The 144,179-nt window shown below is 31.2% G+C and overlaps 3 protein-coding genes across 4 annotated transcripts; 2 read left to right on the forward strand and 1 right to left on the reverse strand.

The window, feature by feature from the left end:
- Positions 1 to 23,487: 23,487 nt before the first annotated feature.
- LOC132748905 (acetylcholine receptor subunit beta-like 1) lies at positions 23,488 to 38,898 on the forward strand. Its single transcript, XM_060738574.1, has 7 exons — positions 23,488 to 24,148; positions 31,726 to 31,868; positions 32,537 to 32,581; positions 34,882 to 35,003; positions 35,357 to 35,528; positions 36,403 to 37,290; positions 37,419 to 38,898. The coding sequence occupies exons 1-7, from the start codon at positions 24,043 to 24,045 to the stop codon at positions 37,605 to 37,607; spliced, it is 1,665 nt and encodes a 554-aa protein (XP_060594557.1). The 5' UTR covers positions 23,488 to 24,042; the 3' UTR covers positions 37,608 to 38,898.
- Positions 38,899 to 43,168: 4,270 nt separating this feature from the next.
- On the reverse strand, positions 43,169 to 63,327 carry LOC132748906 (acetylcholine receptor subunit beta-like 1). Of its 2 annotated transcripts, XM_060738575.1 has the most exons (7): positions 62,465 to 63,327; positions 57,614 to 57,762; positions 50,011 to 50,055; positions 49,463 to 49,572; positions 47,273 to 47,387; positions 46,087 to 47,007; positions 43,169 to 44,532 (listed from the first exon to the last, which is right to left on the reverse strand). In XM_060738575.1, exons 1-7 carry the CDS (start codon positions 62,559 to 62,561, stop codon positions 44,350 to 44,352), a joined length of 1,620 nt encoding a protein of 539 aa, XP_060594558.1. In that variant the 5' UTR covers positions 62,562 to 63,327; the 3' UTR covers positions 43,169 to 44,349. The 2 variants fall into 2 exon arrangements, with proteins under 2 accessions (XP_060594558.1, XP_060594559.1); XM_060738576.1 differs by lacking the exons at positions 57,614 to 57,762; positions 62,465 to 63,327 and adding an exon at positions 57,833 to 57,962.
- Positions 63,328 to 89,987: 26,660 nt separating this feature from the next.
- On the forward strand, positions 89,988 to 93,399 carry LOC132748907 (uncharacterized). Its single transcript, XM_060738577.1, has 2 exons — positions 89,988 to 90,077; positions 90,696 to 93,399. The coding sequence occupies exon 2, from the start codon at positions 90,701 to 90,703 to the stop codon at positions 91,751 to 91,753; it is 1,053 nt and encodes a 350-aa protein (XP_060594560.1). The 5' UTR covers positions 89,988 to 90,077; positions 90,696 to 90,700; the 3' UTR covers positions 91,754 to 93,399.
- The last annotated feature ends 50,780 nt before the right edge of the window (positions 93,400 to 144,179 follow it).

A 144,179-nucleotide genomic window follows, 5' to 3' on the forward strand; every position in this document is an offset into this window, starting at 1 on the left:
GAAATATATTTAAACCAAACGGGGTTTTTTAAATTGCAAGAGCTGTTTTTAACAAAAAAGTAAAAAAATTGGGAGTTTTATTTTAAAATTTTAATATATAAATTTCTAAAAATGAAAAAGCAAAAATCAATATAATTTTAATTGTGTTTTTTTTTAACGGGCCCGAAACGAAATTTAAGTATTTAAAATATTTCGTGGTCGAAAGCCCAAAAAGGGACTTTCCCGTAGATTGTTTTCTTTTTTTCAATAAAAAACAAAATTAAAAAATTTTTATGGCATATCAGATGCTGGAAAGTCTACTTTACTTTTAAAACATGTTGATAGCTAAAATTGGGTTGAAAACAGATGCTGGGGGGGGCAATGTTTCCCTTTTATCAAGACTTAAAGAAAAATTTCCCTTGGATTTTTGCCCAAAAGTATTTTTTTAAAAATTTTTTTTCTTTTCTGCCAAAAAAAAATATTTTATGTTAAACAGTTTTTAAAAAAAAAATTCCCAAAACAGGGGGTTTAATTTTTTTTCAATTTTAAAGGGTTTGGTTTAAATTTATAGAAAATATTTGTTCATTTTCTTAGGTTTTTAAATTTTTTAAATTTTACTTTTTTTTAAGAAAAATTTCTTTTAAATCAAAATTTTCTAAGGTAAGTCTTAAAACAAAACACATACTTATTTTTAAAATTTTTTAAAATTTAAAAATTATTGATTTGATACAGAATGTTTTAAAAATTGTCAACATGTGACCCTTGCCCTGTTTTTTTAAAAGTTAAATTTTACAACGATGTAAACCATAGTTTTTGTACAAGTTGAAAATAAAAATTTTTTCTTCTTTTCTTCTTATAAAAAAAATACAGTATGATTAAAAAAGATGTTAAAAAAAACCTACAAAAAGAATTTTAACAGTGGCAAAAGTTGGAGAAGAACTTACGCGCTGGATTTAAAAAACAAAGAGCAAAATTTAAAACCGATAAACTTTGAGAAAAATTTAAGAAAAAAGCCTGATAAAAAAAAATTTTTATTGTATTTTACTTTTAAAAATTTTTTTTTTTAGTTTTTGCACCCGTTAAATGAAAACAAAAAATGATTTTTAAAATTTTTTGTGGCCAGTTTTCATAGATGCGATAACTGGGTTTTTTAAACCCGAAAAGAAAATTTTAAATTTACAATTTACGGGGAAAGGATGGGTAATAAATTGGGAAATTTTATACGGTATCAAAAATTCCATTTGTAATCATATCAAAATGCACCATATTGTCATAATTGCCCTGTCAATATATGTGAAAACATTACCCAACAAAGCCAACGTTATCCTAACCAAAAGGACAAGAAACAAGGTTTTAATTGTGGTATATTTTTAACAAATAAAAACTGCGCATTGGCCCGGTGGAAAATTTTTTCGTTTTACTTTTTAACCCCTTTAAACGAATTTCGATAATGACAAAAACGGGTCCGTTAGACCTAAGGGGTTTTTTTAATCACCTAATTGGGGAACTGGCGGAATGATGCCGTTTTTATCCATAATAAAATGAGATAACCTACGCCTGCAACACTTATTCTTTAACAAACGTGAGCAATGCATTATGTGCAACTTCCAAAAATCTAAAATGAAAATGTAAATATCTCCGAAATGTTAATAAAACATATGGCGTTAAACCCTCTTTAATACTTCAATCAAGTTTTCTGTCTGAAAGAATAACAAGATAGTTTTTTTTTATTTATTTTTGATTATAAAAAGGAAAAAAAAACCTGGGAAATTAAAATTTATTTCCTTTTAAAACGCTTAAAGGCGAATTGAAAAAAAAAATTTGGGACATAGTAAAAGGGTTTTTTTTTCGTAGTTAAATTTTGGGGGCCCATTTCTGTAAAAGGTTATACGGTTAAATTTTTAGGTTGACACGGGTTTGTTCAGCCCTTTTTTGGTTTTTGTTTAATTGTTTTTGTTCTTTTTTTTTTGGGTATTTTCCCAGTTGGGTGGTTCCATTAAATTTTCCCCACTTAAATACCCTTTTAAACAACCCCAAGGAGGTTGGTTTTTTTGGGCAGTTTTCTAGATACTCTTTATCCCCCCTTTAAAATTTGATTTTTTTTAGTTCCCCCCATTGTTTGCTCGTTTAAGACACACGCGTTTTATTACTTGGGGACCATACGCGGCTTTTCATGGAATGGCACTAATCTGTCACATTGAAGGTTCCACGATAACCGCTGTATGAATACATTTGTGGATGTTTCTAAATTCATAATTTCACCATTACCATTATTAAATGATGAATTCTGCTTTAACCAGGCTAGGGGGGCGTGGACGATAATTTTCACTTTCAAATACCGTCCATGAACCGGCTCAATCAAACCGAGCCTGCAACATTTTCAATTATGTCGTTTTGTGCGTTCTAAAGGGATTCTTTATTTCTCTCTATTTTACTGAAAGCAGAGAAGACCTCATGTGCGTATTCTTGCAGTATTTCAGGGACGTGCGGGCACTATAGTAGACGTAGATTCAACGACCTTTCGAAAGCAAGCTCGATAACTTCATGGTCAGTTTCTATAAAAACTGATATGAATAAGGGGACTAACTAAGTACGCTAATATTGAATAACATTGTCAAGCTTCACCTCACACAAACACCGAATAATACGTAGCACATCGTTAGTCAACAGGTATGTGCGTGTTTGTGCTCTTTTGTGTCCGTTGTAACAGGTTTTACTCGTCGGATCATTTTAACCATATTAAAGGCGATTAAACATTTCGCTTGAGTTTTGTTAGAATTCGTTTAACTAATTGGCATATCAAATGATCGTGAACAGTTTTACGGTAGTTAACGGATTTTTACGAAAGGTAGCGAATAGTTGCCAATTATAAACAATTGAACCTTTAACAAATTTGAAAGTAATGTACTGATTGGCTGACATCAGCAAAAAGCTTACGCTTGCATATGAACTATTACTTTGAAAGGTAACTACGAAAGGTGAATGTATGCGAACCATTATGCATTATCTTAATGTCTGAAGTATTTCCAACAAATTTGCATAAACATATCCATAAATAATGTCTTTTGTAATTGTTTGCATTCAATATATGAAAAGAGGTGAATAAATTCAGGAACATTGTTTTACTTTTTTGTCAAAATCTTAATGCATTATGCGACTGCTAGAGATGGTGCGAATTGGAAATGTTTAATCAACTTATGGTTGAGCTCGGAAAAGAAGATACAAAATTCTTTAAGCAATTCTCAGAAACATATAGTGTATTTGATAGGTTAACTGATCAACACAGCATGGGCATGCCACACTTGTTTCCAGACTTCAAGTCAGCTGTCCTTTTAAGGCACCCCTTTTATAGTGTATTAAGAAAATGGTATGCATCCAGGGTTGCTGAAAGAACACGTTCAGTGTAGTCAAAAAGGAATGAGGTTATATAATAGAGAAAACTGGAAAATGAAAATGTTGCAGGCCCAGTTTGATTGAACCTGTTTCTGAACAGAACGGTTTGATTGAACCTGTTCCTGAACAGTACTAGACAGTGCAAGCTACTGGACCTCACCCTCTAGCACTTGTTTAAGCAGACTGTGCTTTTTGTAATGCTTATAATTTTTGATTGATCTGTTACTTGTACGTCCCTATATCCGTGAAGCTTTGTGTAAATGAATTGTCAGCGAAATATTTCAAATAGCATGATCATCCATTTTCATTTTATCAATAATTAAACATTGACATGTGAGTTTGTTTGCAATCGTGCGATAGGATAAAATATTAATAGTATTATTCTCAGAAAAAAATGCACGTTTTTTTCTAGAACAAAGAACACTTCCAGTACAATGTTACACACTATCGGTTGAAAACAAAGTCTTTTCGTAAAGCTTGTAGTTCTAATGATGAAGCGATATGCACTATAGTTCGTGTGAAATTATGTGTTTAAATTTCAAAAGTGAAACAGGAAAGCTTATGGTTGTTTCATTTCATTAATTTTTGAATGCGTTAGAATGTATTGTCAAAGAAACACAGGAAGTAGTTCGTTCAGGGTATTTTAAACTTGCTGACTAAGATAAATAATTCATGGCACTGAACAGCCAGATATGAATAACTTTCATTCTACTCGTTATATTATTTTTTATTTGGTTAAAACATTTATGAAGACATCTGCATCTGAATAAGCATTTTATAATGTTATCCTTAACATACTGAATATATTTCTGGAAAAGTTCACGAGTATGCAGCAAAATAACTTTAAAATTATTTATTTTACAGTGGCACCATATGCTGATTTCCTTTTAAAAATGTCACATGGCAATTAGGGATTCCATGGCTTCAGAAGTATTGCCTACGCTGTGTTTATTTCAAAATATCAAAATAATTGACGTGTCACACAATACGCTTTTAATCTTACAATCTTATAAATTTATGCATTAGCCAGTGCTCGAGCGGTATCATATATGTATGTTATTCGACTATAATACTTTCTAGACCTGAATTAAGCAGGTCTTAACTGTATTGTGGTAACATTAACATGTACAGTCTACTAGCCGTAGCATTGAATCTCCCTTCAGTTAAGGAAGATCCAACCCGTTGTAGAAAGTAGTTCTTTTAATTTTTGAAGTGGCCCAGTTTAAGTTCTCTCTAGTTTGATTGGTCATAATTAAAGTGTATTTATTGCATGTGTGTAGATTTTGTGTGTTATAGTTGTTTTTTGTGTATTCTACAGGAACTCATTTGTTGGCGGAAGGATTAAAAATGTACTACTCACCAGCAATCAGGAGTTTTCTAAGTGGTGAATTTAAACAGTGATACAACAGAATGAAGATTTTTGAAAAAAGTAGATGGCTAACATGATATATTTTGGGCCTCATTTGACTAAGATAGTGAGTATATACTTAATTAGGAACAGTGGAATTGGGAATTAAGCCTCAAGTGTGACTGATTTACTATAGAACAAAGAAACAAAAATTCACTAGGCCGACTCCTTAAGTGTTAAGAGTAGACATCTGTGGTTTATAATCGATAGATAGGTACATTATGAAATGTCAGGAAGGTATCAAACTTAATTGGCATAGAAGACACAACTACATTGTTATGGTGTAGACTTATTATTGTCTGTCATTTGCATTAATATAACAATGAAATGGTAAGAATCCTATTAAAATAATAGGTTTTCTTAGATATTAATGGTTAAAACGTCAGTCGACGAAAAGAAAAATTAACAGGCAAATTATACCAAAAACATGTTAAGTAAAAGTTTTTATATTCCATTTACGTAGTAAATAATGATGAGCACTACGAGAAAGATAAGTAAAACAAAAACAAAAGCATTATCAGAAAGTAATCTTAAATACGTTTGTTTATGTTTGACAAGGCTTTTTATAACCTTGTTTCCATTAATTAGTTTAGTAATTTTTGCAGGTAAATAGCAAAATATTTTATTCATCGTTGTAGCTGTAATAAAATATTCAGAATCTGTTACATGTTCTCTAAGTTTACAGGACCTTAACGTATTTGTTATTTGAAACCGAAAGTATATTGTCACTGAACATCAAATGCAAAAATATTTAGTTCAAACAAACGCCACGTTTACTCGTAAGCCCCTATTATCGTCTATGTCTTCTCGTTCGTTGCGCACTTTAATGTTGAAATTGGCCGCGAGCCCTAACACTTATGGCATAGGACGAAACTCTATACAAAAGAATGGGAAAACATATTGTTTTTAGATAATTAGAAAAGTCTTCGAACTTAAACTCGGTGCATGTACGTCGTGAAGAAGGCAGAAGATTTGAAAACCTTGGTACGGCGAAGAAAACCGAAGTTTGTGTCCTGTGGATCAGCTGAAGCCAATGGTGAGTGGCCCTACAGAGTAGGCATAGACGATGAGGAAGGGTGTTAGGGTCCGTGAGTCCCTTGCATGGCGTGACGGCTTAAAAGGCAGGCTCTTTGCTTGGCACCAACAGCTTTTTTTCAGGGCTACCATCTCGGGTCACTGTTCAATAAGGTTCCAATTGGCCGCCGTACAGTGACATTAAGGTTTGCCATAAATACTAATATTCTGTGCAATTTGCACCGAGAATAATCATCCCTACTTTGTTCTTCAAAATTTACCAGTTTAAGGGTGACAGGAGACATGTCCGAGGTCTTTACTCGACATCGAAAGCTATATTCAGTGCTTTAACGGAAGCATAAAATAAACAGAACATTTGATGATGTTCTATCATCTGAATTTAAAAATAATGTATTACTTATAATTTACTGAACTTAAAATGAACTCTTCTTCATGTCTATCTGTGTGGCGACATGATTATTACGACATCTTTTTCTTTCATGTATCAGGTTTTAAATATTGCTTTTAAATAGATGTAACATTCTTTTTTCAACTTTCCGGCAATTATTTCAAAAAAGGTATAATTGGTCTTTGAAATATTATACGACCTTAAGATAACAAGTTTAAAGTTATAAATTTATCTAATGTATATTTAATGACGTGATAATGATATGATGCTTTATCGTTATAAAGTATGACATTTGTTCCTTCAAATATCATAATGAGAGTAATTATGCATTAACGTTTATACAGTGAAACATATAAGCAATAACAAAAAATAAAGGTAAAGAAGTCCGTTAAAATGATAGGCTTTATTTGAATTAGTATCAAAAACAACAGTGAAAATGATTTGGAACGTCTTTTGACAAAAATAATGTTAGGCAGATAAAACCTTAACGAATATGAACCTGCGCTGACAGCATATCACGGCGATGCAATTGTAATGAAATTGGGGTCTCAATAAATCCGACAAACGTTAATATACATATTGATCTTACTTAATTATATTAGAACCTTACTAAAGCTATTGTACTCGTATTTGAATTAATTTTGTATGTACATTCATAAACAACATATTGTTGCCCAACCCATTTGCATTTGGATATATATTCATTATTTGCATATGTCTGTAAACATGTATTTAATGCAATAAAATATGGTTAAGTATAAACAACATTTGAAACTTGAACCACTTTGTTACATTTGACTCTCCGTTCTCATACTTTTATGAACATCACAACTAATATTGGACTTACCACTTACAGTATTTTGCCAGGTTTCATTTTCTAGTAACCTATGAATATCTTTAAAATAATTAAGTGTTATAATTAAATAATATTATTATTCTGATTAGTATGTCGACAAAGAAAGCATGTCTTAAGCAAAGCTCTGATACGACACAACAATCTTTACTTATTTGTTGGATTTCATTAAAAGAGGCAAAAGTGGCCGCAACAATATGCTATTACACGCCGCCCTGGATACTGAAACGTGGTCCAGTGCTAGGCCATATGTTTAAGGAGTATGATATCTGAAGTACGAGACCTGATAAATGCCACCTTTTCTAGCTGTTGTAATGATAAAATATGCAACAGAAAAAAGCAAGAAAGACTCAAATAGACTAAAATATAGCCGTTGAAGTGTTCACCCGTTAAAGTCCTATTTGTGTAATAAATTGTAATGAGCAGTTTATGTAAGATATGTAAGAATATAATAACATTATAAGCATGGAATCTAAACACGGTTGTTTATGTCTAACCAGATTTTAGAGCTCATTTGATCTAATCCTTGCTCCCTCCAATTCGTTAAGGAATTTTGTAATTGTATTAACAAAACATAATTCGCATTCTCCCAAACATATCTGTTGTAAGACTAATTATAATGCGTATACTATTTGGTTTAATTGTTACTTATCTTTGGATCTTGTACCATTATACCAGCGGTTAAAGGATTTGAATATTCTTTTATGCGTAAAAGTATATGCTAATCTTATTCTAATACCGCCCGCAATAGCTCTATCCTGTAATTTCCGTTATTATTCGTGCAATCTGCTCTGAAAAATTATGTTTTACATTTATAAAGCATTCGAGAGTAATGGGTATGATAGGTATAGATCATTAAGGGTGAGCAATGTTCACTGAAGGAAGCACCTCCTATATCCTCCTCCGAAAACAAAACAATGAAAATACCAAACCGCACAGAACCACCGGTAATACTTCGAGAATTGCAAAAGACGTACAAAAGACACAGGAGCGGGGCAGTGCGTGTGCATAACAACTACCGCTAATGACTTACAAATGAATGAAAAACAAAGGAAATAAAATGAAAGCACGGCCAGTATTTGCTTCATTCAAAGGGCTGAGAGTGTAGGTGTGATGGAACGGGGGAAACTGGTAAACAATGCAATCAGGCTTTTCTTTTAAATTATTGATAGTGGATCATCTATTGTACATGTATTCTATCTATTACACTGCAATGAGACGCCGAGGGAAAATCATCTCGATGCAAACACATATTAAAGGGAACTTATTACTCTGCATAATAGAACTGTAAAGTTTATGTGTTTTGAAACACCAACTTACGAGAAAAAAGTAAAGAAGTATAAAAACAAGGCGAATTTTTAATTGACTGTTATTTCGCGAATGTGTTTGCGAATTGCAAGATGTGAAGCAGCTTTTCCACACGAGTCAGCAATGAAAGTACTGACATTTGTTGTTTCTAATTGGTTAAAAGGGAGAATAAAAACATTAAAATGGTTCTAAGAGCAAAAATAACTGTTTCCAGGTAATTCATCTCGAGTTTTCCTTAAGCCCGTGAAGCTAATAAAACTTAAAAGTATTACTTTTAGTTTGCTCTTTTGCTTCTTTTGTAACTTTTGAAACGAACATATAAATGTGTTTTGCCCAAAACAAACTTGTATTGATTTGAAATTATTTCCTTCTGATTAAAGACAAATTTTCCTCATCTGGATATGGATTCATACTGATTCGAAATGCTTTAAAAGTATATTCATATTCAAGCTTTAAGTTAAAGAATTGCCTTGAACTGTGGTTTTCGGTTACACGTAAGACGTACATAAATGTACGAAATCGTGAACGAGAAAAAAACTCATTTTTTTTACTGATTTAGGTCCTGAAGTGTCATGAGCACTTGCATGGTATTAACAAATTGACATCGTCGTCATAAATGCAACGATTTTTGTTATTCTTTTTGTGTTGTTTTAAATTTGTTTTCGAGCATAAGTGAACGAGCTCATTAAATTCATATATATATAAATTCTATTCTTTATTATGTGTAAAACATATTCCAAAATATTTTTGATCATTTTTCTGCGCAACATGTGCTCAATAACGCTTCGCTTCTAGTACTTTTGTAAGAATGTAAAGTCTTTGAAAATATTTAAAAACGTTTTATCTAAGCTGTAAATGTTGTTCTTTTACACTGCACTAATAATTGTAAAGGAGTTTGAGATAAACATATAGTTTATGAGACCTATATGTTCCGCTCTCGACTTTTGTATGTGAATTAGTACAAAACTATACTCTATTATTTCGTGTGTGTGTTTTTTTGTTGTTTGTTTTTTTTTTTTGGGGGGGGGTATCAATTACAACATGTCATCTTTATACATACATATATGCATATATAAAATAACATAATAAGGCTGTCTTTTAAGAGTAGTTTGCCTAAGAGTAGTAAAAGTGTATTGAATTATTTTATTAGGCATTTGACAACATATAGCCATTGTATAATAATACAGTAAGGTATAGAACATTCTTACAATATGTTTTTTTTCATTATACAGTACAAAGTTTTTAAGAGAAGTTATAAACAATATATCTTTATGTAGATCTAACAATAAACAAAAAGACATTTGCTACAAATAAAATCAAATTTTTCCTTTTACATATTAGGCGCTTTGAAATTTGCATAATTAAGTCCTCCATTCTCATATACTTATCAAATGTGTATACTATAAAAGTATGTAACACCGTCGTAGATTGAACACTTTTCTGTCTTAGTTTTAAAAGATCTCACTCCTTTGTGATAAGTCAAACTTCAACTATACTCAACATCCTTTATCGCTGTACGTAACGTTTGCATGCAAGAAATTTTTTCAGTTTAATATAAACGCATATTATCACAATAATTAACTGTGTCAGACAGCATCAAAAACTCTCAGATAAAACAAGTTATATCATTGGAAAACATCCTTTTAAAATCATTTTATCAAATATCTTATAGTTAGAAATTTAAAAAAAAACTAGAAAAAAAATTTAAGTTAAGGTTATTTTTTATTGACTACATCGTCTGTAAAGAAGTTCTTCTATAGTAGATATCTGAACAATATTTGGCATGGTCAATTTTGTAGAAAATTTCTTAAATAAATAGGACTAACGTTCGTTTGGCTTACGAGCTCTGGGACATAAATTCAATTCTCCATAAACATTACAGAACATTCAGTGAACGGACGTTGTATTATATTTATCATCATTTTTTTTTTTGTTTTACCATTATCTCTGTACTTGAGTCGTGTTGTTTAATTGTTCTTATCAGTAATCTACAAATCCACTGTTCCTATAAAAAATCAAATGAAGTTATATTAATTAAAACAGATATTTTTTGCGATTTGTATATGTTATACATAACGAATTTTAAGATACATTTATTGTTCTTTTATATTTTGAATATATTTTTTAATAAAATATGCCGTTAGACAATATGATAAACAAGATCAACAAGCAGCGTTCAATGAACGCAATCCCCACACGCGACCAGGAGCCCAAGAGGACCCAAAACAAAAATAAGACAGATATGTTTCTTTATCACGCACTTCTGTAAAAAATATTACAAAATGTTTAAGTTAATCATTCCGTTGTTTTCTTAAAATGTTAAAACTTTGAAACAAGGGGGCATAATTGATATTATTGTTAATTATAAATAAAAAGCAGGCACAATGTTATACTGAAGTCCAGTTCTGCATCTATAGTTTGCATATGGTCCAGATATCACAGCATAAAACGTAGGTTACAGAGTCAAAATCTAAGTAAATTAAATACACGTATATAACTTTAGTGGTATATCAAATTAAGAATGTGGTCCAACTTTTAAGATTATCACTCAAAAAAGTAGGCAACTTGGTCAAAATAAAGTTCATTTGGTTACAAAACTCAGTTCTGCATCTGAAACTGAATACATGTTTTCAGCATCGTTTATCAAAATACAAAACGATGGGTCACTTGGACAAAACCATAATACAACTGATATCAAAGGAGTTAGTGATTCGAACAGTCAGCTATAAGACAAACCTTTATAGAATACATCTAAAATCTAGACAGACATAAATTGTTTTTAAAATTTGGTCCCTTAAGCAAGGCAAATTTTTACACATGGTCATCATTTGAAGAAAATGTAGTGTTCCACCATGCAATGCTACATATAAAATGCCTAACCTGTAGTCAATGGTGCTTAAAAGAAGAATGTTGAGAATGTAAAAATCAAGTGTTCCCGAGGTAGGGACATAACTTGAACGTACTTGGTGTTGGTCCGTCATTCAATGCTATGTATCAAATATCTCTGTTAAAGGCAATGCAATTTGGTAGAAGAAAGACAAACATATTAAAGGTTTTCTTATATGAAAAAATGTATAATCAACTGACCCGAGACAGTGCATATTTTGACTCTAGGGGCATGATTTCAAAAACATGATAGTGTTCCACCTTTCAAAGCTTCAAACCAATTACCCTAGGTTTAGGAATTTAGGTATGTGATAAAATATTTATTTTCTTCAAAACTAAAACTGTAATAACAAAAAAAACTCGGGTTTCTTTTCACTTGATTTAAACAAACTTAGTAGTCGTCAAATATAAGATGCTACACAAACTACGCCGAATGCGGGTTTGGTGAAGGGACATTTTTCAAAGGTTTCATATGAGTTGGAGTAAATTTTGACTTCAGGGTTATATTTTAATGAAACTTGGAAGAAGCGGTCCGTCATATAATACTAATTACCAAATACATCAGCTCTTGGAATTACGATGTAGGGAAAGGACCTTAACGCTTTCCAATATAAAATCACACAAAGACCATGATTTAAACATGTTTTTTAGAGGACCACCAGAGAATCTTAACATATTAAAATATCTCTGCTCTATGCATTGTTATTTCAGAGAAAAGAACTTATAAAGAATTTATTATATATATGTTTGTAAAATTGTATTACTCCTAGGCTAGGCAAACTTTTACCCTAGGTCTATTATTTTAACAATTTTGGTGGAGGTCCATAAGACCATGTTTTTACCAAATATCAAATCAAAAATCTCTGTGCTTTCAAAGAAGAAAATTCCGCAATTCTTCACTTGTTAAGCAAAGAAAAGAACGGAGCTTTGCAGCCCTTAACATTTCATACAAATTTTATGATCAATCAGGAAATGAGAAAAAAAACTTGACAGTAACGTAACAAAGTAACAAATAGATAAGTCACATATTGTTTTTCTTATCGTGAAGTAAAATAATAACTACCCTAGACTATGATGAATAATGTTATTATCCTGCCGGTTGAAAAGTTATTGTTTCTTAAGTGTTTAGAACGAATTCATTTAAAATCTATCAATGGAACAGTTTTCCTCAATATTTGTTGTTGTTCATGAACTTATTTTTCGGCATTTTTTCCCTTACACCCCCACACTTTTTTCATTACTTCCCGTTATAAACCCTTTTGGTTTTGTATTAAATTTCTTATTGAACTGTTATATTTAATGCTTATTGGCATGTCACTCTCCTCCTTTCTTTGTTATTCCAATATTTTGACTTGTTGCCATTCTGGGTGACCTACCAGTGTTACTGTTGCGTTCTCTGAATATCGCCTTGCCTTGTTTACCTTATTTGTCAGGGGTTTTTAGGACAATTATGTTTAAAAACACGTTATTATTATAAGAGTACTTAAAATTATCGAACTTTAAAATGTATGTCTATATACATGTTGCACTTTTTCATTTTTCCTCATGTACAGACACAGTCAAACCGAGTCTGCAATTATCATGTAATTTTGTTGTAATTTATGCTTACAAGAATCACCTTTTTATAATTTTAATACGACTAGTCGGAAATAAATAATATTTTTGTAATAATAATCAGGAATAAAATATGAGTAATGCAAATGACCGGTAACATTAATTCTAAAATGTGCATGGCATATTGTGTACATATGTTTTTTCATTTTTTTGACAATGAATAGCTGTATTCATTCTTTTCTTAATCTTTCTAAAAGATCATACTGTCATTTCATTTATTTGTTTAATTTTTTGTCCGCCCACATTCAAACTGATTTTTTTTTCTAGATTTTATGGAAAGAATGATAGATGTTGTGTTTATCTTTAACATGTTAAAACAGGAATCAAGTCGACATACACATACATTTAGCATTTCAGCTCTACTTCGAATACTTTGGTACTGCGACTTTTTTGTTTATAAAAATATGTTACCAAGTAATTCATACCTTTGTGCATCCCATTTCAAATCAAAAAATTATATCCACGTAACGTATATGTGTAAAGTTAATTATGCAAATGCCAACATGTTAATATAAATGCTTCAGTCGTAGTATTTTCGTTTAAACAGTGTTTATTTTATATAGTTTAAACATATACAATTATGTATTACATGATAAAAAAATATGAAAATTGCAGACTCGGTTTAATTGAGTCTGTACATAAGGGATAATAAAGAACATCCCTCACCCCAGTAGCACCGGATAGTAAAGGAAGAAAAAGACTTGTGTAAATTTCGTTCTTGTGAATAATGAAAGTATAGCATTGTAACAGTAACAGCACGTATGAGAACACTAGTTACTAACACTTATGAAAAGTGAAATGAGTACAAGTTGAACAACAAACGAAATATGTGAAATTATATTGATTTCTTAAAACAAATGTTAAATATTAAATGTGATAATTTATAACATCAGACAATAAAATGTCAGCACATCATTATCACTTGTAAATGCAAGATGTATGTCATTGATATAGAGTTTAACACATTTATCACTTATCTTGAAAAATTCATATTGACCATATTAAAATGAACTCTTCTTCATGCCTGTCTGTGTGGCGACATCTTAATGACGACATCTTTTTCTTTTAAAGGGATACTCAGGCAAATATATGACAAAATATTAAATTTACCGTATTTACTTAACTTACGCTAAAATAAGGTTTTCAAAAGTTATCAAAAGTCCCAGCATGTTTTTTTTCTGTGAGTTTAAAACTTAAATAAGTCTACATATGATGAACGAAATGACGACGCAGACAGAACTAACGAGTAGTTTTAAAACAAGTCATTTGACAATTGCAATCCCTAGAAGTTAAAAAAAACAAATATTGTGGATTTTGCAAGATTAAAACAAGCCTAAGTCACTCATTTGACAGGTTCTTTTACGTTCCCATAGTTCATTATGATAACTATGGTGAAATCTAAATGCTCTAACCTGACCCGCGTTGGTCAGGTTAGAAAACCAACTTTATTTTCTTTATTTGGAGAAAATTTTTGTTCCCTAGACTGCTTAGTCTATTCATTTCGATGACATTTATAGAATATTGCATAGAAAATTAAAATCTAAAATATGAAAATTTTGCCTGTGTCTCCCTTTAAATATCAGGTTTTATTTATTAATTTTAGATAAATGAAACATTCTTTTTCATCTTTCCGGCAATAATGTAAAGGTATAATTGGTCTTTGATGTATCATAAGATCTAAGGATAACAAGTTTAAAGTTATAAATTTATGTAATGTATATTTAATGACGTGATAATGATATGATGCTTTATCTTCATAAAGTATGACATTTGTTCCTATAAATTTCTAAATGAGAGTTCGCAGGCATTAACGTTTATAAAACTTGACAGTGAAATATATAAGCATTTATTTAACAAAAACGTAAATATAAAGAATTACGTTGAAATGATAGGCTTTATTTGAATTAGTATCAGAAATAACAGTTAATATGTTTTGGAACGTCATTTGACAAAACACAATTTTAAGCAGATAAAACCTTCACGAATTTGAACCTGTACTGACAGTATATCACGAAAATGCAATTTTTATGAAATTGGGGTCTAAATAAATCCGACAAACGTCAAAATACATATTGATCTTACTTGGAACCTTACTCAAGCTATCGTATTTGAATTAATTTTGTATGTACATTTATAAACAACATATTGTTGCCCAACCCATTTGCATTTTGATATATATTCATTATTTGTATATGTCTGTAAACATGTGTTTTATGCAATGAAATATGTTAAACTATAAACAACGTTTGGAACTTGAACCACTTTGTTACATTTGACTCTCCGTTCTCATACTTTTAATGAACATCACAACTAATATTGGACTTACCACTTACAGTATTTTGCCAGGTTTCATTTTCTAGTAACCTATGAATATCTTTAAAATAATTAAGTGTAGTTAAATAATCTTATTATTCTCATTGGCATGTCGATAAATAAAGAATGTTTTAACAAAGCTTTTATTCGGCACAACAATCTTTACTTGATTGTTGGATTTCATTAAAAGGGGCAAAAGTGACTGCAACAATATGCTATTACATGCCGCCCTGGATACTGAAACGCAGTAAGTAAAATTTCTGATAACGTCACTCTTTTAAAACCGATTTTATAGTGTGTTCTTTCTGACAGGCCGATTTGTTAACCAGTCTTAACTTTCCGGAAACAAAATTAAACGTATGGCCACAGTGTACATTGAACAATCAAACATGTAGTTTCAAGCATCGGTTCAAATGATTTTTTTCCGAAAGATTTCGTCAGTATGTAAACTTATAAAAATATTATATTTATTCGAAACTCGAAATAAATCTATTTATTCGAACTCGAAATAAATCTATTTATTCGAACTCGAAATAAATCTGAATAACCTGCTTTAACAAAACGTCACATTAAGTGCGCTACTTTTGTCTTGCGCTATTTCCAAGCAGGCCGTGGTCCAGTGATCCATGTTTCAGGAGTATGATATCTGAAGTACGAGACCTGATAAACGCCACCTTTTGCAGCTAATGCCATTTTTCAGTCAATATATGTAACAGAAAAAAAGCAAGCAAGACTAAAATAGACTAAAACATAGCCGTGAAAGTGTTTTCCAGTTAAAGTCCTATGTGTGTAATAAATTGTAATGAGCAGTTTATGTAAGATATGTAAGAATATAATAACATTATAAGCATGGAATCTAAACACGGTTGTTTATGTCTAACCAGATTTTTAGAGCTCATTTGATCTAATCCTAGCTTCCTCCAATTAGTTCAGGAATTTTGTAATTGTATTAACAAAACATAATTCGCATTCTCCACAAAACATCTGTTGTAAGACTAATTATAATGCGTACTTTTTGGTTTAATTGTTACTTCTCTTTGGATCTTGTACCATTATACCAGCGGTTAAAGGATTTGATTAATCTTTAATGCATTAAAGTATATGCTAATCTTATTCTAATACCTCAATATCTCTATCAAAAGATTGAATTCCTGTAATTTCCGTTATTATTCGTGCAATCTGCTCTGAAAAATTCTGTTTTACATTAATTAAGCATTCGAGAGTAATGGGTATGATAGGTATAGATAAGGGTGAGCAATGATCACTGCTACCCTTCTCCGAAAACAAAAAGAATGAAAATACCCAACCGCACAGAATCAGAATCAGAATATTACTCCGAGAATGGCAACGTACAAAATACACAGGAGCAGGTCAGTGCGGTTGCATACCAGCTACCTCTAATGACTACCGCTCAAAAACATAGGTAATAAAATGAAAGCCACAGCCAAAGTATTTGATTCGTTTAAAGGGCTAAAACGGCTGGGATGAGAGTGTCAGGAGAAATGGAATGAGGATAAAGAATTTGAAGGGAATGGAACGCTTTTGACAACTTATTGCAAAATCGGAAACAATGCAATTAGGCTTTACTTTGAAATTATTGATAGTGATCACCTGTTTTACATGTTTTCTACCTATCGCACTGCAATAAGACGCCGAGCGAAAGTCAACTCGATACAAACACATAATTTAAAGCAAAAAATATGAAAGGTAACTAATTACTCTTTACAATGAAACTTTTAGTTTATATGTTCGGAAACGCTAACATACGATAAAAAAGTACAGAAGTATAAAACAAGGCGAACTTTTAATTGACTGTTATTATGAATTGCAAGATGTGTAGCAGCTTTTCCACGCAAGTCAGCAATTAAATAAATGACATTTGTTGTTTCTTATAGGTTTAATGGGATAATTTAAACGAAAAAGTGGTTTTTAAGTGAAAAGCAGTTTCCGGGTAATTCACCGTACGGCGTTAAACTTAAGTCCGTAAAATTTAAAAGTATTACTTTTAGTTTGATTGGAAACACTGCTCTTTTGATTATTTTGCAAGTTTTGAGACGAACATATATTGCCCAAAACAAACTTGTATTTAATTGAAATTATTTCCTATTGATACAAATTAAGTTTTCCTCCTCTTTACATGGAATCATACTGATTTGAAATGCTTTAAAAGTATATTCATATTCAAGCATAAATTAAAAAAAGGTGGTTTGCGGTAATAGTAAAACGTACATAAATGTATGAAATCGTGAACGAGAAAGAAACCAGTTGTTTACTGATTAAGGTCCTATTTACCATATAAAGTGTAATGAGCATTAATGTATGATATTAACAAAATGATATCGTCGTCTTAAATACAACGATTTTTGCCATTCTTTTTTGTTTTTTGTTGTTGTTTTTTTTTCCAACACAACATAATTATATAAGCCTGGTTAGCGTTTATTCGTTTGGTTATTCTCTAAATAGGATAACAATAAATAATTCACATATTTTTGCAGACATCCGTTGCTAATTATATTAGTTATATAATTGTCCATTGAATTATTATTATTCTAAAGTGCCATGAAAAGTACTATAGTTAAATAAAAAAAAGTTCGATACCTGTTTCCTTTTATATTGTAAAACATCTTTCAAATATTTGTATCTTTTTTGCGCAACACGGGCCAAATATTTTCATTTTTAGTACTTTTGGTAAGAATGTAAAGTCTGTCTGTGAACAATTTTTAAGACGTTTTATCTATGTTGTGATGCTGTTGTTTTATACTGCACAAATAATCGTAATGGAGTTTGAGATTAGCTCTATATGGTTTATAAAAATTATGTGTCCCGATCTTGACTTTTACATGTAATTATAAATCAGTACATAAATATACTATATTCTTTCATTTATTTGCATTAATTACAACATGTCATGTTTATATATGTATATATGCATATATTAAATAGAATAACAAGACTGTCTTGTAAATTATTTTACCTTTTAAGAGTATTGAATTTAGTTCAATTCAATATTTTATTTGGCATGAAACTACATATAACATGTAGGCATTATTACATGATATAGGTAAAGTGTTAGACTTTCTTACAATGAATTGCTCTAATACAGTACAAAATATTTTCAGAGAAGTTACTAACAATATATCTTTAAGTAGATCTAGCAATAAACAAAAGACATTTTTACAAACACAACCAAATGCTTTCATTTTAGAATGGGGCGACATCATACATTTGCCTATACTAATCAAATGTGTATACTATAAAAGTATGTAACACATTGGCAGCTTGATCTTAATTTGAAAAGACCTCAATCTTTTACGATAAGTCACACTTCAAATATACTCAACTTCCTTTATCTCTGTAGATAACGTTTGCATGCAAGAAATTCTTTCAGTTTAATATAAATTCATATCATCACGATAATTAACTGTGTTAGACAGCATCAAAAGCTCTTCAGATAACACAAGTTATATCATTGAAAAAAATATTTTTGAAATCATTTTTATCAAACATCTTATCATATAAAATTTTTAAAAAATCATCTAAATCTAGAAAAAAATTAAGTTGTTATTTCTATTAGCTGCATCGTCAATTAAGTATTTCAAACTACAAATCTAAGGGTGTTTCCTTTCCTTCTATAGTTCATATCTGCGCATTATCTTGGAATGGTTATATTGTAGTCAGAAAACTACTATATAAGGAATAACATTAGTGGGGCAGACGAGCTCTGGGACATAAATTCAATTCAAACATTCCCGAACTCAGTGAAAGTACGTTGTGCTTGTATTATATTTATTATCATTTTTGTTTTGTTTTGTTTTACCATTATCTCCATACTTGAGCCGTGCTGTGTTATTGTTGTTATCAGTAATCTACAAATCCCCTGTTCTGAATATAAATCAACTTAAGTTATATTAATTAAACACAGAGATATTTTGGCGATATGTATAAAAGGTCTTGTTTATTATAGTGTCACCCCTACTGAAAGGGCCAGCCATTTTGACTTATGAGACACCTTTTGCTTGCATACCATGTACCTCCCAATTCCTATCACTATGCCAGGCGCCAGGCGGATAGAAATTGCTAACCATTCATTTTAACTACCTCGCGGCTCACGGAGCGGCCATTTCGGAACGAGTCCCACGAGAAACATTCATCCTTCAATTAACGCTCCCCGTGGGGCTCGAACCTTCGACCTCCCGATCCGAAGGCGGACGCCTTAACCACTAGGCCAATGGTACCGGTATATGTTTGTTTTGATTGGGTTTTACGTCACACCGACACAGTATATGTCGTTTGGCGACGTTCCAGCTTTACTGGTGGAGGAAGACCTCAGGTGCCCTTCCGTGCATTATTTCAAGTCCCTGTCGGGATTCGAACCCACAACGCTGAGGGGCAAGTGGTTTGAAGTCAACGACCTTTAACCACTCGGCCAGGGACGCCCCTATGTATATGTTATACATATAGAAAGTATATGTTCTACATATAGAATTTTGAGATATTTTTATTGTTCTTTTATATTATGAATATATCATTCACTAAAATGTGCCGCTAGAAAGTTTTCTTTCTAAATGTGTTTCTTTATCACACTGTAAAAATAGTACAACATATTTAAATTAATCCTTTTGTTGTTTTCTAAGTTAATGTTGAAATTTTGAAACAAGGGAGCGTGATTGATAATATTGAAAATGGTAAATAAAAAGCAGGCACAAGTTTATATTAAAGTCCAATTCTGCATCTTTAACTTGCAAGAAGTTCCTTCAATTTAGATATTAAAATTCAGTTCTGCATTTGAAATTAAACACACGATTTCATAGCCATATAGAAAAATACAAAAATAAATACCTCACTTCGACAAAATCATAATAGAACTTATATTAAAGAGGATAATAATTCTAACATCAGCCATAAGACAATACTTTATAAAAATGTACCAAATATCTCAAACCTAGACAGACATGACTTGTTTTGGCCCCTTAAGCGAGGCAAATTTTTACACATGGTCATGATTTAAAAGAAAAAAGGGTAGTGCTCCACCATACAGTGCTACATATTATATAGTCAATGGTATTTTAAAGATGATATTCATTTATGAGACTGTAAAATCAAGTGTTCCCGGGGCTCTCAGGGTCATAACTAGAACATTCTTGGTGTTGGCCGACCATTCAATGGTATGTATAAAATGTCTGTTTAAGGCATTGAAGTTTGGGAGAAGAACAAAGAACACTTTGGAGGGCATGTAAAGTTAACTGACCCGGAAGAGTACACAATTTGATCACATATAGTAGTGTTCTCCCATTCAAAGCTTCAAACCAATACCCTTAGGTCTCGGAATTTGTGTTTGTAGGAAAACGATTTAATTGTTTCATGAAGGAAACTGTAAAAAAAAAAGTAACTGACTTGATTTAAACAAACTTAGTAGTCGTCAAAATAACGATGCTACACAAACTACGCCGCATAAATTCGGGTTTGTTGAAAGAACATTTTTCAAAGTTTTCATACGAGACGAAGAAAACCGGGTGTGGTAAACTTTGACTTTTGACTCCAGGTCATACTTTGAAGAGAGTTGGAAGTGGTCCATCATGTGATCATACAACGATTTTTACCGAAAACATAAGCTATTTTGGGGAACGGTATTAACACTTTCCAATATAAAACCTCTCAAAGGCTATGATTTATACAACGTTGTAGAGGACCACTAGACAATACTTCACACAAAATATCTAAGCTATAGGCGTTGTGATTTCAGAGAGATTAAAGATTTTGTTAGTTGTAAGTAAGTAAAATTTTATTTACTCCATCGTCTATAATTTGGACAATTTTTGTAAAGGTCTATAAGACCATGCTTTTCACAAAATATTTAATATCAAAGGACTCTGTGCTTTCAAACAAGAAAACACTTGTAAAGCAAAGAAAATCAAACAAAGCAGTTCTTCAATTTACGTACAAAGTTTATGATCAATCAGGAAACGAGAATAAAAAACTTACAAATAACGTAACAAAGTAACAAATAGATAAGTCATATATTGTTGAGAGATTGTCTTATCGTGAAGTGAAATAATAACTATCCTAGACTATGATGAATAATGTTATTATCTTGCCGGTTGAAAAGTTATTGTTTCTTAAGTGTTTTGAACGTGTTCATTTTCTATCTATCACTTTATATTTGTTGTTGTTCGTGCACTTATTTTCCGCCTTTTCTCCTTATACCCCACCCTTGTGCCATTACTTCCCGTAATAGCCCTTTTGCTTTTATGTTTCGTATTAAATTTCTTACTGAACAGTAAATTGTTATACTAACATGTATTTGCATGTTCCCCTCCTCCTTTCTTTGCTTTTACAGTATTTTGGCTCGGTACCACTCTAGGTAACCTGCCAGTTAAGCTGAGTTGTGTCGTGGACTGCGTTCTTTGAATATCGCCTTGCCTTGTTTACCTTCATTTTCAGTTGTTTTTTAAGAAAAGGATTTAAAAAACACGTTTTTATTAAAAGAATACTTAAAATTATTGAACTTTAAAATGTACGTCTTTATACATGTTGCACTTTTTCATAATTCATCTACTATCCTGTGCATCCGTCGAATGTCCAATTGCTCACTTTCTTAAGTAACGTGAGTGTATTCAGTGCGGAAATCAAACCTAGTTTGCAATTTTCATGTTATTTTGTTGTGATTTATGCTTACAAGGGATCACCCTTTTTAGAATTGTAATACGACTATTTGGAAATAAATATTTTTTACCAAATAATTAATTATCAGGAATAAAATATGAGTAATGCAAATGACCGGTAACATTTATACTAAAATGTGCATGGCATATTGTGTACATATGTTTATTATTCTTATTTTTTGATAATGAAAAGCTTTATTCATTGTGTAAAAAATCATACTGTCATTTCATTTATTTGTTTAATTTTTTGTCCGCCCACATTCAAACAGAAATTCCTTTTTTTCCATTTTATGAAAAGAATGATAGATGTTGTTTACTTTTCACATGTTAAAACAGGAATCAAGTCGACATACAGTCAGCATTTCTGCTCTACTTTTTGACAGTTTTTGTCATACTGTTTTCATTATATATTTTTGTACATTGTAGTTTACTTCGACATTTTTGTATCCCAAGTAATTGTTACCTTTGTGCATCCCATTACAAATCAAGAATTATACTCATGTTACTTATATGTTTAAAGTTAATTATGCAATGCCAAAAATTGAGTCTGTACATGAGGGATAAAAAAGAACATCACTCACGCCCCCTATCACCGGATTGAAAAGGAAGTAAAACAGTATTCCCTGTGAATAATAAAAGTATAGCATCATGTATTAGTACACGAGTTACTTCCATGAAATAATTATACTTATAAAAAGTGAAATGAGTACCAATTGAAGAACAAACAAATATAGTGAATATAACAACTATTGTGCAATCATTTTGATTTGTTAAAATCATATGTGATAATTTACATCAGACATTGAAATGTCAGCACAACATCACTTGTAAATGCAAGGTATAAAATTTAACCCATTTATTTCTAATTTTCAACAATTCATATTGACCATTGGCTGCAAAGTCCTCTATACAATATATACGATTTAAGAAGTATTTTATGAACAATATGATATATTATGTTATATTATAATTATGTCATAATCAAATTAAGCTTTAGTGTATTAATTTAGTAATTGTTATGATTTATTTTTTCAGAATAATTATTAGAATAGAATAAGAATATTCCTTGGAACTTTTACAATTATTTATGTAGGATATTTTTGTATTCTTTAAAAACATTTTTTATATCGTGATCAAAATTTCGGAATGAAAGATGTTTGTAGCACAATTTTTTCATATATTTACTTTAAATCTAATTTAATTTTAGGGAGTAGGCGAGTTCATCGCAGTTAAATCTTTTTAATTCCAAACACAATAAATCAATCATTTATCATGTTATAAACAAACAAACCAATTGAAAACGTAAACGAGTAATTATAAATCGCCCAACCTTTACCATTCATTTGTTATTGTAAGACGTTTTCAAAAGCAAGACAAACTCTTTTTTATATCCATACAGCTGTTTTTAAACTATAAGGAGCTCCATACATAACACTTCTCTAACTTCATGTTTACATAGCCACAAAAACGTTACAAACCTCTTTAAAAGCAATGGAACTGAAAGGACGAAAGATAATTATCACTTGTTAGAAGACTTGTTAGATTTGTTAGAAGAATGGTAATATAAATAGTATATTGGAGAAAATTCCTAATTATAATACGTTGTAAAGAACCTACGCTGAAGTTGTGTTGTGTACACCTTGAATTCTCTTTACCTGTACAGTAGCTGTAAGTAAGTTAAAAAAATCTGCCTTCTTTTAACATCTCCCACTACATGTAAATTCACATGATCAAATAGGTGAAAAGAATGTTTTATTATCACGAATAAATGAATGGAGTATACGAGAGTTTTTTACTGTGGTAAACACGTTTTGAATGAACTTAGTAAACATTTATTGAAAAAAAATGTAGACATGCTTATTCAGACAAATACAACAAATAAAGAACATGGGCGACAGGATTTGAACGAGTTATCATAAAACGATCCAAAAAGATTTCGGATGGAAAATGTCTTGATCATACTTTAACAGAATCATGGTTTGCTGAATTCAGTTTGGAATTTGTTTTAAATAAAGTGACAATTAAATTAAACCGGAACTACAAGTGAAACGTCTTCGTAACCTAGACAACTACTAAAAACAATGCAACAAAAATATTATTGTGCCTGAATGTCTACAATTCTATGAAAAACATTAAAAACTTTCGAACAATTGCTAGGACGGTTTAAAGTAGTTGACCATTCTTAATTTGGGGACCATGCACTATGACCGCTTTGTTATATTTTAAGTGTTGTTGTTTTTATTGTTACTGTTTAATGTTGTTAATTGGAGCAGTATTCGCCCACGATTGTGAACATACGAATACACAAGGTAAAATATAATTTCTTTTGTATTGTTTCGATTATACATGTATAGCTAGTTTGTTAGGTTTAAGCTCTTTTAACATTAATGTATATGTTACACCGGTAGGTATTGATTTGCATATTTTCACTTTCTATGGACCATTCAAAGTTTTAACTATAATATAAGACTCTTGTATAAAACTCAACATTTCTCTCAATGTAATGGAATGTAATTACAAACACAAGTACATATTTGATAATATGGAAATTTCCTTTCTTTTTCTTAAGCATATAAATTCAGGTCTAGTTCATTCTTACTTGATTACATTATATATCGTATCAAACACTTTAAGATCTACAAATTATCATTGGATAAGATCACTCGTAACATCTACGTGTAGATTTGTATATTTAATTACTTTATATATTTCGGGAAAATACATCAATGATAACGGAAGTTCTCGTAAATATCGAACAATTAACATTCGCTTTCCATCCTTGATATGTGTTTTACTTAACAGTAGAACTGATATTATATTAAGGTGTGTACTTAAAAATGCGACTATGTAGGTAAACTATGTTAAATATCTGGAACAGAAGTTTTATACATATAACAACAATGATATTGTGTACAATAAGTGGTTGTAGGTGTGTTTTTTATAGTTGGGAATGACGTCATTAATTGTCATATACTTAGGTGCTTGAGAACAAACGTTTGCCTGTCATAATTCCTTACATGTCATAGTCTTGATGTTTCATGAAATATGATGACTTGTAACATGCAAAAATATATGCACGGTTAATCTACAGAATTTCTTATACAATGTATGTTTAAACGAATACATACAATACTCTGAAATTGTATGAAAAAAATGGATCTATATCGCATCTCATTTAAAATGTAATTATTGTCGGGTGTTTTTTATATGAACGTAAAAAACACAATACATTAAATAAAGTAGAGTATTGCGTAAATGCAAATTTCTGCATTATGATTCATGCAAGTACTATAACTTAATCTGCTCGTTTATTATATTTATTATTATTTGTTTTATTTGATGCAAATATAAATCATTGGTGTTCAACATCATTTGCCGTCCAATGAAATCGCTCCAATTTTCAAAAGAAATGCCTTCTTAACGGTGTAGACAGGAAAATTGTGTCACTTGTTTATTTTGGAACGAAGTGCGCATGTGTAAACCAATGTAAATAGTATCCCCTCCTAATTAGGACGACGTGACATTGATAAAATTCTAAGCGAAAACTAGGTCAACGTTTCTTTTTACTGCCACTTTGTATGGCGGAGTCATTTTGTTTACAATTCCATGGACAAAACATAAAAAACACAAATATTTTGGTCATTTTGAACTAACAAAATTATACAGACGAAGACTAATGTTGATATCACAATAATCATTCACTTCCAGTATTTTTTCAGAAAAGTTCAACATTACAGAAATTAAGCGATGTAAATAATGTGCACTAAATATTGAACAAGTATTAACATTTTCCAAAAATGCTTGGAATCGCCGTTCAGCCATGAATAATTATAAAAATGATATTGTATTTCTTGCCTAATACCTATTAACATATAAAGTCAGCAAAGATACTTGATTTTCTCAACCATTCCGTTCTGGTCCCCACGGGCGCTTCTTTTTGGGTTCTGAATTGTTAAAATTTCTTTCATTTAATGAACACTAACATAGTAAAAATGCGTTAAATAAATCAGTTGATTTATTGGCTCGTTGGTGGTTTGAGTTATGGATTGCATATCTTATATTCTTATATTCAGTGATTGATTATTGAATAATACATTTTGCTGGCTAGCTGATTGGATGGTTGGCTGACTAATTTTATTTAATTGGCATTTTTTTATCATCTTTTTTATAGCGATGTTATTAAATTATAGCTTTATCTAAAGGAAAAACTCTTTTTCTACTCCTTGAGTATTCTCAGCCATTTTGACTTTTGTTATTCACATTGTTTCAGGAAATTTTGTAATTGAATCAATTAGTTAATTGATCACCCGAATCCACCATGCTACAACATCTGTTTAAATCATTGAAACAAGTATATGTACATGTATTTGTAGACAGTAGCCTATTAGCCCACCATTATACTTTATATACCACATGTTGATAACTATTCCGAATACATCGCCTGTTAAAAAGATCAAATTTGTGGGTGAACGTAAATTCATATAAGTATTAGCATTTCTATAAATGCAAGGAATCGCCGTTCAGCCGGGTTTTCGAAAAATAGACTCCTTCAAAGATATAGCTTATGTTTCTTACTGATTGGGATATATTCCATTTATTGTTTACCGAGTAGGAGCATACACAATGGTTCCAACTACAGACATGAAAAGAAGTATAAATTCTAATTCCATATTTAGGTATCCCGACAAAAACATGGCTGAAGGTGTGCCCCGTTAGCGCCCTTTTTTGAGATCTTTTGACGTTCATTGTGTTATCATGTAAAATACTCTTTGATTGGTTATGGGCAGGCGGTGTAGGGTAGAAATGGTCACATCGTGAAATGGTCACATCTTTTTAATTGGATATGTCGTCCACTATTTAAAATCAATGTGAAATATTAAGATAAATGCTATAATAAATTTGGTTATATTTTTCCCGCTATGAACATCTATCAAATATTAAATTAAACAGATAGCGAAAATCATTTTCAGTCACGAATGGTTAAGATCGTTGACTTCAAACTACTTGTCCGTCACAGCCTAATGTTCAAATCTTGGAATATTTTTGAACGGAACAGAACTCATGTGCCTGTTCGTGCCTTAAATAATGCACGGAAGGACACCCGATGTATTTCTCCACCAGTTAAGCTGGAAAGTCATCATATGATCTATACTGTGTTCGTGCGACGTAAGCTCCAACCCCCAACTTTGTTCATTAAACTAAAAAGAAATGAAATCGGCTGACGTATAAGTTAATGCCGAGATAAATAATGGTACGTTTTAACATGAATATAAACAAGAAATAGTTTTGTCCTCTTTATTACATCAATTTCCAAATATCAAATTATATATCAAAGCCTTGATCAAAAGATATGTTATAGTTTTGTACAAATGTATTTCAAGTTTTCCGGTTGAAAACGAATATTGTAAAGACAGGCTACATCATAATTAGTTTTCAAGATCACCCATGTAGAAACATCAGACAGACTGCTTTAATTTCACAAAAGAGATGAGAGCTAGTCAAAACATAGAATTTCAATTTATAAAAACTCTAAAACACACAGTGGACAATCTGATAAAATTTGATATGAAATAAATGAACTTATTCTTTGAAAATAGTGATATTTCTGTCAATTTGACTCAATTACCATTACTGGTGGGCAATATTGTTAGTAAAAAGAAGAAATTTATGTCTCTTCGTTGTCTGAAATAACGGTGTTGTCTAGTCTCCAAGATTCCTCATTCAGTAATAGCTAAAGAACAAAGAGGTCTTCAAAAGTAGAACTTTCATGCATGTGAAATAATACAAAATGGCAAAGAGATTGTTTGATTATATTATATTTAATTAAAATATGAAAGCAAAATGTATTAGTACTAGATACCGCTTTAATGGCCTTTTACGTATATTGGTTTGCACTATTTTGGTTAATATATTGGTTTTCTTCACTTATTTCATTAAATAATGTTGTTTTTTCAACAAATATTCCTTCTGTTGAATACAGTAGTATTGGCAATGCAAACAAATCATGCCTAATGTAGACCATAGTTTATAAAATTATAAAATGAAAAAGCTAAATCATTGCCAGTCTATAGAAGACAGTTTAAACAGCTGGCATGATTTATTTGATTAGCATGTTGGCATTTAACTTGTGTAAGGTTAGTTTAAAAGTTATAGAACAGGCTATTAAAATTTTGAAGATATATGTCAATATTTGATTTATAAGGTAACTTAAATGATGTTCTATTTAAGCTAGGCTGTGCAAATCTACCTTGGAATAAAACAGATTATCCCTTTCTATATGTCATAATATTTGAAAAGAAAGAATTTTAATTTCTCCGATATAGCCAAAAAATAATCTTACGAGTTTAAATAACAAAGTGGATTAATTTTACCCATTAAACCATCATGCTATATCTTTCTTTTTATTTTACATATTTCAATTGTAAATAATGTAAAAATATAAATTGAAACAAGTTTGATTTAGACATCTATAAAAATTGTAATAAAAATGGGACAAAGAATGATTACCGACTGCTGATATTATTATTTGAAACATAAAATCAAATAGAATTTATTATAAAGTACTTGTACCGTTCATGAACATGCCTTATTTATGGTTGTTATTTGTGCAGTGTGGCGGCTGTAAAAAAGTCTCCGCGTACATTTAATCAAAGATGTTATATTTTCGACCCTTTAGATCGTTCAGCACGACATTATTGTTGTGTATACATGTTATGTGGTATTTTTACTTTCTTCTATTTGGCTTTTTTCAACTTGGGTGGTTCCAGTATTCCTACTTGAATACTGTATAATCACCCTTAGTATATGTTGCCTGCTTGTTAAATTTGTCTTTTGACGTCTTGTCTGTGACATGCAGGCTTCATAACATCAGATCCCCTTTTAAAATTCCATTTAATTCAGTTCTGCCAATTGTTTTCTCGTTTAGGGCACACGCATTCTTTTATTTGGGGACCATACGCCGCTTTTAATGGAATGGCACTACTACTGTTACACATTGAAGGTTCCATAATAACCGCGTATGAACACATCTGCGGATGTTTCAAAATTCAAAATTTCACCTATTTCGTGTTTAAATGTTAAATTCTGCTTAAGCCGGTACTACGGGGCTTGGACGGTACTTTGCACTTTACAGTACCGTCCATGAACAGGCTCAATCAAGCCGAGCCTGCAAAAAAAATAATTTTGCCGTGTTGGGCTTTCTTTAGGGATTCTGTTTTTCTCTATTTTTTAAATCAATATTTCATCAGATTTTGAAGAATTAGGACTCAAAGTACACTGTTTCCCAATTTAACATAACTTATGTGTGCACATACCAGTCTTGTCAATATAAAAAAATGTATATATTTATCAGTGAGACGTCTTTGTTTTTTAAATGCGTATGCAACAATTACATTCAGGCAATATAGGCAAAAATGAAATTGCTAAATTCCTTAAAGCTGTGAAAAACCTGGGGTCAAATGGCTTATTTACGAGTTATCCTACCTTTAAGTGTCATTAAGTCGCACTGGTTTATAGTTTTCACATGTCCCTCGTTCATAAAAAGGGCTCTTTCACTACACTCACATGTCATTACTAATTACGGTAAACATTGTATTTGATGGTGAACAAAGTGTACTACCTAAGATTATTACAATGAGGTATTACTGTTAAGATGTTGGCAAATATCCTGTCAGATGTTAACCTTACTAACAACTTCCTGATTCCATTGTTAAATATATAAAATTGTAACAGGTTCAGGCGCATAATATATTTTGATTTTTTTCGATCATTAATTAGATCTTCAAGGATACAATTAAACAATTGTTATATGGACTACTACAACTATACATATATGTGACTGGTCAAACAAGTGTTGATTTCAAACACGTTCATAACTGTATAACTGTTGAATTCTGCTTCAGTCGGTGGAGGGGACAGGGCGTTGACTAACATTCATGAACATGCTCAATGAAACCGGGCCTGCAAAAGTTCTAATTTTATTGTAGATGACGCCATTTTAAGCTTTCCATGTTTTATTATTTATACCTGTCCTTTCAATTGAATATTTTCTTCAATACAACGGATTAGGTATGTACTGGGATAATATTTACTGTAGATTCCTTGCAGCTGTAATGCAAATAAAAGAGATAAACTATCATTATAACACTACAATCGCATGAACATATGATTGTGGTATGAACGTTACGTGTAGACAACATATTGGATTCTAAGTACAAATACTAGTTATAGCCGTTCAGATAAAAATCTAGATAAAGTGTGATCCCTCGGAAGTATAAATCATAACAGAATTACAGGAAAAAATGCAAACTCGGATTAATTGAGTTTTCACATAAGAGATAACTTAACGATAAAGACTTGAATTCAGGTAGAGTGTATTTATGCTTGCACTGTGCGAAATGAATTACAGGTTTTCAACTCTTAAATGGACAATGCGTCTAGTCATAACTTTAACAACAAGAAATGGTACAATCAACCTAGTGAGGCAACCACCCGAGTCTCTCGTGCGACTATAAATGAAAAATATAAGAACGGAAATTTTATCGACAATATGTAATCAATTGTTTGTTAGGCGATGTTTGGTATTATTGTCAAATTTTTTCGTTACTTCGTTCATATTGCACATTGTCAAGTGTTATCATAGTCACTTGTTCAAGGTACTTCGTTATATCGCCTGTTATTACGGTAACGTATTTATGTTACACCATTAAACATCATTTATACCGTCTAACATGTTTTCATAATCACATATGTACATCGTTCATATCATCATAGTTTAACATCAAATAAACAAAATCATTAAAAATGATAATAGCATAAGTAGGTATGGAACCCACGACATCGATATTATCAGTCCAGCGCTCTACCTACTGAACTATTCAGAAAATAGACAACAATCACATTTAAAATAAAGCCTATATATATATATATAACACAACTCATGAGATCAAACAGAATATAATATCAATCCTGATATTTCATTTTACATTCAATGATCAGACTTTAAACTTCTTTCAAACTCATACCATACTTGTCAAGTTACCTACATACTGGAATAAGAAAATACCTTAGTATTTGTCAAATTAATGTAACAAAATTATTAATAAAATAGATGATTATGGTAAACTAGTTATAACAACCAACACTTTTAATGATATGTCAATCTTACCTGTCATTGTTAAGTGATTACATTTGAAACAAAATTTAATAATAATCATGTATAAATAGTGCCTGCGGGATGGAAAATGTCAGTCGAACAGAATTAGAACAGCTTTGAATTATTATGCTTTTGAAGTTGGAATAGTTTAATACATTCCATTCCTTATGATCATTACACTTTGATTATTTGTCTTTCAACGAGTGTTAAATTAATTTAAGAGAATATCTACACCAAGGCTTGTTAAACATGGATAAAGATATAAAACGTGGCATATTTTGCTTCAAGCAAACATAAAACATCAAAAGATTCAATTATCTAGAAATAGTTATCATACGGAATATTTCTAATTTGTGATGATAATCAGAAATGAGAGGTTATTCACCAAAGCGCTTAGAATCATTATCCTATTATATACGTTTGGTTCTGGTAATTAGTTCTTATTATACATGTTTGTTTCAATTGTCCCAGTATTCATATCAAACTAAGTATATTCATATTGCACAAACACAATGTGTAAAGTGCTTTGATACGTATATTATAGACATAAAACTACTAGTATCAAACTAATTTAATGCATGAATATATTAAAATTACCCAAACCAACTGAAATGAACATAAACAATCTGCGACAGTAGAATGCAGTACAGAGAAAAAGAAAGGAAATTAAAAAAAGGGTTGTAATAAAAAATGAACTGAGATAAGTATAAAATCACGTTCCATTTTTTCTAGATGATGACCAAGTGAAGCTCGAATGTTTGGTGGAATCTTTGTTCGACCCAACAAAGTACAGCCCACTTGTTAGACCCGTACACAACATCAATGAATCATTAACAGTTGACTTTAGTATACAACTTAGTCAAATTATCACATTGGTAGGTATACGATATAATATTACGTATATGTTTTATCTATCTACTCTCTATAAATGAGCCGCGTCACGACAAAACCAACATAATGGTTTTGCGACCAGCATGGATCCAGACCAGCCTGATTAGGACCCATGCTGTTCGCTTACAAACCCTATAACAAGTACTGAAACTGATAGAGAATAGCATGGATCCTGATCAGACTGCGCGGATGCGCAGGCTGGCCTTGATCCATGCTGGTCGCAAACGCACTATGTTGGTTTTGTCGTGACACGGCTCAAATGATTTATAGTTATTACAACATTGATACAGATTGCACATAAAGACACATAAATATACAAACAAATTACATGCAAGTTTTTGTCGTTTTGGTAGTTCTTTAGGAATTCCGTTTTTCTTAATTATTTTAAAGTAAATAGTTTTAAGACTTATCATGAATATACAAATATTGGCAACATAATAAAAAATATCTTAACAAGCACAAAGAAAGGCGATAGTTATAATTGGTGTTGTATGAAATCACTTTTCATCTTTGCTTAAAAACAAGCTACCATACCATAGATTTCACACTAAAATAAACATCAAAGGATCTTCAAATTATAAAGTATGTTTTTGCACTCCATATAATAAATTATATGTTTCACTTATAAATTTGAGATTATATATTTTTTCAGGATGAGAAAAATCAAGTCATGAAAACAAATGTTTGGCTACAGCTGGTAATTATGATAATAATCTACATATTAGCCGCGTCACGACAAAACCAACATAGAGCGTTTGCGACCAGCATGGATCCAGACCAGCCTGCGCATCCGCGCAGTCTGATCAGGATCCATGCTGTTCGCTATCAGTTTCTCCACTTGTTATAGAGTTTGTAAGCGAACAGCATGGATCCTGATCAGACTGCGCGGATGCGCAGGCTGGTCTGGATCCATGCTGGTCGCAAACCCACTATGTTTGTTTTGTCGTGACACGGCTCATATGTTTAACATTAGAATTGTATATAAATAAAATGTATCAATGAAGAGTTTAACTATTTATTACATGCTTTTCGGTAGTTTATAGAAATTTATTACATGCTTTTCGGTGGTTTATAGAAATATATCAGTGATATAAAACTGGTAATTTCACTGTTTGAAACAGTGAAATTACCACTTTGATAATTTCACTGTTTTGAATTTAAGCCCCTTACGTTGTTTCAGTGAAATACCAGCGTGCACAGTACTGGGAACCAACTTTATGACGTGACGTCGTAAATGACGTCACGTTGTATTATTATTTGGCGCGCTTTTCATTCAGTATTAGGTTTAATGTCTTTTTAAAACGTTTCCTTGCATATAATAAAAAGAAAATTTGTTTAGTTTAGTGTAAGATCGAAATATATTTCACCTTGTGAACACCAAAAGTTCATATTTCACTCGTGGCTGCGCCACTCGTGAAATATACCTTTTGGTGCTCACTCGGTGAAATATATTCCGATCTTACACTGAACTAAGCAAATATCCTCTATATATCAGTGATATAAAACTGATAATTTCACTGTTTTCACTGTTTTGAATTTTAGCCCCTTACGTTGTTTCAGTGAAATACCAGCGTGCACAGTACTGGGAACCAACTTAATGACATGACGTCGTAAATGACGTCACGTTGTACTATTATTTGGCGCACTTTTCATTCAATATTAGGTTTAATGTCTTTTTAAAACGTTTCTTTGCATATAATAAAAAGAAAATTTGTTTAGTTTAGTGTAAGATCGAAATATATTTCACCTTGTGAACACCAAAAGTTAATATTTCACTCGTGGCTGCGCCACTCGTGAAATATACCTTTTGGTGCTCACTCGGTGAAATATATAGAGGATATTCAAGTTATTTCTATAAATACATGATTTATTTTCATCGAGTAGTATGAAAATAAATATTTCATGAGTGGCTGTAGCCACGATTGAAATATGGTAATTTCATGCCACAAGATGAAAATAAATCATGTATTTATAGAAAAAACTTGAATTTTCTTTTTATTATATACATTTTTTCTCTTTTTTGACATTAAAATTTGAAAGACTGTCCCTTAAATTTTGTGTACTGGCAGAATTTAAAAGAAAGTAGTCCGGCAAGACACCAGTGAAAATACAGAAAATATGTTTCACTGCCGTGAAAAATATTTTTTTTACAGTGAAAATACGGAAAATGAAAATACGCATTTTATTTCATCAATATTTCTCAATATTTCATTTATAAGTATATAATAAATTCTGATCTTACACTGAACTAAACAAATATCCTCTATATAATCCTCAAACATGACACAGTAGAGCGATTGGTGATGATTTTTTTTTTAAAGTTATGTCTTTTTCTTAATTTTATTTTTTATTTTAATTATAATAATTTTCAACTTTTATTTCATTTATTTTTTTGGATAGGTTTCCATTTCGGAAAAAAATATAATTAAATGTTTGTTTGATGCTGAAGTTTGTAGTACACAATACATAATACTACTAATCATAATAATTATATAGATTAATAAATATATTGATAAAATGGTGGTCACTTTTTAAATTTTTTATGTGTGTATCTATGTTAAATTTGCTAAGTATTTCACAATCATGGACATGTCATTTCTTTTTAGTTTAGTCTCACCAATGTGCATAATATATGAGCCGCACCATGACAAAACCAACATTGTGCGTTTGCGACCAGCATGGATCCAGACCAGCCTGCGCATCCGCGCAGTCTGATCAGGATCCATGCTGTTCGCTATCAGTTTCTCTAGTTGTTATAGGGTTGGTAAGCGAACAGCATGGATCCTGATCAGACTGCGCGGATGCGCAGGCTGGTCTGGATCCATGCTGGTCGCAAACCCACTATGTTGGTTTTGTCGTGACGCGGCTCATATGATTTTATGACGTTTTAATATAACCTATACAATAACACGGATACGTCGTCCTTTCCTCCACCACTGATTCATGAAAGCCATAGTTAAGTATTAACTAATATTTTAATTGTAAATGATGTTACAGTATTGGAAGGACTATCAACTAGTATGGCAGGATAGAGAAGGTTATGAAGCGTACCAGCAGATTGAAGTTGTCAGAATGAGACCAGACCTCGTATGGAGACCAGATGTCGTCTTATTTAACAAGTATTTTATGTTAAATATTCAATATTATGTATTCGAATGAATCTTCAATCTTAAATATCATACACTCAAATGAAAAAAACAATTGTTAATCTTTATTGTTTAGCTTCAAATTTGTATTTATTTCAGGACATCAGTCATATACTGAAATTTAGTTACATACTCATTGTTAATTTATCATTTGTTTTTACATCACAGAATTGTAAACATCCACTTATTTTTCAACTTTCTCGAAAAAAAATGCTAGGCTAATCATGTTCGCTTGAAAATGTACTAAGGTATTTGATAAAATTAGTAAAAACAAGATATTATGATCCTGGCGTTGCTTTAGTCATGTGAATTACTTTTACTTACAGTGCAGACGGGAATTATGAAGTATCTTATATGTCAAATTGCCTTGTATATAGAGGAGGAGATGTTAACTGGATCCCACCCGCAATCTATAAAAGCTCCTGCAAAATTGACGTCCAGTTCTTCCCCTTTGATGAGCAATTATGTGATATGAAATTTGGCTCATGGACATTTCTTGTGAGTTTACACGAATGCTACATTTGTATATGATAATTTAGGATGGAGTCCTAATGTCCCGGATGTCTCTCTATACATAATATATTTGAGCCGCGTCACGACAAAATCAACATAATGGGTTTGAGACCAGCATGAATCCAGACCAGCCTGGGCATCCGCGCAGTCTGATCAGGATCCATGCTGTTCGCTTACATACTCTATAACAAGTAGAGAACAGCATGGATCCTGATCAGACTGCGCGGATGCGCAGGCTGGTCTGGATCCATGCTGGTCGCAAACCCATTATGTTGGTTTTGTCATGACACAGCTCATTTATGTTTGGTAAAGTTCAATTTTACTACAACTTGTATTGTATGAAAACAAAATGAATAAAAACATAAGGTCAATTCAGCTACAAATTTAATATGTAAATAGAGCTAAAAGCACTCAAAGAGCACTCAAAGTGGCAAAATTAAAAATGTTTCAAGCTTGATTTTCTTGAGCTTGTTCATGCACGGTTACGATAAATTCAAACTACCGTCCAGGCTTCTAGCACCGGCTTTTAAGCAGAATTCAAACATGAAATGGTAACAATTTGAATTAAGAAACCTGACAGATGTGATCATATAACGAATTTGGTCATTTTTTTAACAAATAAGCTTTACCTCTATATATTCACCTTATAGTGAAACTTATGAAATGTTTGCAATACTTGTGTATTGTTCCGATCACGTTTTAACCATAGGGCAATTTAAAATACATGTACCTTCAAGGACAGCATTTTTTATTTATAATTTCAATTTAAACATTATTATGTTTATTTCAGGACACGTTCGGACGTCAATAAGTTTTCAATTCACTGTTCAAATATAAATATTAAATCTTTGTCTTCCAGGATTATCAACTCAACTTTTCATTTTACATGAATGTATCGCATTTTGATGTTAGCGATTATCTTACAAATGGTGCTTGGGATATCGTTGAAGGAGACGCTGAATTGACAAAGACTGCAACTGAGAAAACTGGGGAATTTAAAGCTATGGTGATATTTCGACTTCGTCTAAGGCGTAAAACGCTGTTCTACACAGTTAATCTAATTATTCCATGTGTTTTAATTTCATTTGTGACATTATCTGTGTTTATTTTACCGGCTGATGCTGGCGAGAAAATTACTTTATGTATATCCATTCTTCTTGCGTTGGTTGTGTTCCTGCTGCTGATTTCAAAAATTCTCCCACCATCATTAACTGTTCCATTGATATCTCAATATTTAATGTTTACATTTATAATGAATATTTTAGCTATCGTGAGTACTGTTATTGTTATAAATAGAAATTACAGAACACCGAGAACTCACCACATGCCTTATTGGGCTAGACTAGTGTTTCTTAATGTTCTTCCTAAACTTATGTTTATGAAAAGACCAGATCATGACGATAGATGGAATGAATCTTCAGATGAAATCAGCGCAACATCCCCAAAAAGAAATGCCAGCAGGGATCCAGATTTAACTCGTATAACAACCCAAAATGTTGTACCACAAGGCCAAACTATTGAGCATTCTCAACCAGAAGAAGCTGGATATATAGAAAATTTGATAGAAAGTCATCATGCTCATTGTCAATTAAATGAAACAAGTCAGCAAGGAGAAAATCTTGCTGGCACTACGGAAATGTCTGTCATCAACAAAGCCTTAAAACCGGTATCACAGGAAATATACAAAGCAGCTGAATCTGTCAAGTTCATCCATAAACATCTCAAGAAAAGCGACGAATACCAAACAGTTAGTATTTTTTGTTTTTATTTGTCAATTTAAGATTACGTAATATATTTACAATTTTAAAACTGTGTAATTGACAATGAAAGTTTTATCTTTCCTGTGTGAACAAATATATTTCTATATGATTACAGGTGCTTGATGATTGGCGGTATGTTGCCAGGGTGATAGATCGATTACTACTTTCTATATTTTTTGCTGTCACGGCGTTTGGATCGTTGGGTATATTCATGAAAGCTCCTCATATTCTTCAAACAGTCGACCAAAATGAAATATTAGCGGGAATGAACGCTGCATGGAATGCGGCAAAGAAAGCAACTTAAATAATATAAGTATAAAACCTACACATAAAAGCTACTGTGCACATGTTTTTAAACAGTTGGTGATTTACACTCCATACACAAACTCAGCACAAGTTTCGTTTTTAATATTATGGCAAGCCAAATACATAGACTTCTTTAATGTCGTACAGGTGTAGTTACTTTCATGACTTTTATGTAACTTTACTTGTAAAAGATGTAAGATAATTATCTTTTCCATAGAATACAATAACAAATAATTAACTAGTTAAGACTCTGAATACAATGTAATTAACAGAAATGTTTACCCAAACGTTTTTTTGTTTGTTAAATATTTGAAGAACATTTTAAATAGTGCATACATATAGGTTGTGAAAATGTACAGTATATGTTTGTATGTTTATTAAATTTTATTACTTTTTACTTTTACTATTCATAAAGAATTTAGTATCCTGCTAAACTCTTTTTAATGTGTTTCACACATGATTATCAATATTGTTACTGTATACATGTAAATCTTTTAAGGAATAATCGCATTATTAAGAACCTACACTATAATTTGAATTAATATTTGACTCTTTGAAAGAAATAAGAATTATTTTAATATTTTTATGATATTTAAATTATATTCATTCCCAAATTTATCAAATACCTCATTTTATGTACTTTTTGTTAGCTTTTTCGTCTCATTCTGCTTCATCACATACTTAAAATGATGTGTGATTGCCTTTTTAATGCATATTTTTTTAAACTAACTGCACTATTGTTGATTAATTTTGTAAGCATTTTTTCACGTTCCTTTAACGAAATTTCAAACTTCAGTCATTGTTTTTACTAACACGACATTTTAAAAGTGAACACATTTATGTACATATTGTACATGTATGTTCATCTTAAAAGTGTCATGTACGGAAGAGTAAACTGGCCCCACTTATATATTTTTTATGCCTTATTATAAAAGAGAAAAAAAACTTTGTATGATACAGTTCTTTAAAACATTTACAGGTTATATTATATATAAAGTAGATTTTTAGGAGTTTTACCATAAAATCACAAATATGCATAGTTTCTTCGATGATAGTTTGCAATTTAAGAGAACAGAATGTTCTTCTTAACATACAGTAGATGTGCACTTTAGCCTCTATCATATGAACCTCGTGAAAAAAGATGTATGGAATCATAAATTGAATTAGATTCTCATGGTATAATAAGAGTCGCTTCTATTATAATAATACGAAATGGTCCTTTTCTCGTTTTGATCTAAAAACAATGTAAATGAAAATGACTGATCTGCTAAATCTACCTTTTGTTATTATTTATGAAGATGTTATCTTAGGTTCATTTTCATCGACTTCGATTCTTATTCTTAAACTACGGTGTGAAACACATAAAACATACATCTTATCTAAAAACTTAGGTATAGCATAAATTATATCATCTCTAAATCTGTCGAACAAATAATGACCCGAAAACATACATTTTTTATTTTTTAAAATAAATAAAAGCGGTTTACCCAAAGGAAGCGCCTCCTTTCCAAAATAGAATTTCGATGAAAAGAAGAAAAAAACATATTATTTATAAATAAAAAATAAGTTCTTAAGACAGTCTGAAGTAAAATAAGTATCTTTAACAGTATAGTAGCCAAAGAAGAAAAAAGATCAATATGAACTATATAAATAACTTTTAATAAAACATTTTACGAACTATGTTGTAATCATCTATCGTCTTATTTTAAACAGGCATATAAATTACATAAGGGGGGTGGGGGTCTGTATACTCTTCCGTAGTCATGCAATCAGGCACTACCATTGTTAGTATTTGTTTTAACTAGTTGGTTCACTATATTTTGTTATCGTTGAAGTTATTGTTATGATGACCAATATCAAAGAATAACACATCACATCACATATAAATGTATTAATTCATACATGTATAAAGCAAAATATAGTGTGTGATTTTGTTTGTCAATTCGATTCCTTTTTTTATTAAGGGTATATTTTATTTTTTCGTTTGAGTGAAATTTGGAATAAAATTATGATTAATATGATAAAATTCCATATGTTTTCACGAAATGGAGTGGCGAGTGAAAATATATTGACTTTTATCAATTTGAGTGAAAATATGAAAGAATAACTTTTTTATTTAACAATCGAGAAAAAAACAGCATCACTAAAACAATAAAAAAAATCCCTTCGCTAATTGTACAGAGCGCAGTAATATTTTGATTATTTATTAGGGAGTGACGCGGTTCAATACCCAAATTAATGCGTGTTGAGAAAATATAACAGAATCACTTTTCTCGTCAGGGGAAGTCATTGTTTCCTTGAGCAAGAAGCTTTACACTCATTGCTCAGTACTGATTGGTTCAGGGAACGGATTCGAAAGTGTGTCTATAAGCTTATAGCTTCCTACACAATCGAACTAAAGTAAATTCTGTATAAACCAATCACTATTCAAATTTGTTATAATGAAAACGAACTAAAGCCATTGACTGTCAGAGAGAAAAGTAGTCCTTAATATTTGACTCCATCCATTTTCATGTTCATTTTTCATATTTGTTTTGAACGAATATGAAGTACATTTAACTGATGTTGCAACATATGGGTAAAAATAAATAAAACATGTTATTTTATGCACTATTCAAAAACATTTAAAACAGAGACATACTTTTGTACTTATGTATTCTTACAATTCTCAGAGAGGTTTTCATTTTAAATAATACAAATACAGTTTGCTGTACATCTGATGTTTGATTTTTCAACATGGTATTGATTTTGTTTGTATTTTTATCTGTTTTTTTCAGTTTGTTTTCTCTTCTTCTTTATATCTTTTGTTGTTATCATTCCTTCATATCAATACATTGTATTTCAAGATTTATAGTTAAAGAAACAATAGATTTATTTAGATGTTTCAATTGTTATTTTATCAATTTTACCAGTAAAATAGTCAGTAACAAATTAGATATTTTGTTGACTGTAGAATTGCATCAATAGCCAACATTTGTTCAATTTAACTTTAAACACTTATTCATTTGCTTTAAAATCACTTCAGCGCTAGGAATTTTTACCAAAACTGATCCTTTAAAGAAACGTGCTATATTTTTGTTTTAAAGGTCTTTAGTTATTCAAGTGATTGAAATATAAAAGTACCCCATGTGGTTAAGGAGTTGCCTTAAAGGGTTGTGTCATCACCATTGGAGTCACCGTTTGTCCTTGCGTGATTGAAACGGACGACTAAATCGGTTCGATATACTAGAATCCATGCATCTGTTTAGCTACGACAGGTTAGGCGGTTTTGAGACCTGGTATTGCTTTAAGATTGAAACAGCCGAGGTTATCAAAAATCATCTTTCCTGTTTCGGCGCCATGTGACCTAAATTGTGTTGGTACGGCGTAAAACCAAACCAAACAAAACGTAATATTAAAGTGTTATTCCAAGTTATCTAAAACTATCTAATGATCGTTTAGTGCATCTATGATAAGCTAATTACAGTAAGTGCAATTCCAATAAATATGGACATGATGCGTGTGTGGCATATCTAAATTTGTGAGAGAAAAATCAAGAACGTGAAGGAAACCGGAAATCAAATAAACAACATCGTCAACAATGCATGCTTTGCTCGAAATACAAACAAACTTCAATCATATTTGATCACATGTTTATAATCGGTAAGCTTTGAAGTTGTTTGTATTATGTAAATGTAATCTATGAATCTATGGGATGTATACCGAAATAAGCGTGATAATGTTGCATAATTATAATATGATAAGCACAACATCTGTATTCGAAGAAATAAGTTATTGTTTAGTGTTAAGCAATGATATATAACTAAAATATTTTGGAAACTTTGGTCACGTGGCTTATGTTGCAATATTAGTATTATACAGATAATATAAACTTATATTTTCAATTGTAAACGAACTAAATGCACTCAATTGCATGGGATAATATAATTAATCTCAACATTTTGGTATCTCGAAAATACGTGATACGTGGAAATGGGCAGAAGACGTTCTTGAATACTTATAAAAAAATCAATCTCCTACGCAGTGATCTCCCATTATCAGTTCAGATATCTCTGCCAGAAAGCAATTTTAAACAATATTGTTTTAAAGCAAATATTTTGTAGCTTTTGAATTTATTTTTCATTAATTTGTTTTTGATAATTATTTGATAAACTGGTATGAAAAGTTAAAAATAAGAGAGAGAGTATTGTCGTTTGATTTTCTATGTAACGGTCGATATTTACATTTGAGCCGCGTCACGACAAAACCAACGTAATGCGTTTGCGACCAGCATGGATCCAGACCAGCCTGCGCATCCCCGCAGTCTGATCAGGATCCATGCTGTTCGCTATCAGTTTCTCTATTTGTTATAGAGTTTGTAAGCGAACAGCATGGATCCTGATCAGACTGCGCGGATGCACAGGCTGGTCTGGATCCATGCTGGTCGCAAACCCATTATGTTGGTTTTTGTCGTGACGCGATTTTACATTTGAATTTCGATGTTACGTCATATGACGTCTGTTCAATCTGCCAAGGGAGCTAATCACTGTGAGGAAATAGACAAAATAAAGAAAGGCTGCTTGCCGTCCTAAGCTATAAATGTTTAGGCTTTTGATGGTTTTAGGTTATTGGATAATCCCTATTTCACCTGCTTAGTTTTATCAAACACAAACAACGTATTTTATTTCTATGAATCAAGAACAATTAAAAATAACATATATTTAATGTTGTTCTATTTCTCCTTTGTATACAATATGAAGTGTATTTGATTAAAATGAAATTCAATTTCATATAAAAGACAATAAATACATGACAAAACAAAATAAACCATTGGATTTTGCTACATAGAGCATTCATATAAAGAGAAATTCAAAATACCCGGTAAATTAAAACTATCATTCACATAATTTGATGATACAATCAATTACATTACACCTACACACAGACGTTTTTTCTTGACCGAAAGCTGTACAAATGCATAAAACTGTGTTACAATTAATTCTGATCAACTCTTTGATTATATAGAAATGTTCTTATATTATATAGAAATGTTCTTATATGATATAGAAATGTTCTTATATTATATAGAAATGTTCTTATATTATATAGAAATGTTCTTATATTATATAGAAATGTTCAATGTTCTGAGTAATTAATTTATCAAAAATAATTTGAAAACACTAGCATACTTTAGAAGAACAGCGATGAACAGTTAATTTAAATGTATTCTCCTACCTTGCAACGTTCATTTCAAACGCAGACGCCGCAATTTCCTGTCGGATAAGGCACCCTTGAGGGCACAAAACAGGAACTGATCAACACTATGGGTCAACACTATGTAAAACAAATCCACATGTCTTACAGAAAACTTCTTGTATACTTCTTATCACAGTGTATATTTCACTCTAATTGTTTTGCATGCTTTATGAAGAAGAAAATGCTGAACGACATTTATCGTCAATTATCTAAGCATGTTTTTATCAAAATTGGTATGAATTATTTGTTACCTTTGTCAATAATCAACAATATATGAAATAAACATGTATGTTAAATTTTTATCAGAAGAATAAGATAACTTTTAACTTGTAATAACACAGTATTGACCCATTCATTAAAGTTTGTCTTTCATCAAAAAATAACTGGGCAGCTTCTAATTACTAGTCTATCATGTTATCTCTTTCAAAATAAATTTGTAATACTGGAATGATTTTATACATATTTTATCCATCGCGGTAAATGATAAATTGGACTTTTAACTAAACAAACACAATAAAAGCGAGTCTGCGACAGTTACAGGTATCTTCCCTTTCCTTATTTCTTAACTGATAATAATTTATGCGCATAATCTAAATGTGCTATAAAATATCTCATTCATGTTCTAAACATTCCTCAACAGCTTGTTTTATAATTTGCAAATGCAAGCAAGAACGGGTTACTCAATTGTACCCGAGAGCAACCCATAAGATGTATTTAAATATCAAATAGTAATTGGATAAGCTATAATTTACCTTGATTTCTTTATTTATTGTTACCAGAGACGAAATCAACTCTATGGTTTTTTTTTGTTTGTTTTTTTTCAAATCAATATATAATACTCTAAAATCATATTTTGACTTCTTTTAAAGCTGCTTGCCAGCAGATAATTCCAAACATTTTAGGAAAAACAAACGTCAGAAAAATGTCTTAATATTTGAAGAAAAGGAAAAGAATTCAAGAATCAAGCAATAATTTTCATGTTTTGTGCAATTCAAGACTGATTTTGCAGTATGTATCACAATATTTTTACTGCGTGACTAACGCAGTAGGGGCTATTTTTGTACATTTTGACATTTGTTTTTGGTAATTTACGTGGATTTGAAGTACCGTTTCCAATGTGTAAATTACTTTCTTTGTTCAATTCACATTATTTTACTGTCTCAAAATTTTCATGTATCTGGAGGCATGCTGCTTTTAACTACGTTTATTTTTTTCTTTGGCAAAAAAAATCAGCTATCTGTCATTATTGATCAAACTGATCTTTTATATATTTAAGACTAACTGAAAAAATATTAACATGATATAGAGGAAATCAAAAAAGTCATTGTATTTACAAATAGGTCCTGATAGATCCTGAAACATACATAATAGGTATGATGATATTTTTTGAAAAGTGTCCTGAACAAACACAAAAAAAAATTGCAACAAGACATGTCACACTTCATTCATTCGGTCGTGATTGTAAATTGGCACATATATATTTGTCATCTCTTCTGTGTGTTCTATTAAGGCGCTCCAAAATCCCATTTCCTAATGATGTCCTGAATGATTTGATCTTGATCGACGTATTCAAGAATATGTGGTGCTTGCATCAGTATACCTATAGTTCCAGAAACAGTCACTATCAAAAATATATACAACAACAACCTGTCTATAACTCGAGCCACGTATTTCCAATCGTCAAGCACCTGTAACAAAAAGCAAACTATATGTATTACCTTCGTTTAGGTACAAATTTAGGTACAAAAAATGTCTTTAATGTCTTAATTTGATCTAGATATCGAAAATATATAATACAGTATTCCTAATCTCAAGCGGTAACAAAATACACCATGTATATAAATGTATAATAAAAATCATAATCGCATCGAAACAAAATACATATACTGTAAGAATAAGTACTTGTTCAGCCTTAGTTCAGAGAACTTCCAATTTAAATTCATAAAATTCATGAGGCGTAAATTTCATTTTCATTTCGGTGTAAATAAACGCATGATAATTTGTGAACGGTAAAACATGTTTTTCTAAGTTTATATTCATTATAATACAAAATCATTATTTTAAGTTGTCTTTACTAAGATATTACCACAGACAACTTCATCATAAGAAAACAATACAGCGGCACTCAAGTACAGTAGAAAATGCATATTCTTAAAATGCCTCTTCAATAAATGTTTTTCATTCTTGCTTTATTAGTTTTCAAGTGGAAGAAGTACGAAACAATTGAATTAAATCGTTTTGGCAGGTAATAAATATAGTTATAAAAAATTGCTGTTATAACAATTCGGTGACATACATTTAGTTGTTATATTATTAGTAAAAGAGCATTGTCTAGTTTTATGGCCCTATACAAACGTTTGTTTGGAAATATAACATGAGCCGCTGGAGATTTAGAGAGAAAAGAGATATTTCTTCTTCTTCATAAAATATCAGCAGCCGTGTATATAAAACTATATAAACATCACGAGTATCCAATGAAAAGCGACATAACAAACGTGCAGAATTATAATTATAGAAATTAACATGCATCAGTCGACACTATGCAACTAAAGCGATGAAAATATTCATTAATACCTTAAATCAATTACGCAGTTTATAATATGATATTGTTCGATATGTAATAGAAAGAGCACCGAAACACGAGGCTATCTGATTTGTACGAGGGGGCGTAGCCCCCGAGTATTAATCAGATTGCCGAGTGTTTGGTGTTCTTTCTCTTTTGTATCATAGTCAAACATAAAAGCACGTTCCTTGTTGTCACAATATGAAACCCCGGCAAAAATGAACCAATGAACGAACATCTGAATATGACATTTCTGTCGCTTTCCCTTTCTCTGCCGTCACAATATGTAAACCCCAGCAAAAATGAGCCAATCAATGGGCATGCTCTGGAGTGCGGGTAACTAATACCCGCACTCCAGTTAACGCACTGTGCATGTATATGTATTCAATTTAACCCTGACACATTTTCAACAGAAAGGTCTCCAAACTATGATACAATTATCTTGTACACGTTACTTTTGACATCGACATGGAAAATTGCAAATTAACGTAAAACTATTTTTGATCGAAGTACTTTCATCGCATTGTTTTAATACTTAATTACTACTTTGAAAATAAGCCAGCGTATAATTTAACTGCCTTAGCTCCCAACAGGGGATTAAAAACTCGTTAGAAAATATTCTGATGATAGGATATTAAAAGGTTAATGATCAAAGCACACATGCAGACTTCTAAATTACCGTATTATATTCGTCTTCATTCTTCAAATGTCGACTTATAAATCGGAGCGCCTCAGCTGCCTTAACTATATCCGGGGAAAGATGCGTGATCGCAGAATCATCGTAATTAGCCACCATTGGTGTTGGCTCTCTAACAGGCGATACGCCTAGTCTACAACGCTGATGACGATGCACTTCCGGTAACTCTAATGCATCAAATGTTTCATAATGCCCGGATGTATTTGAAATTGTCTGAGTAACATCCGGTACATGAGAACTTAAACGTAAGGGTGAAGAGAAATGATGGTCATCACTGTCATCTATTTCCGGAGGTTGCCACCTGGTATCGTGATCAGGTCTCTCCATACATAGAAGTCTGGGTAAGTGGTTTAAAAAAACAAACCTGACCCAGTAAGGCATCTGATGTGTCCTAGGTGTACGGTAATTTCTATTTATAACTATCACCGTAAAAGATATTGCGGCTATGTTCATTATGAATGTAAATAACAAGTACTTGGCAACAAGCGGTATGGTTAATGATGGCGGAAGAATCTTTGATATCAGGAGAAGAAACACAACAAGTGCCAGCAAAATAGAAATACAAAGAGTGATTTTCTCCCCTGCATCTGCCGGTAGAGCAAAAACACAAATAGTAACAAAACTTATAAGAACACATGGTATAATGAGATTCACGGTGTAGAACAATGTCTTCCTGCGCAAACGAAATGTAAATATAACCATCGTTTTCATCTCACCAGTTCCCGGGTGTTTACTCCGTTCAATTTTGGCTGGACTATCTAAGATATCCCATGTCCCACTTTTTAGATAATCCGTTACGTCGAGGGAATTCATGTTCATGTAAAATGTAAAATTTAACTGGTCTTCTCGAAAAGTCCAAGAACCAAATTTCATGTCGCATCGTTGCTCATCAAAGGGAAAGAACTGCGAAACAAAAATTATTAAATCATTTAATTTTTTTTCCTCTATTTTCTTAACAATAAGGTGATTTGTTCATAATTTGCTAAATACTGTATGAAAGATGTTTTAAGCTCGCACGAGGATCAGAACTGACAGTCTCATTGTAGATCTTAAGATGATCAATTTAACAATTTTTCAAAAAAGTGATGAAATTTTGCAAAATAGAAGCATAATGCTTATATATCATATAATAGATGAAATCATCAAGAAACTCAAATAATGTACTTACCTGTACATCTATTGTACATGAACTTTTATATATAGCTGGTGGAATCCAATTTACCTGACCCTTAGGATACACTATGACATTTGACCTGTATGAAACTTCGTAGTTACCGTCAGCACTGAAATATAAACATTAATATTTAATTAAGGTTAACCAAAAGATGGAATTATAATCTCTCAAAGTGCAAGAACACATTCCCTATTTGAAATAAATATATTTGGTTTAAGTTAGTACATTAATTTTATTTTAGGGGTTCTTTTAATCAAGTTTTATGTTAAACATATAATTTTGTTTAAATTCATGACATTGTATAATTTCTAGCATACGTTCGCAACTTTTAAAATTTAAAGTTTTGACTTTATAAGGGGTCATTTACACCTTCTAGCCAAAATAGTCAATGTAGTACAAGTATTTCTCTTAAATTTATCAAAAACATATTACTTTCTTATTTAGAGAACAGAGTAGGTATTTGTATCCAAAAATAAATTGTACAAATCATAGAAATTTCCTTTCATTTATTGTTACCATCTTTATATAAAAACATTTTTTTAAACAAAAGAGAAACATTAACCACGCGACTTATATCAAATTCGATGTTTGACACACACGAAATAACATATTTCTCGTGAAAGTTGTTGATGTATTTTTCAGAAGATGATATCATTCTAAATTTACACATATTTGTTATATTTCATTATCTTTTCTAGTCTTAAGATTGATGATAAAAGCCTTGCATATACAGAACAGTATTTCAAATAAACCTAATTAAGCGTAGACGGGTTGTCTGACGTGAAGATTGAGTACAGAACATTTCTATGATGCACTGAGACGATCAATTTAATGAAGAATAGGGAACGTTCTGTAACAGTTCATTATTCACCGAGTCAAATATTTGAACAAGTTATCTTCTTTGCAATTGACATAAATGTTTCATTGACATAAATTACATTTGAGAATGGGGCTTCATTGTCTTAATGAAATTGAGATAAATTGGAATAGGATATCGAAAAACAATATGGACAAGTGCTCAAAATTGGAAACCTTGGAGGTCGCCAAACACGACATTATAAAACAATTGCAGACTCGTGTTCCCAGTAGTCTGTTTGTGAAATGCATTCATAAATGCAGGCTATCTCCCGCCGGCTAAAACAAAATTCCAAATTAATATGTGAAAACGATTTTGAAATTTAAAACATCTGCAGATTTGTCGTAAAGCACTGATCATAGAACTGGCAAGGTGTAAATTCCATGCCTCTTCATGATATGCGTTAAATGTCCCAAACTAAACATTTGAATTGACTGCCAAAAATAGAATTTTGAGTTATGAATGCGAGGACATTGCTCGTATATATAACTTAATGTATATTTGTATATCTGCAACAAAATACATTATATATACTTCTTAAGTGTATCACGAACCACATTACTACACAGAATACAATTTAATCAATTTGAATGACAAAAATGTTCCGTGATGTGATGATTATAATGCTACAGCGTTATTGTTGTGTTGCAACGTAAGAATCATTCTACATTAATATTTCGTGAATAATTATTTCAACTTTTCGATGATTTGTTGGGTTATTTTAGTTTTTAAAACATGTGTTGATATACTTCAACTGTGATTTAGAAATTTAATTTTTCAATGGCATCAGACATGGTTGTCAGCATTAAATCATTTTATATCAAACTACTGTAGTAATTTGTAACTTTGTATTATTGTACTTTGATAATTTAGTTATTTGTTAATGATAAAGTTTGACTTGTCAAATAGTCTGTTACTAGTTTTTCTTTATGATACAGTCAGTTTTAGACGGCAACATCATAACAATACTTTCATCAATCTACATGTGCGTACGTATATTGATGAGAAAATGATTATAATTTTCTTTAGATAAACAAAAATACATCTTCTTAGAAATACAATTAATATCCTTACATTTGCTTTGTACGACATTAATCAAGAATGCTACAATCTAACACTACATAAGTTTATCCTATTATTATGCATCACCGTATATATGTAAAATATAGGAAGGATAAAAGAGCTGGTCAAAGAAAACATTATTGAAAAGACAACTTATGCCATATTTTCTAAAATTTCATAGTTACTGTAACAGTTTTCGAAAAATACAAATTCATTGCTAGTTTAACCGGTGTATCATGTTCATATATTAGTTATTATTGTCTTACTTATTAAATAGCACAATATCCGGTGTCCATGCCTTCTCTGGTCGTATCCGCAATGCTTGAATACCGCCGTAATCCTTTGGATCCCAAACAAGTTGATAGTCTATCCAATACTGAAACAAATTGTAATCCAATAAAATACCGTTTAAACTGATGACGATAAACTGTTCACCTTCACCTGGAATAAGCTTAATACATAAATGTAGCTTACAAATAAGTCAGACATGTGAGTTTTCGGTCATTATTTGACCAAAACGAATATAGACGTTGCGTTTCAATCAACCGTTAGAGTTGGTTTTTGGTGTACATTAAATTTGAAATTGTTATATATATGCATTCTTAAGTTGGTGGCATAAAATTGTATCACGTAGAATATAAAGTCATTTTTAACAGAAAACATTGGGAAAAGCTCTTTGACATAAAGCACAAATTCAATTATTGTTAAGCGAAATCTTTCTTAGCTAGATTTATTGACAAAGGAGGTTTTACAGTGTAAATAAAACATTATATTTTTAAATCTTGTCATTGTGGTTGAAATATATTAGACTTACCATTTGAAGCCATACGTTCGTTTTCATAATCTGGTTCTTCTCATCCTTCAACAGAACAAAACCATTTAATATTATTCATCTGAATCTAAATTTAGGCTTATAAATGAAAGAAGGCAGAATACATTTAAAGTTCAAGAACATTTCAATGAACCAAATGTGTATTCAATTGAACTTGCTGATACTTCCGCTGACAGATATTAAAGAGAAAATTAATATTTGATATGTTATTCTTAACATTTTATAAGACAGTTTGTGAATGGAAATATCATATAAATATAATAACATAATTTGCTACAGTAATAGCAATGTAATTGAAAAATTGTACGGGCAGGTCTATTGGTGATATCGCACAAGGAAACTGATTTTCAAACAGTAACATTGATTTGTTCTGCATTCAGTTCTTTAGAAAACAGTATAATTGGTTGTAATTTAATATAAAAGAGATATTTAGATACGTCTATGACTTTCTTTTAAAAACCCAAAGGGTTTTTGGCTAACATGAAAATCTAGAAATCCAATGCTGATATCGCTAAAATTCTATCTTCTTTCCTCTGTTTTGCATAATTGTAATAGCCTTTTATAACAAACTTTTCTGGGTTTTTATATAAACACAGCGATAATTTGAAAAGAAATTATCTTTATGCATTCTTGTATAACCGTTACATAAATAAATATGTCAACACTTTATGGTATTGCAGTTTTATAAAAGAGGCAAAACCAGGAATTAAAGCACGATTTTTGTATATAATTGAGTAAGTCTGTCGGTTAAGTGAAGTATATGTAGTCTTTCCCAAAACTATCTTTTCAAATATTACATCCATTTTCGAGGATAGTAATAGTCTAATAGACACTACATATTACAAATAGACATGGGTTAATCGCTAAAAGTAATATATTCTATTAATAACTGAATAATATTTTGAATTAATAACAGGTAATAATTAATCATGAGTTGTTCTGATTGATTGATTGATTGATTGGTTCATTTATCATGATTAATTTATTATTTTTATGATAACTTTGTGTATTATGTCAGATAATAGTTAGACCTGAAATTAATGGAAACAAAATTTAATATTGTTACACGCAATTGACTGTCGAGATCAATAAAACATACATTAGTTCACCCTTGTAGATACATGTTCACGGTTGTTTGCGGTTGCGTTAGGGTTAAAGTGTGGTCAAGCTGAATAGAACAAGAAGTATCTTTAAAAAAGATACTCGGCCGAAGTCAAACTTGTTAACTTGCATAGGATAAGCTACCACTAACCATGTTAACCGCAAACAGAACATTTTATTCGTCCTCAATAGTTTTATTTTATTTTTACCTGCAATGTTTTCCCCATTAATTGTCATCTTAGATTTAACCAATATTAATTACATTATTTGATTTTAATCAAAATGGAATTTGATTTGAATAGGAATTTATAATAAAACATTTAGTAGATACTGTGCACTATTTCCACGGATAATTTTGCAACTGTAAATTAGTCGAAAGTTCGTTTCAATCGCTTATGCCCGGTTCGAGAAGAATATATAATGACCAGAACAGCTTAAAAGAGAAACCCAATCGAACGCAAAAGTATCTAAAAGGCGATCTATCATATCAAATTTCAAATATTTATTGAAATGCTGTAAGAAACATCTAGAAAATATTATTCTGACTTATATCTTCTTCCAACACTTCTTGCCATCGAGCAATCGAACAGTTTGGAAAAACTCTTCCTATAACGGAAGCTCTTCTAAAGTATTAATCGAACAGTCTATTTGTGTTAAAATGACCAATGAAAATTCTGCCTATATTCATTTCTTTACTATTCATTTAAGCGGAAGTCAATGTGAAAACAGAAAACCAATTATATCTGCATAAGCTGTTACGGCGTATTTAACTGGTAATATACAGATTTTGAACTGTGACAGTTGAAAATAATGTTATGTGTTGTTAGAAGTGCAATTTAAGTACATCTTTTCCTTTAGAGTGAACATTTAATATAGCTGAACAGTGTTTATGTCTGAGAGACGCCAGTTTAATGATAATGATTTAATATGAAATGATTTAATGCAAGAAGTAGACATGATACAGGTAACATCATTTGATACAGGTCTAATTACAAATGAGCATGGTTGTTTATGTAAACGTTTCTGCTGACAATAAGTCTAAAACGCAATTTTCATTGTTGAGAGGTTAATCTTATATTTAATTATGTTCAATGGTTTCCGTTAAAATTAATGAAAATATCTGGAAAATTGGACTTTTTCAACTTATTGTTAAAGATGTGCAAAACGTTTACGTTAGCTCCCGCGGAACAAGGTGAAAGTCTGACTTGAATGTCAAATGCCGGAGTCCGAAGAGTTTTTATTTTACTTTCACCAATTCTATGTAAGACACTTTGTCATATCCGTTGAAAATAGCCATTAGAAGATGTGATTTCCTTGCAAAGTAAAGACTGAGTTTAGGTAATCCTTTCAATACTTAATTAAACATTTATATTACTTTGAGCCTCGTACCATGTTTGTTACAAAGTAATATGTTACTTGATATATTATCTGTATTATTAGAATTAAATTATCGAATGTCCATTCAATGATTTGATAAACAATATTTTTGTTAGGACAAGCATATGATAATGTACCTTGTCTTGTACATTTACTTGTTTTATAACTGACGGAAAATACATGGATTCTTAATGTTCACAAATACTATTTTGAATTGATAACCATTGAAAGATTCAACAAAAATTACTCAAGATTCTGCCATTTATATATGTAACATTTTGAAGTAATTATCACATAAAAGTGTCATTATAACTACAGCATATTCCACTTCGAATATTTCGCTAAGAGAGTCGTCAAAACATATGAAAGAGAGAGAGAGTCTTATCATTCTTTATGATTATAACAAGACACTTAAATTCAATAAAGCCTGGTAGGAAACTGTCTTCTTTACGCCTTACACACTGTCTACTGTATATAATGTGTCCTATCTTAATACGTCTGAAGATATCATTTTATTATCTTGCCTTGCAAGCTGGTCGATAACTATGGTGATGCGGCTACATTTGGTGTCCCCGTTTTTCTCGTAAAGCCAATGTTATTTTATATTAAAGTCAAAAGTTGAATTATACGTCTTATTTGACAAGAAAAAGGCAGAAGTATCTGACAAGTATTTTTTAGATATTTGTTTTAAATAATGTACATGTTTGCCCTCACAGAAGAAAAAGTGGTTTCGATAACAATAGGCATAACTTCCACATTAGATAATACCACGTTAGTCCTGCATTAACTCTGTTTAAACGTAAGCTCCTCTTTAGACCTTTTTTTAAAAAGCTGTATATTTTCAAAATACCGGTGTTTGATTTGATCGCTGCGGTGTAGTATCATATTAAATGTCAAGTTGAGTTAATTATTTCTTAAAACTGTTCATGATTATTTATAAATAAGAACATTCTTTCTACTACACTAAGAAAAGTCAGAAAGCTATATACAAAAGAGTGAAATGTTTATATTTTTCCGGTTGCATAAAAAGGTAAAGTTGACAAATGTAAGTTTGTGCTACATTTGTTGGGGAAACAATAATTTAGCAATAAAATTATGTTATATGATAAGTTGTAATTGTAATTCAAATAAGCATGTAAATGGAATACATTTCAGTTTTACGGTGTAAAACGTCAAAGGCAAATTAAAAGAATACATGACGTTCTAAAAAATAAATGCTTTCATCTTGCTGTAATTGTCCCCGTCCTATAGTCAATACCTTTTCTGTTCATGTCACAAAGACTTGTCTAATTTTCGTTAAGAAAGAAAACAATTGGATATGTTAAATATCAAAGAAGATTATATGTATCTGTCAAATTTATTCAACATAGAAAGCTTGAATTATTAAAAGATATGGTGTATAAAACTAGCACTGTGAAATTGCTTAGGGTAACCAACCATGGCCATTTGTGTAGAAGCATAGTCATAAATAAAAAACAAATTTCAATAAAAAATCAAAGAAAGCATCTCGTTTTGCAAACTTCAAAAAGATTTATGTGGCATAATTGAAATATAAACTGAATTGTTTTATGTGTTTATGATTATTATAACAGATTAATTGACAGAAAAAGATGCATGGCACATGACAGAGCAATGGTAATATAAACACAGTTTTGAAATTAATTAAACTTAATTAAATGCGATTAAATACAAATAAAAAAGTGATCAAATCAAACTTTGAGAACTGTCTTAACTATTTTTTTTTCTTATCTGAACAAATATCCGACAAATAATCTGCAATTCGAATACCTCGTTCAATATTTTTTCCCTTAGACATAATGTTTTCTTTACATTTAACGGAATCACGTCATACGATGTTGTTTTTACAGGCGATTTTGGGTTCGGTTTGAAACATTCATTTCTATTAGATAATGACATAATTTATTTAACCTTTTCTACCTTTAAACACAAGCATAATTATTTTGAATATGACTCCTATTTTGTATTGTCCAGTATAATTCATATATCACAAGTAACGCCAATATGTTTTGAGTTTTCTGCAGTTTTAAAGAAATCTTGAGCAGCTATATACAAAATGACATTTTATAATTCAGAATTTCAGTGGCTCGTTTCTTCAAGTATTTCTGTATGCCGTTTATATAAAAATCAAATGAGGCACTGTAGTTCAGCAGAGAGCTCTGTAAAACTGGCTTGGTCCATACAAACTGATTTGACTATATTATCTGTATTTATTTTATTTCGAGGTTTGAAAACACTAAATTATAAAAATCGCTTCGTTTGTTAAAAGGAATAACGCTTTTGTGCATAGAAAGGAGGACCTATTAATACATTTTATGACTTCTTATTTATATTGATTTTTATATGTTATTTGTTACAATTTAACATATGCAAACTAAAATGGGTTGTAATGACATAAAGTTACCACATAATTAACATTTCTCAGTGCACGTTTTTCATATTTTTGCCCACTGATATTGCTCAAAACCCTAGTACAAAAAGAAATTAGTTCAAATTACTGTAGTATATGTCATTAAAACTCGGCAAAACATAAATTGACTGCATGAGGAAAGAAACTGATCAGATGTATACAAAAAGTCTTCTGCATTTGCTATGTAAAGTGTGAAAATGAGAAAATGAAACAGGTGGGACAGGAAAACCTAAAAAAAACAATCAATGATCAATTAATTTCTATTAATTTCTGAAAGCTGTCATAATGCTTATAAGGGGTCAAATTGTTCAAAATGTAAACAAAAATGTATCAAAAATATAAAAATAAATGTCTGTGTCGTTTTAAATTATCGAAGCAACTGTATATGTATCAAGCACAAGTTCCTGCTAAGAATAGAAAAGAAACCTTGAGACTTTTATGGAAACTTGCTATTCCATGCGTTTGAATAACACGAAATGATTAAACGTAATGTTATGACGTTTTAATGCATAATGTGAACAATTTAACGATTAAACGACCCATCTTTGTTTTATTACATTCTAAAGTTAAGAATGATTACATGGAGCCTTTTTATTGCCAAAATTCTAAGATACAGAACTACACATCATCACGAAAACAAATGTTGAGTTAGAGTATCTTCAATATTCACAGCTGTACGGCAGGCAAGATATTGATAACTTAATTCAATTGATTAATTCATTAAACAAAGTTTTCGTAATATTTTACGAGAAATATCTAATTCGTGTGATTTAACATTAATTTTAACGTCATTTACTCACAAAATAAGACGATCAGAAAATAATGTAAAGAATATTTTAAAAATAAGTTAGACATTTTATAAAAACATCGCCCAACATAAATACTAAAATACTAAAACATTATCATTATAATCCATAATGCAATATCTAAGCTTATGCACCAAAGTCGCAACATACTCTGTGCAGGAAGTATCTGTTTAGATTTTGCGTAAAACCAATTATATTACTTAGACAAATTAATTATCCTACAAATGTAGGCAACAGGATGGATACAATAAACTACTTTGTTTTCAGATAAAGCTTAGGCTGTGAGTTATATCACTTCCATAATCAAAAGAGTAACTTGTTCCTCCTAAACGTCCACAGTGTTTTATAACGAACATGTTTTTGCACTTAGTAGAATCAACTTTATTTTGGAGTTTTTTAACTGTGCTGATTGGACTGTTTTAATGTTGCTAATTTGCATTAGCTGCCGAAATCAGACAAATAAAGATGCATCGTTCAAGTTTCTAAGAAAAAATAGCTTTAGGTTTGTTACCCGTAATGTGTTGATGCGATCAAATAAAGCATATTAAAGACAAAAGATAGTTACTAAAATTGCTAAAATGAGCCGCGTCATGACAAAACCAACATAATGGGTTTGCGACCAGCATGGATCCAGACCAGCCTGGACGCTTTTAAACACTATGTACAATTAAAACTTTCTCTTAATGTTATAGCATTTTTGTAAACTGATAATGTTCAAGTGTTGTATTCTGAAAAAACTTGAATGAGCCTATACATGTAAAACATGTATATACCATATCATGGCAACAATTTTTGGGAACAACAGTTATTATTATTCTTCATTTGTGACATATTTTACAGCTATGCGCTTTTTACTGGTCTGGTCAATTTCATTCTTAAGAATGCTTTAAAAACAACCCGGCTTCTGCACATCAAAACTTATGAAATAAAACCCAATACAGTACGTAATTTAATAATCATTTAATATCTCTGTAATTCACTATAATTAAGTTTTAAGTTGCATTAGAACTGTTTCTTCTCTTAGTAGCCCTTCTAAATATATCAATATTATGATGAGCTGATGTTATTTTCAGACAAGCATTGCATTGTATTGAAGCTGCATTTTATAAATAATTAAAAATATTTTGCTATCGACCTAAAACCAAGCATTCTACAGTTTCATTTTTCTTTTTAACAGTATTGTTGTAAATCTAATCAAATACTGTTTAGAAATTTACGAAAGAGTTAATCATCTTATAGAAGAAGATGAATTTTGTATGAAAACATTCATTTTATGATGCTGAAATATACCATAAATTTGAACTACTACTTAAAGTCATGTTTGTTGATTTTCACCCAAAGGCGAAGTGTCTCATGCAAAAAGAAATTGGTCTTTCGATTTCGCTAAAATGAGGTTGCAGACGTTTACGCCAATGTAACACCTTTTTGTTGTCTGGACACTCAAATAAAAATGATAGTCGATATAAAACATTTCTTATTAACGAAATGTAGCTATAAATGTTTAATCAAATTTATAAACTGCAGCTTAAGGCATTCTAGTAAACGTATATTTCATATTTAAATAAGAATGAAAGTATATATGATAGAATATATGTTGCAATACTACATATTATGTTATAAATGAATACAGTACATTTGAAATTAATTTATTTTCTTAAAATTGTTCTTTCTATTCAACTTTGTCTGCATATGTCAGCAACTAACTTTAACTTGTAAGATCTAATATTTAAAATACATCTGAGCACTCAAAACAGAAACAAGAACTTATACCTCTTAAATATTTTTTAAAAAACCTACATCAGCAATGACATTTAGGCATAACTGACTATAAACTACAGTACTGTTGACAAAGGTTACATAAATGCATACTTACCACACTTATGATTTGACTCAACTGTATACTAAAGTCTATTGTAATTGTGTCATTAATTCTGTTCACAGGTCTAACCAGAGGACTGTATTTAGAAGATTCAAACAGGTCTTCTACTAGACATTCAAACCACATTTGTTGATCAATAGGATCTGAAATTCAAAATACCTTAGAAGAATATGTATTTGCTGACGTCCATAATGACGTCATGTGAGTACTCACCACGTTAATGATTTGGCTTAGAGCCAAATTGAACTGTATGGTAATAGTATTTGTGATGTTTTCTACCGGGCGGATAAGAGGATTGTATTCTCGGAAGATACTCTCATATAACTTCTGATCTTCACTTGTAAAACATGTACCTGAAACAAATTATTACACTTTGATCTTATAGCATTCAATGCACTGTTGTTATGTCATCGTTTAAAATAATGATTAATCGATTATAATGGAATTTTGTTAACAAATTAAAGAGAACATTTATCTTTAAAAATGCCTTTGTATATTGCCTTTGTATGCTCTGTTTAATTTGAAACACAACAAAGAAACTGTGGAAGTATTATAGAATGTTATGTTTTATGTTACAACCGAGCATAAATACTTAATAAAACATTGTATACTGAAGGTGAGAGCTATCCTTTTTTAAAAAATCAAAAACTAAAAGCATAATTTAAATACAAATACACAATACGTTCAACAAATAAGCATATAATAGAGTAAAGTGGACAATGTCAAAACTTTATTAAACATATTTCTTTAAGTAACACAGCAGTTTTTAGAGAAAGGAAACGTTTACAAAGAAAACTTTCACTTATTGACACAAAATCAACATGTCTCAAATTATAATGATATAAGTGGTTTATAAATACTTAACAATATGGACAAAACAAAATATATATGTATATTATATTTACGTTTTGCAGTGTTTGGACAAACTTTTGATTATTTTCATACATTTCATTCTAATACATGTATCGAATGCTTTAAAGATATACATTGATAAGTTTCTAGTCTTTTATATGTTTCGACATGATCATTTTAGTGTTTTACTTATTTAACCTTTTGTAACCATGACAACTGTTAGAATTTCACTTGGCGGGGATTCATTTTATTTACACTGTCTCGTTTATAGGAACATGGTGGGGCTAAGAGCGAGGTTTGGTGCACCATTAACCGGTTTAAACTCCCCAGCAGTCATTATTATGCTGCTGACCGTTCCAAGGCGGCGCCCCTCTGTGTTCCTCAGATGTATGTCTAACTTGTTTCTTACTGTTTTGGTGACACTTTTGCTTGTGTCCCTTGTTGTTTTCTCGTCCACGGTAAGTATCTTCCCCATTGCCTCTAGTTTTTATTTCTTTGATTACCCCCCCCCCTTCCCCCGGTCTCCTGTCCCCTTTGTGGGCATATTATTCTTTTCTTTAAATTCCTATTCAGTTACAAATTATTTATCATTTAATCATTAACCTGTCCGTGCTCTGTCTTTGCCCTGTCCTGTTTTTGTTTGGGGTCCGCCTGAGCTCCTTGCCACTGGTTCTTGTTGCTGGGTCATATGGGGGTTGCGTTCATTGAACGCCGCCTTTCCTTGTTGATCTTGTTTATCATATTTTATGTCATTTTCTGAATTCATTAATGCAATATATTTAGTTATATTTGGTCTTTTCCAAAAGTGTTCTATAATTTTTTTTGTAGTTCAGCATTAAACACTTTTAACCCATGTTCTCCTGTAAATCCCTATATGTACCTCCCTGTGCAATTAATCATAACTATTTTTATATATTTTTCATTTTCAAGTTGTACAGTTTTCAGCCATTATTTTATAACTTTAACAACTCCTTTGCATTTCGAAATTGCTCATCCTAAATTGAAAAATACATTTCCTAATTTTCAACAATCATATTAACCGCTTTTCTCTGAAGCATAGTTCAAAATTGATAAACTTATTTGGTCTAAAAAGGTCTAGTTTATGTTTCACAGCTATACATTATCAAATTTAATTTAATTTATATAATGATTTCAAAGCTTGACCAGATAATCTTTTAAAAGCAGTATTAAAAGATCCACCAGTTGTAAAAACTGCCCCTAAATAAGTGACGTGTTAGGCAATTTCCAAATTTGTCTCCTTTATATACGAATGAAATGTTATATCTTAGTCTGCCTTTTCTAAAAATTATAATTTTATATTAACAATTTTGTCTCCACGTATCATAATAATTCTCCTATAACAATAAACCTTTATGCAAGCCTTCTTCTGTTGCAGATAAAATAATAATATCATCAAATTAAAAACAATTTTAAGAAACCTAAACTACCTCCTTCGAATTAATTTATAATAAAATAGTCTTCTATGTCATTAAGATACATGGCTAACAAAAAGGTGATAAAGCCTCTACTTGTGTGGCGCCTAACACACATGTAAAATTCTTCACTCGAAACATTTTGATATTTTATTCTGGATCGTACACTTTCGTACACCGACTTAATAACGTCCAAAATTTTACCTTCAACACCATATCTAATTACAAAATGGATGTTCTATTTTTCAAATCAAATCAAATGACCAACTATCAGTATAGCTACATATACAGGAACTCTTAAATATTTCATATTTCAATATTCGTTTGAAATGTTATTTAACAGCAAGTGTATAGATACAAATTTAAATGTCCTTATACGCAAAGAAAATTTGGTATATATTTATTATAAACAAAAGAATGGGTCAATAATATTAAAATTCTATACCCACACAAAACAGAACATAGACAGTATATGCAAATATAAAATGAAAGAAAATGAAACAAACTAAACACAAAAAAATAAGATGGTAATCAGTCTAACATAACAACAACAAGTAGGAATCATTCCTACAGCATGCACGATTTTCCCATGATTTTCGTCAATTATAAAATCAATACTGTTTCTGCATATTTTTGAGATACGGTCCTTTATTAAATTGCAGCATCCATCAAACATTCAATAACAAAGCTTAATAAAAGGCTGTTCCGTGTATTACCATACAATCTCAATATATCATAGGACCCATTATTATCCCTGGACAGTGGTCTTTAGTCACGCGTTTCTTGTGATTAAATAAGAGTCTTTTTAGAATATGTGACATGTCTAAATAAGTTAACAAATGGATATGTGTGTTCTATTTTAGGGTGATGTCAATCAAAAATATCTAATTATACATACCATGGGTTGTAAGGAAGATAGTTGTCTGTGGAATCCATCGTATCTAAAATCCTCTCACTAGTCAATATAAAGCTAAATATGCCTTAACTTATATCTCTATTAAAAGATTTAAAAGATCTTATATAACGTATAAATCTAAATTATTATATATAGTGTGTAACATTAGATTAAAATGTCCATAACTAGTATAAAACTAGCACAACTTACTTCAATTATGTCTGGAATATGTCATTTGCTTTACAACAGGAATTATTTATTTTGATAAAGTACTCAATCAATGTGAATAAACTAAATATATAATACCAGTATATAAATGTAAATGTACACAATTGTTGTCAGTGCGACATTGCAGTTAACGAATGTTATATTATTAAATGATTGAGTTTATACAAGAAACAAATTACACATTTGACATTGTTGATGATATTGTAAAGTGCTGTACAGCGTCAGACAAGTAAGAACATTGATTTATTGTTTTTACTATCCAAACTGACAAAAATGAAAGAAAGCTTTTTTCATATACGTCTTGCAATAAAACGTAGACACATCATACTTATTATGCTGACTGCTTATATGTTATATATATGTTATAAAAGTTATGTAGCTTGTTTGCGCGTTTTAATTGCTGATTGTGCAACTCTGAGTTATAATATGCACATGAAAGGCACATACGATACTGCAATAATGTAAGTTTCTTTTAGCTAGAAAAAATAAGGTTTGTACAGAAGATTCTTAAAGTTTATTTATCGTTTTTTGTTATTTTTGTCTTGATATTTATGTATGCCTATAATGAAAATATCCCGCACGATATTCAAAGCACATCAATATACATTACGAGCTTTTAATCATTCTCTCAAGAACAAATATATTGGCAACAAGACGTAGATTAACATCAACGAAAGACAAATTTCAGATTTCTCTGTTGATTCATTGAGCATTGACCTCGCCTGGGAATTTGAAATCCAGTTCTCAAATAGGTTTTATTCAATTATTGTTTAGCAGAATGATCAATGAGATTCAACTTGATACAGGATAAAATCGTTTTCTTTGTGTATATTAAGTTTTTTTTTTCAAACCAGACAAAATATTTACAAACCAAATCATGATCAGAGCAACCGATATTTACACTTATACTTTCTGGCTGATATTTTTTGATGTTTAATTAATGCTAAAAAATGGCAATACATGCATCTGTAACCCATTTCGAATATAGCTAGGGAAACATAATACAAATGACACTAATACTGAGTTTTAAACTGGGTCAAAACTCATTTCTTGATGGAAAGTAGGGCGAACGTTGAAAATGATACTTTAAAACACTAAACTTCTGCGTTTACCACATAAGATTTTCATGAAACATAAAATTTTCCTTTTTGATCCTCAACTATGGTAACAGATGTCAAAAAATTACATGTATGTTATACAATTTAACATGTGTATTGTACAAGTGAAAAATTACGTTCTATGTTTTGAACAAATACATAATTATAATGTCTGGTAATTCATATACTATTTAGATATCTTAAGCTTCTGCACTTGACACATTTTTATAATTAACATTTTCACTACGGAAATGCCATAGGCTGTACAGCACCTACACATTAAGTCATGTCTTTTAATTTATTTTTATAGTCAATGACTTATATTAAGAAGAATATATACCTGCATTTACAGACACATCACACCTAGGGTTGATAGATGCAACGAGCGTTATCATGATGACGTCAATGCACGTGCAAAGCAGAATGTCAAAACTCATAGTGCATGCTGTGATTTGTCTTTTTATATAAAGTTACACAACTGTCAATCATTGCCTGTTACAAAGATAATACTTAAGCATTTTAGTTCTGTACATTTCATACATAATCGCTTTAAATCCTTGCAATCCTAAATCATCGTAAAACAAAGCTTGTTAATTCAATGACACCACACTTAATGCCACATCCAAAATAACATGAAGATTCATTTGCTACATTCTTAGTTTTCATAGTAACAAATCAAAGTGGACGCCACAAACTCTCTCAAAATGATAGCCACTGTTAAGTTAGTTCAATGGCATTTATTCCTGCAAACAGTTGTAATTATTAAGTCCAAAGTTATTCCTACAGCTAGTTTGGAATCACAATTTATTTAGTTGATGATACTGTATGAAACACACATTCCTTTATTTATGACTTCATGTATCGATACATTATCAAACCTCCCGATGGAAATGATAAAAGCTTCAAACATTCTACTGTATTAGGACACGTTCTCATTTCGACAAAATGTTGACAGCAGGCTAATATCCGAAACCAATTAGACCTAATATCAGAGTTTATTCCAACAAGCAAAACATGAAGTCGTCCATGCTGTGTAACGGTGACCTCATTCTGTCGTATTCACAAAAATTACAGTCAAAACATAATGAACCAGTTGTCTATTTGCTCATATTTAATACATCCCTACAATAAATCTATTTCCAGAAGGAACTGGGAAATGAAATGTATGATCCGATTCACTCATTTGTCAATATTATCGACATCAGCCACAGTGCAAGTATAGAATAAAGCTCAATGATGGACACGCAGTAAGAATCGATCTTAAAATACGCCTTCAGTTTGTGTTATATGCCGCCCTGACAGAGAAGACGCCATTAGGGTGAAATAAAACTAAATTTATATGTTCCCAGAACATATTGTGACGTGTATTGCTTCTTTTGGCCGTTGTATCATACAATAAAATGTTAAATATTGAAGAACATAATTAGAATATAATTTTGTTTGCTATAACAAAGTTGTTGGAATAAGCAGCGACATAGTATTCAACAATTTTAAGTTTGTAAGTTTTCAATGACACAAATATCGTTTATGAATTATTCGATGGCTTAAGGAGCAAATGTTGACAAAAACTTGAGGGTTGCCTCTCTAACCAGGTTTTGCTGCATAATAGGATAACAACACGTTTTCTTAAATGGCACAATAACTGCTTTGTTAGACATCAGTGGTCGTTCGGTTTCTTTCATCTAGTCATATAACAAACTAGAATTTCAAAACAAACAAAATATCAATTCAATGAAGCAGACTCGAGAGTACTTTGAATAAGCTATACCTACTATTACAATTATTAGTTTATTATTAGTTCATTAATTTATACAAAATACTTTGAACTGGTCAATTATTCAAGGTTGGATTATGTCTCGAAAATACTTTTTTTTACTAAAAGCATGATATCTCCAAGTTAAACCGTCTAATATGACATAAGTATATCTATTTTTCAGAATAAGTGATACTCCCTAAAATCGCACAATAATACTTTTTATAAATAAATGAATTTCCGATCCCAAGTAAAGTACGAATCAGTAAAACATATTTAGAGGTTAGCATTCACAAAGTTTACCAGCAGCCACATAAGTGAACTGATCTGATATGATATTCTGGAATTAGAATGTGATATGATAAATGTATAAAATAGTTAGGCAAGGGACGTTTTAGATTGGTTATTATCAAGTTGTCTCACCTTAAAGTATGATTGTTTAATGCTTTGTCTCTTTTTAAATTATATACTATATGAATAAATAGATTTAACTATATAACAAAAAGAAAAATGATAAATTACTTTTTTCTGAAAGTTCGGTTTCGTTTTTCATTGTTCACTTTTGCTGCTGATTTTATAACGTTTGCAGATTTTCTTATTCGCTTTTTGATTCTTCATCCCGTTTTATTTTGTAGAAATAGTTTAACTTTAAGGTTTCATCAAGATCTAAGTAGCACTGATATTTTTGTTGATAAAAATTGTCCTGTCTTTATTCAGTGATGGCTCTAATCTGATGACCTTGTAACAACATCCCCAATATGTTAAGTTTACTTCTCTTGCATTATTCATCAAATCGAGAAACGATGAGCGGAAATGGGTAATGAAGATATTCCGTGTTGTCGTCATGGAAATATCATTTAGTGTAAATTATCTAGTAAAGTGCATACAATAGAAATCAGACAAATCACTTCAACACTGACACAATTTTGTTTACTATCGGACGGACTGAAATTTGATAACCAGTTTGGATTGACAGTAAAATGCAAAAACAAAAATGCAAAAGGGAGACTCTATACTCTATCATTTAAATACACTGTATATTCCTGCGAATATGACGCTTTAATTTATTTTAATTTCTACTTATAAAGTCTGTTTGGCGGACTAGGACGGTAAATTTATTGATAAAATATTGGTTTTAAAGTTCAGAAAAAAATCCATTAATAAAAAATGAATGATGAAGAAAAATCGAGAAAAATAGAATCCCTTAAGAATGCCCAAAACGTCAGAATTAAAAAGACTGAAGACTCGGTGTGATTAATGCTGTTCATGGACGGTAGTGGTAAACCGCAAGCTACTGTCCACACCACCACTTCGCACAGGCTTAAGCAGAATTCAAAATTTGAACGTACTAAATTGTAAAATTTTGAATTAAGAAACATCCGCAGATGCTTTCATATGGAGGTTATCATAGAACATTCAATACGGCACGTCCTGTCATTCCATGAGAAGTGGCATATGGTCTCGAAATACAAGAAATACAAGAAAACTGGCGGAACGAAGCAAAAAGGAATTTTGAAAAGGAATCAGATGGTTTGAAGCATGCACATCACAGATTAGACGTCAAAAGAAAAGAAAAAGAAAAATCAGGCCACATGATGATATCAGTTATTATAATTCTTATATTACAGATCTTATTCGGCAAATTAAATAAATGTAATAACTGACTTGATTTTCTTGTATGATAAATTGGTATTTAGAATTAAATAATTAAAAATTACTACAATTTTACAATATGTACAACATAAATTTTATAAAATCACTTTCGGCCCTAATTATATTTCATTTTCTTGAATAAGATCTGCCAGACAAAATGAATGGGGAAAGAAGAAATTGGAACTTGGATGAGTTAAATAAAGCTTATTTACATTAAAAGAGTAAATGAATTGTACAAAATTTCTCACGCAAGCACTGGAAAGATGTATTGGCGCCGAGATTGAAACATGATTTAAAGTATTATCGGTTTCTGATTGGACCTCCAGTTAAAATTGATCTCAAACAAATGTTTTTCAACAGAAATGTTTTTTTAACATTATGAATTTGACTGACATTTTAGTTGAAATAATTTTTATTATACGAGTAAAGTTAATATTTCCTTGATTATGTTTAAAATAGAGAAAAACAGAATTTCTTAAGAACCCCCAAAATGAAAAAGACTGAAATGTTGTAGGCTCGGTTATACTGTTCAAGGACGGTACTGCAAGGTACAAGGTACCAACCACGCACCGGCATAAGCAGAATTTTAAACATGAAAATGGTGAAATTTTGAATAAAGAAACACCCGCAGATGTGTTCAAAACATACATTAATTAATTCAAGTGTAAGCGTTATAATATGTCAATAACCAAATCAAAAAGTGTTTGTCAGTCCCTCTCACAACAATTTGTTAAAATTTAATCAAATTGATTTATGAAAGATTGTCAAAAGATTTCCTTTAATGATATTGCAATTATCCTAAAATATATCATCATTTCATTTATTACTGTATTTATGTACCGTTATAAAGTTTTATTAATAAACATTCGTTATTAATTGTAATGACATTGTATTCTAAATCTTAACATTAATGACTGAACATAAAAAATGTGTGTTCATATTAAATAAATATTAAAAAGATTTATTTCATTTTTTTGTTTGGGGAGGGGTCTTTTTTATCATTTATCATTTTTCTGTATCATGTCTCTATACATATTATAAAATATCCTTCGTTTTCAGTGCACATATTTATCAAATAAAGAAATGCTCTCACTCACTAAATAAAAGGAGACAAGAAATCGATGGTAACACGGATGCCAAATCAACGACTGTCATAACATTTATGCTCAACATGTCAAACAAAACTGACCCTCATTCTTGGACAGATATTATTCAAACCATTCGGGCGAATATGGAAGACATTGATGATTGGCTTTCATTAACATTCTTTATCATTGGGCACACAATTTTATATTACCGTAGTGTAATCCACAGAAATCTATACTATTGTGAAAATACACGGCACAATTCTAATAACCCCATCACTCGTCAAATGATCACAACATATAGATTTATAATAAAAAAGCTACTTGATTGATAAAGTGTTAAGTGTTTTTGCTCATTCCTGAAATGATTCAAACCGAATGACGAACATTGTCTGTTAGATTATGTACATTTTATCATAAAACATTGTTATTCTTAAAACTATAGAAATGTATGTATTTAAAGCCAGTAAACCAGGAAAAAATTTGTTTATCATGTTTCTCTGATGCTCAAATTTGATTAGCTTGTATTTTGAATTCTTAATTGCTCATCATCATCTTTCGAATATGGTTCAGCGGCTTTTAAAAATCAAAGCACAAATATTTACATCATTTAACATAGTCAAAGTTAACAGAGAAAAGTGATGATATTCTCCAACGGATGTGCATTCCTTTGCATGTTGATACCCATGATTAATTAAAACCTGTCAGAGTTTGTAAAATACCTTTGAAAGTTCAATGGAAATATGGTCAATGTAAAACAATTGATAAAGACAACTGTCGTAATGACATGCTTATTTGAAAGATATCGTCTGTGTGGTTTGGTGGTTCTCTTCATGGAAATAAACCAATTTTACCTTGCCAGTGGTCCTGTGTTTGGGGATGCGTTCATTTAATGCCGTCCTTCCTTGTTGATCTTATTTTTTATATCTTAAGCATGTATGTAAGTGTCTCCTTTAGCAAAGAATGCACTAAACACATGAAGAGTACATGCCTGCATACAGTGCCTTATCTATATATGAGTTTCAATAGACTTCTTTATCTTAGTATCAAATACTTCAAAAAGATATCACCAGTCTTTTTTGACTTATAAAAAAAGACGTCAAATCTAGTTAGGTTTTACGAAAACAGTTGTGTTTCCTGTAAGATAACAGAACACACATTTATATAAATATAACACGCTTGAAATGTTAATAGATATTCAGATGTTTCCATAATGTCTGGAAATAGTAGTTATTGTTTCAAGCAGTTATGTTTACTGACTTAATCAGCGTCTTATGTGTGCGTGTCTATGCACAACATTGAAAAGTTTATGACATTATTTCCGCGTGGTTCGTATGACATGTCACTTTTATTGACCAACATCTCTTGAATATTGAAATATTTTTAAAACCACAGACTATTATATACTAGATTTATGAAGACTTTCGTTGGATTCTTTTTAAAGCATGCAATACAAACATCAATGGGAATATGCAATGCATTTTATTTAGTAAAATGACATGAATGAAACAAAAAATACATCAATGTTCCTTAGCTTAGAATAGTTTCCCAAAACCTTTGTACAGTTTGTACAATATTGAAATTGTTGTCAGATTTTAAGTGGGTTTATTTGACAATATGACAACATTATTTTTATATTATATAAACATATATTTGTTTCAAAACAACTCACACAAAACAATGCAAAAAGAAAATGTCAACCATTTGGCCTTTATAACGAGTGACAATGCGATCATTCCTTCATTTTAGCTGCTTAAATATTAGTTAAAGACATCATTTTCAGCAGTAACAGAGAAGGAAGTTTTTCATAGCATTTTTTTTATTCCGGACATTAGTATTATCTTTATGCATACAAAGAATATCGAGAAATGTACATCCAAATTTCCCAAAATGCAAATCGAGAAAAAATTGCTATCTATACTTTAACTTGTGTAAAGCTGGGTCGTGTTTTTCAGAAATTGTGTACGAGGCCAATTCTAAATTCATCGTGTACAGTCGAAAACTGTAACATATCTATGTACTTGACGGTCAATGTCATTTCTGAAATGAAGTAATCCTATCATCTTGACATATATCGTTGATGGGTTTAAAACAATTGAGCAAATGCATGGTTGCCGTTTGAAAATCGTCATATGTAGATTTCAATCCTCTTATTCTTCCATAATTACTTCTACCATGCAAATGTAAATTGACATTTGACATCTTAAGTCACATGGCGGAATGTTTGAATAAGACCTGACATGACAAGAGGAATAACAGGAGCCCTACATACATTTATAAAAACTGATGGTTATCGTTTAAACATCTTCCAAAGAAACAGGTAATGGTTGACATTAAGCTATGTCAAACTCAATACAAAATTGTGAAAACCTAATTGAAGAAGAGCAAATATTAAATTTATGTAGCTTATCGCGGTATATAAACTCGTTCATATTCAATTTGAGCACAACTAGATAAATGTTTCTCGATTAAGCAAATCAACTTTGAGGATTAATCAGTTTAATAAGTCCATTTCTGAAAGTTTATATCGCCATTCAATGACCATTTAATGACATCCTTTAATTAATAAGGTTAAACGTACACTTTACTTTACGCAATATTATGGTCGTATTTAAATATGCTTCAATGTAGTGTACAACAATATGAATACTATATAATAGTTATAGTATATGAAACAAGATAGTTGTCAGGCCGAAACGATTTATTTGCAGAAACATCCAAAATGTTGCCCAGCCAGTGATATATCCCTCTAACTAACAAGTTTCACACATTATAACTGTGTTGTCGCAACTTCATTATTTGTTGTTACTAAATCAGCAGAGAAAAATAAATAAAATAAATGTACGTTCGATAATTTTCTCTCTCTTGTGCCCTTTTCCATTTGTTTCAAATATAAACCCAAGAAAAAATGAAGCAATACCGTAAGCTACCTGACAGCTTTACTCGTATATTATAAGTTAATTAGGTGCCTGCAGGTCATTCGTAACATTTTTTAAATTTAACAATAGGCTTACGACGTGATTATGAGAATAAATTTCGTCTCATTAATCTATGTTTTTGCTATTTTTAATGTGTTTTATCCTTGCCCCATGCCAACCGCTGTAAAAGAAGTCTTTTCTTTCCAATATGAATGAAGAGGGAAAACTGCATAGTTATACATGTATACATATCAATACAGTTTGCAAATCCTCATTTAAAGAGTGCTGAATATAATGATAAAAAAGAACAACGGAAAACTGGTTCAAAGCATGCGATAAAAAGAACAGTAGTTAGAACAAATTACCATGACGGATATGAAATATATAGTATCAAAAATTCCTTATACATAAAAGACGAACATATTCTTGTGGCTATGACGCACATATTTATTGAATTATTTTTTAATTATCTAAATATCTATATTATTCTTCATTTATTAAATGTTCTCCTACTTCACAGCCCATATTTACAAACGCAATACTCACTCCTAATGAAAGCAGACAAGAAATAAATGACAAAAATGACCAGTCTCAACAACCGTTATAGAATTTATGCTTAACTTTAAGAGCAAGATAATCCCGAAAGCCATGAAATGTGAAGTGTAATATGTAAGTTGTCATACTGCACGTGACAATCACTGTTTGAAAAATAAGGTCCATCGAGCATTCAAAGAGACGATAAAGCCTTTTGTTAAGGTGCAGCCGCAATTGCCTCTTTAAGAGAAGAGAAAATGAATTAATGTATATGTCGAACAGTATCTTTTTTATTTTCTTTTATGAGAAGAAGGATCCCTCTCTTCTTTTATTTCTTCTTCTTCTTCTTCTTACATTATGACCTTTAATTTTTATATCTGATTTAAGATTTAATTTTCGATTTCCTTTTTTCTTTATTTAAAAACGGCTAGAAAATGATAATATGAGTATACACATTTGTATTTAGCAATGATGTCAACAAGTTGGGAAAGCTGAGAAGAAATTCATGCTGTGACAGATGGACATAGCTTTGCACTTTGATCCATATGTTTGATTAGAATTTGTCTGGGTTCCTAAAAACATTTCAGTTGTTGATGGCAATATGATCTTCGTGCAAAATAACCATTATTAGACATATTGCATTGTCAAGTCATTTGACAATATTGAAGCTTTTGTTTTATAACAAGTTATTTAGAAGATTATCAAGGTATTAAAAGCATACATTGATTTTACTGAATGCAATGACAAAATTGAAAGCTGAAAAACATGATATGGTACCTTTGTTTGACGTTTTCAATGCATATGCAAAAACTAAGATAACTTTGAATTAAGTAATTTTAATATAATTCTATACCAACGCCTTTTGTTAATCAAAGCAGTTTCCCCCAAAAAAGAAACAAAGGGAGCAAAGATTTAATTCAAAACTGTAGAACTTTCACGTCACAAAAATCATTTGTGTAACATATCCATAGTCATGAGGGTTTATTTACAAAACTCCATTAAAAATTAAGAAAATTAAGAAAAAACATAAGATTAAACTTTCAATGAAATAATTTATAGAATGTAAATTCTAAAGCAAAATGATATTAGTTAAACAGTCTAGTTAACAAACCTTAGAGTGATTTGAAATGTACAAAAGTTATAGTGTTCAATAACTGTAAATGAAGTTATGTGCAACCAGCTTTACATCCAACTAAGTGCTTTCGTTTTGATGAAGTACATGAAGTTTCAATTATAGATAAACCGTATGTGTCCATAAAAAGAAATCAGGTCTCATCAATTGTCAGTGAAACAATCCATATAGCTATGATTTGCGTTTGACATGTGAGATGTGTACCAGTTTACCAATTTAGCGGCTTGCAAACAAAGCACTCTAAGAAATGTTATAAACAAGGATATGGCTATGAACGATGGATGCACAATATCCACTAAAACAAAACAAAAACATTATGAATTTTTATATATGTCAAAGGGTATCTTCTTCTTCGTCTTACATTATAACCTTAAATTCTTATATCTTTTTTAGGATTTAATTTTTCGATAACCATTTATGACTGAAAAAAAGCCCAAGGAAATGATGATCGAGTAAAAATATTTGTATTTAGCTTTGTCGTCAATGAAAGAAAAGCGGAGGAGAAATTCATGCATTGACAGATGGACATAGTTTTGCACTTTGATCCACGTGTTTGATTAGACTATGTCTGGGTTCCTGGAGTTATTTCAGTTGTTGATGACAATTTGATTTCCGTACAAAACACTTATACTAGTCATATTGTATTGCAATATCGCAGCTGCGACAAGTTATCTATGAAATTATCCTAGTTGTATATACTGCTTTTGTCACAGTGATGAATTTTAAGGCTGCAGAACAAGATAAGATACTTTGTTTATCATTTTGGTTACCGGGTAATTATACATATACACATACTAAAATAACTTAAACAGAATATTTTACAAATGAACATTATTGTTTCTTTCAATGACAATGCAGTTAATACAAAATTATGTTCGGACAACATCGGCAAATTGATCAAATTTATACGTCTTACCTTAACGTGTATACAAGTACCGTCATGAATGCATTAAATTGACAACCAAATAGAGAAAAACAGAATCCCTAAAGAAAGCCAAACACTTCAAAACTGAAAATGTTGCAGGCTCGCTTTGATTGAGCCTGTTCACGGACGGTACTGGAAAGTGCAAGTGACCGCCCACCTACCCTAGCACCGGCTTAACGTCATTCTGTGTTTGTCTGAATTAGATATAGATATAGTATCACAAAATTGTGTGTATGTATGCGTTTGGTGTCATATACAATCTTGAATTAAGTGAATCAATATAAATTTTAAAAAAACGCACATAAAGTAGAAAGCCCTAGCGACTTTAAGTACTTAAATCTTTACAAATTAAAGAACCTGATAGTCACACATGGTAAAATATAAAACGAAATATTTGTAGACACATTTTATGTTAAAATTTAATGCAGTCTATTGGTATAAGCAAACGATTGCACATACGATTACATATTCTCTGACTAAAGTGTTGACAATAAAAGAAATAGAACCGTGAACACGATTAAAATGTTTTTTAAGCATAGTTACCAGAAATGAAAAGCTGTTTCGTTTATTTACCCTTATGAAAATTTCTCTTAACTTTAACGTTTGTAATCATTTCCTTATTGCAAATTAAACTTGATTTCATTCAACATTGAATTCTTGAGACATACATTTAATTTAATTAATTTTATAAAAATCCAATTAATTTATCAATACACCAAATTAATTGAAATTCTGACATCTTTTAAATGCATAAAAAAAGATATTTCACTTCAATTAAACATGTAGATATAATTCTTATTGTCATTGTTCTGTAACACAAACTTACAATGATTATTTTTTCAGCAATCACCCGCTTTAATCACCAATCTTTATCAAATAAAGAAATGCTCCCTCTAACCAAAAAGAGACAAGAAATCGATGGTAACACGGATGCTAAATCAACGGCTGTCATAACATTCATGCTCGCATTGTCAAACAAGATTGACCCTCATTCTTTATCAGTTACTATTGCAACCATTCTGGCGAAAAGAGAGAAGATTAACGATAGATTTTTCTTCTCCTTTCATATGACTGTAATCATTTTGATTAGATATTACAAGTTTTAACTTTGACGAATGAATTGCATCTACCTTTTTACATTCCAATACATGCAACGCATTTGAAGCGATAGGGTTTATCAATAAAACAATAAAACGAGTGGGTTTATCAAAGATATATCAAATACGATCAAAGCACGATTAAGGCATTAGTGATAAATTTTCTTTTTTTGTGGAATGCATTTATCGTTATCAAATTCATCATACACGCTTACCCAACCATTATTCTGCTACATATCAAAAAGTTCAGATAATTTGAGAATAATTCAACAACACGCATCTCTCTTAATTTTCAAATGACAGAAACATAATAAAATAAAATATATGTTTGGCTAGACATTTATAAACAAGAGATATGTTAAACAATGAGAATGAAACAATCTTTTTTTCTATATATCTAATATTCAACATAAAGTCGTCTTTTCAACTATTTTTTTATTTACTCACTACTATAGTATATCTTTAAATGCGTATTTCGAGTATCATGGCATAATCAGCAAAAACACAGCTGCTAACCTGGACTCGGGTTATTATAGAAAAATTTATAATTATGTTTGTTATCTATGCTTGAGGGTCCATCCACCCGTGTAGGGCACAAAAAGCAGTTTTCGCTGTCGAGTAGGGACCCCGGACATGTCACCAATCATGCACTTAAATAGTAAATTTTGAAGCAACCTCAATGCAATTTTCACGGAGTATTAGCCAAAGATATGAGAATTTTGAGCCAAAGTAGGTCACAGTACGGCGGTCAATGAGGACCAATATGTACAGTAACCTGAGACAATATGAGAAAATGAGGTAATACCTGTATATAATCATATAATATTGCTCCTATTATATTTTACAATAAAAAAACATGATGAAGTCATTCAGTCCAACAAAAAGTAATTTACTGATTATTCCGATAACAAAAACAAACGGAAACATTTGCATCACGTACTCGAAAATATAGCTCAAATGTCTCACATGAAAATTGTCTATACTTATACACGTCTCCATAATGTATGAACAAGACAGTTATTGTTTCAAGCAATGTTATGTTTACTGTATAATATGATAGTATAATATGTGCGTGTGTATGTAAAGGTTTGAAAAGTTTATATGCATTATTTCAGCGTGGCTTGTATGAAGTTGTCGCTTTTATCGAGAAATATCTCTTAAATGTAGCAATATTTCATATTTTAAGACATGCGTATGTATATTTCTTCTTCATTTCGTAACCTATTACAGGGAACTATGCAGTATACTGTTTTAAGACCTAACATTTTTGACTAAGCTTTTAAATATTAATTCATATCAATATGAACTGCAAAGTCGTATTTAGTTATTATATACCGAGATATTATTTACATAATCATTAATGAATGTTAAACAAATTATCTTTTTATATATTTGCAATGCCATGTGTTTAATGTTTTACATTCAAGAAAGTGCTTTGAATTTCGTTCTTTTTGAAGATTTTGAGAAGTAGTTTTAATATTCAGTTCATAAATATTATCAGGTATCATCCGTATCTATTTCATCCCAGCAGTTTAATTATGAAGAGCGTTACACATGCCATGTAAGATAGATAGGTAGGTAGGTAGGTAGGTAGGTAGGTAGGTAGGTAGGTAGGTAGGTAGGTAGGTAGGTAGGTAGGTAGGTAGGTAGGTAGGTAGGTAGGTAGGTAGGTAGGGTAGGTAGGTAGGTAGGTAGGTAGGTAGGTAGGTAGGTAGGTAGGTAGGTAGGTAGGTAGGTAGGTAGGTAGGTAGGTAGGTAGGTAGGTAGGTAGGTAGGTAGGTAGGTAGGTAGGTAGGTAGGTAGGTAGGTAGGTAGGTAGGTAGGTAGGTAGGTAGGTAGGTAGGTAGGTAGGTAGGTAGGTAGGTAGGTAGGTAGGTAGGTAGGTAGGTAGGTAGGTAGGTAGGTAGGTAGGTAGGTAGGTAGGTAGGTAGGTAGGTAGGTAGGTAGGTAGGTAGGTAGGTAGGTAGGTAGGTAGGTAGGTAGGTAGGTAGGTAGGTAGGTAGGTAGGTAGGTAGGTAGGTAGGTAGGTAGGTAGGTAGGTAGGTAGGTAGGTAGGTAGGTAGGTAGGTAGGTAGGTAGGTAGGTAGGTAGGTAGGTAGGTAGGTAGGTAGGTAGGTAGGTAGGTAGGTAGGTAGGTAGGTAGGTAGGTAGGTAGGTAGGTAGGTAGGTGAGGTAGGTAGGTAGGTAGGTAGGTAGGTAGGTAGGTAGGTAGGTAGGTAGGTAGGTAGGTAGGTAGGTAGGTAGGTAGGTAGGTAGGTAGGTAGGTAGGTAGGTAGGTAGGTAGGTAGGTAGGTAGGTAGGTAGGTAGGTAGGTAGGTAGGTAGGTAGGGAGGTAGGTAGGTAGGTAGGTAGGTAGGTAGGTAGGTAGGTAGGTAGGTAGGTAGGTAGGTAGGTAGGTAGGTAGGTAGGTAGGTAGGTAGGTAGGTAGGTAGGTAGGTAGGTAGGTAGGTAGGTAGGTAGGTAGGTAGGTAGGTAGGTAGGTAGGTAGGTAGGTAGGTAGGTAGGTAGGTAGGTAGGTAGGTAGGTAGGTAGGTAGGTAGGTAGGTAGGTAGGTAGGTAGGTAGGTAGGTAGGTAGGTAGGTAGGTAGGTAGGTAGGTAGGTAGGTAGGTAGGTAGGTAGGTAGGTAGGTAGGTAGGTAGGTAGGTAGGTAGGTAGGTAGGTAGGTAGGTAGGTAGGTAGGTAGGTAGGTAGGTAGGTAGGTAGGTAGGTAGGTAGGTAGGTAGGTAGGTAGGTAGGTAGGTAGGTAGGTAGGTAGGTAGGTAGGTAGGTAGGTAGGTAGGTAGGTAGGTAGGTAGGTAGGTAGGTAGGTAGGTAGGTAGGTAGGTAGGTAGGTAGGTAGGTAGGTAGGTAGGTAGGTAGGTAGGTAGGTAGGTAGGTAGGTAGGTAGGTAGGTAGGTAGGTAGGTAGGTAGGTAGGTAGGTAGGTAGGTAGGTAGGTAGGTAGGTAGGTAGGTAGGTAGGTAGGTAGGTAGGTAGGTAGGTAGGTAGGTAGGTAGGTAGGTAGGTAGGTAGGTAGGTAGGTAGGTAGGTAGGTAGGTAGGTAGGTAGGTAGGTAGGTAGGTAGGTAGGTAGGTAGGTAGGTAGGTAGGTAGGTAGGTAGGTAGGTAGGTAGGTAGGTAGGTAGGTAGGTAGGTAGGTAGGTAGGTAGGTAGGTAGGTAGGTAGGTAGGTAGGTAGGTAGGTAGGTAGGTAGGTAGGTAGGTAGGTAGGTAGGTAGGTAGGTAGGTAGGTAGGTAGGTAGGTAGGTAGGTAGGTAGGTAGGTAGGTAGGTAGGTAGGTAGGTAGGTAGGTAGGTAGGTAGGTAGGTAGGTAGGTAGGTAGGTAGGTAGGTAGGTAGGTAGGTAGGTAGGTAGGTAGGTAGGTAGGTAGGTAGGTAGGTAGGTAGGTAGGTAGGTAGGTAGGTAGGTAGGTAGGTAGGTAGGTAGGTAGGTAGGTAGGTAGGTAGGTAGGTAGGTAGGTAGGTAGGTAGGTAGGTAGGTAGGTAGGTAGGTAGGTAGGTAGGTAGGTAGGTAGGTAGGTAGGTAGGTAGGTAGGGTAGGTAGGTAGGTAGGTAGGTAGGTAGGTAGGTAGGTAGGTAGGTAGGTAGGTAGGTAGGTAGGTAGGTAGGTAGGTAGGTAGGTAGGTAGGTAGGTAGGTAGGTAGGTAGGTAGGTAGGTAGGTAGGTAGGTAGGTAGGTAGGTAGGTAGGTAGGTAGGTAGGTAGGTAGGTAGGTAGGTAGGTAGGTAGGTAGGTAGGTAGGTAGGTAGGTAGGTAGGTAGGTAGGTAGGTAGGTAGGTAGGTAGGTAGGTAGGTAGGTAGGTAGGTAGGTAGGTAGGTAGGTAGGTAGGTAGGTAGGTAGGTAGGTAGGTTGGTAGGTAGGTAGGTAGGTAGGTAGGTAGGTAGGTAGGTAGGTAGGTAGGTAGGTAGGTAGGTAGGTAGGTAGGTAGGTAGGTAGGTAGGTAGGTAGGTAGGTAGGTAGGTAGGTAGGTAGGTAGGTAGGTAGGTAGGTAGGTAGGTAGGTAGGTAGGTAGGTAGGTAGGTAGGTAGGTAGGTAGGTAGGTAGGTAGGTAGGTAGGTAGGTAGGTAGGTAGGTAGGTAGGTAGGTAGGTAGGTAGGTAGGTAGGTAGGTAGGTAGGTAGGTAGGTAGGTAGGTAGGTAGGTAGGTAGGTAGGTAGGTAGGTAGGTAGGTAGGTAGGTAGGTAGGTAGGTAGGTAGGTAGGTAGGTAGGTAGGTAGGTAGGTAGGTAGGTAGGTAGGTAGGTAGGTAGGTAGGTAGGTAGGTAGGTAGGTAGGTAGGTAGGTAGGTAGGTAGGTAGGTAGGTAGGTAGGTAGGTAGGTAGGTAGGTAGGTAGGTAGGTAGGTAGGTAGGTAGGTAGGTAGGTAGGTAGGTAGGTAGGTAGGTAGGTAGGTAGGTAGGTAGGTAGGTAGGTAGGTAGGTAGGTAGGTAGGTAGGTAGGTAGGTAGGTAGGTAGGTAGGTAGGTAGGTAGGTAGGTAGGTAGGTAGGTAGGTAGGTAGGTAGGTAGGTAGGTAGGTAGGTAGGTAGGTAGGTAGGTAGGTAGGTAGGTAGGTAGGTAGGTAGGTAGGTAGGTAGGTAGGTAGGTAGGTAGGTAGGTAGGTAGGTAGGTAGGTAGGTAGGTAGGTAGGTAGGTAGGTAGGTAGGTAGGTAGGTGGTAGGTAGGTAGGTAGGTAGGTAGGTAGGTAGGTAGGTAGGTAGGTAGGTAGGTAGGTAGGTAGGTAGGTAGGTAGGTAGGTAGGTAGGTAGGTAGGTAGGTAGGTAGGTAGGTAGGTAGGTAGGTAGGTAGGTAGGTAGGTAGGTAGGTAGGTAGGTAGGTAGGTAGGTAGGTAGGTAGGTAGGTAGGTAGGTAGGTAGGTAGGTAGGTAGGTAGGTAGGTAGGTAGGTAGGTAGGTAGGTAGGTAGGTAGGTAGGTAGGTAGGTAGGTAGGTAGGTAGGTAGGTAGGTAGGTAGGTAGGTAGGTAGGTAGGTAGGTAGGTAGGTAGGTAGGGAGGTAGGTAGGTAGGTAGGTAGGTAGGTAGGTAGGTAGGTAGGTTAGGTAGGTTAGGTAGGTAGGTAGGTAGGTAGTACATTCAGTACATAGTCATATTACACACATTTATATAGTACAATCAAACACAATATCATGGTACATGAACAAAGTTGTAGCACAAATTTTCAATTTACATATTTTTGGAGAATGAACGTTAACACCATTTAGTACTAAAGTGAGCTTATCTATTATAAAGCGTTTACATTCTTAAAGATATAAAAAAATGGATTTTAAACTTAATCATATGCTGTGATAAGATTCCATTTAACAATGTTTCATACTAGACACATTATCAAGTTATTTCAAGAAATAACAAGAAAAGCATTGATGCAAAGCATCAAAGGGCGACGCCAAAAGAATTTGATCCAGGTTTGCACCTAAATACTTAACAAAAGATGTGTACTTTATAGCAGTACCATTTCATGTGACCTGGAGGCTTGGCCCAGTTTATGTTGAAACTTAAACCAAAAAGAATTGACTCTGTCTTGCCAAGATGCAAAGACAATTTATAGTCAATAAACCAATCTTAAGATTTACTTTACCAGATACAAGGATACCTGAGTCATCATCATATAATGACAGGCACAAGTATCACACCTGGGAAGAAAAAATATGACCAGATTAATAAAAAGTCTGTGTTCATCTTAAAAGTGTCAAAAACCAAAAAAAAATGTAAATAATGACCCCCTTTAAAAATATACTATTAACTTTAAGTATATTTTTAAAGGGGGTCATCATTCACTTTTTTTTTTGGTTTGTGACACTTTTAAGATAAACACAGGTTTTTTTATCAATCTGGTAATATTTTTTCTTCCCAGGTCTGATACTTGTGCCTGTGCATATAATAGCTTATGCTTAGGGTTGCAGACATGTCATTGACATAATATTATTAGACATAAAAGAGGACCTAAAATGAACATCAGGGGGGACACCATAGGTATTCAGAGATAAGGAGTACAGGTTAGCCACATTCACCAGCTGCTATCAGAGATAAGACTTGAACCATGCAAGAATGTCATTACATATGGCAGATGCTTGAAGTTCCATGAAGAAAAGAAAAAAGAACTTCTTCATGTGCAGTATAGTGTGATCAACTGTACCAAATGCTTTTTGTAGATTTAAAAGTATCAAGCAATACTGCCTTTGTCCATTTCAAATTAAATGCAATCTATTAAATGAATCAAACATGTGTCAGTTGAAAAACCACTTCTAAACCCTGACTGAAACTGCCTGACCATGACTCGAACCCATGACTTTCAGAAGACCAACTGAGCTATCCGGCCGGCTACACATTTTCTCTTTAATAATGAAACAGTTCTAAACCTAAACCTTTTTCCCCACTATATTGATTCATGTACTTGAATTTCTGATGTTTACAGAGCATAGTAAATTAAACTAATGGTTATTTGCAGTAACAGGATGAGAGAAAACTTTCAGCTTGACCAGAACTCAAACCTGTGACCCACAGAATAATGTACCACGGCTGTAGCGATTGAGCTATCTGAACTCATTTTCTCACCTAAATAGTGAACTGTTCTAAATTCTTAATTAATACAAAGAAGTTAAAGAAAAACTGACATACTCATAGGCTTAATTAAAATAACAATTTATATATTGTATAATTAATTTTACTAAAAAGGGCTAAGACAGTTATTGGTTGTGCCATTATTTATAACAGGTCAATTTGAAAGTGAATATAACTGTGCTAATACATGTACAATATCTATGATAAGAAATTTTATGAAGGCTGATTTGTATTTTACATCAAGGGCACCGGGTGAAAACATGAAAATGCAACAAACGAACCACTTTGTGGTAGATTGTATTTGCATGTTTTCATCTGGCGCCCGGTTACTTTTTGTACTTTGTTGGTTTTCATTTGGCACAAATCACCCACTATAAAATTTAGTGTACAAATTATCTATCTAATGATCTACTATCTAATGTAAAGTCTGTTGTCGGGTTGACTCAGGAGACCTGGAGGTTGAGACCGGTGTCCCTCCATTACAAATAGATAAGGCAGAAGCTGTCCTTTTCAAACTATGCACATGTTAGAAAAAAATTAGAATAACTATTCAGAACATGATTTTTTGAGGCTTTATCAATTATATTGCTTGATCCAAGTTTCAGGACATTTTCAATCAATACATGTATTATCATTTATAACTTTAAATGAAAGTCTCATCCCTTTAATAATAATGACATAACTGCAACTCTTTAAATTCAGAAATATTATAAGTCTTATCATACCAATATACTAAGATATAAATGTATGCACATAACATAATAATTCCAAGTTTCTATTAAATAAATATGAAATATTGGGTATATAAAGCCAGTAAAAGTATATATATATCAATATTCACTCATCAGGGCCTCTATGCTTTTGATGACCTTACAACTGGTAAATTTTATAAAACAAAAATTGTAAGTAATACCTAAGATAGACAGAAAAGAACAAATAATTTAGTAAACATGAGTTACTTCCCCTTGAAATAAAGAAAACATGAAACCCAAAAGAACACCCTAAACATCAAAATTAAGAAATGTTGCAGGCTCATTTTAATTATGCCATGCAAATTAATGGTAAAGTATTCATAAAAAAGTAGATGGCCATGTGACAGCAGTAATTGCAGAAAATCGGATAGCTGTCAACATCCGGATACTGGTACACTTTGTAAAAACAACCATTCTGTTCAACAGATAAACGTAATATGGATAAAATCAATAGGATAATCGTTTACAACAGTCCATTACCTATCCTAATACTCATTTGCAGGTGAACTTTCTTCTTGTAGGAAAGTTTTGAAAATATATAAATGAATGAGCATCAATGTAGACCACAACGATATTCGAAATCCGGGTTTTAGTATTGTCAATAAAACAAAGGGACAAGCTGTTAATCAGAGCCTGCAATTTCGTGAAAATTATATCACAATGCACATGCTTTTTATATAAAGTTATTAAATACAAATATAACAACATATTTGTTTAATTGATTTTTACGAATCAAAATAAATATAATTAACACAACATGAAATTAACTGCTAATAATAACAGCTCCTTCCATAGGCAAAAATAAAAAGCATTCCATAAAAGACGACGCCGCTCACCGGCGTCGCCAACAATATCACTTTTAAATACAACGAGACAAATTTGTACATTGATTTACAGAACATTTAGTAGTTCAATTCGATGTTTTGTAGCATAATACAAATATTTACCTAAACCTAATAATTCAGACTTCTTTGCAGTAGTTAATAATTCAATCAATTTGAACATACTTGGTCTTCTGTAGTAGGATTGCTTAATGTAAAGAGAACGTATATTAGAGTAACTATTACAAACACGTATAAAATGGAATTCATCTTCTATTTCATTACTATCGCAAAGCTGACATATGCGTTCCTCTCGGGGTAATCTATTAGCACCATATCTACCTGTTTCAATCCGAAGTTTATGTGACGATAATCTTAATCTTGCTATGCAATTTCTATAAGTTCTGTTATGGAGAATTTTCAGGTAGTTTGCCATTTCAAATGAGTTATGCAAATGTACATATATATTACTTAACAATGGACTGTTTGAAATATCGCTAGAAAGTTTTTTGCAAAAAGCAGTCAATCATCCTTTGTTTAAAAAGTTTAACAAAATATTTAGCTTCGTATTGAAATGGGTTGTTCCAAACATCAGAAAACCCGTACTCCATTGTACTCATTTAATATTCCATGTACTTTAAGAGCAATATTATATTGAATTTATTGAAAACAAGTTATTTTTGTGCTTGACCTAATTCGCTATATAGATTGCTGCAGTACAAGTACTTTGTTTCACTCCTAATATAGATTTACAGAATTTAAGATGTAATCGCTATCTCTACTATTATATTTAATTTACAAACAGAGCATTCTGGTATATAATTTTACACATATGTTGTAAACACGAATATCACTGTAAAATTGGATGGAGAATAAATATGTAAAGTATATGTTCAGGATAATAATTATTGAAATGCATTTTCGTCGTTAAAACAAAAAAATAATAAAGATGTAATTGATATAGATAAAAACTGAATTGTTGAATTTATGTGTTTGCAAATTTCTAAATTGGTGCAAAGCTATGCCTGTTATGACTCGAACAATGTGGAAAACAATACAGAGATATTAAAGGGGCTTCACTGTAGCAAAATCGCAGGTTGCTCTTGGCTCTTAAGCTTCTCAAGAAGTTTCGTTATACGCAAAATAGTCCAGACTACATGATGTAACGTCAAAGCTACAAATGTATGCATCCTAGTTGGTGATAATACATCTAGCAATCCTCCCAATATAAACGCTATCAAAAAGATTCATTGAAAAAAAAACAGAGTTGTGTTCCTCAATACGAATTATGACAAATAAAAAGTAAACAAAAAATAAAACTGTAAAAACTCAATGCACCGGAAACCTCGAATGCAGTTCAGTCACAGAAAGATAGTTCGGATAAAAAGTATAGCTGAAAGGGTATGACTGGCATAAATCTCTGTGCTAATAAATTATAGGCAGGATTCTTGTTCACATTATAGTAGAAACGAAATGTATTTACAATATAGTCTTTAACATAATATTTTCATTCCTACAAATTAAATTAATTTTTAATTCTTTACTTTTTACAAATTAATGAGACTCTCATAAACTTTTTCATGTTTACTGATACGTATCAGTAACACAGACTTTATCAATTGATTGCTGTCTTGCACAGTCCATGTTGAAAACTGAACTGTAAAGTGATAACTAATGGGAGATAACTTCAAGATCAACAAATAATTGTGACTCGCGAAAGTTACTTTTCTTGACAAATTAAACTGTTATCGGGCCTTATTTATATTGTAGTTGAGATAAGTTTTGTCCGTATACGTTCGTTGTTTTTTTATCAAAGACATCCGCAATTGATCAATAAAAAATAGAGATATTAAATTATTTAATCAAACAAACCTCCTCTATTTTATAATACATTAATCATTCATAAATCTGGTCCAATACAATATCCGAAAGATTTTAATAATGTCCTCTTTCAATTTATTTTTTATACCTTATCCCAGACAATTATTTATGACAGATTTATCATGTTTCAGGTTATTTGAAAATTATAACAGATAGTTTATCTTATATTATGGAAATAAATACCGTGTGTCTGAGAAATTTTCTCGATAATTTAATATTATTAGATAAATTTATTTGTTGTATATATACTGTTTCTTAAATGAAAGATTTAGTTTAAACGGATTTTTTCTCTCAGAATATATATACATGTTACAATTTACAATATAAGAGAGCAATTCAAATATTCTTAAAAAACAGGATTAGAATGAATAACAACGTGTCTTGTGAAATTCTTCTCCTCATGAAATATTTGGGGATATAACAATACAGTTGTTGTTGTCACTACGCATACGTTTATATATCTATTTATTAGTAAATAACAACATTGTATTTATTATTCTGTTGTGTTGAGTTTTACCATATTTTGTAAGGTTCTTTCATTGTGATAAGATGATTGTTAAAGAAATCTCGACCAGTTTTGTAATTGATCTTTTCATTTTGAACAATTGTTTTATACTGATAATAACACATAGAAAAACGACATTTACTTTTTGTACTTTTTGTTTTTTATACGCAGAAATCACTTTTTGTCAAAGATTTATATAAAAAATTAGCTCTTGGCTTTAATTTTTAAACAGGATGAAATGTTATATAAAAATCAAGTACTTAAAACATGTAATTTGGAAATCTATGAAAAAAGTTCAATTCGTTTGGTTATTGCTACCACAATATTTCTAAAATTTGATGTGTATGTTCATTAAATTGAAAATCGTCTTTTAATAAGGCTTTATGTAACATGCTCATGTGCGTAAAACATGCAAATGTATAAAAAATAAAAAAAAAATTAGAAATTGAAAGCTTAAATTTCCAAACACTTCAAGCATTTAATGGCTTTCAACATGACATGTTCCTTTCGAGTTCATTGTTATTCCATTGTTTCATGCAAATAATTTCATTCATCACGCAATAGGATCAGTTAATGAAAACCTTTCATGCTGAAATAATTAATGGACAATCGCTAATGTTTATATAAATGGTTAGAAAACATAGATCCGTAAAGAACGTTGGCGCTATTTTTGTTTTGATAAAGTACGTTATTCATAAGGGCAAATCATTTAGTTTCATTGACAGGCGAATTTATTCTTGTAATATTTGCAAGGAAATTATTGCATTAATATTTTCCTTTTTTGTTTTCCATTTGTCTCTTTGGAATTCCTGTTGTTGTTCTTTTTACTTCCTTGTATATAAAGAGGAATTTAATTACATGTATTTAAAACAGGGTTATTTAAAACAAATGGGACTGCGGCTCTTGTGTTCTCTTTATAGACATACACAATTTTTAAAAGAGATATAATATTTTATTCGAACATGTCCTTTTTAATGCAGGCGTCACACTGTCCCGAATTTGGCATCAGATGGACACACGAATAAGGAAATGTTCAAATTCGGATCTGATCGTAATAACATCGTGCCATTCGTGAGGGCATCTTTTGCCATCGTATGATCCCCGGCTAAATATTACAAGCTCCGTCAGCAACTTCGTGAGCGGTTCCAAAATGTTTGGCATGCCAAAATATTGCCCAAAGACATTGCGAAGGTTCATTTTCGTGTTGAATTCGTATGTCAATTTTGCCCTTCGTAAGGCCGTCGTGAAGCCATCTTGTCAAATCGTGTAGTCTTCGTCTTTTCTTCGTGTGATCATCGGTGATATCTGGCATTTTTAGCCTCAAGAAGACAATACGAAGTAAAACACGAAGATTCCCGATTGTCTTAAGAAGGTTAAACGACTACGTGAAGCCCCCGCAATACCGTCGTGTCGCCATTGTATTTTGGTACGATGTCATCGAGATGGGACCACGATGAGGACGAAGAAGGCAATTTTTAGTGGCTCAAGCGTTGTTTATGTTCATGTTTATCATGGTGGACATATAAACGGCTAGACCATCTTCCTCATCTGTCACTCTTGCACATCTCTACAGAGACATCAAAAGCTTCCATTATTTGCAATTAATTTACAATCATTTTCAGTTTATTTCCTGCAGAATTACATGCTTTGATGATAAGTCAAGCGAGAAAAAGAAGGCAGCAGCAATGCTACTTTAAAGACACCTTAGAAAACATGATGAGACCCACAGGCCCACGTTGGGTGGCATGATAAAGTTTTATTAAATATGATAAATAAGGTCAACAAGGAAAGGCAGCTTTCAATGAACGCAACCCCAACACGACCCAGCAACAAGAACTAAGTAACACAAGAGGACCCCCAGAAAATCGGACAGGGCGCAAGGCAGAGCACGGATAGGCTTATCACTTAAATGATACATAAGACGAAATAATGGTAAACGACAAGGAAATCAAAGAAAACAAATAAATGATTAATTTAAATAAAACTAGGGGGGAAAGGAGAGAAAATACTTACCGTAGACGAGAAAACAACAAGGGACACCGACAAAAGTGTCACCAAAACAGTATAAAATAACAAAGACATACATCTGAGTAACAAAGAAGGGCGCCGCCTTCGACCGGTCAGCAGCATAAGTACTTCTTGGGAGTTTAAACCGGTTAATGGTGCACCAAACCTCACTCTTAGCCCGCCATGTTCCTATAAACGAGACGGTGTAAATAAAATGAATCCCCGCCAAGTAAATTTATAACAGTTGTTATGGTTTCAAAAGGTACAATAAGTAAAACACCTAAATGATCATGTAGATACATATAGAGGAATACCCATATGACCATAACAAAAGTACTCAATATTTTAAAGGAAGACAGAGTAACAAAAAAATCACCTACAAGGGCCAGACGAAGCAAGGCAGAAGATGAACATTAAAGCAATTCAGTCCCAAAGGGCATAAAGAACTGTCCATCATAGAGTATCCCACTTGGTCCGTCAGATGCAATCAAAAGAGGAAAGGACCAACTGTAAAAGTGGTGAACACTAAGCATGCGGTATATCTTAAAAAGTAGGGTCAAAACCTCTTTTGGTTAAACGTTTAATAATTTTAGTAAAGGCAACAGAAAAATTACAATGACCAAAAATCTTGCGAAGTTTGTAAATAACATTTCCATTGAAATCATTTTGAATTACTTCTGAATTTTGAGATTAAATCAAAGTATTTACGTAATTTATAATAGCGGTAGCCCTGTTTGAGAAGCTTGCTAGTAATGAAAATATTTTGCTTGTTAAAATCCTTCACGTTGCTAAAAGCTCTATCGAATCTAATTTACTGATATACATATACCCCGTCAGATGTTGCATGCGGTACGTCTCCATCTAAATGTGGATAGTTTACTATACCATAAGCAAAGTCATCACTTTTATCATAGATTTTTGTTTGAATAGAAGCGTTTTTGATAGTAATATGAAGAGCCAAAATAAAGTTTAAACGTAGTTTAATTAGCTTCCAATACTATCTGCAACTGAAATTTGCCACGGTTGGCCGTGAGTTGTATACCACCCGAAGGTGAAGGTCACTTGACGCCTTCGTAACCACGTACGAAGGCATCGTACTCAAAATACGACGTTGTGTACCTATCTCGTGACCTTCGCGTGATCTGCTGGTAAACGTCTTGGTACAAAATTGCGTGACCTTCTGTAGGAATCGTACTTGTTTCGGCTGTTGAGAGACTGTCGACCAATTTCGGGGCTATCTTCGCACGAAATTAAAAATTCCATATTCGTATGACCATCTGGTGTCAATTTCGGGACAGTGTGACGCCTGCATAAACAGGGACAAAATCAAATACAAAAAAATCCTGTAAATACAAGTGTATTGCTGAAAATATGTACCTAGGTAATTGTTTGGCACCACCAGCCCTTTTAAGCTTTTAAGAGCGCCCTTCTTTTCTGATTGTCGCAGGTCACTATACATTTAGGTTCTCATTGACGCCGTACAATAAACTCCTTTTGGCTAAAAAATCATATCTTTGGCTAATACTCCGTGGTAATTGCATAAAGGTAAATTATCACCACTTCAAAATTAACTCTTCAAGTGCATGGCTGGTGAAGGGTTTTTTGTGCTTTTTGTGCTCTTGCAAGCAGATGGACCAACATTAAACGTAAACTACCTACCTACCTGTAACTAGGTAAATGGAATGTACATTATAGTTTTACAATATACAATATATTTTGTAGTTTACTTTGTTCCATTATTTAATATACATTTATTTGAGTAAATATTGTAACGTGTATATAATATTATTTTCTATTTGGAAACAACATCAGCGTAATTTTGAAAAAGTGTTGTTGGTCGCATTATTAACAATATTATGGCAGATTGCAAGACGCCAATATCTATCGCCATTGATGTCATCCTGCAAGTTTAACATTAAATACATTGTTTCTCTATGATAACGATACTTTATTAATAAGTTTTTTTTTATATTTCTTACAAATTAGGTAGTGAATTAGCTCTTAAAAATTAAAAATAAATATTTTGATAAAATAAAACATTAAACAATACAAATACATTAACGTGAATAAAAGTCTTGTTGTTTTGTAATTTCCCAAAATATCCAATTAATTTGTTTATTAATTCATGCATGCATTCATTCATTCATACATTCATTCATTCATTCATTCATTCATTCATTCATTCATTAACGTTATTTTCTTAAAGGTAATTTGCTTTAAGAGTCAACTCGTAACAATAAATGGACCAGATTTTTAGACGCTTTCACCTACCTGGATGGTCCTAGAATTGCTGAAGGTGTGTAAAGCATGTATTTCTGAAATCAAATATTAACTGACTGATTGTGTTGTTAAACAGGAAAATATCTCATCACTTTTGCATAATTTCTATAAGTGCACACGTTAACTTATATTTATGGAAAGTGCAATTTCCGTTCTTGAAAACTAATGCATTTTCTTAGAAAAGAATTTCTCCTTAAAATTGTTTTACTTGACGTACTTTTTTCATCAAATAGATGAGAAACACTGCAATCATTTTACGTCTGAAACTATTATTAAACCCATGTCTTAAAATGTCTTATTAATCTGTTTTGTTTCATATTTAGTAATTATTAGTAATAAAAAAATTATGTTGTCTTAAAGAATGATGTTTATTATTCTATCTCTGTTTTGAAACATGAAAAACATATGTTCAATTGTCTATATATTACATGTATTTCAGACTATGAAATCCATTTATTAGATCAGTACGTACATAAATGTCAAATCAATGCAAATCAATGTCTTTTCTATACATCATTTTATACTTTTGTCTTTATAAACAATAGCCTTTTGGTCTAAGTCAACAATAAACTGACACTTGAGTTGGTGCACTGCTCTATAATTATACCAATGAGACGTTTTAGACACCAAACTTGATCTTCGACAAATAATAAAGAACACTGAAGCTAACGCTTTAAGATCAGAATCTTCCTGAAACGTAGGTAACGATGGTCATGATATCATGTCCACCATTAATGTTTGCTTTATATTAATTTTATACATGTAGTTAGATGATTTGTCGTGTTGAAATGAATAGACCGCTTTTGCGTAAGTAACATCAGATATTATATAACTTAATTTTGAAACGAATTCCAATGTTGTTCCATTGACCTTTGTTTCCTGATCAAACATGCGGCTTATTGGGTTATAACGATTCCTTGTGCTTAATGGTACAGGCATGTCAAATTTAAGGTTTATGATCACTGTCTTATAAGCACAAAACGCTTTCATTATGTTATCTGCTATCTGTAATGTTTCAGTTTTCTCCTTAAGCCAGGAGTATTTTACTTGATCTAAATCAGTCAGTCCATCTTCAGGTTTAGTAATCATTACTTTTGTTATTCTCATTTATGTCACTACTTCATATTCGATGCATGTTTTCTATGTTTTAGTGATACATCCTTTACATGGGTACAGCTGATTCACAATCAAAGCGCATGTTACAATTCATGGATATTGTCATAACTTCGTCAATGAACTTAATCATGTTTCCTTCATTTTCATTTCACTGTTTCTTCTGTATAAAATAAGGTTTTATATTTATCCGATATAAAGGCAACTGACAATGGACCACAGTAGACATTAATAAGTGTTCATATTGATTTTATGCACGAATTCATATAAAAAATTTTTTACTTAAATCTAAAATCTACATTGCAGTTGAATTGTTGTGGTACTTATACAAATTTCTTTTGACTTTTACGATATTCAATTTTGCTTTATTTAAAAAACGTGTATACATGTAGCTATATTGTGATGCCTGTAATCGAGAAGAACGATGCATTTTAAAACCCATGAAAGTGACCGGCACATTAGCGAAAGTATATTGGACCCTAAAACACACTCCATTTGAATAGTAATAGAATGTGTTGCTTTGGCAACGTTTTATTGTGTCTATTCACTTATACCAATATCTATATGAACTATGTAATCAGTAGGGATGCGAAAAATAAACAAAATAACAAAAGAAAACATAGATACAATTGTATAGTTTACAAACATCAAATACCAGAAAAATACCAGAAAAATGATGTAAGCAGTCGTCTACAGATTACGTTTACACAACCTGATGTCAATCATCTGAATTTTAGTTAGATTGACACCTGCGCTTGACACCTGCTGTTCAAATTAGTTGGAATTAGGCAATATGAAAGGAGTATTCCGCTTGTCTAATCATTCCCACTACATGGTACTTCTGATATTTTAGGGATTTTTGTGATCAGGTTGTGTAAGGTTGTGATATTTGGCTCTGTGTAATTTTCCTTCTTTTGCTGATATTTTGAATTTTGGAGTAGTACATTTGGTAAATACGTTTTTGTCATTACTTTACCTATGGAATGATATCGTTGCTTTTGGAATTTGATCAGTATTAAAAGAGTTATTTTCTGTTAAACTTTGCTAAATTATCGTAAACAAGGTAGATTTGATCGCCATTTTCGATTACTTTCCAGTTGAATAAACACAAAACAAGTGCACACAGTAGACAAATAGACAATAAAATAGCTGGCGGGTATCATATCAATAACTGATAACTGTTAATCGTTTGTGTTTTCATTTTTTGGTTCAATATCTAGAACACCTACGTCTGTGCGAGCTTGATTGTCCCCCTTGTACTTATACTCGTACTTATATATACTTATATATATCATTTACTCTGCGCTATTTTTTATATGTTTTTTTTATTTACTCATTTATAACCAGACACCCTTGTGATCAGAATAATATGTAGTGTAGTGCTATGTTAAAGAAAACAATGCATTATTGGTGATAATTAAACTCGCACTATAATAATAACAAGAGATATATTAAATACATGTGTGCATAATAGGTAACAGAGCCAAATACACCCAACTGACTGAATAAATATTTATTTTTGCCTTAGTTTGTTTATTATTGCGTGCTCTGTACAGATTGTTTTCAGGTAAAATGGAATTTGATAATAATACACCTAGAACAACGTTGGGGGGTCGAAACCAGGCAGCAAAAAGACTACGTTCAGCTCTTAGCTCTGACTCCTCGGACCATAATGAGGGCGACTTATCCTATCTTGACCTAGACTCAGGAAAAGTTCTGCAAGCCTCACAAAAAACATCTGAAAGCAAGGTAACTCTTACGTTATCTGAATATGATGCGTTAATGTCCAAATTGATGTTACTTGAGAAGGGCCTTGACAAACTGAATAAACTTGATAAATTGGACAAAATTGAAAAATCTGTGCAATCTATGAACAATAAAATTATTGACTTTGAACAGAGATTAAAGCATACAGAAAATTCAAGTAAAGAATTTGAAAAATCAGTTAATTTTGTTAGCTCTCAATTTGATGATATGGTGGTTCAGAGAAACACAGATGTTGTGAAATTAAATGAATTAGAACTGTCTGTGAAAACTATTACGCGTGAAAATGATGAAATAAGAGCCGCAATGATCGAAATGAAAGCTGTTAATTCTAGTCTTAAAGAGGAGCTTTTAGATGTTAAGTGTAGAGCAATGAGAGACAATTTGGTTTTTACAAATATCGATTACACTGAGGGTGAAGACTGTGAAAATGTATTGCGCTCCTTTATTCGTGACAAACTTGAAATCAGAGAGGAGATTCAATTTGAACGTGTTCATCGTTCTAGACCACACTCTAGCAAATATGTCAGATTTGACAAGGGAGGTAAACCAATCCCCCGACCCATCATTGCTAAGTTTAGTTTCTTTAAGGACAGGGAGAGAGTTCGTAAATCGGGACGATTTCTTAAGGGCACAAACTTTGGTATACATGAACAATTCCCGGAGGAGATTGAGGATAAACGTCGCCCATTGTACCCGATACTACGACAAGCAAGGAGGGAAAAGAAAAAGGCGGTATTGGTCAAGGACAAGTTATACGTTGAAGGAGAGGAAGTCAAAGCTGATGCCTACCATATTAAAAACAAAGGCCAAGGAAATCAACCAAACACCGACGGACCACATTCACAGGTGTCAGCATAGGCTTGCCATGGTGGCAATTCAAAATCTATTTCATTTTGTAGTTTAAATGTTTGTGGGTTATGCTCAAAAAGCACTATACCAGAATTTCAATCTTATCTTTCATCTTTTGATATAATTTCATGCTGTGAAACACATCTTGATGATCTTGATGTCATAAATTTTGAAAATTACTATTGTATTTATAAAAATCGGAAACAAAAAGTTGCTAGGAAGTCTGGAGGCATTGCGATTTTTGTTAAAAACTTCTTGAGAAAATACTTTACCCAGATTGATACTGAATGTGAATATGTTCAGTGGTTTAAATTATCAAAATGTTTGTTTGAAACAGACGAAGATGTTATTTTTGGCTCTGTTTACATCCCACCAGAAAATACTAAATATTTCAACAAAAATATATATGACTTGTTTTACACAGAGTATGAAAATTTCTGTACCAATTATAAACATATAGTTACATTTGGTGACTTCAATGCTAGAACTGGTAATGTTGATGATATATTGCAAGTTGATGAAAAACTTTTTGATATTATAGATATTGAATATAACAGTATATTTGATGTAGATATTTTAAACGAGTTGAGAAAAAATGATTTTTCTGTAGCACGTGTTTCAATGGATAAAGTTGCTAATCGTTTAGGAAGAGATCTTGTAGATTTTTGTAAATCGAATGAAACAGTGATTTTAAACGGAAGGTCGTTTACAGATAAAAATGTAGGTAGTTTTACTTGTAAAAACTCTTCAATTGTTGATTATGTAATAGCTTCAGCACACGCACTAAAACTATTTAACGGTTTTACTATAGACGAATTTAACGCATTATACTCTGATGTGCACTGTCCAATCAATTTCAATTTATCGCATATTGTTGAAAATAATTTAAGGCAGACTTATTCTTCCAATGAGAAAATTAAAGGTTGGACTCAATCCAAAGCAAATGTATTTCTTGACAATATTAACAGTAATAAAGTTGATGATATGTTAAGAGAAATCGAAAGCTGCGAAGAAATTGATAAAGATTTTATTAACTCTATTTTTCGAAACATTGAAAATACACTCCTTGTATCTGCAAAGAAAACATTTGGTATACAAAAAATGAAAACAAATATTTCAGATGGCTGTAGACAGCCTTGGTTTGATAATGATTGCAGAAATGCTAGAACGTTATATCATAGATGTAAGCGAAAATACCAATGGACAAAAAATGAACGTAACATGTCTGATTTATATAATTCTAGTAAAAATTATAAGTATATTATGAGAAAAAGTATTGTCAATTTTAAAAGGGAGCAGAGAAAGAAAATACGAAACATGAAAAACTCATCGCCTAAAGAATATTGGAATTATGTTAATAGTATAAGTAAGAAAAAACAAATGACTGATGTTGATGTTTCAGCATTTTATGATTTTTATAGACAGCTTAATACAGATACAGTAGATGCAAATGACAACCCAGAAACAGACTATCCAAATGTTAATTTTGATAATGGGCTTAATGATAGCATAACAATCTCTGAGATACAAAGAGCAATAGATAAACTTAAGAATGGCAAGGCGGCTGGTCTGGATCAAGTTACTAACGAATATATTAAGGGAAGCAGTACTTTACTTATACCACTTTATCACAAATTGTTTAACTGTATTCTTAACACTGGTTTTTTGCCAGATTCTTGGTTGACAGGATGTATTGTACCAATCTATAAAAATAAAGGTAGTATTGAAATGCCTGAAAACTATAGACCTATTACATTGCTTAGTTGTATAGGGAAATTATTTACAAGTATACTAAATGAAAGATTGACAAAATATTTAGAAAGTTATAATTTATTAAATTCAAACCAAGCTGGATTTAGGAAGCATCATTCAACTGTTGATAATATTTTTATTCTCCACATGTTAACAGATTACCTTAAACATAAGAAAACAAAACTTTTTTGTGCTTTTATTGACTTTCAAAAAGCCTTTGACTCTGTATGGAGAGCAGGCGTTTGGTGTAAACTTGTCAAATACAATATTTCTGGAAGTTTTTTAAATGTAATAAAAAATATGTACAGTGAAATCAAGTCATGTGTATCTGTAAATGGCAAATTTTCAAATTTTTTTGGTTGTTATAGGGGCTTAAGACAAGGAGAAAATTTGTCACCGGTAATTTTTTCTCTGTACCTAAATGACTTAGAAAATTACATGTTATGTAATAACGATGTTTCAGTTATACTTGAAGATAATAACATTGAAATATTTTTGAAACTTGTTGTTTTGTTATATGCTGACGATACCATTCTTTTTGCTAAAACAGAACAAGATCTTATATCTGTGTTGAACACCTTTTCTAACTATTGTCATATCTGGAAATTAAATATAAACTTTGATAAAACAAAAGTAATGGTATTTGGTGATAAAAGAAATAGAAACAGGAATATTACGGTAGATAATCAAGTTTTAGAGATCGTAGACACGTTTAAATATCTTGGTGTAGTTTTTTCTAAGAACAGACAATTTGCGGTTGCAAAGAAACATATTGTTGATCAAGCAAGACGGGCAATGTTTGGTTTATATAAGAAAATAAGAAATCTAGATTTACCTATTGATTGTCAGTTAAAGTTATTCGATCATACAATTGTACCAATTTTAACTTATGGGTGTGAAGTGTGGGGTTATGGTGACTTGTCGCTTATAGAAAAAGTGCATACAGATTTCCTTAAATATGTATTACGTGTTAAGAAAAGTACACCGCATGTTATGGTTTATGGCGAACTTGGGCGATTTCCATTATCAATTATTATTAAGAAACGAATTGCTGGTTATTGGTATGATTTAGTTAACAGTAATTCACTACAAAAATTATCGTCAAATATTTATAAGCTTGTATATGAAGATTTTGTAAGAAATGGTAAGGAGTACAAATGGCTATTGAATGTTAAGAGTATTTTTGACGAAACAGGTATGAGTTATATTTGGTTAAATCAGAAGTTTAGTGGTTCTAAATGCTTATTGTTAAAAACCATTGATATATCAATGTGTAACCAATATGTACAAAAATGGCGTAGTGATGTCGACTCAATGCCAAAATGTTTAAATTATAGAATGTACAAAACTGATCATTGCTTTGAACCGTACCTTTGTTTACTGTCAGACAAATATTTAAAAACATTTGTTAATTTTCGATTGTGTAACAATCTCCTCCCTATAGAAAGAGGTCGGTGGTTAGGTATTGTTAGAAATGAAAGAAAATGTAGTCTTTGTAACTCAAATGATATAGGTGATGAATTCCATTACATTTTTTCATGTAGTTATTTTGAAAATAAACGAAAACGACTTTTACCACAAATTAATCAACAAAACAAAAATATGTTTACGTTTAGAAAATTAATGAGTGAAACAGATCCACAAAAATTAAGCAACTTAGTTAAATATGTTTATGTTATACTTGAATACTTTAAGAACCCACCTGGCTAGTCACATTGTTTTTGTTTTTTTGTTGTTTTTTTTTAAATCTATAAATATTTTTCTATTTTGCAAAATATAGCATGTACACAATGACATAGTTACATTGTATGTTATGAAATATTGTAGTTATAAATACCTTTTTAAAACTACTGTAGTTCATTTAATTTGTATACACAACCTGATTACACATTTATTAATTTTGTTTATATATTATTGTACACCTCTTATCATATGTAAATATGCTGAGTGTATCAATAAAACTTGAAACTTGAAAACTTGATATATTTTTTGAAAATAAAACAAAACTATTCGTTTACTAGTAAAATAGCATCAGTAGATACAAGCATTTATAAACTCAATAAAGCAACACTCATGCAGGGTATGGTTATGTGCTAAATGCAAATATATCATATTCAATAACTTACCGAACAGAGCAAGGACAGTCACATAATGTTGTAGGTTTATATCTGTAGGCATTGTTCTACTACTCTGACAGAAATGTTGTCGAAGATACAGCTGTTGCCGTCATGAGCTTGAATCGAGTCTTGTCTCTAGTAAATATCATCCCATATTGAATCAATAATTGTTCACTTCTTTTAAAATGTCGTTTACTTCAACACATTTGCTTTGAAATAAACTATCTGCTTTGCAAAACTGTGCAATGTTTATTTATTTTAACAATTCATTCCTATGATACACATTGACACAACATTTTTCCGTTGTATATTAATTAATGATTATTTTTTAAACCATGTTCAACACATAATCAGTGCACATTTACTTAAGAAATAAAGACCTTAAATACTTTAATCAAATAACAATATGTTTTATGAGATTCTAAGATAATTCTGTTGATCGACAAATAACCCGCATTTATCCCTCTGAATCAATTGCATATAAACTGTCGTTGTATGACGTTCTAATCATCTAGCAGACCAGGAACCACCTCGATATTTTTCTCTCTTTTTTTTCAAAAGACGTCAGTCGTTTAGTTCTCACATTTCATTCCCTTCTGATAGGCTGATATACTTATTGCTAGTATGACTCTTTAAATCTTGATATTGATAATTCGCCTGTTTTCCCCAGTTTCTTTTATGCTGGAAAGAAAAGAAAATACAAGTGATAAATGTATGCGTTTGTTTCACTTTTATTGTATTTTCTGATTCGCAGATCAGGGGGGCCGGAAACACCCCGCGCACAAACATTTACAACACCAATTTTTGGGCGAGGGGGCGCCCCTTGGCGGGCGGGGCGGCGGCAAAAAAAACCCCCCAACACATTCACCCGCCCCCCAATGTTTTTTTTTTCCCCCCCCCTGGGGAGGCGGGGGGGGGGGGCGGGCAAAAAACCCCACCCCCCAAAAAAAAACAAAAAAAAAAAAAAAAAAAAAAGCGCTTCACGAACCCAAAACCTAAACAACAAAGGTTTTTCTCAAAGCAGCTTAAAACTAGCTATGTAAAAGAAAGAAATATTTTTATTTTGTTGCAAGTATCCAACAAATCACAACGCATTCAAAGTTTAAAGGTAGTATTGGCTTATAGAATTGTCAATAAATGCAAAATCACAAATTACGCGGATGAATATCATTGCTCGGTTATAAAGTGAACGAGTCCCACAGAAACATTTTTCCTTCAATTAACTCTCCCCGTGGGGCTCGAACCTTCGACCTCCCGATCCGAAGCCGGACGCCTTAACCATTAGGACAACAGTACCGGTTTTCATGTTGTATGTTAGATTTGAAAAATGCCTCGTTTTTAATAGGACGTTAGATGCTGCGTGTCCTTCAGGTTAAGATATCTTTGTTTTGAAATATACTGTTTGTTATCGAAATACTCGATATTTATAGTTTATTTATTCAATGTGTCTGGTTATATAAAAGCACTGCGAATAGTCTAGTTTAACAATCAATAAGTGTTAAATGATAAAGGTATTTCTTGATTTTTTATTTGCACGGTTCTGAAAATTTCTTTATTTGAAATTAATTGCTGAAATGACACTTAGATTAAAATGTGTCCCAAATCTATTTACATATTTCACAATAAGCATCAAAGCATTTATTTCAGGTAATATCCAAAAAGTCAGTGGCTTTATTCAGTCATTATTATTCAATACCAATCCTATCAAAAGCAAAGACGAAACAATTATAGTTTGCAAAAGCAAAAATTCCTAAATCTGAATTGCAGAAAATCATTTGCAGGTTGCAATGATGAATCAAAGCATGAACGTGAATGAAAAATTGGCAATAAATAGCTAAAAGGATTTTTTATTTCTTGCAATGATAAATTAAAATGGATGAAGCAAAATGTCAAATATTTTAGAGGTAATTTAATTTGTTAGAAGTGTCATGACTTTGCCTGACTGATTCAAATGACAGTTATTTTAAGCAACATTACAATTCACGAGGAAAACTTGGCGTCGATAAAACAACTTTAGTAATTTCGAGGAAATCATCTAAATACAGTTTAATGATAGATAATAAGACACACTTATGTAAATTGAAATTTCAAAACAAAATGTTGTTGTTCTTTACAGTAATAAAGTACACACATTATAATAATGCAATAAGAGCTTCAAACTGGCAGCCAAATAACGTAATTAGATATTAAAAGACTATTTTCTAAATGTCCATGCCTTCGTGAATTTATTTTAAATATTTACCAAAGGGGTACAAACAAAACCCACTATCAACACTAATACACATCTTAGTCAGCTACTTGTTTTCTTATTATATCTAATTACCTCTATCTCGCAAAAATAGATGATATGGATATATATCAAGTGATGAAAAACATATTTCTTTTAATGAAAGTTAATAGTATTAGTAATATATATTTTCGTTATACAGCGGTTGCATCTCTGAACAGCTTCTAGATAGATAACATTATCTAACATGTACATGTAACATGAATCTCAAATTTAGACCATTTTTGTATACGTAATAGAAAGAGTATCGAAACACGAGGCTTTCTGATTTGCAATTGTACGAGTGGGGGGGGGGGGGGGTGGGGGACGAAACCTCTGAGTATAAATCAGATTGCCGAGTGTTTTGATGCTCTTTCTCATTTGTATCATATGCAAAAAGAAGAAAATCCGTTTTGTCATAATATGAAACCCCAGAAAACAGTAACCAATGAAAGAGCATTTGAATTTGATATTTCTATCGCTATTCCTTTCTCTGTCGTCACAATGAACAATGAGCCAATAAATGGGCATGCTCTGGAGTGCGGGAAGCCAGTTAACGCACTGTGTATGTTTTTGAATACGGATTTTCAACAGAAAGGTTCCCAAACTATGATACAATCATAAGTCAATCTTGGAATACTCATAAAAAGTTCACCAACTCTTAGGCAACTGTTTTTATACATTACTTTCCACTTGTCATGTCCCATTATTATATTGAAATTAACGAACACGGTTTTTATATATTCAGGATATTATTGTATTTTGACAGCAGCTGATTTAAATGGATTATCAATGTTCCTTGTAGAAGGTTAGAAATATTATAAAGTACATCATGAATATCGAATCATATCTTTCTCACAAAAATCTTCAAATGAAATTCATTCAGAGTATACAACTTTTGTATTTACTCGGATTTTTAGTGCTTTTATTGCATTAAATAAAATTAAATGTAGCAAAATTACATTTAGAGCCTAAGATATCATTTCTAAATATTAATTGCTTGCAACATAAGTGTCGCGTGTTCTTGCAAATCATGCTGATTTTCCGATTATGTATTATCACAATTACAGTAAATAGCATCAGTCACCTACCTTCAAACATTAAAGGCCAATTATGCCTCTGAAATGCTTTTATCTTTATTTATCAAAAGCTTTTTAATTTTGGTGTACTTTTATGATATCCAAAACATTACTTATTGTCCAATTACCTTAACCATCTTTCTCATAAGATATAGTATTCTGTATGGAAAAATACTACTTTGTTTACATTTTGCTACTTTTATTGCTAATTATTTCACATTTATCACTACTTTCTATAGGTAACAATCAATTAACATTCTCTAAAACCATTATTTAAACATTATAAAGTTCATGTTTGCCCTTTCTAAAGAAGTAAAAAATATTTATTTCTCAGGCATAATATGCCTTTTAAATTATATCTGCATCTCTGTTCGAAAATAAATAAATTAAAGCTTTAATGTTTCTTCAATTATTCTAAATACTGTTTTAATTGCAACCGTTAGATCAATCCTCTATTTTAAGACATCTTACATTCTGTGAAGGAGTGTCATATGTCATTTAACTATAAAAGCTTACTAACTGGAGAAATCTACAAATGGAAGAAACAACCAGAGACTGTTTATTCATGTGAGGAGACAAATATATATGAATACAAATGTTATTACGTAACATTAGAACAAATTTTTCGGAGAAAGAAACGAATGCCTGTATTACTGGCGTCGTTTTTTCTATATGAGATTCAACCACGTAACATTATCAGCAAATCAGAGGAAAGTTACCACCATTTCTTTTGGGAAATAGGCACTTTATATTAAGAATCAATCAAGAAACTAATTATTTTGTAAAAATCATCTATTAAAGCATTCAAACAAGTGAAATGACATTAAAGCTAAAAGAAAATTGTTCAATAAATTATAATGAATAAAAATTTAACAAATTTTGTTATTTTGAACACTCTGCATTCGTTTACGTCTTCACACGTCACGTCAATAATTACTTCTCAAATGGCTTATATGTAACTTTTAATAAAAGCAAAATGAAAGTAAAAGAGATAAAAAGCTGATCTAATGCTGTCTGAAAAGTACACTTGTTGATATAAAAAGGGTAAAACAACTTGAAATAATACTTACCAAAGTGTGACAGAAATATCATCAAATGGTGCAGCATTCTCGAATTGACGTACATTTTCCTTCTTCACAAACATAAAGAAATATGTGCTTGTCCCATAGATTGAAATATGTTTCTCTATTACACACGATGCTAATATTATCACTGTTTGGGTACTGTAAATTAAACCAAAATTCACTGTACAAGAGATTCGTTATGAATTAAATTATAAGATGTCAATATATCTAGATGAATGTATATAAATTTCTTATTTGTTCACTCTTTGTTAAAATCCATTGATAATTTCACTCAAAGCATCAAGTAATGAACACATTAAAACACTTCTCCAGCCTGTTTCAATAATGTAACAGCAGACAATTTGTTCCATTAAATACTAATATTGATGACACATTAATCCCGTTGATCGACCACAAATAACCCTTTTTTCCTGTCCGATCAATTAGATTAAAAATACCAGAATCTGTCAATGTTTCCATCTAATAAAATTCAATGTCTTTATTTGTTCTTGCCTTAATAGACTTCTAGTCTCAGTGCAACTCTCTCGATATTTTCTTTTCTATGGAAAATCAGTAGTTTGTGTTCTCTCATTTCCTCCTGGCATTTCTATCTAATTAACGCGGGTATGGCTCCTTTAATTTGATATCGATAACACCACTGTTTTATTCGAGATTTTAGGGGACTGAAAATAAAAACAAAAGCTAATGTTAAATGTCAGTCTAGCGTTTCTTGCGTATGATAAATGTGTCCTTATTGTTCTATTTTTTTCGATGTTTTTATTATTTTTCAATATTCTAACCTTTTTATATGCTTGTCAAAGTTATTTCAAGAATTAACTTAAGTACCCGAGACATTCTTTCAAGGCAAAGTATGTTTTTCAAGAATCTCTGTCACAAAATATAATTTACATAGTTGTATAATTATTTTCATTAAGTTTACTGATCAAGATTGCAAACTTGAACATATTATATTTTATCATATTAACATATTTTTTTTTCTCAAACTCAGATAGTTGTGAATCTGTTCCAAGTCTAGACCAGTTTTTTAGACTTATGAATAACGTAGAGTGAAAACTTTCAAATTCAAATTTCATTTAGAAGAATTTTAGCTATGATTTAATATTTTGATATTAATATCAGACAAGTAAATGTTTAATAACTAGTTACAGTCTGGAAAGGTATAATTCAATATGATATTTCTTAATAATGAGAAAAGCAGTTGAAAGAATCTTTACATATAAGTACATAAATTTGTATATTATCAATATGATTGTCTTTACCTTGATATTACACAGTTTTTTTTAATAACAAATAAGTAAGTCAGAAAGTAAATATTTCATTTTATTTTTTGCTTTTCAGTGGATTACTGATTTATCCGTGAAAATTATATTTGGTAATTTCACAGTGAAAATTATCAAAATATAATTTCACTCTTTTCAATGACGAAACTACTTTTTTAAGATTTTCCCCATGTGGTACCTCAATTTTATTTTTGCTGACAATTCTGACAATGTCAAGCTGTTTAAAGAAAAAGCAAAGCTGAAATTGATAAATAACTGAAATTTCAAAAGTAATAAAAAGAAGAAAACTTACTTCTATTCATTCAAAGTCCAATCACCAAATTTCGTCTCTAATTTTTTTTGTTTCATTTTTACAGTCTGAAAAATAAATTCCTTCCCCATGCAAAACTGCTCTTGATGACATTTGGGCATATTAAAGTATCCTACAAGCAATAACTGCCGTCTGCTTTATGAAAAATTGAAAAGCATTGACAGCCATCACTCGAAGAATAAGTAAAACATCCCAGCGTTTTTTAGCAAGCTTCCAAGCTTTCCGTTTTCCTAGCTCCTTTTCTGAATGTTTTCACATCTGTCAACACTTATTTTTTGTATGTTACAATCGTCAAATAAGTTTTATTTCTTTTAAAAAGGTGTATGACTAACAAATCCAAATTATATCCCTCTGAATCTTACACAATTATTTTCCTCCCATGAAATACACAACTTTAAAAAATGGCTGCCGCTTACAATTTACAAAGCCAGGTCTAATATAAATTCGCAGTAAGCAACAGAAATATGGATGGATGGTTGGACTTTTTCTCCTACAAGAATTGTTTGTTTTTATTATTAAAACAAGCGATCATTCATATTTTTTTAATAAAATGAATAAATATCACCGTCATTTAATGTTGATTGGCGGACTTATTTTTCAGCTCAAGACTTCTTGTTTTTAATGAGAAATTCCGACTAAATGGTGCTCTCAATGGGGGAAACAGTTTTAATATTAACGTTAAAATTATGGAAATTTCGTTTTAACTTGTTTTTAAGCATAAAATAAAAAGAAAATTTGTCTATTTGTTGTGTAAGATGTAATTTTATTTCATCTCGTGAACTTTAAAAACAGTATTCTCACTCGTGGCTACGCCACTCGTGAGAATACTGTTTTTAAAGCCCACTCGATGAAATAAAATTTCATCTTACACACAAACAAACAAATATCCTCTATATCATGACATGTGCATATATGTAACAAAACATATCTATAAAACATAACAAAAAAACACGCTTCAATGGGCTTATAAGTCACCAAAGATCATATAATTATAATGAACAACATTATGTATTTACACATATATTGTGTTGTGTTTTTTAAAAATTAATTAAAATTTGTATCTTTATGTTATATGTTTCGGACATTTATAGTAAACAATCTAACATGTTCAACTTACTCAAATAACATAATTTATATATTTACATACAGTATATAATTAACTATAACAATAAGATTTTCGGTGTTATAATTAATCAGTACGTCACACATTGCTTCATCAAGGCTTCTGTTTTTCCCTTTCCTTACATTATAGCATTAACCTTTATCACATCCATTTATTGTAACATCATACGTTGAGAACTGAAGTTGTACAAAAAGAATTTGAGCCGATATTAAGAAAAAATAAAAAAATAGACGTGCTTGGGGTGTGAGGGAAGATGCACTTTTTTATTATCCCTTATGGACACAGTGTCAGCTTTTTATATTTATATTATTTGTGAACCTTCGAGATCATATACTCTCTTATTATCGAAAAACGAATACTTCTAAATCCGTTGTCGTGGGCGTAAGGGGTCTTGTGAATTTTTTAATTTCCCATGAACACTAAACTTTAGGGTATAAATGTTTATATTTTATGAATTTAATGTTTTTTGTTAAAGTCGACCAGATTTATCACTTTAAGAGATTACGAAATGGAAAAGAATAAACTGATGACTTTCATAGATCTTAACATTGAAAATGCTTTTACAATATTTGTGAGATACGTTTGTAAATACATAGTGCAATATGTTATGATTTATATAATTTCACTTCCCAGAACTAAATAATAATGCAACAGCATGTATGCAAGTATGTATGTATTAATGCTACTACTCATTTATTTAAAATGACATTATGCTCGTCTACGTGTAAATGGTCAGTGAACAGGTAAAAATAAAACTTTTTCCAGATTTTTGTAGAGGTATAGAGTGCAAATAATGTGAAGTAAAAGTCGTTGATATAGGCTGATAGATATTGCATTTCTGTGCGATATTAATCTGTCTACAAGTCAATTTAAAACAATAGTTTACGTCTACGTAAGATTGATACTATATTGATCTAATGCTTTCGGCAATTTGTCTATTTTTTGTAGACAGTACTTGATAAGCAATTTAGATAACTTGTTCGTGCAAAGTGTAAATTCCCATGTTACAGTTATGCAATAAAATTGTTTTGTTTCTGTACACGTTTCTGTTTTTAGGAAACTGTGTTGTTCACAGGTTGCTCTCTTAAAGGGCATGTTCTTATCAACTTTGTACAAAATATACGTAAAATCAATCTATACATATAAATTGATTTAGAAAAAATTAAATTGCTTTGAATTATCTATTATGATATAAGTTTTATTTCTCAAAATTTTCTTTATTATAATTATTGTCCTGATATAGTTTCCGAAAAGTTACTCAATGGCCATAAAGATCAGCCACCTTTTGCTCCGTTCGATTTCGATATTAAGTATAGTTAAATTGACTTAATATTTAACAACGATTTTTATATTTGGCTTATAAAAACTAAACTATTTCACATGCAGATCTGCTTTGTTCAGGTGATATTCGTAAAATGTACTCTAAATGCATTGTCAAAATAGCATAAAACACATGTGTGCGATTTCAAAATTAGAATGATAAAATGAACTGTTTTCTTAATGTTAATGTGTCTTTAGTTCCGGTTAATGCAAAATAAGGTTTATGTTTAATAGTGAAATGTTAATAATATGTAAATGATTCGATCTCTGTCGTAACGTGATCTTTGATAAAAGATTTATCTTACACAAATGGATTTGACAAAATATCATTTTGAAATAGAGAGAAACGGAATCCCTAAAGAACGTCCAAAACGATAAAATTGAAAATGTTGCAGGCCCGGTTTGATTGAGCCTGTTCATGGATGGTACTGGATAGTGCAAGTTACCGTCCACGCCCCCTAGCACCGGCTTAAGCAAAATTCAACATTTAAACATGAAAATTGTGAAATTTAGGAACATCCGCAGATGTGTTGATACGGCGGTTATCATGGAACCTTCAATGTGACACGTTAGTGTCATTCCTTGAAAAGCGGCGTATGGTCCAAGATTAAAAAATGCGTGTGCCCTAAACGAGAAAAGCAAATCACCCATAACTGTGGATAATCTTGACAGGCAACAAATCACTAAAGATGTAATAGACTTCATAGATCTCACATGTATTTGTCACCTTTTCCCGAATCATTTTATATCATAGTGATATTTTCTAAATACTTTCAGTTTAAGTAAGACAGGATCAACCTATTATCTTGATAAATGTAGCAAATGTTTACAATACAATTGATAACACCATATCATATATATCATAGAAACCCTTAGGCAGGATTTCCATGTACCCGTGATCCGACTGCGTTGTCCGTTTGCGACAACGCAATTATCGGACACAAGTTCGGATCCCATTATTTTTAATTTAGGGTATGCGTTCTTCGTTCATTGGATGCGCAAAAGAATTGATAGATTTGCTACTCTCTGCATGCGAGAAGTTGTTTAATTAAAACGGAAGTAATCGGTAACCAATTTGCTAAAACATACATTTCAATCACATTTAATTTTGTTGTATGCTGATGTCAAAGAGAGTAATCGGCAAAACATTGTTTCTGATGAGTGTTATTTGTTGTTGTTCTTTTTTTTAGATGTTTGTAAAGAATAGGCGTATGTATCCCTTAAATGCTCTGCAATATTAACCTGATAAATACATTTATGTCACTTCTTAACTAATTATACGTTATTTTCGTTTTCTCCTATAATAGTTTTGCTCGTATTTCACTCTTGGTAAATCTTATAAAATATCATTGTTTTTATGTTCAGATGGATAGAGAATTATAACACGTGTTATGTTATCGGGTTAACTTAACAGCTGAAACAAACAAACAAAACTTTTAATACGTTCATTTTGTGAAATCATAGATCTACCAACACTGTAAAATGGTATATAAAATAGTTGACTTGTTCCCACATAGTTAAAATGAAGTCAATAGAAAGTTGATAATATAAAGTTCTTGATACGGAAGAAAGCAAGGACAATTATTCAGTAACTCATTGTGAATGTACAATGTAAACTTGCAATAGTAGCTGCAGTATCTTCTACCACACACGTCAACATAATATCAGGTTAATGTCGGTCTTTAAAAATGATTATAACTTGTCTCATTGAGAAATTTGTGATGTAAGGTTTATTTATACGGCTTGGTTTGTTTTAGTTCGATTGTGCAGAACATTAAGATAAATATACGAGGATTATTTGATATGTCATGTGGATTGTACGATGTCTTAAAAGCATTTGACCCAAATAATCAAATGAATATTCATTTTTCTGGTCTTTCGGGATCATTGGTTCAAGCAATTTTAAGTGTAACTTAAACCCAGTCTAGAAGTTTCATGTAATTTTGTTGTGATTAATGCTTCCTAGGGAAAGGTATTGAATAGAGCTTTTCAGGCGTAACATCCTCGAAATCATGCAAAGCTATATCGCGCTTTAGTACAATACACATTTCATATCGAACAACCCTCGTATTTTAATTCCATTATTATTGCCTGACAAAATGGCAATGATCTTATATTTCCTGTGGTTATCCTTACGTGCAATCAAAGGAACTTCGGACTCAATCAATACCGAGCCTGCAACATTTTCGGTTTTGCTGTTTTGGGCATTCTTTGAGAAAAAGACGTTATCCGGAACTCGGCAAATGTGGGTTTTTCCCCCAGCTAATCTGTAGGTATAAACTAACTTTTAACTTTATAGCTTCATGGTGTACTACCCGTCACAATAGATAAATTAACTTGTTTCGCTTACTTTTGAATATGTAACTGTAAAAGTGTGTTTGTACCTATGTTATTAGCTGGGAAACACACAAATACATTTTATTTAATGTATTCTTATTTCCGGAGTAAGTCTATTTGTTTTATTCCTTTTTATAAAACAGAACAAAAAGTGTTCTACTCGGTCCGTAACATTTGGTGGAAGATTTTCTTGAGTTTTGTTCTGATTTTGCTGGCAAGATGTAACAGGCTATTTGAATAGGAAGAGAAGTGTAAACAACACGTCAATATAACAAAGTGAAATGTCAGCTTATGTTTGCATTCATCCAAATATATATGATATCCTTCAATACTTTGATATATGTTTAGTATACGTAAATCAATACAAAATGATAGATATGCCACTCATTCCAGTGCTCAACATATAGGAAATCATTTAACTAACTGCCATACTTTGATATCTTGTACATGTATTGACCCTATTGGTTTAATGATCTATCTTTAAGTTATCAGTTTCAGTTTGTAATCTTATAAAAAAAACTACATGATCACCGTTTGTATCCATGAACGAAATAGACATTTCCTCACACAAATAGGCATGTAAAACTCCTAATAATCTAAAAATAATACTTCAGACATTTTAATGACTACAACACTTGAGCAATACTATAGGTTCATGGCATTAAAAAAGTAATACAGTTTCGAAATAGGATGCATCTTGTTGATTTAAATTTAAAATTGATTTCAGATTATTATATTTACAAGTGACAGAAAAGGGGATGTAAATAAAACTAGTAATATAAGATAAATTTATATAATTAAATTTGTATTAATCATATTTTAATTATGCATTGACATGCTCTATGATCAAATAGAGAATTCAGCATTCAATGTCCAGTATATCTAACGAAAACAAAGTATCATCATTATTCAATATACGAATAATAATAAAATTTTATTTTAAAACAAATTGTATTGTCATTCTAGCTGAAAGTATATATCATAGAATATTAATAATTCTTTACAAAACTACTTACCAAATAATGCAAGTACTAACACATATTGCAGTCTATTCAATTCCGTTTCGAGGGTGTTATTTCGTGTAAAGAAACATATAAAATTATTTGTCCGAACTCATATCTAAAACATTGTCTTTTTCAAACATATTCCTCAAACTGAATCTCTTGTCTCCTGTTCATGTAATTCATTAGCAGGATACTAACGGTGTTATTTGAATTACTCTCAAAATTCTGTAATAGAATGTTAAATTGATTTCAGTTTATTATTTATAGTCTCAGCCAATGTTTATAATACAGTTTAAAATGTAACACTAAATAATTATTATCATAGCAAGAATCCGGCAATATTTTAAAAACACAATCCTACTCTGATCTCATTGACTATTTCATTGAATGATAAAAATGATATAATTTCTATCTTACAAGCACAAGACAGTGTTTTAAAATGAATAAGACATATATCCTGTTGATCAACTTGGACTAATACACTTTTATCCCATTAGAATAATAATATTCATATCGTAAGTTTCAGAACTAGTCTGTGCTGTCATATAGAACAATTCAATATCATTGTTTGTTCTTGCTACAATCGCTCCTAATCCTCGTAAAGCTCTCTCAACCGTTTTCCAGAGGAAATCATTCGATTATATTCATTCGTTGTATTCTGTAATTTCAATGTAATTAACACCAAAATATTTGATATTGGTGACATTCTCGCTTAAACGAAGGTTTTATAGAGAAAATGAAAGGAAATGGCTATTGTAAAAATTCCAATGCTATATCCCTTGAAAGTTTATTGCGCGTTGTAAATTTTGAAATCACCAAATCTGCATCTGCGTTACAGTTTGCAATATTATTTAGTTGTCCCTAGAATAAGAAGATTTTTATGAAAACTATTCATGCTACATATTTATTGCAATTCATATTGCTTTAAGACGTACGTGGTGAAACTAATTGCAACAATGGAAAACTAATTCGGTTAATGTTTGTTTTGCCATCCCATCTCAATTGTGAAATCCATTTTAAATCCTTTAGACTACTGAAATATTTTAAATAAGTCAGGAATAATTTCAATTATAAAGTGGAATTTGTTCAGTCGTAACTGAACAATATACATTCTCATTAAAAACGATCCATCTGAGATGTTATTGTTAAGCTTACTAGTAAATTGACACATACATGTATTGAAATTATCTCTTAACTTGAGAGATAATGCTGAATGTTGATATAATTCGTCCCAAAAAGTTTTATAATCATTTTCTTGTGTTCGCTTCTTATGTCCTAGACACAAATTAGATTAACTTTATAGTTCCAAAACCATAAAACACACCTTTTTATAACCTAGATATTTTCTTAAACTACAGAATGAGTTTCATATATTTACTGAGTTCCCAGTAACAACAAAGAATATGAGATATTTGAGATACTTGTCAGATTCTATTATCTCACGACCATCAATATTCTTCTTTGTCATCTCCTTAGTATACTCTTATCAATAGAGTTACTCTCATACTTAACTTAATTCTAAGAAATTCTTAAGTATTTTTTCTTCATATTGTAATGACGTTTTATTTAAAAGTATCGTTTTTGCTTTATTACCGGTAATATTTTTTATTTAAATTCATTGAAGCAAATAAAAAGTATTTCATTTTATTTCAATTCATTGAATTTAAATAAGAAATAAACAATGGTAGGGCCAAAGCTACCATACAATCTTAAGCAATATTCAACATTTATTCATGACTCGATGAAATATTGAATTAAAATATATCTGCAAGTGTGTTCATACGGCGTTGTCCATGGAACATTCAATGTGACTCTTGCGTGCCATTTCATGAAAAACGTCGAATGGTCTCCAAGTAAAAAAGTAAAAGAATGCATGTGTTTTAAATGAGAAATAATGGGCGGAAAAAAATAAAATGGAATTTCAACAGGGATTGGAACTTTCTTAGCCTGCATAGCACAGTCAGACGTTAAAAGACAAATTTAAAAGGCCTTGAACATGTCCTTAGGATGATCATACTTTATTTAATTGAAAATAAAAGAAGCACCCAGCAAGAAAATGGTCAAATGGAAGGCGCTAAAATTATCAAAAACAATAATAATGTGGTACTTAACATCGGAAATATAACTTATAAGTATAATAACTCTCTTATTGAATGTACGAGGTGAGTTTTTACGGCACCAAAACAGTCGAATAAGACGATTGGCTCAAACTTAGTATTTCAGGATTTTCAAATCCAATAGATTTTGTATCGTTGAAATTATATGCTATTGACTGCCTAAAAGAGTTTAAGGATTGCGGAAAAAACTCTAAAGCGGTAGAACAACAAGGTCAATAGAATATGATAATTATTACTTATGAGTTTTTTTGACAATATCTCAAATATTGGAAACACATTGTCATATACATGTATAATGTCTGTTTCACGAAAAAGGTATAGCAATATTATGAGATTAACAACACGAAAATGATGTACAAACCTATAAATAATTTATATCATGAGGAGACCGATTAATTAATAAGAATAAGAAAATTACTGCCAAACTTTTTAGAATTAATGTTTTACATATCAAATTTTATAAAGATATGTGTATAAAAGTATATATCCTAAAATGGAAAAGGTTTAACTGGCCAGGGGTATTTTTACAACAACATGTACTTACATATAAGTCTAGTATTGCCTAAGTTTCTCTATAAATCACTATAAGAATATGAACACTTAATTCCAAAAAATGTCTTATTGTTACATTTTGAGAGGAATCTTCTTGATATACATAAATTAAAATTTATTTTATTATTTATTAAGGTATTATGATTCTTATTTTTTTTGGCGCTAATAGTGCTTAAAGCGACACGCCTCAAAAAAACTAAAATGAAAAAAAAAAATTAAATAAAATTTAAGCACAAAAAGTGTTCTATTCCGTTTTTCTCATTTGGTGAAAGTTTTGTTTCTATTTTCGCTCACACGATGTAACCGACTATTTAAATAGGAAGAGAAGTGTAAACAACCCATCAATAAAACAAAGTGGAATGTCAGCTTATGTTTGTATTTATCCAAATATATATGATATCCTTCAATACTTTGATACATATATGTTTAGCATACGTAAATCAATATAAAATGATAGATATGCCACTCAGTACAGTTCTCATCATAAAGGAAATCATTTAACTTACATTGAAACCATGTATTGTACCTACGTATTGGTTTAACGATATATCTTTAAGCTATCCGATTCATTTTGTTTTCTTATAAAAAAGTAAATGTTAGTCATCTGTATAAATAAAAGAAAAAGGCATTTCCTCATACAAATAGGCACGTAAAACTTCTACTACAATAATATCTCGGACATTTTTATGACTACAAACACTAAAGCAATACTAGAGATTCATGCCATTTAAAAAAACTGATACAGTTTCGAAATAGGACGTATCATGTTGAAGATATTTCATTGATTTAAATTTAATATCAGTTTTCATTCTCATCTATAAAAAGTTGACTGATTTCGAATTATGTTAATAAGTGATAGCAAAGGGGATGTAAAGTTAACTAGTAATTTAAGATTAAGTTATGTAATTAATTTTGTATTTAATTTAACAATATTTCAATTATGCATTGATAAGATCAATAAGATCAGTGAAAACGATTTTTCAGAATTAAAAATTATCATTTATAGCAAATGTACAGTTTATCTAACGAACACAATTATCATTTATCACTCTACGATTAATTATATTTTATTTTAAACCAAATTATATTGTCATTCTAGCTGAAAGTATATATTAAAGATAATAGTTATTAACAAAACTACTTACCAAATAATGCAATTACTGGCAGAAATTGCGGTCAATTCAATTCCGTGTCGAGTGTGTTATTTTTTGTAAAATAAACATTATTGTCTTTTTTTTCAAACATATCCTTCCACCCCAAACATGTCTCATTTTTCTGCAATGCCTTAGCAGGATACTTACGGTGCCATTTGAATTTCCCTAGATCTTTTGTAATTGAATGTTAAATTAATTTCAATTATACTATTGATAGATTCAGCCAATGTTTATAATACGAGTACAGTTAAAAATGTAGCACATGTAACTCAACAACATAGCAAGAATCTGGCAATATTTTATCCACACAATCCTATTCTGAACTCCTTAATTAAATCACTAAATGATGAAATGATATAATTTCATTCTTACAAGCAGAAGGTGCTATTTGAAAATGAATAAGACGTAAATCCTGTTGATCAACTTAGACTAATACACTTTTATCCCAATAGAATAATTATAATCATATTGTGAATTTCAGAATCAGTCTGCGCTGCCATCTAGAACAATTCAATATTATTGTTTGTTCTTGCGACAATCGCTCCTAATCCTCGTAAAGCTCTCTCATCCGTTTTTTTCTAGAGGAAATCATTCCATTGCATTTATTCGTTGTATTCTGTAATTTCAATGTAATTAACACCAACATATTTGATATGGATGACATTATCGCTTTTACCAAGATTTATAGAGAAAACGAAAGGAAATGGCTTTTGTGAAAATTCCAATGCTGGATCACTTAAAAGATTTGAAAAATTTAAAAGATTGTATAATTTTGGAATTAACAAGTCTGCGTTACAGTTTGCTATATTATTTTTATTGTCCTTAAGAACAAAAGGGATATTTATACTTCGTGAAAATGGAAAAATAAACAAGTTTATTTTTGTTTTGCCATCATATCTCAAGTGTGAATACCATATTTAATCCTTTAGACTACTGACATATTTTCAATTGGTTTTCAGAATTAATTCAAATTCTTACCAATATAGTTTCTTTCATACCTTCTATTTCTAAGGAACTCTTAAGTATTTTTCCTTCTATTTATTTTTCTCAATCCTAATGATATGTATTTAAAAGTATTATTTTTGATTTATTACCGGTAATTTTTTTATTTAAAGTTATTGAAGTAGTTTGAATAAAATGTAATTTATCTTATTTAATTTCATTGAATTAAATAAGAAATAATCTATCTTCTCACCAGGCGAATAACTAGTATATTGAAATAGAAACGTCTGCTTTCGGTAAATATATGTTTACCTACTAGTAATTAGATAATGACAAAAGTTAGATAATAACAAATTCATAAAACGGAACCAAAATAAAACCTCGAGAACGCCCAAAACGGCAAGAATTAAAAATGTTGCTGACTGATTGATTGAGGCTGTTCATGGACAGCAGTGGTAGGTGCGAAGCTACTACCGTACGCATAACCCTAGCACAAATCTTAAGCAATATTCAACATTTATTCATAACTGTCATGAAATATTGCATTAAAAATATTCGCAAGTTTGTTCATACGGCGTTGATCACGGAAACCTCAATGTGACTCCTGCGTGCCATATCATGGATGGCGTCGAATGGTCTCCAAGTAAAAAAGAGTAAAAGTATGTGTGTGTTCTAAACGAGAAACAATGGGCGGAACTAAATACAATTGAATTTTAAAAGAGGATCGGAGGTTGAGAAGCCTGCATAGCACAGACAACCGTTAAAAGACAAATTTGAAAGACAGTGAACATGTCCTAAGGATGGTGATACTTGATTGAAAATAAAGGAAGCACCTCAGAAGTAAATGATGAAATGGAAGGAACTAAAAATACCAAACACAAAAAATAATGTCGTGCTGAACATCGAGGTGAAACGGTTGAATAAGACAGATTGGTTCATGATCAATCGTAGTATTTCAGGATTTTCAAATTCAATAAATTTTGTATTGTTATGAGTATGTGCTAAATATTGCCTAAAATAGTTTAAGAACGGAAGATCTCTAAACAACAACCGGTAAAAAAACAAGACTAATTTAATATAATTATTATTATTTAACAGTTTTCGGACAGTATCTCGAATACAAGTAACACATTGCCATAAACATTTATAATGTCTATTTCACGAAAAAAGGCTAAAGCAGAATTATAAGATTAACAACATGAAAAATGATGTACCTACCTACAATTTTTTTATCCTTAGCAAACTATTTAATTGCTATGAATGAGAAAAATACAGCCATTCTTTTAAGAATTAATGTTTTATTTATCAAATTTCATAAACGTATGTGTATATAAGTATATATCCCAAAGTGGAAAAGGCTTTACTGGAGTCTTTTTGCAACAAAATGTAATTACATATACGAGTAAGTCTAGTATTGCTTGAGTTTCTGTATAAATCACCATAAGAATATGGACACTTAATTCCAATAAATGTCTAATTGGTGCATTTTGAGATGAATCTTTTTACTATTGAGTTAAATCAATTATTTATTATTTTATTATTCATTAGATATCATAATTCTTATTTATTTTTGGCACTAATAGTGCTTAAAGCGACACGCCTCCCGAAAAAAAAAATGAAATAAAATTTAAGCACAAAGGGTGTTCTTCTCGGTTTGTCTCATTTGGTGAAAGTCTTGTTGCTCATTTCGCTCCAACGATTTAACAGGCTATTGGAATAGGAAGAGAAGTGTAAACAAAATGTCAATATAACAAAGTGAAATGTCAGCTTATGTTTGCATTCATCCAAATATATATGATATCCTTCAATACTTTGATATATGTGTTGTATACGTAAATCAATACAAAATGATAGATATGCCACTCAGTACAGTGCTCATTATACATGGATTCATTTAACTAACTGCCAAAATTGAAACTTGTGTCTCCTGTTTATGTTATGCCTTAGCAGGATACTAACGGTGTTATTTGAATTTTCCTCGAACTTTTGTAATAGAATGTTAAATTGATTTCAATTTTATATTTTAAGACTCGGCAAATGTTTAAAATACAGTTAAAAAAATGTAACACATAGAGGATATTTGTTTGTTTGTGTGTAAGATGAAATTTTATTTCATCGAGTGGGCTTTAAAAACAGTATTCTCACGAGTGGCGTAGCCACGAGTGAGAATACTGTTTTTAAAGTTCACGAGATGAAATAAAATTACATCTTACACAACAAACAGACAAATTTTCTTTTTATTTTATGCTTAAAAACAAGTTAAAACGAAATTTCCATAATTTTAACGTTAATATTAAAATTTGTTTCCCCCATTGAGAGCCCCATTTAGACGGAATTTCACATTAAAAACAAGAAGTCTTGAGCTGAAAAACAAGTCCGCCAATCGAGGTTAAATGACGGGGATATTTATTATATTATTAAAAAATATGAATGATCGCTTGTTTTAATAATAAAAACAAACAATTCTTGTAGGAGAAAAAGTCCAACCATCCATCCATTTTTCTGTTACTTACTGCGAATTTATATTAGACCTGACTTTGTAAAATGTAAGCGGCAGCCATTTTTTTAAAGTTGTGTATTTCATGGGAGGAAAATAATTGTGTAAGATTCAGAGGGATATAATTTGGATTTGTTAGTCATACACCTTTTTAAAAGAAAGAAAACTTATTTGAGGATTGTAACAGACAAAAAATAAGTGTTGACAGAAGTGAAAACATTCAGAAAAGGAGCAAGGAAAATGGAAAACTTGGTAGCTTGCTAAGGAACGCTGGGTTGTTTTACTTATTCTACGAGTGATGGCTGTCAATGCTTTTCAATTTTTCATAAAGCATACGGCAGTTATTGCTCGTAGGATACTTAAATATGCCCAAATGTCATCAAGAGCAGTTTTGCATGGGGAAGGAATGTATTTTTCAAACTGTAAAAACGAAACAAAAAAATTTAGAGACGAAATTTGGTGATTGGAATTTGAATGAATAGAAGTAAGTTTTCTCTCTTTATTACTTTTGACATTTAAGTTATTTATCTATTTCAGCTTTGCTATTTCTTTTAACAGCCTGACATTGTCAGAATTGTCAGCAAAAATAAAATTGAGGTACCACATGGGGAAAATCTTAAAAAAGTAGTTTCGTCATTGAAAAAAGTGAAATTATATTTTGATAATTTTCACTGTGAAATTATCAAATATAATTTTCACGGATAAATCAGTAATCCACTGAAAAGCATAAAATAAAACATAATTATTATCATAGGAAGAGTCCGGCAATATTTTATTAACACAATCCTTTTCTGATCTCCTTGTTTTTTTTTTTCATTGAATGATAAAACATACATTGCTATCTAACAAGCAGAAGGCGGTTTTTTTTTAATTAATAAGACATAAATCCTGTTGATCAACTTAGACTAATAAACTTTTATCCCTATAGAATAATAATATTCATATTGTGAATTTCAGAATCAGTCTGCGTTGTCATCTAGAACAATTCAATATCTTGTTTGTTCTTGCGACAATCGCTCCTAATCCTCGTAAAGCTCTCTCAACCGTTTTTTTCTAGAGGAAATCATTCGATTGCATTCATTCGTTGTATTCTGTAATTTCAATGTAATTAACACCTGATAACATTCTCGTTTTAACGAAAGATTTATTGACAAAAATGAAAGGAAATGGCTTTAAAAATTTGTGAAAATTCCAGTGCTGGATCACTTAAAGGTACCTCGCGCGTTGTAAATTTTTAAATTACCAAATCTGCATCAGCGTTACAGTTTGCAATATTTTTTTATTGTCCTTAAGAATAAAAAGATTTTTAAGACAACTATTTATATTTCATATATCTTGCAATTTGTTTTGCTTTAAGACCCACATAGTGAAACTTATTGCAACAATGGAAAACTAATTCGGTAATGTTTGTTTTGCCATCACTTCTCAATTGCAAAATCCATTTTAAATACAAGCCTTTAGACTACTGAAATATTTTAAATTAGTTTTCAGGATTAATTTCAATTTTGTGGTGTTCAGTTGAAACTGAACAATATAAATCTACACTAATAACGATCCATCTGGAATGTTATGGTTAAGTTAACTAGTAACTTGGCACATATTAAATCATTCCTTTATTCGAGAGATAATGCTGAACGTTGATATAATTTGTCTCAAAATGTTTTATAATCATTTTATAGTATTCTCATCTGTTGCTCTAGACACAAAATTAGTGATATACAGTATTACAAAAACCATAAAAACATACTGTACCTTTTTAAACAAATTTTAAACTACAGAATGAGTATCATATATTCACTGAGTTCCCAGTAACAACAAATGAATAAGTGTAAGTTCAATACTGAATTTATTGCACGAGTTAAATAAAATTATATTATGCGAGCCATGGTTCAATAAATTCAGTAATGAATTTATACGAATTTAATATTTTATTTATCACATACCCAAAATTTAAAACTGTTTATTTGACAATTAGCGCGTCTTTACACTATGTTTGACGTCACGCCAAAATATATGCACGGCCGTGTAATACCATTTTTACGGAGTCGCAAATTCGGCACGGGTGTGTGATAATATGAGATATTTGAGACACTTGTCAGCTTATATTATCCATTGATAATCAATATTATTCCTTGTCGTCTCATTCGTTTACTCTTACTAGTATACTTTCTTTCATACCGTCTTATTTCTAAGGAACTCGAAAGTATTTTTTTTCTTCTCTTTTGAAAGAAATCCTAATGGCTTTATTTAATAGTATCGTTTTTGCTTTATTTCCGGTAATTATTTTATTTCAATTCATTGAAGTATTTTACATAAAATGTAATTTATCTAATTTCATTTCATTGAATTAAGTAAGAAATAATCTTATTACAAGGCGGATTTCTGGTAAATATATGTATACTCGACCTAAATATTGCTATCACAGGAGTATAAAGTTAGATAATGAAATATTCATATAATGGAACCTAAAGGAAACACTAAAGAACGCTCAAAACGGCGGAATTGAAAATGTAACTAACTCTGACTGATAGAAGCTGTTCATGGACAGAAGTGATAGGTACACAAAACCCTAGCACAAATCTTACACAGTATTTAACATTTAGTCATGACTATGGTGAAATATTGAATTAAAATATAACTGCAAATTTGTTCATACGACATTGGTCCTGAAACCTTTAATTAAAAGTGACTCTTGCGTGCCAATTTATGAAAAGCGTCGAATGATCTCCATTTTAAAAAGTAAAAGAATGCGTGTGTTCTAAACGAGAAACAAATGGTGGAACTACAAAAATTGGAATTTTAAAGGGGTTCGGAGGTGGTTGCATAGCACAGACAACCGTTAAAACAAATTTGCAACACATTGAACATATTCTAAGGCTGACTATACTTTACTACTTTACTGAATCGAAAATAAATGAAGCACCCTACAAGAACATTATCAAATGGAAGGAACTAAAAATACCGAACACAACAATAATGTCGTGTTGAACATCGGAAATATAACATCTCTTATTGAATGTACGAAGTGACATTTTGCGCCCCCTCCCAACCCCATACGGCCAAATAAGACAGACTGCTTCAAACATAGTATATCATGATTTTCAAATCAAATAAATTTTTTATCGTTACGATTATGTGCTAGTTATTGCCTAAAAGAGTTTAAGAATTGGGGGGAAGAAACCTCTTAACCGGTAGAACAACAAGAATAATATAATATGATAATCATTATTTATGAGTTTTCGGACTCGAATACTACTAACACATTGCCACAAACATGTATGATTTCTGTTTCACGAATAAGGTTAAAGTAATGTTACGAGATTAACAACATGAAAAATGATGTACACACCTACAAATAATTTTTATCCTTAGCAGACAGATTAATTGCTATGAATATGAAAATTACCGCCACGCTTTTTTAGAATTAATGTTTTATATATCAAATTTGATAAACGTATGTATAAACGGTATCTATCCCATAGTGGAAAATATTTTACTGGGGTAATTTTACAATAACATGCAATTACTTGTAATTCTAACGTTGCCTAATTTTTTGTATAAATCATAATAACAATATGAAAACATACATTTCAATAAATTTCCAAGCGATACATTTAGAAGAGTACCTTAAAGTTTATATTATGAAGTTATATCAATTATTTATAATTTTATTATTTAATAGATATAAAAAATTTTGGCGCTAATTGTGATTACGAATGGACTGTATTACATCTATGTATTACTATAATAGTACTCCCTATAATGAGTTTTTGAAAATACATGTGTATCAACTATTGTTTCAGAGGCTCAGAAGGTTTATATGCAACAAAACATGACAGAATTGGTAAAATTTACTACTGTTACACATGATAACAAAATATATCATATACATATATAATAATTATATATATATTATATATAAACTTATTTGTCTCTAAAAAAATCAACCATAAATATTCTAGCAATTATGAAAAATATCGTATGCAAGCAAAGCACTGTTCTTTGATTTGGACAATTCTGTCAAATTAGAAAGCGATTAAAGTCACGTTAGCGACATATTTTCATACAAGATTTAATAAAGGCCTATATTTTACATAAAACTGCTTATTTTCATAAAGCTTATTTTTATGAGCAAATGAAGATGAATTTGATAAATCAGTCGATTTGTAAACCAAACGCAAGGTAATATTACGAATTAGCAATTTGCACATACGAGCGTGTAAGGAATAGATTTGAAACTTATTTTAAATGAAAATCTAAAAAAGGATGTAAAGTGTTAAATGAGGCATTTTAAAAGTTCTAAGTGAGCATATATCGTTTATACTTACCTGCTGGACACAATGAAGTTATGTGTAAAACCATATGTGTATATCATTTTAATCTGTTATTTCATTTTCACTATCCGCAATGAATCATATCAGTAGTAACTTATTGTATAGCAAACATTTATAAGTCAACTTAAACGAGCAATGTCAACAACACTTCAAGATAACAAAGTGTGAATTTTCAGCTTTTATTTGCTTTAAACTGGCCGTTTCCAATATTTTATATGTCGACATTAAATAAAACAATGTATACAACGGTAAAGAGAGCGGATAGTAGAAAAAGAAAAGGCACACACACACGCGCAAAAAATCCATTCTTTTAAGCATTTCTTTTTCTGTACTTTTAGAAATATGTAGAATCACTAGTACCTCTAATGAGAAAAAACACTACGTGACATACATCAGCTGCACGTTTCCTTTTTATGACTCAAGCTACAAGACTGAAAGTCATTTGCGAATTTGAAACTCTCAGTGATTTATCTCGTAATTCGGGATCATTGATTCCAGTATCCTGATTCATCACAATAGTCATGTGTTGCGTTGCTTTAACCGTTACATAAAGTTATTTAAGAAACTCATTTCATCAAATAACGTTGATAATTTGCTTTTATTGCTATCGAAGGGAAGGGTCTTTTGTATTATATTACAAAAATCGTCATCGCAGAGACAAACTAGCATTATCTTTCAATGCTTTTATTCCAAGGAAAGTCCTGTTTTTTGTTTTCTTCTCTACATTTGATTGATGTTTCATACTTTGTTAAAATAAGGACAATAATTTATAGATCAAGATACGATTTATTCTCATGAACCAATTAATGCTACTAAGTAGATGCATGCATGTGCGGATCCTTTAAATGTACAGTGTTAAACATATGTCCGTCTGTCCACAATGTAGAAAACGGTTACAAATTAACACAATCATTATTAAAACCATTTACGAAATGTGAACAAGAATGATCACATTTGTATATTTTTAAAGCAAGAGCAGATTATCATCAAAGATACAAAACATGAAAACTAAGGCGGCAATCACCCAAATACGGCCAGAAACAGAAACAGGCAGGCAACACGTTACAGCTTAGAGAAATAGGAGTGTCTTAAGCTTTACAGATAGATTACATTAATGTATGTTGTCACAAAAATAGTGAAATATGTAATATGACTCTGTTAAGCCAGTCTGAGACAATCATATTCCGTTTAGCCAGTCAAAGACAATCATATTCCGTTTAGCCAGTCAAAGACAATCATATTCCGTTTAGCCAGCCAAACATATTCCGTATTATTATGTTCTAATTGTTTAGTTCTCTTGATATAAAATAATTTAATACAAATCGAAAACATAACATAAAAGACGAATGGAAGCAATTCTTAACAAAAATATAAACCTTCAAGATTAATAAATAGAGGATATTGAATGAGTGTAAGTTCAATACTGAATTGAATTTATTGCACGAGTTGAATAAAATTATATTATGCGAGCCTCTGGCGAGCATAATATTATTTTATTCAACGAGTGCAATAAATTCAGTAATGAACTTACACGAATTTAATATTCCATTTATCACATACCCAAAATAAAGACCGTTTAAAGTGAAATAAGAGTCATTTTTCATTGATGCGCCTATAGTTTAACGCTAACATTTAGCGCGTCTTTACACAATGTTTGTATAACGCTAATGACGTCACGTCAAAATATATGCACGGCCGTGCAAAATTGGCACGGGTGTGTGATAAATTACCAGTATTGCAAAATATTCCACATGTAAATAACCGGTATGTCAGATGAAATGTTGATATTTTGACATTAGTTACACACTATTATTGGTTGTTATTGAAGAATATATGAATCTTACACCGGCTGCCGGTACAGATCGGAATATCTAGCTCGAGGGTGACTGTTTACGGCGGTAACGAGGCTCTGCCGAGTTTCCGCTAAACAGTTACCCGAGAGCTAGATATTCCCGTCTGTACCGACAGCCGGTGTTTGATTCTTTTTCTTGCATATTACATATCAATTATTTTCAGAACAGAAATTACGAAAACTATTATTCTCATTACGCATTTTTTTCTTATTGTAGCGTATGAACGTACAACTTCATTCATAACGATTAAGTGACGTCATCCTAAGAACGCAATTCATTCATAAAAGGCGCGCAGCAATGACGTTATTAAAAGCACGCGACTTGTCTTACATGGGGGGTGTAAGACAGGGTTTTCTAGCACCAGTGTAAACGGTAGATACTCCGGTCTGGTATGCAAGAATATAGAACAGAACATATTTTTTTCTGACTAAGTCTTAACCAATAAATCATGTTATTATAAATCCAATCCGTTATATTATAAAGAAATACATACAAAAATATGATTTAATAGATTCAATTAATTGACAATGTCAAAAAATGTATCGCTTAACTAATTGTCTTGGCTTTCGAAGGCTTTAATACAAAATATTGTCAATTTTCTGTCTGCATTTAACAATTGTATGACTTTGAAAATAGTGGGATTAACAGTGGAATATCTTGCAATATTCATATTTCAAAACTCGCTTTAAATCGGAAATATTTATATGAAGAGAAGTTCATCTGCTATATACCGAGACATACATAGTATGCATTTTCTTTGACCTTTTTCAATATACTGTCAGACAAAATTACAATTTTATTTGACTACCTACATGACCGTTAGATCAAATTATAAGAAATTAGTGTATGCCAAAACTTTGGGTTAAACAATACTAAATCTTTTTGTTCTAAAAATTATCAAAGAATCAAACCACGCAGTATCTAGTAATCAGTTACTGAGTAATTAGTAAACCCTCTTTGCACACAATATTGCACATATTATGACACAGTTGTTGGTCTGCAAAGACTCTAAAAGCTTTTCTGATAACAAAATATTTATTTTTAAAAACAAAAATTTTTTTCTCGACTTTTTAAAGGTATTTTAAACATTTTAAAGGTATAAATAAATATGAGTAATTGCAACACAACATTGTATTTACATGTCTACATGGCTTTCCTTGTCAACACTCAAATTCTGTTTGCACGATGTTGTACAAAATTTGTAAAATTGGCTGTTGATCTAAGTAAGAATAAACTTAAAGCTTTGATTTACATGTACATTCAAAAAGATTAACACTATTTTTTATATTTTTATATGCTCTTAAATAAGTCTTTAAATCAAGAAATTAATTCTATAAAAATACTTACCTATCCTTAAAAGGTTTCGATGATACATTATTGCCCATTTGTTGCGCTTGAAGTATGTTTTTATTGCATAAACAAATAATGTAAATTAGTATGTACTTAGTGTGTTCAGAAATAAAAAGAAAATCGGTGAATTAAGACAAATAGGAAATTGTTGCTTTATTCCTCATCTATCAGGAGAAATAGACGTTACATTCTATTTAAATTAAAATCTGTCTACGTTGAAATTAAAACAATTGTTATCGAACCTACACAAGATTGATGGTATATCAATATTTTACGTTGTCGGACTTTCAATATACTTTACAATACGCTGAGTAGTTAATTTGGGCAAGATATTTCTTCACCACTTTGTACCTGAACAAAATTAGTATCTTTAAAACATTATGTCTTTTGTTATATTTTACTTACTATTCAGATTTCAATATGTTGAAATATGAATATAACCAAATAAAAGTTTTAAGGACAGCCATAGAAATACTGTAAAACTTTACTGATATCTATATCCAATACAACGATAATGTTTGTATTATTAAATTACAAACTAGATAATAACTCAAGTATGAAAAGAACAGTAATAAAAAGAAACATATTATTATAGTAAATAATACAGTAGAAGTCAATTTTGCAAAGGTTGAACCATGAAAATTAAACACAGGGACATCCTTAAATTGAAATTATAAGATAACGTTTTCTTGATTGTAAAAGATAACCTGATTTCTACTTTAAAGCTGCATGCCTCCAGAAAAGCCAAAATATGTTCAAGATTCAGGTAATAATTTACATGTTATTTGTGATTAATAATTTTTGTTTGTTTTTGTTGTTGTTGTTTTGCAGCATTTATCCACATTTCTACAACCTGATTAAAGCAGTAAAGGCTATGTTGCATATTATGTTCTCATTATATTCAGTTTATGTAGAATGTACATTACTGCCGTTTGCAATATGCAAATTATTTTCTTTGTTCAGATCACAATAGTTTACTTTAACATACATTTTCAAAATAAAGTTTTATTACAATTGGCCTGAGTAATGCTGTATAAGTGAGTATAATCTCGACGCGAATAGTAAGCAAGGTAACATTTTGAGATTCCGTCGTTGTTTGTCTAAATAAAAGATAATATCTTACATGATGTGCTTTTATGTGCGTTGTGGTAATTATGTTTGCACTATAATGAACTTTTAATATTCAACCGCAAAGATTCATCAGATGTTTCATGCGTCTGGAATATTTGGAAATGTTTGAACAAAAGCCAATTTTCTTGATTTAAATAATCATGACTGAAATGTAATAGATGTGGTTTTAAATTTCAAGAAATCAATAAATATGTCTGACTTACTTTGATTTAATTTGTAAATATTCTACTGAATAAGCATGTTAGGAATTGAAACAATGCATAAGTAAATTTGTATGCAATTACGGAGTTTTACCAGCTGTGCAAATGTCAAGATATAACGACAACAGATTCAGTTTGATGGCAACCTATAGTTTTCAAGCATAACTTGTATGTGTACAAAACCGAAGTGCAAAGGCATTGTACTGACTGCCAGGATACGTGCTTTTGTGTTAATTGACGTACGTTTATTAAGAGTTTGTTTTTGCATATGATTTTAACAGAATCGTGAAGAATCGTGTCATATCAATTTTTCCCCAAGATTATTTGCCCGAGAACAATTAGTAGCATCATCTCACAACTGATTGTAATCCAGTCAACTGTGAGAATTTTAATATTACATGATAATATAAATATGGAAATCTTCTTGATTTAGTAAAATTATCACGATTATTACAAAATGTTGTCATGTTTTACTTACATATTCCCGCATGTTCTGTATACAATAGGCATTCTTTTCTGACCAGTATGGTGCTATGTCGTATTTTCCTGTCTTGGGGCGCCTGACGAAAACACGACAAAAGGAATATTTTGTCGTACTTCCCGCCCCCGCGGGGCCTCAGACGCAGACACGAGCATACGACAATTTGGTTTCGCCTAATGCCCTGCGGAGGGAAAATAAGACAAAATGTTGACTTTTAGGACAAAATGTTGACTTTGTCGTATTCTCGTGTTTTCGTTGCACAAAACAAGTTCGTATGTTCAAAATCATCATCCTGGCTTATTTCAAACTTTATTAACTCAAAGTGTTGAGATACATGTTCAACATAGCCGTTATCTTTTATTCAGATAATGTAATTGTCTGAGAAAATAAGAAATATATAAGATACACTCTACTACATAATAAACTATTCTTTACGGCATTTTTATGGATGAGACGGCCCCCTCCCCCCCCCACCGCCTCCAATTTTTCTTTTATATATTGTTTAAATTTTGATTTTCTTGATTCTTGCAATGTTTCAGAAAATTCAATTCACAAATTTAAATATCTTTTTTCCTGCCTTTTTATTTTTGTGGGCACTGCCTTCTTAAAACGTTATTTCAACCACGCTCGTTCATACGGCAAAAACAGAAAACTGTTTAAAAAAGGCCTATTCATTAAGGTATCGTCATCATAAATGTACTGTCAGTAGTGTTACCAAATATCAAGCCACAATATTTATTAAATTGAAATTTGAAATGATTTAAAAATCATTCCATTTTATTTATATATTGTTCCCTGCGGTCTGGAGACCGCAGGGTATTGGTACGCGTTTTACTATTGAGGCGTGGAGGAGCACGTGACCTGTTTTCGGTACATGGAGGAGCATGTGATCTGTAAACCGTACATGATTGGTTAATTGACCTTTTCGAAAACCTGGCTAAATACCGTTTGCCGGTACGTTACGGATTTACCTCTAGGGAATAGTCAGAGTGACACCTAATTAAGAACAAAAAACTATTACGTGATATTTCTAAATTTCTATAATTATTTTACCGTTTAAGGTGATGTGTTTGAAAATTATCAATGTTTCTTTAATATGTATCTCAAATTTTACAAACAATAAATTGTTTATACTGAAAATCTACAAAATTAAAATATTCGTAGTGGCATCTACCAGAATAAATAGAGATATTTTCTGCATAAACTTGTGTGTTTACTTTTTTTGCTCGGAATTATTCATAAAATGGTAGTCCTATTTAATCATTTTCTTAAAAAGAAATAATTGTTTTATGTTCGACCTTCTCTGTTCATCAACGATCACCAGATTTCAAAGACCTTCTTCTATATTGATCGATTATTGTCAACTATATTCCTGATAAAACCGCGCGTTTATTTATTCCCCCCCCCAAACAATGCTGAAAATAGTTAAATGAAATATCTTTATATCATTAAAAATGTTCCCCGCAGGAAACCATTTTACTTGTATTATTACTGGCTAAGATCAATTTACTTTCATCAAGTGTCGTATTTTGTGATAAGGCAAGCTTTTGTCTGATTTTCCTTATCCGGAATTGTATGTGTATTTCCTGGTTCATCTTACGTTTCTAAGAAATAAAAGTAATTAAGAAATCCTATAAAGGCATTTCCTAACGTTGTATTAATCTTTTTGTTCATTCTGTATCATTTATGATGTTGATTCCAGCTGTTCGTGGATATCAGTGCTGTTGTCTCGCCATGACACTACTACAACGCAGTCTTATATTAGAAATATATTTCATTAGAATATTGTAAAAGGTCAAAGAGACACATGGGCAAATGTCCTTCAGATAATCCAGATCTGTACATTATCAAGCCAATCTGATACACACTAACAAAGCTAAAAGTCAGATTCCTCAAAACTTGTGTCAGTCAAAAAGGTTTGTTTATTCCAACATACCGACATATATCTTCTATATGGTTGTACAATACAATGGAAAAGGTAATGTCTTTTTTCGTCTCTAAATGTACAAACTGGTTAACTTTTAACGTTACATGTAAAAACATCAACTTTCATCTTTTAAAGGTTTTAGCGTGGACTTGTTTGCTTTCGAACGTATGACAATATAACAAAAACCTGTCGATTGACTTTCTTACGCTTTTGCTTAACTCAAATCTTAAATAGTAAAAAAATGAGATATGAATTTAATTTAAAGAAATATTACAATCACCATGGTATTGCGGTACATGTAACACCTGAACCAGCTTCAGGTTTCTTCAATTCGTCTTAAATATTCTGGTGGAAATGTGAAAGTTTTCGTAAATATTGTATCGTTACAAACAAAATCGCTGTCAGAGAGAAAATAACTTTTTAAGCAAATGAAAACAAAACTTTATACTTTTTTGTGGATGTTTAAGACAAATAAATTTGTTAAATCTTAAGAGCTATCAGTCTGTACTCTTTTAGAGTCATGTGTGTTGTACGGAGACAAATATTGTGTTTGTATTAAAACGTTGAAACGGTTCAAAGACTAGCGGAATATAATAATCATAGGATTCAATTTATGATATCAAGCAAAGTTGAATGAAAATAAGACTGATCAGTACCAGCTTAACTGAGTACATGGCGATATAATATTGGAGGTTTATTGTCATATTACAGATAATAAATTTTGCACATTAAATTAAATATTTGTTATATTTATTTTGATTGATTCATGTGTCCCGGAACTTTGTCGATTGATATAAATAGATAACATATATAATAATAGATAATAGGAGATTTTTCATATTAAAGCAAAGCAAAAGTGTAGTCTACTTGTAATATTGGTTTCTTATGCGTCTGAAATCGGTTCACGTATTATATAATCTTCAATTATTCAAAAAATATCTCCGACAATTTGTAGAAAGTAACCAAGTTACAACAATATCTTTAAGATAGAATTATTGGACAATAGAGCAAGCCAAACATATTCTAGGCAGCTGACAAAAGTACTCGACGACCAGTAATTGAAGAAGACATTAATCATGTACATCGAGTACAAATAACCCACTTTATCCCGTATGATCAATTAGACCAGGAATTCCAGAATCTGTCAGTAACACTAATTAATACAACTCAATATTTCTGTTTGTTCTTGCCGCTTTTTTACACAATTGCTCTTGATACTTGTCCAAAGAAACATGTCGTCTGCGTACCATTCTTAAGAGATTTTTAAATAGATAATTAGCAGTAAGAATTTGATCAATAGCCATCTATTTAACTTCGCAATAATTAAAACATTTTTATATTAGATATATATAACTCTTTTAGAATTGCCCATTTAATTTATTTGATAATTGATCATCTCAACAATTTTGAATTTTTTATCCTACTAATTTATAAAAGATATAACCAAAATATTGTTTATAACTTTTCTTTCTATCTTTTGCACAAATTTTAGAGATCGTAAATGATTTAACCAATCATATCACATAAGCAATACATATGAAGGTAAAGATGTAAAGAGAGAGTTTCTAAAAGAAAGCTTGTAGCTTTCTACTCTGAATCATTTATGCATTTGATTGTAATTATATTGCGTATACATGATTGATTGAAAAAAATATTGTTTCAACTAAACTTATACAATTTGAAGTTGATTTAACTGCTCATTTTTCAAAGTTGAATACCAAACCTAGCATTTCCAGTATAAATTATATTATTGATACTGTATCATAGCAAAAGCTGACATACAACACAACCTTTCCGTTTCATTTGTAAATTATCGTGTTTGATTCTTCACAAAAGAAGTTTAATGCTTTGAATAGCAAATATAGATTTCCGTGAAGAATCCTTAACATGTACATTTTGAAAGTACTCGATTTTTATTCGGTCAGGCGGTCAAACATCCAATGATAAACGAGTTTTGACAATTTGTCCGAAATCTAAGTAAAAAACCAGAAGAAAACCTACTTTCTAGTGGTGAAGCTGGGAAAATACCGCATAAAACTCTATGAAAAAACCTACTAAACGATAAATGCTTGCACTTCCGGGCGTTTATCTGTCTATCTGTCTGTTTGTTCGTTACTAACCACAGCTATAATATCTCAATACTTTGATAACCATGAGGTGATTTGTCTTCATATTTAGTAAGGACGCAAGCCAATGGCCCCTATAGATTTTATTGTCATTAGATAAATAATCCTTCTCCAGAAAATAACTTGAGAAAACCAAGGAAAATTTGTAGAGACAATGCGCTTGGCCAGCAGATGAATTAATTTATTTTTAGATCATTATGTCAAATGTCAAGGTCTCATTGAAAAGTCTTTGTCCGCTCAATAAATTAAGAAGGAAAAAGTAAAGGTTTGTGAAATCTGGTAGAAACATTGCTTATGGCAAGAAAATGACCCCTATCAAATTTGAGGTCAGTAGATTAAAAGTCAGGGGAAACATTCTAATCTACACAATCACTTGAAAAAGAAAAGGCATACCTTTTGACATTGACCATGGCAAGTAAATGACCTAAATCATCAACACTTATGATAATACTGAATATAAGCCGCTAAAGTACATTAATTTTCCAGAAAACTTTAAATAATATACACTATTATTTATGTCCTTTTCTTAAACATATATTGGAGAACGTTCTAATTTGTTTTTGTAGACAAGATTAATTTTGGATATTGAGAGAAAAAGCAGTTGTTGATATATTCCTTATTTATTTCAGATTTTATTCCTTACTTAAACTAGAGATTACAATCTGAAGAAATTGAAATTAAAAAACAATCGTAATCAAATCTTCCAAAGATTGATGGTGTTATATTTATTTTTAGTGAGGTATGGTAGTTTGGTACAAAGACTTATATGAAATTGTATTAACCATTCCACTCTTTACTGGTAAACCACCATCTTCATATTCGCGATAATGTACCTTTTTATCATTTATAAAAACGAGACACAACATGCAACGTGATAAGGTCTATAAGCTAGCTAGTGATAAGCTAGAAATGCAGGTCAGGTTAGAGCGTTAAGATTTCAAAATAGTTGTTATTTGAGTACATAAGTTGTTAATGCCCTGCTATATATTAAAGATATTTCTGCATTTTGGCATTTAACAGTTTTAGTATCTACTTACTATTCAGATTATAATAAAGTGAAATATGTACATAACCAAATAAAAGTTTTACGGACAGCCATCAACATACTGTAAATTTTTACTGATATCTATATCCAATACAACGTCAAATAAATTGGATAATGTTTGTATTATTAAATTACAAACTAGATGATAACTCCAGTATGAAAAGAACAGTAATAAAAAGGAACATATTATTATAATAAATAATACTTAAGAAGTAAATTTTACAAAGGTTGAACCATGAAAGTTAAAGACAGGATATATCCTTAAATTGAAATCATTATATAACGTTTTCTTGGTTGTCAAAGATAACCTGATTTCTACTTGAAAGCTGCATGCCTCCAGAAAAGCCAAAATATATTCAAGATTCAGATTATAATTTACATGTTATTTGCGATTAATAATTTTTGTTTGTTTTTGTTTTTTGGGGTTTTTTTTGTTGTTGTTTTTTTTTGCAGCATTTATCAACCACATATCTACGGCCTGATTAAAACAGTAAAAGCTATGTTGCATATTATGTCCCCCTTTTAACAATTTACGTGGAATGTACATTACCGCCGTTTGCAATATGCAAATTATTTTCTTTGTTTAGTTCACAATAGTTTACTTTTAAATCCATTTTCAAAATTTTCATAGATATTAGCCTGAGTAATGTTGTATAAGTGAGTATAATCCCGACGCGAATAGTAAGCAAGGTAACATGTTGAGATTGCGCCGTTGTTTGTCTAAATAAAACATAACTTACTACATGATGTGCTTTTATGTGCGTTATGGTAATTATTTTTGCACTATAATGAACTTCTCAAATTCAATCACAAAGATTTATCTGTTGTTTCATCCGTCTGGAATATTTGGAAATGTTTGAACAAAAGCCAATTTTCTTGATTTAAATAATCATGACCGAAATGTAATAGATTTGGTTTTAAATTTCAAGAAATCAATATGTCTGTCTTACTTTGATTTAATTTGTAAATGTTATACTGAATAAGCATGTTAGGAATTGAAACAATGCATGAGTGACTTTGTATGTAAAAACGGAGTTTTCCAGCTGTGCAAATGTCAAGATATAACGACAACAGATTCAGTTTGATTGCAACCTATAGTGTTCAAAACCGAAGTGCAAAGGCATTGTATTGACTGCCAGGATACGTGCTTTTGTGTTAATTGACGTACGTTTATTAAGAGTTTGTTTTTGCATATGCTTTAAACAGAATCGTGAAGAATGTCATATCAGTTTTGCCCTAGATTATTTGCTCGAGAACCATTAGTTGCATCATCTCACAATTGATTGTAATCCAGTCAGCTGTCAGAATTTTATATTACATGATGATATAAATACGGAAATATTCTTGATTAAGAAAAATTATCACGATTATTACAAAATTTTGTCATGTTTTACTTACATATTCCCGCATGTTCTGTATACAATAGACATTCTTTTCTGGCCAGTATGGTGCTATATCGCATTTTCCCGTCGTGGGGCGCCTGACGATAACACGACAAAAGGAATACTTTGTCGTACTTCCCGGCCCCCGCGGGGCCTCAGACGCAGACACGAGAATACGACAATTTGGTTTCGCCTAATGCCCTGCGGAGGGAAAATAAGACAAAATGTTGACTTTTAGGACAAAGTGTTTTCGCCGGGCGTCCCGCGGAGCGAAAATACAACATGGCACACACCAGCCACCATAGATCAATGATGTTTATACTGTGTCGTATAGCTCTTTATATGTTTGTCTTTGTTTAAGTTACACAAAACAAGTTCGTATGTTCAAATTCATCATCCTGGCTTATTTCAAACTTTATTAACTCAAAGTGTTGAGATACATGTTCAACATAGCCGTTTTCTTTTATTCAGATAATGTAAAAAAATAAGAAATATATAAGATACACTCTACTACATAATAAACTATTCTTTAAGGCATTTTTTAAAGTTCTGCCTATTATATTGAATTCACTTTTATAGGAAGATAAATAAAAATATAGGATGAGACGGCCCCCACCCCCTCCTCCAACTGTTTTTATATATATTTGTTTAAATTGTGATTTTCTTGATTCTTACAATATTTCAGAAAATTCAATTCACAAATTTAAATATCTTTTTTCCTGTCTTTTTATTTTTGTGGGCATTGCCTTCTTAAAACGTTATTTCAACCACGCTCGTTCATACGGCAAAAACAGAAAACTGTTTAAAAAAGGCCTATTCATTAAGGTATCGTCTTCATAAATGTACTGTCAGTAGTGTTACCAAATATCAAGCCACAATATTTATTAAATTGAAATTTGAAATGATTTAAAAATCATTCCATTTTATTTATATATTGTATTATTACTGGCTAAGATCAATTTACTTTCATCAAGTGTCGTATTTTGTGATAAAGCAAGCTTTTGTCTGACTTTCCTTATCCGGAATTGTATGTGTATTTCCTGATTCATCTTACGTTTCTAAGAAATAAAAGTAATTAAGACATCCTATAAAGGCATTTCCTAACGTTGTATTAATCTTTTTGTTCATTCTGTATCATTTATGATGTTGATTCCAGCTGTTCGTGGATATCAGTGCTGTTGTCTCGCCATGACACTACTATAAAGCAGTTTTATATCAGGAATATATTTCATTAGAATATTGTAAAGTGGTCAAAGAGACACATGGGAAAATGTCCTTCTGTACATTATCAAGCCAATCTGATACACACTAACAAAGCTAAAAGTCAGATTCCTCAAAACTTGTGTCAGTCAAAAAGGTTTGTTAATTCCAACATAATGACATATATCTTCTATATGGTTGTACAATACAATGGAAAAGGTAATGCCTTTTTTCGTCTCTAAATGTACAAACTGGTTAACTTTTAACGTTACATGTAAAAACATCAACTTTCATCTTTAAAGGTTTTAGCGTGGACTTGTTTGCTTTCGAACGTATGACAATATAACAAAACCTGTCGATTGACTTTCTTACGCTTTTGATTATCTCAAATCTAAAATAGTAAAGTAATGTGATATGAATTAAATTTAAAAGAAATATTACAATCACCATGGTAATGCGGTACATGTTACATCTGAACCAGCTTCAGGTTTCTTCATTTCGTCTTCAATATTCTGGGGGAAATGTGAAAGTTTTCGTAAATATTGTATCGTTACAAAACAAAATCGCTGTCAGAGACAAATTAACTTTTTTAGCAAATGAAAACAAAACTTTATACTTTTTGGTCGATGTTTAAGACAAATTAATTTGTTAAATCTTAAGAGCTATCAGTCTGTACACTTTTAGATGGAGTCATGTATGTTGTACGGAGACAAATATTGTGTTTGTATTAAAACGTTGAAAAGCTTCAAAGACATGCGGAATATCATAATCATAGGATTCAATTCATGATATCAAGCAAAGTTGAATGAAAATAAGACTGATCAGTACCAGCTTAACTGAGTACATGGAGGTTTATTATCATATTACAGATAATAAATTTTGCACATTTAATTAAATATTTGTGATATTTATTTTGATGGATTCATGCGTCCCGGAACTTTGTCGATTGGTATAAATAGATAACATATATAATAAATAATAGATAATAGGAGGTTTTTTCATATTAAAGCAAAATGTGTATTCTACTTTTAATATTTGTTTCTTATGGTTCTGAAATCAGTTCACGTTCTATAAAATCTTTGAATTATTCAAAAAACATCGCTTACAATTTGTAGAAAGTAACAATGTTACAACAATATCTGTAAAAAGACAGAATCATCGGACAATAGAACAAGACAAACATATTCTAGGCAGCTAACAAAAGTACTCGACGACCAGTAATTGAAGAAGACATTAATCATGTACATCGAGTACAAATAACTCACTTTATCCCATATGATCAATTAGACCAGGAATTCCAGAATCTGTCAGTAACACCAATTAATACAACTCAATATTTCTGTTTGTTCTTGCCGCTTTTTTACACAATTGCTCTTGATACTTTGTCCAATGAAAAATGTCGTCTGCGTACCATTTTTAAGAGATTTTTAAATGGATAATTAGCAGTAAGAATTTGATCAATAACCATCTATTTAACTTCGCAATAATTAAAACATGTTTTAGAATTGCCTATCTAATTTATTTGATAATTGATCATCTCAACAATTTTGAATTTTTTATCCTACTAATAAACGATATAACCAACATATTGTGTATAACTTTTCTTTCTACCTTTGACACAAATTAGAGATCGTAAATGATTTAACCAATCATATCACATAAGCAATACATATGAAGGTAAAGATGTAAAGAGAGAGTTTCTAAAAAAAAGTTTGTAGCTTTCTACTCTGAATCATTTATGCATTTGATTGTAATTATATTGCGTATACATGATTGAGTGAAAAAATATTGTTTCAACTAAACTTATACATTTGAAGTTGATGTAACTGCTCATTTGTCAAGGTTGAATACCAAACCTAGCATTTCCAGTATAAATTATATTATTGATACTGTATCATAGCAACAATGTAATACCCGACGTGCAACACAACCTGTCGTTCTTCTTTCCGTTTCATTTGTAAACTATCATGTTTGATTCTTCACAAAAAAGTTTAATGCTTTGAATAGCAAATATAGATGTCCATGGAGAATCCTTAACATTATGTACATTTTGAAAGTATCCAGCTGTTCGTGGAAATCAGTGCTGTTGTCTCGCCATGACACTACTATAAAGCAGTCTTATATTAGGAATATATTTCATTAGAATATTGTAAAGTGGTCAAAGGGACACACGGGAAAAATGTCCTTCAGAGAATCCAGACCTGTATATTATCAAGGAAAACAGATTCACACTTACAAATATTAAGATATGAATCAGATTCATCAAATAAATTTGTCATTCAAAATGTTTTGTTTACTGTAACATAATGCCGTACACATTCCATCTTGTTGTACAATTGCACTTTCTAAAGGAAGGAAAAATCATTTGTTTCTCAGGCATAATCTGCCTTAAAATAGTAAACTTATTAAATGCAACAATGTGAAATCAATGAAATTTCAAAACAATTACTATCTCCAGGATATTTCAGTACATTTAGTATCTGAACCAGCTTCATGTTTCTTCAATTTGTCTTCAATATTCAGGAAACAAATGTTAGAGTTTTCTTACATGTTGCAGCGTTACAAAACAAAACCACTGTCGGAGACAAAATTACTTTTTTCTAAATTAAATTTAAGACGCCGAAACAAAACTTTATACTCTTAGACATATTAATTTGTTAAATTGCAAGGGCAATCAGTCTGTAATCTATTAGATGGAGTCATGTATGTATGCTGTACGGAGACTTATGTTTTTATATTAAAACGCTGAAACGGTTCAACTACATGCGGAAATTTATTATCACAGGATTCAATTTATAATATCAATTTATAATATCAATTGCAGTTATATTAAAACGGCTGGTCAGTACCAGCTAAAATAAGTACAAGAGGATATAATATGGAAGGTTTACTATTAAACACATATAATAGATATAGCACATTTAACTAAATGCTTGTTATATTTATATATGTCCCAGAACTTAGTTAGTTTAGTTTATACATATTTATTTTAGTTCGTGTTGGAAACTTTAAACTTATTGAAATACTCTCGAATCCGATCTGGAACAATCCAGTACTAAGCAATGAATGTCAAGGAAACAACAGCTTGCCCTTGACTGGGTTTGAACCCAAGCGGTTTGCAATCATTAGCTTACTAGTCCGACGCATTAACCACTTGGCCACGCCGCCACTTCTTAGTTAACTAATATAAATAAAAATGATGTATATAATAGATAAAAGATAATAAGAGATTTTACATATTTAAGCAAACACGAATTCTACTTTTAATATTGGTTCCTTATATGCCTGAAATCAGTTTATTTAATATAGCAATAAAATATATAATTATTCATAAAACATCTCTGACAATTTGTACACTGTAACAATGTTACAACAATATCTTTAAGACAAAATCATTGGACAATAGAACAAGACAAACATATTCTAGGCAGCTGACAAAAGTACTCGACGACCAGTTATTGAAGAAGACAGTAATCATGTAGATCGAGTACAAATAACCCACTTTATCCCGTATGATCAATTAGACCAGGAATTCCAGAATCTGTCAGTAACACCAATTAATACAACTCAATATTTCTGTTTGTTCTTGTCGTTTTTTTACACAATTGCTCTTGATACTTTGTCCGATGAAAAATGTCGTCTGCGTACCATTCTTGGATATTCCTTTAAGTGAATGGATAAATGTCAGTAAGAATTTGATCATAACTTAACTATTTTATAAAGCAATTAAACATTTATACGAAATACATACATGTATAACTTTTACATGTACAACTTTTAATAATTGCCCATTTATTTTATTTGATAATTGATAATCTAAACAAATTTAATCCTACTTATTTATGAATGATATAATCAAAATTTCCTTACAACTTTACGCACAAATCATAGCAATTGTAAATCATCGTAAATGTTTTAACCAATCAAATCACATATTAAGCAATAAATCTGAAGTTGTTTTTGAGTTTCGTATTACAAAGTTGTATGCCATATCTAGCATTTTCAGTATAAATCCTATTACCGATATTGCATGACATACAACGAAACCTGTCAACAAAGTTCCATATAAAATAATTATTTCTCACATGCACGTGTAACAATGATAATATTATTCTGGTAAAAAAATCGTCCGTCTTTCCGTTTCAATTGTTAACCATCATGTTTGATTTAATTCCAAAAAAAGTTTAATTGCTCTGAATAACAAAATCAAGATTTTCATGGGGAATACTTTACATTCTTTACATTTTAACCTGGAGTTTATGCATCTCTTAGCTCAAGCAGGCGAGATAGTTATGAGCTCTTGTGTTGCGTTTAGTTTGTAACACATTCGAACTAATTTAGTCGCCTCTTACAATCATGCAGGGGTAAAGGATGGCTGCAATTCTGATGCCTCAATCCTTAAAACCAACCTCTCAGGCTGTACTTTTTACTAGTTTAAGTTACAAAATGCCGCAAAAAGACCTAAGAAAAAGCCTATAAACCGGTAATGTATGTATTTCCCGGCGTTTGCCTGTCTGTCTGTTCGTAACCAATAAAGAAGAGTAAAAATCATCTAAACTACTGCAAAAGGACAAAATATACATTGTGTATTGATAATAATCAATCAACACTTATGACAATTATTGACCATAAGCCGCTAAAATACATCAATTTTATAGAATACTTTGAATAAGGTAAACTATTATTTATGTCCTTTTCTTAAACATATATTGGAGAACGTTCTAATTTGTTTTTGTAGACAAGATAAATTGTTGATATTGAGAGAAGAAAGCAGTTGCTGATACATTCCTTATTTAAATCGGAAACTAGAGATTACAATACAAATGTACCAAGAGATTGTAATCTGAAGAAATTGAAATTAAAAAAACAACAATCGTAATCACATCTTTGCGAGATTGATGATGTTATATTGATTTCAAGTGAGGTATGGTAGTTTGGTACAAATACTTATCTGAAATTGTACTTACCATTCCACTCTCTACTGGTAAAGTTTTAAAACTTTGACCATCATCTTCATCATCGCGAGAAAGCAACTATTATTTCATCTATAAAACGAAACACAAAATGCAATGTGATAAGGTCACTAAGCTAGCTAGTGATAAGCTAGAAATACCTAAAAAGCGATCAAATGTAGGAAGAAATAAGATAGCTTCATCTTCAATAATTTCCGAAGAAACAAATTATCAAGGGAGTTGAAATGATGTTTCGAGCAAATTAAGGCAAACACAAATAAGAATATTGAATTTTATTGGGTAATATAATTGACAGGTTCTGGAAAATATCATCTAATTGATCACGTAGAAGCATGATATGGGCTATATTTTTGTCTTCAAGATTTTGTATTTTCTTCAGTTTTTATGTAGCAATACTGAATGTTAACTTACTAATTGTTAACTGGTCTTAATAGCGGGGTGGTCTTAATTCCGGGGTGGTCTTAAGTAGGGTTTCTACTGTAGATTTATTCTTTTTCTTTCTTTATTTTTTGAAAGTTTTGTTTTTACTTTTTTCTGTGTGGAGTTTCTATGTAAATGTGAATGATTGTGTTCATATGTTTTTGAAATTTAAAATAAATGAAAAAAAAAACAAACAAAAAACTTACTAATTAAACTTTTGTAAAAAGATCATCCGAAGAATGGACTTGAATTATGTAAAATACTTTTCTTTAATGTATTACATTATAAAGACTCGTACACAGTTCGCGTTTTTTCTTCTATACTGTTCATTAACACTAATTAGACCATTAGTTGGAAAGTTCTGCTTGGACACTTCTCTCCTTAGCAATGGACAACAAATATATGAACTTAGCTGACAATTTTGTCAAGAAAATTGCCTATTCAACGAGACTGTAAAGTATTTTTAGTCTGAAATCTACTGAGGTTATATTATGTTTTTCACTATTATCATTTAGATTTGTCCCCGGCTGATCATGTTCTGGCAACTATTGATAAAGATAAAATAGGGGCCTGGAACCAGGGAACTACATATAGTCTGTTTATTTCATATAACAAGTTATTAGAAAAGGCCTGTTGTTTTATTGGTCAGTTGTAGCCAAGTTAGATGTTGCTGTCATATCGAAAATAAGTGATAAGTTTCAAATAAAAATATATGATAATAATAATAATAATAATAATAATAATAATAAAATAAAAAAGTATGTTTTGGGAAAGATCAGTATCTTTTTTTATTTTAATAAAATGTATCACGGTACTCACTAGAAATAGTGTATTCTACATTTTGAGTCACGTGGTATAGGCACCTTGACCTCTGTAATTTTTTATGTTTCTTTTTAGTATATGAATAGCACACTAGAATAAGCGGGCTGTATACTTTATTCAAAAAGATAATGAAATATTTGAAACAGTTATTCCTTTATAAAAGCATTAACAATAAAAAAAGTTTTTTATCTGCTCTTAAAGAAGTCTTTAAATCACGAGATTCATTTAACAAAATATTTACCCATCCTTCTAATGTTTCGATGACACATTATTGCCCATTCATTTGCGCTTATAAGTCTGTTTTATTGCATAAACAAATAATGTTATATAAAGTATATACTTATATGTGTTGAGAAATAAAAAGAAAATCGGTGAATTAAGACAAATAGGAAATTGTTACTTTATTTCTCATCTATCAGTAGAAATAGACGTTGCATTCTATTTAGATTGAAATCTGTCTACGTTGAAATTAAAAACAATTGTAATCGAACATACACAAGATTAATGTGTATATCAATATTTTACGTTGTCGGATTTGCATTATACTTCCAAATACGCTTAGTAGTTAATTTGTTCAAGTTGTAAATGACCTGCTATAGATATATCTGCACTTTGAAATTTAACAGTATTAGTATCTTTTAAAATAATGTATGTTGTTAAATATTACTTACTATTCAGTTTTCAATATGTTGAAATGTGTACCTTACCAAATAAAGGTTTTCCGAGCTGCCATAGATTTACTATAAAAGATTTACTGATATCTATCAAACTCTCCAAAACAACGTCAAATAAACTGGATACTGTTTGTTCTAATGAATTACAAACTAGATAATCAATTATGAAAAGAACAGTAATAAATAAAAACATTATTACTGTAAATAATACTTTAGAAGTCAATTTCACTGAGATTGAACCATGAATGTTAAAGACAGGAGACATCTAAAATTGAAATTATAAAGATATCGTATTCTTGGTTGTCAATGATTTCTACTTTAAAGCTGCATGCCTCCAGAAAAGCCAAAATATATTCAAGAATCAGGTGAAAAGTTACATGTTATTTGCGATTAATGACTGTTAATTACTGAAAGAAATGTGATAATGCACTATAATGAAATTCTTATATTCAACCACAAAGATTCATCAGTTGTTTCATCCCTCTGCAATATTTGGAAATGTTTGAACAAAAGCCAACTGTTTTGATTTATATAATCATGACCGAAATGTAATAGATGTGGTTTTAAATTTCAAGGAATCAATATGTCTGACTTACTCTGATTCAATTCGAAAAAGCATGTTAGGAATTGAACTAAGCATAAGCAAAATCCAATAATTGAATTTGTATGCAAATACGGAGTTTTCCAGCTGTGCAAATGTCAAGATATAACAACAGATTTAGTTTGATGGCAACCTATAGTTTTCAAGCATAACTTGTATGTGCACAAAACTGAACTGTAAAGGCATCATGGTATTGACTGCAAGAATATGTCTTTTTGTGTTAATTGATGCATGTTTATTACTACTAGGGGTTTTTTTTTTCTTTTTTTTGGCTTATATTTTAACAGAATAACGATGAAAGCCAAATCATTTTTTCTTTCCAAGATAACTAGCCCGAGAACAATTATTTGCATTATCTCACAATTGAATGGGATCCAGCCAGCTTTGATAATTTAACATTAAGACCTTTTTCATAATACAAGTATGATAATCTTTTAATCAATAGGAGAATTACAAAATGTTGTCATATTTTACTAACCTATTCCCGTATGCTCATATACATGTTATGTACATATTAGGCATTCTTTTTTTCTGTCAGTTAGATTTGATCAATGATGATATACTGTGTCTATGTTCGCCTTGAATTAAGTTGCACAAAACAAGTTCGTATGTTCATCCTTTCTTATGTCAAATTTTATTAACTAACAATGTTGAGATACATGTTTAATATAGCCGTTTTCTTTATTCCGATAGTGTAATATTCTGAGAAATTTAGAAATATATAAGACATTGTCTGCTACATAATTATATATTTTTCTTAAAGGCATTTTATATAGTTCTGCAGATGTTTTCACACACACAAAAGCCTTACAATTTATCTTAAGAATTTGACTTAGTAATACGATAAAAAATTTCCGTATGACTTCTTTGTGAAAATGTCTGCTGCCTTTTATATAAAACGCATTTTCAGGAAAATATAGGATGAGACACCCAATTTTCTTTCATAGATTCGTTTCAATTGTTATTCTCTTGATCCATGCAATGTTTCAGAGAATTCAGTTCACTAGTTATATTTCCATTCCTTTTTTATTATTGTGGACATTGCCTCTTAAAACTTTATTTCAACCCTTTGGTACGGGGAAAACACGAGACTGTTAAAAAGGTCTATTCATTAAGGTATCGTTATCTTAAATGTAGTATCAGTAGTGTTACCAAATATCAAGCCTCGATAAAGATCAAATTTGAAATGATTCAAAAGTCATCACATTTTATTTATATGAGTTGTATTATTACTGGCTAAGATCAATTATTTTCACCAAGGTCATATTTGTGATAAGGCAAACTTTGTGCGATATTCCTTATCCGGAATTGTACGTGAATTTCCTGGTTCATCTTACGTTTCTAAGAAATAAAAGTAATTAAGAAATCCTCAAAAGACCTTTCCTAACGTTGTATTAAAATGTTTGTTCATTCTGTATTTTATGACGTTGATTCCAGCTGTTCGTGGATATCAGTGCTGTTGTCTCGCCATGACACTACTATAAAGCAGTCTTATAGGAATATATTTCGTTATCTTATAAAATAGTCAAAGAAACACACGGTAAAATTGTCCTTCAGTGAACATTATCTACACACTAACAAATGCTAAAATATGAATCATATTCATCAAAAATTTGTCAGTCAAAAAAGCTTGTTTATTCCAACATGATCCCATACATAAAACATGTATATATTCCATCTTGTTGTACAATACAACGGTAAAGGTAAATATGTTTTTTTGTCTCTAAATGTACAACTGGTTTACTTTGAACGTTAAATGTAACTACATCAACTTTCATCTTTAAAAGGTTTTAAAGTGGACTTGCTTGCTTTCGAACGTATGACAATATAACAATACCTGACGATTGACTATCTTACGTTTTTGATTTATTTAAACCTAAAATAGAAAACTAATTCACTGCAGTAATGTGAAATCAATTAAATTTCAAAAACAATTACTATCACCAGGATATTGCGGTACATGTTATATATGAACCAGTTTCACGTTTCTTCAATTTGTCGTTAATATTCAGGGAACAAATGTGAAAGTTTTCGTAAATGTTGCATCTTTACAAAACATAATCGCTGTCAGAGACAAATTAACTTTTTAGGATATGAAATTTTAGAAACAAAAACAAAACTTAACACTTTTCGGTAGATGTTTAAGACATATTGTTTTATAAATGTTAGGTGCAGTCAGCCTGTATTTATTAGATGAATTCATGTATTCTGTACGGACACTAATATTGTTTTTGTATCAAAACACAGACACGGTTCAACTACATGCGCAACATTGTTATGACAGTTGTATGAAGTCAGTTCCAGCTAAAATGGGTAAATAAAAATAAAATATGGAAGGTTAACTATACAATGTATTATATAAAATAAATTTAGCACATGGAACTACTTTTTAGTTCGACTATTTCTTTTTGAAAAACAAGAAGAAAAAAGGGGTATTGTTATAATCGTGATGCCGTTGCCGTCCGCAAACTTGTAGCTTGATTATAACTTTTTTGAATTATTGGTTTATTGGCAACAACAACCCTTGGGACAATACCTTAAAGTAAACCAAACTAACCTTGACTTTTATTCATAAATAACCTTGACTTTCAAGGTCAAGTATCTAAATTTTGCTTTCCATTTTTCGCTGAATTTTGCTATTAGTGGCTATAACTTTGTTATTTTTGATTGGAATGTGTTCAAACTTGAGAATAATAATCGTTTAGAATAGGCCATTAAGTAAATCAGAAATTTAGTTAATTAATGAATAAAGACGATATATATAATAAATAAATTGTCATAAGAGATTTTACATATTAAAGCAAACACGTATCCTACTTTTTATAATGGTTCCGTATGTGCCTGAAATCAGTTTACTTAATATGACAATAAAATCTTGAATTATTCATAAAAAAATTCTGACAATTTGTATATTATAGTAACAATGTTACAACAATATCTGTAAGACAGAATTATCGGACAATAGAACAAGACAAACATACGGCCAGTAATAAAAAATATTGAAGAAGACATTAATCATGTAGATCTAGTACAAATAACCCACTTTATCCCGTATGATCAATTAGACCAGAAATTCCAGAATCTGCCAGTAACACCAATTAATACAACTCAATATTTCTGTTGGTTCTTGTCGCTTTTTCACACAATTGCGCTTGATATTTTGTCCGATGAAAACTTTCGTCTGTGTACTATTCTTGGAGATTCTTTTAATTTAATGGATAAATGTCAGTAAGAATTTGATCGTATCTTAACTACATTGTATTATATGAAGCAATTTAAACATTTATACGAAATACATACATGTATAACTTGTACATGGATAACATTTTATAATTGCCTATTTACTTCATTTGATAAATGATAATCTAAACAAATTTAATTATACTAATTTATAAATGATATAATCAAAATTTCCTTACAACTTTACGCACAAATCATAGCAATTTTAATGTTTAATCGTAAATCTTTTAACCAATCATATCACATAAGCAATACATTTGAAGCTATTTTTGCTGTTCTTTTTTCATAGTTGTATGCCATAACTAGCATTTTCAGTATAAATTCTATTACCGATATTGCATGACATACAACCAAACCTGTCAACAAAGTTCCATATAAAATAATTATTTCTCACATGCACGTGTAACAATGATTACATTATTCTTGTTAAATAAATTCTTTATTCGTTCCGTTTCAATTGTTAACCATCATTTTTGATTTTGACAAAAAGTTTAAATGCTTTGAACAACAAAATAAAGATTTTCATGGGGAATCCTCTACATTCTATACATTTTAAACTGGAGTCTATGCATCTCTAAGCTCAGGCAGGTGAGATAGTTTTGAGCTCTTGTGTTGCGTTTAGTTTGTAACACATTCGAACTAATTTAGGCGCCTCATACAATCATGCAAGGGTAAAGGGTGGCTGCAATTCTTATGCCTCAATCCTTGAAGTCAACCTCCCTGGCGCAAGGTATCCAACGATACTTTTTACTAGTTTAGATTAAATATAAATTAGTAATTACAAAATATTAATTCGTTGTAACGAAATTATAATTCGTGTTTACGAAATATGAATTCGTAATTACGAAATGTTAATTTGTAATTACGAAATATAACTTCGTTTTTACGAAATTATAATTCGTTTTTTTGCGAAATATTAATTCGTAATTACGAAATATTAATTCGTAATTACGAAATATTAATTCGTAATTACGAAATATTAATTCTTTTTTACGAAATATTATTTCGTTTTTAAGAAATATCAATTCGTAATTACGAAATATCCGCGCAGTCTGATCAGGATCCATGCTGTTCGCTATCAGTTTCTCTACTTGTAAAAGAGTTGGTAAGCGAACACCATGGATCCTGATCAGACTGCGCAGATGCGCAGGCTTGTCTGGATTCATGCTGGTCGCAAACGCACTATGTTGGTTTTGTCATGACGCGGCACATTTTATAACTTGAGAACCATTCGGCTTATAATCGCAAGGTTGATTCAGGCTTGTAAAATGACCCCTTTGTGAGATTAGTAGGTTATTTGTCAAGGTCACAATGACCTTTAATAAGAATTCGTAAAAACGAATTAATATTTCGTAATTACGAATTAAAATTTCGTAAAAAACGAATTATAATTTCGTAAAAACGAATTAATATTTCGTAATTACGAATCAATATTTCGTCAATCAAGAGATTGTAATCTGAAGAAATTGAAATTAAAAAACAATCGTAATCAAATCTTTCAAAGATTGATGATGTTATATTGATTTCTAGTGAGGTATGGTAGTTTGGTACAAAAACTTATCTGAAATTGTATTAACCATGCCATTCTTAGTCTAGTAAAACTTTAAAACTTAGACCATCATCTTCATCATCGCGAGAAAGCAACAATTTTATCATCTATAAAACGAGACATAAAATGCAATGTGATAAGGTCACTAAGCTAGCTCGTGAACTTTAAAAACAGTATTCTCACGAGTGGCTA

The sequence above is a fragment of the Ruditapes philippinarum genome, unplaced genomic scaffold, assembly GCF_026571515.1.
Source record: "Ruditapes philippinarum isolate M1 unplaced genomic scaffold, ASM2657151v2 ctg118_1_1_1_1, whole genome shotgun sequence".
Classification (NCBI taxonomy): Eukaryota; Metazoa; Mollusca; class Bivalvia; order Venerida; family Veneridae; genus Ruditapes; species Ruditapes philippinarum.

Bases quoted from the DNA above. Each gene is read 5' to 3' on its own strand.
- LOC132748907 (XM_060738577.1), top strand. From the start codon at position 90,701: ATGGAATTTGATAATAATACACCTAGAACAACGTTGGGGGGTCGAAAC.
- LOC132748906 (XM_060738575.1), bottom strand. From the start codon at position 62,561: ATGAGTTTTGACATTCTGCTTTGCACGTGCATTGACGTCATCATGATA. The intron at 57,763-62,464 runs GTATATATTCTT...TTTGAATTTCAG, and splicing joins TGATGTGTCTGTAAATGCAG to ATCCTATTGATCAACAAATG. The intron at 49,573-50,010 runs GTAAGTCTAATA...AATTTGTTTCAG, and splicing joins CGAACGTATGGCTTCAAATG to TATTGGATAGACTATCAACT.
- LOC132748905 (XM_060738574.1), top strand. From the start codon at position 24,043: ATGACCGCTTTGTTATATTTTAAGTGTTGTTGTTTTTATTGTTACTGT. The intron at 35,004-35,356 runs GTATTTTATGTT...TTTTACTTACAG, and splicing joins GATGTCGTCTTATTTAACAA to TGCAGACGGGAATTATGAAG. The intron at 37,291-37,418 runs GTTAGTATTTTT...ATATGATTACAG, and splicing joins AAAGCGACGAATACCAAACA to GTGCTTGATGATTGGCGGTA.